Below are 102,500 nucleotides of genomic sequence, written 5' to 3'. Positions count from 1 at the left end.
GAATGCCTTTAAAAATATATCATCTGATCAATGTATTGAGGTGTGGTCACTGTAGTATAAGCAGAATAATTGACTCTGGTCTGTTGAATTCTTAGTAAATAATGCACACATAAGGTGTAACAGCCATGGTGCGAAGCACACCTCAGGTGTGCAATATTTTCTAAGAATTGAACGGCCTGTCCTCAACTATTCCTTACTTAACAGATGGCCCTCCAGGAGCAGCACTGGACAACATTAGATCAGTATTACTGCACCACTGCATCTATTTCTTACTTGCCAAACATTCTGCTATCATTGTTAGTGCTCCAAAGATATTGTTTCAAGACATGAGAATAGATAACCGTACAATAAACTCAAAATAAATGTGAACGAGAACCAAACAAGATTAACTGGAACTGGTTGAACTAAATCAAACAGACAATCAGTAACCAAAGAAACAAAGAAACAGTGGGAACAAAGGAAACAGGAACTATACACAGACAGAAACATAGTGTAACGCTGCGGAGAAGAGGCAAGATGAGGTGAGGATCTACGTGCAGGAGTTTATTGAAAAGCCAAGAAAACAACAAATAATCCAAAATGGGTGAAACATGGAAACCAGACACGAACAGAGAGCAACCATTACAGACATCTAACAACCAACGAAGCACAGAGAAAACACAAGGACTATTTATACACAGGGCAGAGGTAATGATCTAAATGGTAACCGTGGTAACTAACGAGGAGTGGGTGTGGTCAAATGAGTGTCCATGGGGATAAACAAGGGAGCAGAGTGGCAGGGAGACAGTCAACAATGGGGCACAGAAACTACAAAATAAAAGTCCTTAAACACAGACACAGAAAACACAGACCAGACTCATGACACATAGCAGCTAAAGAAAACACAAACATAACATAATTGTGACAGAAATAGAGCAGAACTGTTTTAAATTCACTGTAAGCCATGGTTTAACAGGGTTTATTGCTTTATCTGACATTCCCGAGATTTCAGTTAGATAGAAACTTGCATGACTAGAAAACAAATGCCTGGGGGAGGATGGCCACTGGGTGACAGTCATCCTGTTTTGACAACTATTTTGTGTCTAATAACATAGTTATTTAACTGCATTAGTCTGCTATCAACGGCTCAAGCTTTAGTTACTAGGTTTAAAATTACATTTTTGGAATGAGCAACAGAGGAGTTGGATGAGATTATTCCTACTTACAATGGTGTTTTAAGGACAAAAATGGATGAATGCCTTAAAAATGTATAATCTGATCAATGTCTTGAGGTGTGGTAACTGTAGTATAAGCAGAATAATTGACTCTGGTCTGTTGAATTCTTAGTAAATAATGCACACCTAAGGTGTAACAGCCATGGCGCGAAGCACACCTCAGGTGTGCGATATTTTCTAAGAATTGAACGGCCTGTCCTCAACTATTCCTTACTTAACAGGAGCAGCACTGGACAACATTAGATCAGTATTACTGCACCACTGCATCTATTTCTTACTTGCCAAACATTCTGCTATCACTGTTAGTGCTCCAAAGATATTGTTTCAAGACACGAGAATAGATAACCGTACAATAAACTCAAAATAAATGTGAACGAGAACCAAACAAGATTAACTGGAACTAAATAGTTGAACTAAATCAAACAGACAATCAGTAACCAAAGAAACAAAGAAACAGTGGGAACAAAGGAAACAGGAACAATACACAGACAGAAACATAGCAGCTAAAGAAAACACAAACATAACATAATTGTGACAGAAATAGAGCAGAACTGTTTTAAATTCACTGTAAGCCAGGGTTTATTGCTTTATCTGACATTCCTGAGATTTCAGTTAGATAGAAACTTGCATGACTAGAAAACAAATGCCTGGGGGAGGATGGCCACTGGGTGACAGTCATCCTGTTTTGACAACTATTTTGTCACTGCTTTTTTCCCCTACTATCACTACATTCTTAACACATTTTATTATTATTATTATTATGATTATTATTATTATTATTATTATTATTATTATTATTATTATTATTATTATTATTATTATTTTATTTTCATCTAAATACTGTAATTATTTATGAAAATTGATGAAGACCCTCGCATGCAGCATCAACCTACCCAAAATTCTATTGACAAGTGGCAGTGGAGAGTAGCTTAATTTACAGGCATGGGAATGTATGTGTTTTGATCAGCAAAGGTTAAATGGTAAAATGGCTTATGACAGATTTGTATCAAATCCATACAGCTTTCACTTCACAAGACTTTAATTGATGGGCTGTGTCTATGGCACCCATTCACTGCAGATAATCCATTGGTGAGCAAACAATATAATGCTAAATTCTTCAAACCTGTTCAGATGAAGGAACAAACTCATCTACATTTTTGATAGCCTATAGGTAAATCTTAAGCAAATTGTCATTTTTGGGTAAACAGTTCTTTAATTGATTTTAGTATTGAACCTCTTATTGTATTCTGTTATACCTGGAATGTGTACAGGGGTTAACTGACTGGAAAGAACATAAAATGCATTTATAGGTGGATGACATTTGTGGGTGGAGTTTGTTTGTCTAGTGAACACTGCTTGAGTTATGCTTCAACCCATCCTTTCCATTTAGTATGCAAGACAAGAATTTGTTTACAGTAATTGCATTACAAATCATCTATCACATTGTAATTACTATGCCAGATGATATTCCATCTATGCATTCTTTTTTTCAGCTAATGCTGCCTCTAATTCCTTCCGCAGTAAAAGAAGAGTGTCTTGTAATTCTCTTTGCCTCTTTAAAGAGTTTTAAAAAGGTGACTAATTGTTTGTTTGTGAACCTAAACCTAGGAACCTAACCTAAGTGCTTTGTAAAAAACTTGTAATGTAGTCAATGATTTATTTAGATGCCACAAATGTAGATTTGGATTTGAAAGAAGTAGTTGACTCTAAGAAGAGGGAGCGGGGAAGGGACTGTATTTCTCTGACCAATACAGATTAAATAGTAAATCCCAACACTGATGAGATATTAGCTGTATCTCACAGATGGATCAGATCTCTGCACGAATGTCAGTATTATGTCAATAGATATTTTAAAGTATATCTTAAAAAGCCCTGATGCAAATCTGGTGACAAACCAGTTTTCAAGAATGCAGAACAGACAGTGCCCGAGGGATCTTTGTCATTTGTGGTGTTGTTGATACAAATTTTCATTTGATTGGTAACAGCCTGATAAAATGTAAGAATTTGACATGAAAGATAATGCATACATCTAATAAGTTAGAAATAATTTTAAAGGTGCAAATATCACATATACGCTTATTTAAAAAATACTGTCCACCCATGATGTCCATGTGAACAGTTCTAAAATGTTCACTTTAGCTGTCTACTTTAGTAATGTTAAAGTTCCTTATATCTGCATTACACATAGTCACATAGCCTGTTTTATTTAGTTATGAGCTGTTTGAGAAGTCGTGGGCTGTGCTGCATTGATATCAACACCTGTAGATGAAAATCAATAAAACTATTTAACTATCTTCCATCTATACAGGTTTTAGCGGTGTGCAGTATAGCTGTATCTGAAGCAATGTCAGAATGATTTGTATGTGTATTCAGATAAAATCAAGAAATGGATGGGCTTTTAGCAAAACGCTCCACTATAGTTATAATTTCTAGCTAATTAATGAGTTTTTATAAAACGGATAGTTCCGGTCCTTGATTTTTAATTGGTTGAGCTGCGTTCTAAGCTGTTGTAAATTATTGAGGCATGCGAAGGCATGGTTTACAGTGAATGTATAATAGCTAAGGGGGTTTTAGACACTGTTTTGCGTCATACATTTCAGTGAACCATATATTTCAACATATGTTGAAAAAAATATGATACAATGTACTTTATTGTCCCCTTAAGGAATATTTTTTTGGGCTTAGTTTATGCTGCATATGCAAATCACACATAAATAACTAAAGCACATATATCACTCTTAAAACATACCATATAGGAGAGCAAGGCATGCGAACAAGTATATCAATAGTCAAGTTGCACAACTGAACAACCACTATTGCACAACTTCCTAACCCATGAAACCAATAATAAATAACATAAATAAATAATATAAAATTGCATGATGTTAAATAATCAATGCTGACCAAAACCCAATCATTGGCCTTTGTCCTTGTCATTTAAAATTCTCATAGAGGCAAGCACAGTGTTTTTCAACAGGTTGAGTCAACATTTGGACACTCTGTACCTTCTTCCTGAAGGCAGAAGCACATATTCAGGATGTAAGATGTGAGAAGGATTAGCCAGTATTTTAAGATCTAATGTTCAGTCATGTTTATTTTGTGCTACAACTAGTAGTGAAGAAGAAGAGATAATTGGTTCTCAATGATAATTGGTTCTCAATGATTATTGGCGCTATATATAGTGATCTGTGATCAGTGTTGGGTGTAACGCGTTACTAAGTAACGCGTTACTGTAATTAAAATACTTTTCCACTGAAAAAGTAGAGTAACTGATTACTGTTCATTTTTAAGTATTTTAATTACAGTTACGTTTAATGTACTTGCGTTACACTGTAAAATAATTAAACTCGCTGAATATCATTATTTAATTTGATTAATTAATCTTCTAAATGTGAAAGTAAACTCTGCCGCTTTAAAATCGTTGAAGTGCAGGTGCACGTGATTTCGCGCAAGTTTGCTGCATACTCCTATGGTATTCTTAAAGGGGATGTTGGACTCGGCTGAAGCGAGTGGCTGTTTTGCGAAATGGAAATATGCCCATTACTTCGGTTTTCTGAAACAAGCAGACAAGAACATTACAGTAATATGTAAGCTATGTCCTGGGGAGAAAAAACTATCGGCCGCTGCGCTGTCAATAGCACGAGTACTCAAGCACCTGACACGGCAGCATAGACGAACACTTCTGTGTGATCCTTCATATTCGACGGATAAAACTGCGGCAACTCCTGCTAAACAGGCAAAACTTGATTTTACTTCGGTAGCGCAGAAAAGTGTCTGAATGAGCAAGGTTACAGTTCACTTTGTGGAAACACATGACATGATTACAAAAATGGTCAAATGTTTTAAATATTAAAATAATGGATAGTATTATAAAAGCTCCTTGAAATTCTAAATAACATTTTAGATTTGTTTAAATAAAGTAAAACATTTATAGAACTCATTGTTTTAAATTAAGTTTCACGTTTACAGGTTGATACATGTCATTTTTAACTTTTCTTAAGTTTCTTAAGAATAATATATATATTTTGTTATTCTGGAATTGTGTTTCTTACCGAAAGAAGGTTACATTTCTTACAAAAAAGTTTATTATTATAGAATGTTTTCATAGAATGTAATATAGATTATTAAAAAAGCTAAAATGCTAAACTATTTAATGTTTGACTCATGTTTTATTTAATTATCTATTATTTAAAGAGTTTAATTTCTATTTTTTGTCCACTCAAGGTTTATAGGGATTTTAAGAAGTATTTAGTTAAATTACTTATTGAGTATTTAAGTTACTTTTTAGACACAGTAATTAGATAAGTATTTTAAATACAACATTGATGAAGTAATTAGTAATTAGTAATTAATTACTTTTTTAAAGTAACTTACCCAACACTGTCTGTGATATATATCAGAAAGGCATGTATTAAAGGAAATAATTGAAAAGTGTGAAATAAAGTGCCTCACAGGTGTTGATCGTATTAGGGATAGGTGTATTTTGTTACAGTAGTGGATCATATACTTATATACTCATATACAGTACACTAGTGCATCATATATTAAAGGTTTGTGTAAATTTAATTAAAAAAAAACTAAAAACTAAAAAATAATAAAACAAAAAACTAAAAGCTTATTTCATTTTCTTCACTTCATGCGGTTCAGGGTCAACTTCCTGTTTGATGTCTGCCACGCCCACTTATGTGATGTCACACCAGTCAGAGCATTCAAATTTCATTATGTGGTCTCACAGCTAGGGCTCAGCCAAAAAGTTTTTATTTTTACTCATTAGGTGAGAAAAGGATCTTTGTATAATTATACTGTCCCATTTGACCTTATGACCTTATTGACATTACACTTGGCAAGCTTGGATTTCAGAGACACGCACAGAGATGTTTGATATTTGATTTGTGCTTAAATTATTCATAGAAGTAACACGCATTCTAAGGCCTATTTACAAAAAGGCAAATAGGTAAATAATCATGCTTGCAAGTATCTATTTGACAGTGACAGTGAATTGTGGCAGTCTTTTTAAAAAAAGGATTTACACATGTCTATCAGGAATCATAGACTTGAACAAGGATGGAAGTATAGCGCAATGACTTTATTACAGGATGTGAAGAACATAGGTAAACAGGCAGTAGCGGTGGTGGAAAGGGAGGGATGAACAGTCAAATGACAATGAGGCAGAATATAATTGAAGAGTTATCAATAATAGTATATTTTTCTTAAAGGAACAAGGAGAAGGATCCACTGAAGCAAAGACAAGGAAGCATCACACAGAGGTGCATAAAACAGGTCAGCAGCATATCCTACACATTGGTTAGTCCTAGTCAAGACAACTCTGTCTGTCTGTATATCTGTCTATCTGTGTGTGTGTGTGTGTGTGTGTTCTGGTATGGTTTATGAGGACACAAATGTGTGTCATGACATGGGTACTAGGGGAGAGCGGGGCAAAACCACTTTTTGAATTTTGCGGTTTATGTAAATCCATGTGGGGTTCAGAGTACAATTTTTATCCACATTATTTTCACACATGTCTAGTACAAATATGTCACTTTGTTTATATATTTCCAGTGTATACGTTTTTCGTTATTTACCTCAAAAGAAAGGAAGTAAAATGTGACAACATGCCCCATAGGTGGGGCACATTGTAACATCTGAGGGGCACATTGTAATATAACCATATGACAGCTTAAAATGTTATCTGATCGAATAAAAAAAATATATACACAACAAACTAAAATATTTTGTCAATTAAATACATGTATTGACTTTTTCAAATAAAGTAAGGACATTTTTTTAAAATAAAATAATCTAATTTTGGAGTTGTGACAATGAACACATCGCAACAATGCTTAGAATGTCCCTGATCGCAACACACAGCTATACAGTTTAAAACAATGTGGACAAATAGATAAAACACATTCAGAAAAACACTCCACTCCCTCCATACACAGCTCTCATAGAACACGACACACGTAAATGGGCCAAAATGCTTTACATTTCTCGAAATAATAATTTCTGAACATTAAACATCAATTGTCGGTCTTTATTTACCTGTTTCTTGTGGTTTCTCATTAAAATCCATAAAAATAAATAGTGTAAATTGCATTGCTAATATAATAGAATAGCATAGTTTAGATTATTGTTCTGCATCCTACCACTGTGCTGATTTACATGCTGTTTAACTGTTTCATTATTTTATAACTGAATACCAAAGTCTGGACCAATATTATTATTGATTTCTCAATATAGACATTTTTTAAAAATCATAAAAATATGAAATCAAATTGAATACTCCAACAGATTATTGTTCTGCGTGTCCCCAAGTACCACAGAGAAGTTGTTTTACTGTATCTTTTTTAATAATTTCATACCAAAGTCAACAAATGCTATTTACACTGCTTTATAGACATAAAAAATGGTAAAAATATGAGATCAATTTTTTTTGAAAACTCCAACAGATTATTGTTCTGCATGTCCCCAAGTACCACAGAGATGATTTTCACGTTGTTTTACTGTATCATTTTTTAATATTTTCATACCAAAGTCAAGACAAATGCTATTTACATTGCTTTATAGATAGATAGATAGATATATAAACATGAAATCAAATTGTTTTTTGAAAACTCTTCATCTCCTCAAGTACCACTGTGGTGATTTTCATGCAGTTTAACATGTTTCATTTTTTTATAATTGCATACCAAATCTGGACCAATACTATTTAATATTTCTCTATAAAGACATGATTTATAAAATCATAAAAAATATGAAATCAAATTATTTTCTGAAAACTCTAAAAACAGATTGTTAGTCCTACCCCCGTCCACCCCCCCCCCCCCCCCCCCCCCCCCTTTACGTCTTACACTTACGTCTATATAGAGAGAGTTAATAGTATTTTTCCTTACTTTGGTATGCAATTAGTTAAAAAAAAATATGAAACAGTAAAACTGCATGAACATTTGATTTCGTTTTTATTTATATTTCACATTTTATTATATTTTTTATGATTTTAATAAACATGTCTATATAAAGAAATGTTCAATAGTACTTTTTCCTTACTTTGGTATACAGTTTTAAAAGAATGAAACATAAAACAACTTGAAAATCACCACAGTGGTACTTAAGGAGATGCAGAACAATAATCTTTTGGAGTGATTTCATATTTTATGATTTTATTCAAAGTGTCTATATAGAGAAATAGTCCATAGTATAAGAAATGAAAGTGAAACGAAATGAAAGTTAAATGATAGTTTCATGTTTTTATGATTTTATTAAAAAAAATATTCAATATTATTTTTCCTTAGTTGGTATGCAATTTATAAAAGAATAAAAAAGTAAAACAGCATGAAAATCACCACAGTGGTACTTGTGGAGATGCAGAACAAGATTCTGTTGAAATCTGAAATCTGTCCGAAATTTGCGGAAAACAATTTGATTTCATATTTTTATAATTTTTTTTTAAATGTCTGTACAGCAATGTAAATAGCATTTGTCTTGATTTTGGTAATAAATTATTAAAACATGATACAGTAAAACATTATGAAAATCACCACAGTGGTACTTGAGGAGATGTAGAACGTCTCGGTTACGTATTGTAACCCTCGTTCCCTGAAGGAGGGAACGGAGACGTCTCGTCGAGACCGACGAATTGGGATATCGCCTGGATAGACCAATCTACTTCGTGTGTATACAAACGAGCCAATGAATATTGGCATGCATGATTGCAGCCAGCTGCGGCTGATCACAGCGTGAGCATATAATACGCAGCAGGTGCATGCATCATCAAGGTTTCGCTGAGGAGCTGGGACAGGCCCGGCCGTACAGCGGTGGTACAGGAGCCTCGGCGACGGGACGAGACGTCTCCGTTCCCTCCTTCAGGGAACGAGGGTTACAATACGTAACCGAGACGTTCCCTATCAGTCGGTCCGTTCGACGTCTCGTCGAGACCGACGAATTGGGATCCCTAACAAAGCGCCGTGGCTGCTGTCCCTTCCAGTGTCCTGAGCGGGCCCCCTGGGACCCGTTACTGGCTTTGGCCAGGGGCTCGCATCAAGGAGAGTCAGTCACTGCTTTATAACTCAGCACCATCTATTTCAGTGAAACTGAAGCACTGGGAATATGCGGAGCTCACGTCCTTCCGATAGGAGGTTCGGAGCAATACACATATAACTCAATTCCGGTTTATATGGAAGATTGGAGGTGATTGAACCCTCGTATACTGGTAGAAGTACTACCGGGGAAACACACAGCCTCTAGGGCGCAATGTGGAATTGTAAGAGATGCAACTGAGTCTCTACGTAGAGCCTAGCCCTCTATCGGTTCTGAAGGATTCATCGAGTGAGGGCCTGACGCCTGACGTTCCGCTACGTCGGCTGTCAAGCTCAGCGGAGGAGCTCGACAGAGCTACTCTTAGGTTACTCTGGAGCAGTATAGCAAGCCGACCCAAGGCCTCTCTGTGCCTACCCGTTTGAGGTGAGAACACAGGAGGAAACTGTGTCTACACGAAGGCTATAGAACCTTGTGAACGTGTTAGGGGTCGCCCAGCCCGCCGCTCTACAAATGTCATTTAGCGAGGCGCCACGAGCCAATGCCCAGGAGGATGCGACACTCCTAGTCGAGTGCGCTCTCAGCCTGAGGGGGCAGGGCACACCCTGAACCTGATAGGCCAGGGTAATGGCATCCACTATCCAGTGGGCCATCCTCTGCTTGGAGACGGCATTCCCCTTCTGCCTGCCTCCATGACACACAAAGAGCTGGTCTGAGGTCCTGAAGCTTTGTGTCCGGTCAACGTAGCATCTAAGTGCTCGGACGGGGCAAAGCAAAGCTAGGGCTGGGTCTGCCTCCTCCGAGGGCAGCACTTGCAGGCTCACCACTTGGTCCCTGAAGGGAGTCGTGGGAACCTTGGGCACATAACCTGGCCGGGGCCTCAGTGTTACCTGGGAATCCGCCGGGCCAAACTCTAGGCACGAATCGTTGACCGAAAATGCATGCAGGTCTCCTACCCTCTTGATGGAAGCCAATGCAAGCAGGAGCAGAGTTTTCATTGAGAGAAACTTCAGCTCAACTGACTGCAAAGGCTCAAAGGGAGCCTGCTGCAGTGCTGAGAGCACTAGCGACAGGTCCCAAGAGGGCACGGAAGGGGGCCTAGTGGGATTCAATCTCCTGGCTCCCCTAAGAAACCTGGTGACCAGGTCGTGCTTCCCTACCGACCTTCCTTCTATGAGGTCGTGGTTGGCAGCTATAGCAGCCACATAGACTTTAAGGGTTGAGGGGGACAGCCTACGCTCCAACCCTTGCTGCAAAAAGGAGAGCACGGTTCTGATCGGGCATCTTCGGGGGTCCTCTCCCCGGGAGGAACACCAATCAACGAACAGGTTCCATTTAAGGGCGTAGGCATGTCTAGTAGACTGCGCTCGCGCCGAAGTAATAGTGTCAACTACCCCTTGGGGTAGGTCACTTAGAACCTCCGCGTCCCGTCCAGGGACCAGACATGTAATTTCCAGAGGTCTGGACGCGGGTGCCACAAGGTGCCCCGTCTCTGAGTCAGAAGATCCTTCCTCAGAGGAATTTGCCAGGGAGGGGCTGTCGCGAGGAGCATGAGTTCGGGGAACCAGGTCCGAGTGGGCCAATAAGGGGCTACCAGAAGGACCTGCTCCTCGTCCTCCCTGATCTTGCACAATGTCTGTGCGAGAAGGCTCACTGGGGGAAACGCATATTTGCGGAGGCCCCGCGGCCAGCTGCATGCCAGTGCATCCGTGCCGAGTGTGCCCTCGGTCAGGGAGAAAAAGAGCTGGCAGTGGGCTGTCTCCGGGGAGGCGAACAGATCTACTTGAGCCTCGCCGAAGCGTCTCCAAATCAGCTGAACCGACTGGGGGTGGAGTCTCCACTCTCCGGGAAGCGCAGCTCGTGAGAGCTCGTCGGCCACACGGTTGAGCAACCCGGGAATGTGAATGGCACGAAGCGACCTCAGATGCTTCTGACTCCACAAGAGGAGATGACGGGCGAGTTGCGACATGCGACGGGAGCGTAGACCGCCTTGCCGGTTGATGTACGCAACGGTCGCAATATTGTCTGTACGGACCAGCACGTGTTTGCCACGTAGGTGCCCCTTGAGGCGGAGCAGGGCGAGACGTACTGCAAGCAACTCGAGGCAGTTGATGTGCCAAGTCAGCTGGGGGCCCGTCCAAACCCCTGAAACTGCCTGTCCGTCGTACGTGGCTCCCCACCCGGTGGCGGAGGCATCCGTGTGAACCACAGCATGCCTGGAGACCTGTTCCATGGGTACTCCAGCCCGTAGGAATGAGAGGTCTGACCACGGGGTGAAAGTCTGGCGGCAAGCCGGAGTTATCTGAACCCGGTGAGAGCCGCGAAGCCACGCTCTCCTCGGGACTCGGCCATGGAGCCAGTGTTGAAGCGGTCTCATATGGAGCAGCCCGAGCGGTGTCACCGCCGAAGCTGCTGCCATATGCCCCAGGAGCCTCTGAAATTGTTTCAGTGGGACCGCTGTCCTGCTCTTGAACGTGTCTAGGCAGTTCAACACCGACTGAGCACGTTCCTGCGTGAGGCGTGCTGTCTGGCTGACCGAGTCCAGTTCCATACCGAGAAAAGAGATTCTCTGTGTTGGAGAGAGTTTGCTCTTTTCCCAGTTGACCCGAAGACCCAACTGGCTGAGGTGTGCGAGCACCAGGTCCCTGTGTTCGCATAACTGAGCCCGAGACTGTGCTAGGATGAGCCAGTCGTCGAGGTAGTTGAGAATGCGAATGCCCTGTTCTCTGAGGGGAACAAGGGCCGCCTCCGCGACCTTCGTGAAGACACGGGGGGAGAGGGACAGCCCGAAGGGCAGGACCTTGTACTGATATGCCCTGCCTTCGAACGCGAACCGCAGAAAGGGTCTGTGGCGCGGAAGGATTGAGACATGAAAGTACGCGTCCTTCAGGTCGATCGCTGCAAACCAATCTTGGGGACGGACACATTTGAAAATGTGTTTCTGAGTGAGCATTTTGAACGGTAGCCTGTGAAGGGCCCTGTTCAAGACGCGCAGATCCAAGATCGGTCGAAGCCCGCCGCTTTTCTTGGGTACTATGAAGTACGGGCTGTAAAAGCCTGTCCTCATATCGGCTGGAGGGACCGGCTGTATCGCTTCCTTCGCCAGCAAGGAAGCGATCTCTGCACGCAAGATGGGAGCATCTGCGGCCCTGACAGAGGTGAAGTGAATCCCTCTGAACTTGGGAGGGCGCCGGGCGAACTGAATCGCATAGCCGGAAGTGATGGTCCGAAGGAGCCAGCAAGATGGGCTGGGAAGCTCTTTCCAGGCCCCCAGAAAATGAACAAGCGGCACAAGGGGGACCATCGGCGTACCCGCGGGGGAGCAGCGATGAGGGGGGCAGGGCCCCTGCCTCACAGTCTCGTTGCCGGACCGGGGCGGGGTCAGAGCGTCTGTATGTTGAGTGTGTGAGACGCTTACCTGCGTATGAGCCGATGGTGCGTGAGTAGTCCGTCTCGCCGTACTCTCGAACCGCCCATCGTCGCTCGCTGGCGAGGGGGGAGGACGGGTGAGGCGCAGGGATGACCTGCGCACTCCCCGTAGTCCCACATGGGGACCCAGAGATAGAGAAATTTGCTCTTTTGTCGAGTATTTGGGTACCACCGACCTGACGGTCGGTGGCGGGGAAAAAACAAACAAAAGATTCTCCGCCCGGCCCTCCTCCGGGGGAGGGAGTGGTGCGGTCACCATCTCCCGAAGAGCAGCATCCTCCATCTCTGGGTCGCCCGTCTCAGGGTCTCTTGCTCTTACGCTTCCCACTGGTCTTTGTGGGGGCCTGGACGGGCTGGGCGGCTGCCCGGCGACCGGCTCCACGGCGCCGTTGTGAAGGCTGCTGCGGTGGCTGCTGTGGAGCGGAGGCGGAAGCCGGGGGCCGCCCTCGGCGACGAGCAGACTGGGGTGCCGCCGGCGGACGGGTGGAGGCAGCAGCTGTACGCCGGGGCAGGATGTGACTGATGGCCTCAGTCTGCTTCTTGGCCGCGGAAAACTGCTGGGCAAAGTTCTCCACAGCGTCGCCGAAGAGGCCGGTCTGGGACACCGGAGCGTCGAGGAACCTGGTCTTATCGCAGTCCCTCATATCAGCCAGACACAGCCAGAGATGGCGTTCCTGGACCACCATGGTGGACATGGCACGACCCAGAGACCGCGCGGTCACCTTCGTCGCACGTAGCGCGAGGTCCGTGGCGATACGAAGTTCACGGAGAACTTCTGGGTCGTGACCACCCTCGTACAGGTCTTTCAGTGCCTGGGCCTGATGCACCTGTAGCAACGCCATAGCGTGAAGGGCGGAACCAGCGGAGCCGCAGGCCGCATAGGCACTGCCGATCAGAGCCGACGAGTGCCTACAGGCCCGGGACGGGAGCGACGGATTGTTGCCCCGCCAGGTGGAAGCGGCGCCCGGACACAGTTGCATCGCAACCGCACGCTCCACCGGCGGGACGGCCGTGTATCCCCGCGCTGGTCCGCCATCAAGGGTGGTTAGGGAGGAAGTCCCACTCGAGCGGTTTCGGGCAGTGAAAGGTGCCGTCCACGTTCGGGTGAGTTCTTCATGCACCTCCGGGAAGAATGGCACCGGGGTGGGGCGCTGAGAACCAGCGCGGGCCACCCCGAGATACCAGTCATCCAGCCGGGAGGGGTCGGGACGTGATGGAGGGTTCCATTCAAGCCCTACCCTCTCGGCGGCCCGGGCAAGCATAGCCATCATCTCCGGGTCAGTATCGGGCACCGCTGACCGCCCAGTGGACGACAGTGTGCCCTCCTCCTCCTCAGAGAGGTCTGGCTCTCCCCCCGATGCTGCAACCGACATCTGTTCGTCGGGGGGGGCCCCAAAAGTAACGGGCGGTACCCCTAAGGGAGGTCCAACCCGCTCCCCTGAGAGCCCCGGTGGCGACGGAGTGTCGGTGGAAGGAGGAGCCCCCGCCGATGGAATGGGCGGGGGGTTCCTCACCGTCACCGTCAGACCGGGCAGCCCTCTGCTTCCAGCGACAACGCCCCCCCGGCGTTTGCCTGGAGGAACGTTCGTTCTGGGCAGAGGGACTGGAACCCCGCCCCTTTGCAGGAAACGGAGTCTGGTCCGCAGCTCCGTGATGGTCATCCCCCCACAATGAGGACATGACTCATCCACGAACGCTGCCTCAGCGTGTTGTAAGCCCAGACACGTGAGGCAGTGTGCGTGGCCATCACCCGGCGCCAGGAAACGGCCGCACCCAGAAACGCACGGGGAGAAAGGCATGACGCCTCGTCTTTAAAAAGACGCTCAACCCGTGGAGCTCTTTTTTAGAAATTCACTCTTTTCAAAAATTGCTCTTTTAGGAATTTGCTCTTTTAATGCTGAGGCGCACAGGGGAGATGGCCGCAGCAACACAGAAGGTGGATGGTGAAGACCAGCTGTGTGCTTCCACTCGACACGGAAGACCACGCCGCTGAAGCGCCGTGCCGCCAACACAAAAGAGACAAAGGAAGGTGAGTGTTGCTTCTTGGCTCGTTCCACAATAATGGTCCAGCTCCGAAGCGAAAGCTTGATGATGCATGCACCTGCTGCGTATTATATGCTCACGCTGTGATCAGCCGCAGCTGGCTGCAATCATGCATGCCAATATTCATTGGCTCGTTTGTATACACACGAAGTAGATTGGTCTATCCAGGCGATATCCCAATTCGTCGGTCTCGACGAGACGTCGAACGGACCGACTGATAGGGAACAGGATTATGGAGAAATTTGCGAAAATGTTATATTTTTATGAAATTTTAAAATGTCTATACAAGAATGTAAATAGCATTTGTCTTGACTTTGAAATTATTAAAAAATGATACAGTAAAACAGCATGAAAATTATGTCAGTGGTATTTGGGGAGATATAGAACAAGATTATTGAGGAATTTGAGAACAATTTGAGTTTATATTTCTATTCATTTTTAAAATATATGACACAGTGAGGTAATAAATAGCATTTGTCTTAAATTTGGTATGAAATTATTAAATTTTTTTTACAGTAAAACAACTTGAAAATCACCACAGTGGTACATGGGGAGATGAAGAACAAGATTATGGAGGAATTTGCAGAAAACATTTTTTGTTATATTTTTTTAAAAGTTAAAATGTCCATACGGCAAAATAATACGGTCTTGATTTTGGTATGAAATTATTAAAAATTGTACAACAAAACAACTTGAAAATCACCACACTTGGGGACATGCAGAACAATAATATGTTGGAGTTTTCAAAAAAAAAAAAAAAATTGATTTCATATTTTTATTTTTACTTTATTTTTTTTGTTTATGAAGCAATGTAAATAGCATTTGTTGACTTTGGTATGAAATTATTAAGAAATGATACAGTAAAACAACTTGAAAATCATCTCTGTGGTACTTGAGGAGATGAAGAACAATAATCTGTTGGAGTTTTCAAAAACAATTTGATTTCATATTTTTATCATTTTTTGTCTATAAAGCAAAAATAGCATTTGTCTTGACTTTGGTATTACATTATTATAAAAATGATACAGTAAAACAACTTGAAAATCACCACAGTGGTACTTGAGGAGATTAAGAACAATAATCTGTTGGAGTATTCAAAAAACATTTTGAAAGCAATGTAAATAGCATTTGTCGACTTTGGTATGAAATTATATAAAAAAAAAATCATCTCTGTGGTACTTGGAGACATGCAGAACAATAATCTGTTGGAGTATTCAATTTGATTTCATATTTTTATGATTTTTAAAAAATGTCTATATTGAGAAATCAATAATAGTATTGGTCCAGACTTTGGTATTCAGTTATAAAATAATGAAACAGTTAAACAGCATGTAAATCAGCACAGTGGTAGGATGCAGAACAATAATCTGATGGAGTTGCAGAAAAGAATTTGATTTCATATTTTTTATGATTTTTTGCGCATGTCAGATTAATAGTATTTTTATTTGGGAGATGGAGATAGAGAGATTGTTAATAGCATTGGTCCTGACTTTGATATGCAGTTTTTTAAAAGCAGTTGAATAACATGAAATGCGCCGTATTAGGTCGGAAGTGTTTGTTACCGTAAATATCTATATAGGCGTAAATATCTATAGGCTCCTTCATCCTCCATCCCTAATCTGGAAACCTATCAAACCCAGCAATCTTGAAGGGCACCTCAGTTCTCTAATTAATTATGCACCTGAGTGAGAATACACAGGTGCATAATTCCCTCGCATCCTAAGGAGGTGGAGCTAAAACGAGAGGAATTTACAATGTCATTTCAAATGTTCTGAATGCATTTATCAGTGTTAGAATTCAAACATATCTCAGAATTTTATACTGTGATAAGAAAGAAAAGAAAAGAAAAGAAAAGAAAAGAAAAGAAAAGAAAAGAAAAGAAAAGAAAAGAAAAGATAAGATATAAGATAAGATAAGATAAGATAAGAAAAGAAAAGGAAAAAAAAATCTTATACCATTTTTGTCGTTTCCCCAGTGAATGCGTATATTGAAACAATACTAGAACAATACTAGTGAGCATCCGACCGGACACTCTCAGCGAAAAACATCGCGCTCTGTGGAGAGTCTACATTAGGTTAAAAAAACAGCGTGGGAAAACACAGTGAGGGCGGGATTCAAGCCTCGTCTCTCTCTCTCTCTCTCTCTCTCTCTCTCTCTCTCTCTCTCTCTCGTTGTCTGCGCTCATTAGATCTCTAGAAGTTTTGAGAGCTCGATCAAGTAGAGCGTGACTTGAAGAATAACATCTTACGTAGCTAATGCGAAACGGAAAAAGATGGAAGTAAATATATAGAGAAAAACTCGGGGAAACGGCGAGGAAACGGCACAATGGATTAATGTGTTAATGTGGTGAGTGTTCACGTGTGGACATGTATTACAGTTTATTTTGCGTATTACAAGCGCGTGCTGAACGGAGCAAACGCGAGGGGTTGAATGCAGCCGCACGACGCGAACTGTCTACCGCTGCAGTTACAGACTGGCTGTAAATGATTTGTGTCACAATAGTGTATTCAGACATGTTTTTGCTCTTTGTAAGACGATTCTGTCTATGTTCTTATATATAAGTTGGCTTTTTAATGAATGACTAGTTTGCAGTTTTCATTCGAATGTGTAATTGTACATTTGTAGAGTTCCATGTAGCATACTTTCACATTGTGCATTCATTGTATTTGACTCTTATCGTTTCAGTTTTGTTAAGGACCTGCAGTCTGTTTGCTGAACTTTCTTCCTTATAGATTAAATCATTTAAGAAAGAAAATAACTGCATTTATAAATATCTTACCATCATGTTCAAAGGAACTGCTCGTCACTTCCCGAAAATGTAGATTTATACACAAATCAAAGAGAAAACATATTTCCTTGAATTGCTTTATTATGGTGTACATACAGTATGCCATCTGTCTCTACATATGCCATAGACAGCACACTACCACCATTAGCTATTAGATATACTGACATTAATCAACCAGCTTTTGTTTGTATCCTGTTTGTGCTCTGCTTTTTATGGAAAAATTGCGTTCTGCAAGAATGCTGAAAAGTACACTGACAGTAGTGCATTTGTCAATATTTATTCAATATAAAATAAATTATTTGCAAAACATCTATCAGTAAATAAGACTGAAGAAATATTATAACAATTGGGAAATGTCTCACATTGTTCATTAATTTTATGCAAATTATATTTTTATGGAGTCCTTTTGAGTTGAGGATGATTGGCTGGCAGATTGTACTCGGCAAGAGTGCTGATATAGGTTTAGTATTCTACCCTGGTTTTAGACAGACTGTTGGATCAGCTGACTGGGTACACAAAAAAAAGGAAGTGAAATTTGAAAAAGAAAAACATCACTTCAGACCATATGTCCATTATGACAATATCATAACTTCAATCAGCAACATTTTCCCCTTTTTTACATCTCTTTTGTTGTTTATTTATGCCTCATATGATGAGCACTTGTTTTGTTCTTCTGCATACTCTCCGTGTGCCCTTATTCTGTCTCCATTCATTATTTTTTCTCTTGGTTAAGATCTGTCACACACAAACCTTTTGTTTGGATTGAAAAAGCTTTTCTTCTTCTTTTTTTTTCTTGGCAGGTTTACTTAAGTGTGTTTAAAAGCTTGGCTGATTTAAAATTCTCCTCCACAGTGGATTGCCTTTGCTGGCGTAGGCGTTTGTTTCTCTCAGTGGTATTGGGCACTGGCCAAGTATGAAGGACTAAGAGACAGCAGGTGAAATTATTTATATCCTCTAATTTGTGATGGTGGTAGCCTAATGTTTAAAGATCTTAGCTTTAAAACAGAAAGCTTGCAGGTTAAATCCCATGGTGTGACAGGAGAGGTACATGAGATTCATTTGTCTCTTTCACCTTGTGCCCTTGAGCAAGGCACTCAACACCAGGCTACACAGATATATATTTTTTTAAATAATAATTTGTATATCTGATGCAAAAGAGTTGAAACGAAACAATAAAGAATTTGCCTATTTGAGGTGATGCCGCTGTAGCGGCTCTCTTCCTTGTGATTTTTACCAGCACAAAGCTGGAATTGTGCACCTGGCTCCCACACTTTAAGCATTAAAATGTTTGTAGCATGTGTGTGTAGGCAGCTTGCGTGTCTAAATATATGATTAGAGAAGGCTGTTTGCATGAAAGGAAAAATATTTTAAGCAAAAGATGATATATATGAATGAAGACATTTTCCAGTGATATTCCCCTATGCTGTAGCATATTTAACTAGATCCTAACCACTTGGATTCTTTCATCTTGTTTGTGACCCTGGACCACAAAACCAGAAGGGTACATTTTTTGAAATTGAGATTTATACATCATCTAAAAGCTAAATAAATAAGCTTTCCAATCATGTATTTGTTAGGACAATATTTGGCCGACATACAACTATTTGAAAATCTGATATCTGAGGGTACAATAAATAAATAAATACTTATTAAAATAAACTAACCAAAATGAACTTTTGATGTTTATGGTAGGAAATTTATTAAATATCTTAATGGAACATGATGAAAAATTGATAATTTTGACCTATACAGTGTATTTTTGGCTATTTCTACAAATATATCCATGCTACTTAAGACTGGTTTTGTGGTCCAGGGTCTAATTTTTCAAAACACTAAAGCAAATACAGGTGACAACGCATGTTTTGCATAAATGATATCTGAGCTATGCACAATAGCCATAATAGTACATGTATATGTAGGGTTTAAACATGTAATGTGGTTTACAGTTCAGATCTCTTACCAGGCTACACCACACCCATGCTGCTAAGAAGTTTATCTTATCTTTAGATTTAATTGTCTGCATGCCTAATTGTATAGGATTTTAAACAATTTAGAAGAGTTAGAAACTTGGATGTTGGATAGATCTCACCCTGGTCTGGTTCAGAAGCTTAACTGTAGACTAAATCTGCAACCTACATCCTTGAAAAAAATGCTTATCCAGAAATGAGAATTAATCATTTACTCATCCTCAGGTTGTTTCAAACCTGTATGACTTTTTTTTATTGTGTGTCTGTTTTGTGTGCACATACAATACAATAAACAGAGATTGAAGCTGTAAAGCTTAAAAAATGAAATAAAAGATTGGTATTCAGAGCTTTTGTGAGGTTTTTGTTGTGTAAAAGAGGAGAAGTAATTAGAGGTATTTACTTATTTAAATGCTACTGATACTGTTTTGCAATTATTATTTTTTCCCACTTGAAGCCTAATACATAATGTCTTTTCTAAACATAAACGTCACTGAGGCATCAGCAGGTCATAAAAAAAGTACAAATGAGCGTGCAGGATTTCTTTTGTTGAGGCTGGTGTACTCAAAACCAATTAATTTTTACTGTTGCAAGGTCATTCAATTACTATATGTCGTTGATAACCTAACACACCTAACCAAAGACGTGTCTCAACATCATAAAAGCAAACCACCATCTCAAGCATTTTTGCCACAAGCCCAGATTAATTTCTGACCTTTGTGACGATAAAAATAACACACTATACGTACATGCTGGCACATGACAGTTAGAATAATAGCATCAGTAATACCCCTGATTGCCTCTGTATAATTTAAAACCACTGTTATTACTCTTGTCAATAGTAAATAGAGACTTTGACCCTAGGCAGGTATACCTAACGCATGGATAACCTTTCGCCTTTTTCTCATTTACCATTCAATTTCAGTTAGATGAAACTTGTCTTTCTGGTCTGGGGGATTGGAGCTGTGTCTTTGTGTATCTTAGAAAAGGTTTGTGTGTATGTATAAAGCTTTCAAATTTGTTTCAGTAAAATATTATCTCTTTTTTTCCCCCTATAGAAATTCAAATTTCAAATACCTTCCCCAAATTGAGTATCTAAATTAAGCCTCTGAATATAAAATTTTAAACATGCTTCAAAATATTATCATTAATAGTTGTCTGCAACCTTAACTCCTCTCTGTGGTTTGTTGTTCTGTGTATAATGATGTCAGGTCCCCTGCAGTGTAAAAGAAGATAGCAGTGTCTGGCAGTCAGTTCTAAAACAGCAGCAATTAGAAACTAGAACTGACCCAGAACTGCAGGCATCTAGTTCCTACCACGAACCACTGCATGTGTATACATATGTGTACATACATAAGGTAGTTGGAGATTGAAGCTGCACTGACTAGATTGTAATTGAACCTCTGTTATTTATGCTCTTGTGAGTTAGTGAGAGCTAGCAGAGGACAGGTTATTTCTGCGAAGTCTCTTGGTGCATCAAAGTCAGCGAAAATTATGTTTATACATGCTATAGAGTATTAAGCTCTCAAAACATCTACTGCTGAAGTGCTTGGAACATAAATGTTCTAGAAAAAAAGGTACTGACACTGATATTCTGAAGATGATAAGGATGCAAAGATGGGCAGATTGGTTTGTGTATTGCAGTGGTCTTCTTTAACTCTGCTTCGAGTAGATTGTGAACAAAAGCAATTTTCAGCACATCAAATTGATTCCTTCATTGTGTGAAGCAGATTTCTCTGAGAATAAAAGGGTGTGAATTGACAGAAAATCCATGCCAAGCATAGGGAGAAAAAAAAAAATCAATCAACACTGTACTTTGACAAAATCCCAAAAGACATTCAAATCTCCAGACATTAAGACTAACAGGGAGCAAAAGGAAGTGGGTTTATTTTTAAGGAAAGAAAGGAAAGGACCTGAAGTGTGTCCAAGTATGTGTCGCATACTTGGAATTTGTGCTCTGCATTTCGCCTATTCAGGTGCACACACACACACACACACACACACACACACACACACACACACACACACACACACACACACACACACACACACACACACACACACACACACACACAGCTCAGCCATGGTATTGAAGGTGGAAAAGAGCGCTGTACATTCCCTCCCCTTACCAAAGAGAAGTATGCTTCAAGTTTATTTTATTAAGTATACTTAAGTAAAGTTCAAGTATATTTTAAATATACTTTATGTAGTATGTGTACAAATATCAGTGTACTAACAGTATACTTTCAAGTGTACTATTTCAATAATCATTAGGACTAAATTGGCCCACTTTCTAGTATATAAAAGTATATTTTTAGTATAACTGTAGTAAACTGTGAGTACACAACTAGTTTACATGTTTTTAGTTTGTACTGCAAGTATGCTAAAAGTGAACTTATTGGTATACTGATAGTTTACTAATTAAATACTTTTTTATGCATTTTAGTTCACTTTGAATTATAGTCTCAAAAACATCAAAAGGAACAACAGGGTCTGCTTGTAAACAAAAACATTTTATTCTAGCTCCATGCACTCTTTTTTTTTAAAAAAAACTTAAATGTGGGTAAATTTCATAAAAATAAATAAATAAATAACATTTGAACAAAAAACCTAAAAAAAAAAGACTATTCATGATAATCAAACTGTAGATGGAGTCGAACAACACCCTAAAGCTTGACAGTCATTATTACCTCTTTATGGGTCTACATTTTATTCTATAACGTTACACAGTTTTACACATCTATGGTTTTAATGCTGTTTTATGTCTGATGTTTGTGTTGGATTACATGTGGAAGCATTTGTTGTGTCGGTTTCTTCTCCACTTGTGTTTTGGAAGTTCTGCACAGACGATGTGTAATAGAGCCCCTAGCGTATAATGAAAACACAGGTTCTCCGAGCGCAAGTATAGCTCAAATACGACTTTTTTAAAGTATAAGTCAAGTATACTTTAATGTCATTTTTAAGTATATTTCGGAAAAGTATATAAAGCACATTTTATGTACTGAGAAGTACATAAAAAGTAGAATGAAAAAATACTTTCCTAGTTTTAGTTTAAAGGGTCCCCTTACCCCCTGACTCAACACCTTTCGACCTTTGGGTTAGAAGTCTGACTCTCTAACCATTAGGCCACAACTCCTCTATTCTCTTTTCAATCCTTTATTTAAAATGGGCTCTGCTTGATACTCAAAATTTTGTCATCAGCATTAGAATAACAAGAACAAGAAGCAAAACAAAGCAGAAGGTTCAAATTGGATGAAACTGCTGAACTAAATGTTAACAGTGAAAGAAGAAAATGAGTAGATATGCAGTATGAGAATTGCTGATGAATTTATTTCAGAATTCAAAAAGAATGAAACATAACTGGTCAGTCTAAACTTTTTGTATGAATGTTTCTTTAATCTTATCATAGTTACCCTGTTCTTAGTAGATGTTAAGTATATCTGCAATCTGTCACTCTTCTTTCTCTTTGAGGTTGTTCCGATTATACTCCCTAGTCTAGTGGGTATTAAATAGTCTCTTATTAATTTTTCCCATAATTATTTTTAGCAGCGTGCACATATTTTTGAATTATATTACCAAAATATAATTGGTAAAAGTTCAATTAAAGGTTGTGTTCTAAGCCAAGCCTTATGAATTAAGAATTTTTTTAATGGGTTGAGAATAAAATGGGTCAAAAAGTATATTTCTGAATTATAATTTCAGAAAGAATATTAGGCTCAAGAAAAATCCTAAATATTTTTCATTTACCATCATTAGCAATGTTTTTTATTTTTTTTAATCTACTGCAACTGTCACATAAAAGAAAGTTCCAAAGATGAAGATGAGTCAAAGGTTTCAAAACGCAGGTAATATTAATGAGAATAATCCACAAGTGTAACAGTGTGCACTAAACACAAACAATGAACAGAAAAACAAGAGGAACCTTAATACACAGTGACAACGAACTGAATGGCAATAATTCATGAACTGTCATAACAACTAAAAGTCAAACAGGAACACAGAACACAGAAAACAATGATAAGAAAAATAACTGAACTAAACTGTAACCTTTATGAGCATCTCACATGCAATGTTCTATAGCTAAAGATACTCATCAAATCTGTTGTTTTAAACAGAAAATTGCATTGAAATACAGAGAGAGAGAGAGAGAGAGAGAGAGAGAGAGAGAGAGAGAGAGAGAGAGAAGATATTTATTTTTAAGTTGCATTTGCTTTATTAATCTTTTAAAGGGACAATTCACTTCTGGCAGGTCATTTCATTTTTGTTAATGGTGCTACACAACAAGAGAAAACTAAGAAAATATCAGTGGCAAAAAAAGGTACACTAAAAATGCAGTTCCCTCTCACACAACATTCGTTAAGGAAGTTGGTACTTAGTGCTCGCTCTAATAGCATGCACTCCCCTCAACATGACAGCATGGGTATATCGTTCCCCATAGCGACCCCTAGAGGACGTGGTTCGAGTTCCCTCAAGAGGGAACGTCTCAGGTTACGTATGTGACCATGGTTCCCTGAGATAGGGAACGAGACGCTGCGTCCTCTAGTCCAGGGGTTCCCAACCTTTTTTACTCCGCGGGCCCCCTCCTTCTCCGGTCAATTTTGCAAGGCCCCCCTATGCCTGACATGTCCTCTTATACTGTACTTCCACAGTAAAGAGGAAAGTATTAATTTTTAAAACTTTTTTATTAACCAAAACATTTGTTTTGCCTTATTATTCTTCTACTGCATGTTATAAAAAAACTCAAAGTTCAAACAAACTTTAAATTAAAACTTCAAAAGCTCCTGAATTCTTTACTTCAGACATTCTTTACAGCTTCAGAGTACTTTTGATTAAATAAGTGAACCTGCCGTACAACAGGGAGATACCAAAAGACCACTAAACCTATCCCTTTTAACTTGACTGACTGAATATCTACTGTTTGTATCCATTAAAAAATTAATACATGAATTCAAAATACAGCAAATACATTCTAAATCTGTTGAAACACATCGATGTGAAGGTTCGACGAAGACAGGATCAATGAACTTTGTCAGTGCGCGCCTGATGATCATAAACACCGAGCCTCACTCCTTTTCTATGAGCGAGCTTCCATTATAAAACACTCACAGGACAATAATTTGGACAACTAGGCAAATGTTTTGAAATTTCACACAAAAATACGATAGGGATCAGAGCCCCGAGAGCGCGCATAGTTTGTGAATCAATAGCAGACTTACGCGTGTCTAATGTACGACTCTGGTATACACAAGACTTTAGGCACGCGCAAGTTCGTTATTATTACACTAATCGTCTTTACCTTTACATTAACGGGACGGTGTGCTTCATGCATGCAGCCGAGAGACGTAACATTACTTTGCGTACAGCGTTTAGAAGTTTTGAGCCGCCATTCAGTCTGTATTTAACAGTGCGATGAGGCTTGCTGTGCCGAGTCTGAAGCAATCAATCACAGAACACGAGAGAGGCTGTGCTTTTATTATTTTCATTTAGCATATTAATAATGAAATTAAACAATTATAGGATAATATTTAAATTAATTTTAAGATATCTCACGACCCCCCGGTTGGGAACCGCTGCTCTAGTCTCTTCGCCATGCTTCGGACATAAGCTTTAGACAAAGAAGCGAATGTTGTGTTAGGCGCCCTTTTATACTGCGGTCGTGCCGGTAGTGATGCACTGGTGGCGACGAGTCGTGCCGGAAGTGACGTCCTAAGCTGTCGCCAGCCAATTTCGTTGTTGTTTTTGTATGTATTTGTATGTATTCTTGGCACAAGTCAAGCTGACGGCATTCCCTATAGTGACCCCTAGATGATGTGGTGTCTCGTTCCCTATCTCAGGGAACCATGGTTACATACGTAACCTGAGCTGTTTTTTTTTAAACACAAATGCTGGATAGTTTTTCTGTAACTAAGCTGCTGGGTAATTTTTAATGGGTTATAAAATATTGGGTTATTTTTTTCTACCCAACCCCTGGGTTGAGCCTGAATTCGATGAAACAACCTAGTTGCTGAGTTAGAGTCAGAGTGCAGGCTTTTTGGTTCCTCCACAGAAGAGAGCAGTTCACAGCGCCAGTGATTTGGTGCACTTCTTTAGCGAAATTGAGGTTTGTACCCATTTTCTTTATTTATAAGTCTTTACTGTGCTGTAAATTATATTATTTTACACAACACAACATACAAGGAACAGATGTCAGTCAGCTGCGTCAGCAGTGGTCATTTTGCATGATGGAAACGCCTTTTGCCTTGCATAAAATAAATTGATTTTATTCGTTATAATACAAAATTTAATTAAATTTGATGTTACAATATGTTCTCTAATCTCAGTACTGTTTGTTTATGGGCAGGTTATGGAGTCAGTCACAGCATCTCTCAACTACGAGTGAAAAACGAGGCAGTGGTCTGAGGTTCATATTGCCCCTGCAAACAGTAGCCCATCACCGACTCGGGTTTCGCAAACACACCGGCACACGAATTAACGCTATTCCAATGAAATGTAATTACAGAGAACAGTTGAAAACACAAAATGTTCCATTTTTTATTTCTAAGATGCTTGTTAAACAAGTTTAAATGTATGTAATATTGTAAACTATGCTGTATTTATCCAAATAAATAAATATGTCTTATATTTTTGTCCATGGGTTTTCTTGCTTAATATTAATTGTTCATCTTTTGATTATTGCTGTTGCCTTTGTATGTGTGTGATTTTTACCCATTTTGAACCAGCAATATAATAACTTTTAAACAATAGTTGCCTTAAATGAAACAACCCAGGATGTTGGGTAAAAACACTTAACCTAACCAGCTGGGTCAAAATAACCCAGCATGTGTTCTGTCAAACATTTACCCAGTCCAGTGCTGGGTTGCCAAATAACCCAAGTTAGGTTGTTTTTAACCCAGCATGTTTTAGAGTGTAGGGACACTTGTACACTTTTAATACACTGGGCTCACACTAGTGGGTATGACTGCAATTTTCACGTGAGCCTTGTAGCTGTTAAATGAATGAGAATGCCTTAGCAGTTAATGCATCATTGCTGGCAAAAAAACAAACAAACAACAACAACAACAACAACAACAACAACAACAACAACAACAACAACAACAAACAGGTATATCTTGGTACAGGTAATACAGATTGTTGACTTACTTATTTACTTATACTATCTGCATTGTAATACAAAGCTTACCCATGAACTTACCCTTTAAATGTACAATTATTAAATGTTTAACTCTGGCATTGCCATGAGATACTAGTGTCAGATTGTCTTTTCAAACTGTGGACATTGTGCCAAAAATGTGCTAGGTTTGGCACAACTTCCACAGTGACTGTCAGACACCTGATCACGAATAACTCTGGAACTGAGCATTCAAATTGCCCCAAATAAAAAGTAAAACTAAATTAACAAATTTGTACATCTGCTGTAGAAAAAAACATGCATCTCTGGTTTCTAGATTAACTTGCAAGTTGCCAATTTTTACAGTGTACAGTAGTCAACATTTGAAATGTTGACTACTGTACACACCCATATTAACCATCACCCATTTCTGTCTCCATCCAGGGTGAGTGTTGTGGAACAGGGTGATGGGAGTCCTGGACTCGCTATTGCCGGGCTTACGGCATTTCATGAAGCAGTCAGCTAAACTTCCGCTGCTGGTCCTACTGCTCTGGATGCTGCTGTTCTTTGTTGTCTTTTCCTACTACACTGACTCCCAGGTGAATCAGCCTCATAGGACGATTTCCAACTCTGAATCTCCACACTATGTTCAGCGTAGTGCCCGGGCCATCATGGCATCCCGTAATTACCAATGGGGTTTGTATGCAGAGAGGAGGGGTCCTTTCCAGAGCAGGCAAGAGCTTCGTAGGACAAAGTTTAGGAAGTACTTGATGAAGACTTCTAAAAGAGAGTACAGTGATGACTATTCCTATGACTGGTCAGTGGTCCGTGGTCTGTGGAAGGGACAGGTGTCCTCCAAAATGCTAAGCAAACAACTACAGCGAGCCATGAGGGACCATGTTCACTCTAATAAGCACAATGTTCTCTACAAAGGCCAACGGAAAGCAAGCAGAAATGGACAGGAGATCCTGTGTCAGATGAAACAGCAAGCAAAACTCAGGACTCTGGATGGCTCTGAACAGCCCTTTGCTCAGCTAGGTTTTCAACAGCTGGCTTCTCCTAAATTGCAGCAGATGTACACAACATGTGCTGTGGTGGCTTCAGCAGGGGCAATACTTAATTCATCACTGGGGCCTGAAATTGGTAAGTTGGGCTGGGATAATATGCATATATACACTAGTGGTTAAAAGTTTGGAATATTTATTTTATTTTATTTTATTTTATTTTATTTTTCTGAAAGAAGTCTCTTATGCTCACCAAGACTTCATGTATTTGATTTAAAACATTCTAAAAGGTATATTCTATTATAATATATTTTAAAATGTAATTTATTCCTGTGATGACAAAGGTTTTTTAGCAGCTGTTACTCCAGTCTTCAGTCTCACATGATCCTTTAGAAATCATTCTAATATGATTATTTGGTGCTAAAGAAACATTGCTTATTGTTATCATAGTTGAAAAAAAATGAAAACGTTTTTTCTGTATAATTTGTTTGTGGAAACTGCCTATATACTACTATTCAAACATTTTGGTTATTTAAGAAAAGGAAATTAATACTGTTATTCAACAAGGATGCATTTTTGTTCTTTTGAACTTTATCATCAAAGAATACTGAATTCATCAAAGAATACTGAAAAAAATGTGTTTATAATAGTGTTATTATTATTAATATTGAAAACCGTTTTTTTTTTCAGATTTGTTTTAAAAATTCTTATTAATAATTGGACACCAATAATAATTGATGATGATCAGCAAATTAGACTGTTTCTGAGGGATCATGTCATTCTACCCAACACCACATTGATACATTAATGGACTGATGCATTTCTGCAGCAATTAGCATAATAAATATAGCAATGGTGTCATAGTTATGTCAGTTTATGTCTTTGGTTTCTCCCATTGTCTCCCCCTGTGGATCTGTGTCATTTTGGTTTAGCCCCATCATCTGTGTCATCACCGTCACCTGTGTTTAGTAATTAGTCTGTCTTTATAAGTCTGTTTGGTTCTTGAGTTCAATGTCGGTCTTTTATCGTTCTATGTGTTCGTGTGTGGATGTTCCTGCTTGTTCCTGCCTGTGATTCTAAGTATATATTAAAAGATAGTGTTAATTGTAATCTTGTTTCTCGTCTCGTCCGTCCAGCACGTCACCTTATTACAAATGGTGACATTGTTGCCATTTGGTTTGTAATACAGCTGCTGAGGGAGTGGTGTGAAAAATTGTTGCCCCCCTTCCTAACTTTTTATTTTTTTTGCATGTTTGTCATACTTTAATGTTTCAGATCATCAAACAAATTTAAATATGAATCAAAGATAACACAACAGTAAACACAACATGCAGTTTTTAAATGAAGGGTTTTTTTTTTTCAGGAAGTTAAAACATAACTGTGGTTTATCACACCTGAGTTCAGTTTCTTTAGCCACAGCCAGGCCTGATTACTGCCATACCTGTTCGCAATCAAGAAATCACTTAAATAGGACCTGCCTGACAAAGTGAAGTAGACCAAAAGATCCTCAAAAGCTACACATCATGTTGAGATCCAAAGAAATTCAGGAACAAATGAGAAAGGAAGTAATTGAGATCTATCAGTCTGGAAAAGGAACAAATGAGAAAGGAAGTAATTGAGATCTATCAGTCTGGAAAAGGTTATAAAGCCATTTCTAAAGCTTTGGGACTCCAGCGAACCACAGTGAGAGCCATTATTCACAAATGGCGAAAACATGGAACAGTGGTGAACCCTCCCAGGAGTGGCTGGCTGACCAAATTACCCCAAGAGCGCAGCGATGACTCATCCAAGAGGTCACAAAAGACCCCCCAACAACATCTAAAGAACTGCAGGCCTCTCTTGCCTCAGTTAAGGTCAGTGTTCATGCCTTCACCATAAGAAAGAGACTGGGCAAAAATGGCCTGCATGGTAGAGTTCCAAGACGGCTCGTCTCAGTTTTGCCAGAAAACATCTTGATGATCCCCAAGACTTTTGGGAAAATGCTCTGTGGACTGACGAGACAAAAGTTGAACTTTTTGGAAGGTGTGTGTCCCATTACATCTGGCGTTAAAGTAACACAGCATTTTAGAAAAAAAAAGTCATACCAACAGTAAAATATGGTGGTGGTAGTGTGATGGTCTGGGGCTGTTTTGCTGCTTCTAGACCTGGAAGACTGCTGTGATAAATGGAACCATGAATTCTGCTGTCTACTAAAAAATCCTGAAGGACAATGTCCGGCCATCTGATCGTGACCTCAAGCTGAAGCAAACTTTGGTTCTGCAGCAGGACAATGATCCAAAACACACCAGCAAAACAAACATGCAGTGTGACAAACATGCAAATAAATAAAAAAATCAGGAAGGGGGACAACACTTTTTCACACCACTGTATCTTCTGACTGCTGTCATTTATTTCATTTAATTTTTTCCTCTTTTATAACAACATGGAAACACAATAGTGGATTTTTTTATCCTTTGCTGGTGGAGCATGGGAACACAATAATATTTACTATGGTGTCCTTTGTACCTCTATCATTTTATTTGTGATACAGTATACAGTAGTATTGTCTATATCATTGATAATAAAGCATAAAAATATTTTCCACTATTACAGAGTGCTGCAGAAATTATGTTATTTTGTAAGTTAGCATCACCCAGGTTCTCTATGGACTAAACCCCATTGGCTTTAGGACAATGTAATCGCAAGTGCAAAACTGCTTACTCATTTTCTGGTTTTAGAACTTCTTCCTACAGCACTCAATAGTTTACTTTGTGTTCAAAACCTAGAAATGAGAAAAAGGAACACAACATTTTCAAGTCCCTCTTCATGTACACAGAAGTCCTTCAGAGAAACATGCCATGTCTGTGGGCCACCGATTTCTCGTGTACATAACACATTTCTTTTTAATGGATATCTCTAAACATGCATCTGCAAATTTTGGATTCAAGATTCTGCCAGAGGTACTAGATTACCTATCCTCACACTTTTTAGTATCCAAGCAGGCACTTTCTTGTATTGTTTTGAAGGTTACTCTCTCTCTCACTCTCTTACTTTCATTCTCTCATTCCAGTTCTTCCACTCAATTCATTGCCGTTTTTTTTCCCTCTTCGTTAGACCTTGATTTGGTCTGCTTTTGAATAGAGACATTGATGCACAAGGCATAATTGTTGAATGTGTTGGAACATGAATACCAGAGCTGACAGCCAATGGCAGATAAGCATCAGAGCAGTGCTCCCTGTTCTCTAGAAGCCCTTGAATACTGTTGCCCCGCTTCATTGTCAGAAAGAAAGAAAACACTGCTGCTGGAAACCACACAGTGTCTTTGCATGTTTTTGTTTATTTGTGGGAGTCTTATAGAACTTTCCATTAGACATGTTTTGGAAACTAGACATTGAATCTTATGTCTTAGACACTTTTTTCAATTCAAACAATCACAGTTTTGGTTACACTTTATTTTACGTTTACTTTATTACTTTATATTTTACTTTATTGTCCTTATTACAGCGTAATTATACATGTGAGTACTGAGTAATCTTAATTAACTACATGTACTTACTATATAGTTAGGGTTAGGATGAGGATTTAGTGTAGAGTTAGTTGCATAAAATTATGCATAATTTATTGCTATTACTATAGTAAGTACATGTAACATGCATACCAAGGACACAGTAAAATAAAGTGTAACTATTTCTTTGTTGAAAAGGTTATTTGGTTAAACTCACATTTCTGAGATTACATTACTCACATATCAAGGGAAAGTTTGGGAAGTGAGTCTAAATAAATGGTTACAGTTGCTAGATGTTAGTGAATTGTCTTTTGCTACCTTCTAGTGGTGATTGAATGTTCTGCATGTAGAAAGACATTGATGGAAGAAGATCATCATAATGCACAGTAGAGAGATGCTTTGATTATTCAGTTCAGTGAATAAGGAATTATATAATTTACTAGAGATATAGCAGAGGTAAAATCCAATATACCTGTATATCAGGCTCCTGTCCGTTAGGAGTTTATTATTGTCACATTTGCCTTACAACACTAGAGGGAGCAATATCTTATAATATTAGCTTGGCCATAACACTTTTTGTGTTCAGACACAAATTGGTTTTAAACACCTGAATGAGAAAAAAAAAAAATAAATGTGTAGGATACACTTTTACAATGCTCACTCAGAAAGTAACACATAGGAACTCGTAGGAGCATATTGTAGCATATTGTGGCAAAAAGTCAACAGGTGCTCTCCATTTAAACCTTGACTGGTCTTTTTGATTGGATGCTGTTTTTGCTATTCTAGATTGCCATGATGCCGTGCTGCGTTTCAATGCTGCACCCTACAAGGGCTATGAACAAGATGTGGGCAGCAAGACAACCATTCGAATCATGAACTCTCAGGTTAGGGTAATTTGCATTAATGCACACAGACACAAACCTTCATCCTCTGACTCATTCCCTGTCTCCCTGTGTGCAAGGAGCAGGGACTAAACAGAGATGTTTTCTTCTCTTTTAACAGATTCTGGCAAACCCCAAACACAATTTCAGCAGCAGTTTGCTCTATAAGAACATTACCTTGGTAGCCTGGGATCCTGCGCCTTATAACATTGACCTGCATAAGGTATGAAAATCACTTCATACAAAATCAGTTCTAAGCGTCATACTTTGCTTCTGTTTTTTGGTTAGTTTTCTTTCCTGAGATAAATATTTGGTGCTTCACCTATAGCCTAATGGTTAGGCTCCCCTCTCCCCACCCAATACTTTCCTGTCAATCTCCACTGTCCTGTCATCTAGACAGTGGCACCTCCAGAAATTTTTCATAGGGGTAGCCAGATGGGAATGTAGCCCCACCTTTTAGGGGAATTAACTAATACTGCCCTGGAAGACTGAGCAATGGAAATATCTTTGTTCCCGCCCCAGTGCTTTTAGTTCTACCAGAAAGACTCGGGAGAATTTATACTATACCGATTTCATTTATGTAGAAGCTCAGCAAGCAATCCGGTTCTTTGGCGTAGGCCCCGTTCGTAACTCGCATTCCGAGGGTACGGAAACAGCGAGTCCCGCCTGAAGACGAAGGCGGGGGCGCCGCTAACCCCCAAAGATAGGTGGACTTAAGGATCCACCAGAACGGGGCCCACCCCCAAAGGACGGTTTTAAAATTACCTTACGGTCGTGAATCCTGGGGTTCCTGGCTTAGATGGAGAAAGAAAGAGAAACAAATTAGATTTAGATGAGTGCCATTCTAGCTGTTGTTTTTTTTTTTTTTTTTTTTTTTTTAAGTGAATGAACGTATGCTCCTGGTATCCTTGATTGCGATGTGAAACAGGGCCATCCTTTGATAGAACACGTGGCCCACAGGCCGTCTTTGATAGAACGCTTGGGCCACAGGCCATCTTTTGATAGAACACATGGGCCACAGGCCATCTTTTGATTGAACACATGGGCCACAGGCCATCTTTTGATAGAACGCTTGGGCCACAGGCCATCTTTTGATAGAACACATGGGCCACAGGCCATCTTTTGATAGAACGCTTGGGCCACAGGCCATCTTTTGATAGAACGCTTGGGCCACAGGCCATCTTAACGCTTGGGCCACAGGCCATCTTTTGATAGGACGCGTGGCCGCTGGCCGTCCTTTAATAGAACGCATGGGCCACTGCCTGTCTTTTGATAGAACGCATGATTGAATACACAGCCCTCTTTTGATAGAACGCATGATTGAATACACGGCCATCTTTTGATAGAACGCATGATTGAATACACGGCCATCTTTTGATAGAACGCATGATTGAATACACGGCCATCTTTTGATAGAACGCATGATTGAATACACAGCCCTCTTTTGATAGAACGCATGATCGAATACACAGGCCGTCTTTTGATAGAACGCATGATTGAATACGCAGGCCATCTTTTGATAGAACGCATGGGCCACGGGCCGTCTTGATAGCTTTGGTATTTATAATTACGATAGCGCATGAAGGCAGCATAAGCTGCAGCCACTTGAACCTATAGCGTGTACAGCTGTTTGACAGACGTATAACCCGCAGGCCATCTTGCTTTAGTAGCTAGCCATACAATTCGTGAAAGTGCCAACCGCTTTGGCAAAACACCACCACCAGTAGAAAAAATAGGATTTACCTAGATCGAGGCTGGAGAGCTTGCTGGGCTTCGAGGATGGAGGTACGGGAGCGATAGCATCGGTGAGCACCGCGGGTTCGTGTCGACGCTCGGCCGATCGGCTCTCTCCGGCTCGGGTTGGCGCGTGTAGCGCGAGCGCGCTGGCGATCAGAGCCTCATGCCGCCGCTTGAGCAGCTCGAGCTCACAGATTCGCCAGACTGGGCTCTAGCCGCTGCTTCTGTCTACCGCCGCCAGCGAGACGACGGTACATTGTTACGGCTCCTGCGCCGCAAACACATCCGCAGAGGGGGAGAACCGCACGGTTCACGTTAAACTATGCCGACAGCCATTTTTAATGAAGTAACCATGGTATCCGTGATAAATCCTGTCAGTTTGAGAGAGTTAACAGCTCCGCTCCTTGCAACTGCGGCTGGAATCCAGTTTCACGGCTGTGTGCTGGAGCAACAGCATCTGCGAACTCAGACATGGTAAGCGCTACCCTTTAAAGCTACAGTAATGATATGATTGGAAGATGAGGAGGTAATTAGTGACGCGAACGATTGAGTCTTCCTGCCAGAACTTGCGCTAGCTTCATTTTCTGTACACACACACTCTGTATAGTATGTTGTTTCCTGACTTATTGTGGTGCAGTACTACAGAATGGAAAGTGCAGGCTTCAGGTAAAGTAATATCAGGCTGTGGCTGTAAGTGTGAATGTATATGTGAGGCAAAAGATAAGCCTATTACAGTATTTGCCTCTCTCCCTGAGTCGAAAAGGGTAGGTTGGTAAGAAGCCCCAATTTACTGTCAGTACTCTACACAAGGTGCAATAAAGGTGAGCATAAACATTAAACAATGCATCCCCGACTCCTCTTTATCCACCCTTGTGTGTGTATGGTAAGTGGATTGTTTGAGTCTGGAAAGCAAGCAATGTTTAATACAGTGAGGGAAAAATTATTTGATCCCCTGCTGAGTTTGTACGTTTGTCCACTGACAAAGAAATGATCAGTCTATAATTTTAATGGTAGGTTTATATGAACAGCTAAAGACAGAATAACAACAAAAAATCCAGAAAAACGCAGTACTAAACAGCATTTACTAATTGTTACCAATTGTTTTCTTGGTGACTATGGTCCCAGCTGCCTTGAGATCATTGACAAGATCCTCCCGTGTAGTTCTGCACTGATTCTTGACCGTTCTCATGATGATTGAACTCCACAAGGTGAGATATTGCATGGAGATTGACAGTTATTTTGTGTTTCTTACATTTGCAAATAATCACACCAACTTTTGTCAGCTTCTTGCCGATGATCTTGTAGCCCATTCCAGTCTTGTGTAGGTCTACAGTCATGTCCCTGACATCCTTGGACAGCTCTTTGGTCTTGGCCATGGTTGAGTGTTTGGGATCTGATTGATTGATTGATTGCTTCTGTGGACAGGTGTTTTTTATACAGGTAACAAGCTGAGAATAGGAGCACTCCCTTTAAGAGAGTGCTCCTAATCTCAGTTCAGTATCTGTATAAAAGACACCTGGGAGACAGAAATCTTGCTTATTGATAGGGGATAAAATACTTATTTCACTCATTAAAATACAAATCAATTTATAACTTTTTTGAAAGTTTTTGAAGACTCTCACTGTTAAAATAAACCTACCATTAAACTTATAGACTGATCATTTCTTTGTCATTGGGCAAACATACAAAATCAACAGGGGATCAAATTCTTTTTTTTTCACAGTATGTCTTTGTCTGACATATACTAAAGTTGGGGCATGCAAGAATAGGAGGTAACATCAAGCACATCCTTAACTTATCCAATGCACTTTGACATTCTTGACTCCTAGTACAGGACAGGTCATCAAGTTCCTACCTTTCTTTCCTTTTCCTACCAATGCATGTAGCGGCTTGGCTATCTGAACGACCATGGGACACATTTTCTGTAATAGCTCATAAACCCAAGCACTTGTCTGACCTCTCTTACACTCTTGGGAACAGGCCAAGAGTCAAAGGCTTTGACTTTATCATTATCCACTTTTAAATTTCTTGCCCTAAAAACTTCACTTCGAGCCTTAGGAGAAAGTATTTACTTGGTTTTAACGTAAGACCATGTTGTTTCAGCCGGTTAAAGACAACTTCCAAGTCTGAGCATCAAGTCCATAGGGCACTGAAAGGTTGCTGGAGCATTACACAAACTGAATGGTATCCATGTCCACTCAAAAAGCCCAAATGGGGTGGTAAGCTATCTTACAGCTACCTGGAAGTACCCGGCAGTCAAATCTACTGTAGAGAACAGTTTATCATTACGCAAAGCATTCCACCAGTAGAAGCGGATATGCACCCTTACATGTCACTTGGTTCAACTTCCGAGAATTGCAGCAGAAAGGCACACTGACATCTTTCCTAATGACAATAACTGCGGGTGATGCCCAAGGGCTACTGATCTCCTTGAGGATTCCCTAGAACACCAGATCTTGCATGTCTCTTGACCTCTTGAAATGTCTGTCATGACACTCTACGACATTGCTGCTTTACCGGTGGCGTTTCACCTGTAGCAATATTGTGCACCACAGTCACGGTGTAGCCATAATCTTGGTCATCTCAATGAGCCTCTCACATTGTGCTGTTGTGAGTCCATCATAGTTCACTTAGGTACTGGTAATTGGGCAAATTAATTCTTGTCAGCTTGAACCTGGTTTTGCATCAACTCCTTGACATGAAGTACACCATCATCTTCCTCAAATTCGAGTACATTCTTTGTGATCAGTTTCTTTTGGCTTATACACAGTAGCGACTCTGGATCTGGGTGCAAGTCTAACAGCCTTCACACTTACGTAAGTTGAACACATGCACAAGGACCTTTCCACCTTCTGTTCAGAACCAAGAGTCCTTTTGGCAAACTTGTTCTAGCTCCAGGCTTTACGAGCACATGGCTCTTTACCTTAGGAAACACTCTGCTGCGGCCTTCCAGTACCTTCTCACAACATGGAAGAATAGTGACAGCCTGTCTTCCAACAAACTTGACATAACCAATCCTGCTGCAGGCACTAGATATCCAGCTTCCTTTTCAACTCTAGCAAGCACTTTCTGGACCTGGGCTTTTATCATACTTGTCTGCCCTTTCCATCCTCTCCAGTGAGATGAACAGGGACTTAACTTCCTTGAGTATAATCATTTTGATGATCCTAGACACACCTATTATTTCCTTCACATCAGGACTTGTGTCAGTCAGAATGAATATGCACATTTCAGGAAGTACTTTACACAGATAATCTACATTGGCCTGCAAGCATCCCAGGACAGGAATGTCTAGTCCATGATCCTGTATCCATAAGAAATTTAGCATTGACAGCAACTGTCAGGCAATACCCAAAAGCACCATCCTTCAGTTCCCCTTCGAAAGGTAACTCTCGTTGCGTCGTCATTTTTGACGACTGCTAATGGGGGTAACTCCTGTTTACTCCGATACTGAAGCCTGATTTGTTAACGTTTGTGAAGTTGCACAAACCAAAGCGCCATATCATCAGAATCTTCTCCTTCAGGGACGAGACCATCTCTTCGCTGACTCTGCTGCAAGAAGCCGAAGCCGAGGAAGAAGCTAAGAAGCTTACCTGCTGCCCGCTCACCGCTCTGCCGTCCCGCCGTGGAACTCGCCATCTGCAGTGGACTCCGCCTCCCCTGCGGCTATCCGGTCAGGACCAAAAGAGCAAATTTGAGCAAATTTCCAAGCGCGTTGTTGCAAATGAGCCTTTGCATGAAACGGACGGTCACAGCGAGTGCGTCGCCTGTCTGGGGATCTCCCATGCGGAGGCTGCGCTCGTTGAGGCTTCATGTTCTCATTGCGGGGACATGAACCTCTCCCGTCTTCGCTTGCGGGTTGCCTTTTTCCAAAAAGGCGATCCCCCTCGCCATGTTCTCTCGCCTCTCTCTCCATGGAGGAAGAAGCAGCGGAACAGCGGATCTTCTCTTCACGGCGCGAGTGATGTGACGTCGGCGTGGCGCCCGCGCCTTCACCCTCCCCTTCGCGCTCCCTCCCGCCTGTGTGTTCCACACAAGACGATCAACGCCCCTCCCCTGATGCGAGCGGCTTGATTTCCTTCGGCGTTTCCGAGGAGGAAATGGTCGTTGACGACTCTATGTCCTTGACGGCCTCTGATGCGGACGAGTGGGCATGTTCCGGCGAAGAGCCTGAAGCCCCGCCTCCTTCTCAGTCGACGCGGCCAAGCGTCGATATAGAGCTGATCCGAGTGCTGAAACGAGCTGTGGAGGAGCTCGGTCTGGATTGGTCGGCACCTGAAGAGCCCGCCCCCGGCCTCCTTGACGAATGGTTCCTTCAGGGAAAGCGTCAGCCACCCGCTCGTCAGCGGCCAGCTCCATTCATGCCTGCTGTCCATGAAGAGCTCACTAAAACCTGGCAGGCGCCATATTCAACGCGAGTTAACCCTTCCACTGCCGCAGCTCTCACCATTGTTGATGGCGCGGAGGAAAAAGGGTATTGCAAGCTCCCCCTTCTGGAAGAAGCGGTTGCGGCGCATCTCCTCCCGCCAGCGAGCAGAGGACTGAAGACTGCAGTGTTGCCGTCCAAGCCCTGCAGGATGACATCAGCGCTGGCAAACAGAGCGTATGCAGCGGCCGGCCAGGCTGGCTCCGCCCTGCATACTATGTCAGTACTCCAAGTGTTTCAAGCCAAACTTCTCCGTGATATGGACGAGTCGGGCCGTGAACTGAGTGCTTTTAGCGAGCTGCGCACCGCAACGGACCTTGCCTTGCGTGCAACCAAGGCAACAGCCCAAGCGGTCGGGAAGGCTATGGCCAACCTAGTGGTGCTGGAGCGCCACCTGTGGCTGAACTTGACGGAGATCAGGGACGCTGAAAAGATGGCTTTCCTGGATTCGCCGATCTCTCAGAAAGGTCTGTTCGGCCCAGCTGTGGACGGTTTCACAGAGCGTTTCACGGAGGCACAGAAGACGTCGCAAGCGCTGCGTCACTTCCTGCCTAAACGCCCCAGTGCATCGGCGACTGTTTCAAGCTGCACGAAGACAGCGTCCACACCGCAGCCTGCAAAGCCCGCGCAGCCTCAGCTCTCGCAGAAGCCAGAGCCTGGACTGCAGCAGCGCCCCCAAACGGCAAGGAAATTTCCATTTCCAAAGCGCCAAGGTCCCCGTCCTCGTGTAGTGCTGGATCCTGAGCCGCAGAAGCCGTCCTGATGTGCGTGCGGAGAGGAAGATTCTCGCAGGTGCCGGAATTCCCTTAAAGAAAGCTTGCATGTATTCCCCGTCACTTCGAAAAATTCTGAGTGGCGGAGGTTTTCTGACCAGGCGCGTCCCGCTAAGGCAGTGTGCGCCTCAAACTACCGCTGTGATAGCGGACTCACTTACTATAAAGAGCATTTTTCCTCTTCCCACACTTACACTCACACACATCAGCGCATACCCGTCCAGCGATGCGTTGATGTTACCAAAAATACTCAAGAATGCCAACGCTCCCTCTATAGGCGGCGAGTTAGCATCAGTAAAATTAGAACCCCTTTCCGCTCGGCTGTCGGCTTGGAAAGCCATCCCCGGCGTGTCAGATTGGGTTTTAAAGACAGTAGAACGAGGCTACTCACTTCAGTTCGCTCGCAGGCCACCTGTATTCAAAGGTGTCGTTCAGACTTTGGTTACGAACAACGAGTCACATGTTCTTTGTGCCGAAATACAAACGATGCTTGCGAAGGGCGCCATAGAAACGGTCCCCATAGCGAACAGAGAGGCAGGTTTTTACAGCCGGTATTTCCTCGTACCAAAGAAAGACGGCGGGCTCAGACCAATTCTTGATCTCAGACATCTGAATCAAGCCCTCATGCGACGGCCGTTCAGAATGTTAACTTTGAAACAGATCCTCGCGCAAATTCGCCCCGAGGACTGGTTTCTGTCTGTGGATCTGAAAGACGCATACTTTCACATCCAAATAGCGCCCTGTCACAGACCGTTCTTGAGGTTTGCTTTCGAGGGAGTGGCTTACCAGTACACAGTTCTTCCTTCCGGACTGTCTCTGGCCCCTCGCACATTTACAAAATGTATGGACGTGGCTCTCTCCCCTCTGAGACAGATGGGAATTCGCGTTTTAAACTACCTTGACGACTGACTGCTGCTAGCCGACTCAGAACGTCAACTGATCGCTCACAGGTCGTTACTGCTAGACCACCTGAAGCGCTTAGGGTTGAAAATCAACATGCCCAAGAGCTGTTTGACTCCCAGACAACGAATTTCCTTTCTGGGTACAGTCATAGACTCTATTCAAATGTGAGCTTGCATTACATCAGAGCGCTCCCTAACTATTCAGCGAGCGCTGATGTCTTTCAAGTTGGGAACATTACGTCCCTTAAAAGCATTTCAGATGGCGCTCGGCCTCATGGCCGCTGCGTCTCCTGTGATTCCTTTGGGCCTTTTGCTGATGCGACCCCTGCAGTATTGGTTAAAAGCGCACGTACCGTCCCACGCCTGGCGCCTGGGTCGTGCTTACATCAAGGTAAGCTGCCGCTGTCTCAAAGCTGTGGCTCCTTGGACATCCCCTTGCCTGTATATACCAGGCGTGCAGTTAGGGATGGTATCCAGGAGGAAGGTGGTCACAACAGACGCGTCCAGCTGGGGCTGGGGCGCTCTGTGCGAGGGCAGTCCAGCGTTCAGCTCCTGTTCAGTCCACGAGCGACGCTTACGCATCAACTGTCTCGAAATGATGGCAGTGTGTCTAGCCTTGGAAACCTTCCTCCCAGCCATAAAGGGACATCATGTCCTGGCGCGGTCGGACAATATGTCGTGGTAGCCTACATCAACCGCCAGGGCGGCCTCAGGTCCCGTCCCCTTCACAGGCTGATGCAACGTCTCCTGTTATGGGCACAGAAAAAACTCCTCTCATTACGAGCGGTTCACGTGCCGGGCAGATTGAACCAAGGGGCGGATATGTTGTCGAGGAACAACATGGCGCCGGTGTTACACCAGGCCAGCAGAGGGAGCCCTTACCCCCACTGACTGTTGCTGCTCCCTCTGCTGCCTCTATGGTAGCTTCCTGTCTGTCCTCCATAAAAGCCAGCTTCACACACACTCACACCGCGAAGTATTGATTTGCTATAGCGGACTCTACTAAGCGTTTTCCTGGTTTCATAGTTCATTCTGGTCTTGTTCTCAAAGTCATAGTTCATAGTTCTTTCTGGTCTAGTTCTCTAAGTCATAGTTTAGTTCTAGTTTAGCTTGTTTGTTTTATTCTTGTTCTTTTGTTACTTTGGACTGCCCATCTGGATTTTGACCCACGCCTGTTTTACGGATTACTCTCTTTCTCTGGATTATCTTCGTTGGTGTTGTTTGCTGGTGTTCGACCCTGTCTGTTTCTGACCTCGATTTTAATAAAGCTTTGCATTTGGATCCAACCCTCAGCGCCTCTGTTACAGAATACTTCGCCACACCCGGATCCAGCAGCTTTATTCTACCACCAGCGCAAACATGGACCCAGTCATCAGTTTCGCTCGCACCCCTCAAGGTAATCGGTCCCTCGAGGACCACATTAAAGATTTTCTGGACATCATTCAATATTCTGATTTCCCAGACTGTGCACTCATGGACTTATTTTCACATGGACTAAATGAACCACTACGAACCATGCTCATAGTCAGTGGTCCTCGAGGGTCACTCACTGAATTTTTGGACTTTGCTTTATTGCTCACTGGCTCCTCACTGACTGTGGGCACTGCTGAGGAGTCGGTTGAGAATGTTCCAGTCACAGCTCATGATCACCAGCCACATGTCAAGTCTGCTAGCCCTGAGCCACAGCACAAGATGTCTGCTAGCCCTGAGCCACAGCACAAGATGTCTGCTAGCTCTAAGCCACAGCACAAGATGTCTGCTAGCTCTAAGCCACAGCACAAGATGTCTGCTAGCTCTAAGCCACAGCACAAGATGTCTGCTAGCTCTAAGCCACAGCACAAGATGTCTGCTAACCCAGAGCCACAGCACAAGATGGCTGCCTTTCCTGAGCCTGTTCACAAGCTGGCCGCCTTTCCAGACCCTGCTCACAAGATGGCCGCTCTTCCAGACCCTGCTCACAAGATGGCCGCCTTTCCTGATCCTGTTCCCAAGATGGCCGCCTTTCCAGACCCTGCTCACAAGATGGCCGCCTTTCCAGACCCTGCTCACAAGATGGCCGCTCTTCCAGACCCTGCTCACAAGATGGCCGCCTTTCCTGATCCTGTTCCCAAGATGGCCGCCTTTCCAGACCCTGCTCACAAGATGGCCGCCTTTCCAGACCCTGCTCACAAGATGGCCGCCTTTCCTGATCCTGTTCCCAAGATGGCCAATCAGAGACTAATATCCAGCTTGGAGGACCCACCACTGCTATCAGCAAGAACAGTCAGTCTCTTACGGTCATTGCCTGTCAAGCCAGCGACTACTGACGTCACGTCTGCCAAACCAGCGCTCGCTAGCATCACATCAGCCAAGCCACAGCCTGTTCATGTCATGTCTGCTGTTCCTCTCAAGTCAAGTCACGTCACAGCTGTTGTTCCTGTCAAGTCAAGTCACATCACAGCTACTGTTCCTCCTAAGTCAAGTCACGTTTCAGCTGAGGTTCCTGAGTCAAGTCAAGCAGCACTCCCTGATTCAAGTCAAACAGCTCTTCCTGAGTCAAGTCAAATTACAACCGTTCCCCCAGAGCCAAGTCAAGTCACAGCTGATCCTCCAAGACCAAGTCACGTCTCCCACGAGAGTTCAGAGCCAACGCTCCCAAGCCATGCAGAGCAAACGCTCCCTAGCCATGCAGAGCCAACGCCCCCAAGTCACGCAAAGTCAACGCTCCCGAGCCTCACGCCCACTGACCTGGAGGGCATTCCTCCGCCAATTGCATTACCTGTTATGGCAATCGCCATTTTGAGTGTGTGGGCTGTACACTGCGCCCCAGTGTCCTCCTCTGCCCATGAGTCTGTCCACAAGTTTGCTCTGGAGGCTTCACCTGCATGCATGTCCGCTGCGCCTATACCTCTTTCGGAGGTGGCGTGCATAGCGGAACTTCACGCTCTGCCCGCTCCGCCAAGGCTTCACGCTCTGCCCGCTCCGCCAAGGCTTCACGCTCTGCCCGCTCCGCCAAGGCTTCACGCTCTGCCCGCTCCGCCAAGGCTTCACGCTTTACTCGCTCCGCCAAGGCTTCACGCCCTGCCCGCTCCGCCAAGGCTTCACGCTCTCCCTGCACCGCCAAAGCCTCACGCTCTGCCTGCACCGCCAAGGCCTCACGCTCTGCCTGCACCGCCAAGGCTTCACGCTCTGCCTGCACCGCCAAGGCCTCACGCTCTGCCTGCACCGCCAAGGCCTCACGCTCTGCCTGCACCGCCAAGGCTTCACCCTCTGCCTGCACCGCCAAGGCCTCACGCTCTGCCTGAACCGCCAAGGCTTCACGCTCTGCCTGCACCGCCAAGGTTTCACGCTCTGCCTGCACCGCCAAGGTTCCTGGCTCTGCCTGTTCCGCCAAGACTCCTTGCTCTGTCTGCTCCGCCAGGACTCACCGCTCTGCCTGTACCGCCTAGGCTCCCTGTCATCTCTGTCTCGGCTTATGGGGCCATTCCAGAAGTCTTTGTCTGCCCAATAACAACCATGACAGCCGTTCCTGAAGTTCCTGTCTGCCCAGTCACTGCCACGGAGGCAGCGTACTCCTACAAACTCTTTACCTCTCTCCTTGCTCTGTCTGCCTCCTCTATCTCTGCTCTCCCCAGGTCCCTGTCCATGATGCGGTCCCCTGTTCCGCCCTGGAGGGCCCCTGCGCCTCCTGTTCCACCCTGGAGGGCTCCTGCGCCTCCTGCTCTGCCCCGGAGGGTTGCTAAGCCTCCTGATCTGCCCTGGAGGGCTCCTGCGCCTCCTGTTCCGCCCTGGAGGGCTCCTGCGCCTCCTGTTCCGCCCTGGAGGGCTCCTGCACCTCCTGCTCCGCCCCGGAGGGCCGCTCCTCCTCCTGCTCCGCCCCGGAGGGCCGCTCCGCCTCCTGCTCCGCCCTGGAGGGCCGCTCCGCCTCCTGCTTCGTCTGCTCCGCCCTGGCGGGCTCCTGCTCCACTCTGGAGGATTTCGGTCGGGCTCTGGTGGTCGTCTGCTCCGCCGTGGATACCCTCGCTCCCACATGTCCTGCTGCGGGGGGCCTCAACTCCCCCAGATCTGCCGGTCCTGCCTCAAGGTTCTCCACTGCCACATGGACCTGGTCCTCCTTCGTTTGTCTGCTCCACCTCTGCTCCCCCACCGCCCCCCAGGACTGTTATTTCTAAGACTGCTGGGAGCGTCTGGAAGCCGCTCTTTGGGGGGGGCTATGTTACACCAGGCCAGCAGAGGGAGCCCTTACCCCCACTGACTGTTGCTGCTCCCTCTGCTGCCTCTATGGTAGCTTCCTGTCTGTCCTCCATAAAAGCCAGCTTCACACACACTCACACCGCGAAGTATTGATTTGCTATAGCGGACTCTACTAAGCGTTTTCCTGGTTTCATAGTTCATTCTGGTCTTGTTCTCAAAGTCATAGTTCATAGTTCTTTCTGGTCTAGTTCTCTAAGTCATAGTTTAGTTCTAGTTTAGCTTGTTTGTTTTATTCTTGTTCTTTTGTTACTTTGGACTGCCCATCTGGATTTTGACCCACGCCTGTCTTACGGATTACTCTCTTTCTCTGGATTATCTTCGTTGGTGTTGTTTGCTGGTGTTCGACCCTGTCTGTTTCTGACCTCGATTTTAATAAAGCTTTGCATTTGGATCCAACCCTCAGCGCCTCTGTTACAGCCGGGGGAATGGAGATTACACCCCCTATCGGTTCAGGGAATATGGTCAGTTTTCGGCTGGGCAGAGGTCGACCTCTTCGCCTCCGAAGACAACTATCACTGCCCAATCTATTTTTCGAAAGCACGGGATGCTCTGGCCCACGATTGGCCCAACACCCGTCTGTATGCTTTTCCCCCGATCGCCCTGCTACCCCAGGTTATCAGGCGAGTCAGGGATGCTCTCTCCTCCTCGTGGCCCCCCTCTGGAGGAACCAGATTTGGTTCCCGGAGATGGTCCAGATGCTGTCTGCAGCACCATGGCAGATTCCACTGAGGAGAGACCTTCTCTCGCAAGCACAGGGCAAGATTTGGCATCCCCAGCCATAACTGTGGAGCCTTCATGTCTGGGCGCTCGACGGGAGTCTAACCAACTCCCCGCGAGAGTCAAAGATACCATTTTAGAAGCTAGAGCTCCGTCGACTAGACGTCTCTATGCTCTGAAGTGGTCAGTCTTCAGTGACTGGTGTTCAGTACGTGATCAGGATCCAGTATCATGTGATGTGTCCCATGTACTGACCTTCTTACAAGAGCTTTTGGACAAAGGACGGTCCCCGTCCACGCTCAAAGTCTATATGGCAGCTATTGCGGAGAATCACTCTCCTGTAGCTGACCGTTCAATTGGCAGAAACGACCTGGTCGTTAAGTTTTTTAGAGGCGCGCGACGGTTAAACCCACCTCGCCCTAAAACTGTACCTACATGGGACTTGTCTGTAGTCCTAAGAGCCCTTAAAGGGGCCCCCTTTGAGTCGCTCGCTTCGATCGGCTTAAGGGCCCTGACTTTGAAAACTGCTCTGCTTTTGGCCCTAGCGTCGGTCAAAAGAGTGAGTGACTTGCAAGCCCTGTCTGTCAGCGCTGCATGTCTCGAATTTGGGCCTAATGACTGCAAAGTCATTCTTCAGCCACGCAGTGGCTATGTACTGAAAGTGCTCTCAACACCGTTTAGAGCTCAGGTCATTTCCCATCTGGCCCTCCCTACTGCGGACGGCGAACAGGGCCCCAACCTGCTGTGTCCTGTCAGGACACTCAGAGTCTACTTTGAGCATCCTGCGTCTTTCAGACAGTCAGAGCAGCTCTTTGTATGCTTTGGAGGTCGCTCTAAAGGGCTGCCAGTTACAAAGCAAAGATTGTCACAATGGATTGTTGACGCTATAGCCTTAGCTTATGCTTCGGCTGACCTACAGTGCCCTATCAGGGTGAAGGCCCACTCCACTAGAGGGATGGTCTCGTCCTGGGTGTGGTCTAGCGGAATTTCTATTGGGGAGATCTGTGCGGCCGCTGGCTGGTCGTCGCCATCTACCTTTATTAGATTTTACAATCTGGACGTGCCCGCCTTGCAGATGCGGGTGTTATCTGCTTAAGTTCTCTCTCACCCGCTTGCTAGTGGGTGAAGTTATGTTAAAACAGACCTCAGGTCGACCTTGGGTCTCTTATTAGCTCAGGTCTTTTTGGGCCCTCAAGAAGTGCCTTTAGACTGGGCTCCTGAGCAGGCTAGTTCTGTTCTTGCTTTTAGCAAGGCATGACTGGATATGTTCCCCATTAGCAGTCGTCAAAAATGACGATGCAACAAGAGTTACCTTTCGAAGGGGAACGCTCCGGTTACTCACGTAACCTCGGTTCCCCGAGATAAGGGAACGAGCGTTGTGTAAACTGCCGTGCTAAAGTTGCACATGAGTCGATGGCTGTCGCTTCAGTTGTTTGATTCTGATGATATGGCGCTTTCGCCGACTTATATAGCAGTCGGCTCCGCCCTTTCTAGCGGGTGAAAGCGCCATTGGTTTGTGCAACTTCACAAACGTTAACAAATCAGGCTTCAGTATCGGAGTAAACAGGAGTTACCCCCATTAGCAGTCGTCAAAAAAGACGACACAACGCTCGTTCCCTTATTTCGGGGGAAACCGAGGTTACGTGAGTAACCGGAGTGTTTTTCAGCAGTCTTATCAGCCAGCCATCAGCTGTGTGACATCTAATCAGTGAGGGTCCAGGGCTTTTCTGCACTGCACCTCCTGAGTTATTCTCTTTAACTCAGCTGATTCCACTGTATGCTGTGGTGGGGCTGATACACTACCTGACTTGCCACCTTGGGGACAATAGCAACTGGTGTGTCTGGGTTCCCCACATGAATAACAGATATTGCATCATTCAATGTCTTTTAAAGGTTGTTTCCTTGGATGATTCCACCGGGCCCTATTTCTTTCTTTCTTATGAACAGCTTGATATAATTCTTCTTGACAAGCAGCTTTTTTTATTTCCTCATACATTTTTTTTCAAATGACAGGATGGAGGGAGCATCGTGTGCAGGAGCATTCACAACCCCTTTTGGCATGGGCATTTAACCTAACAATACTGTGTTTCCTCCTCTTCTGATCGGGTAAATGCAGCTTGCATAAATTGCACAAAACTCTAATCTAGCTCAGCCTTACTCAGCACTTCATCTTCTGTTGCCTCTTAAGCCTAATGCCAACTGCTTCTTCAGAACATTCTTAGCATCTGCCACTCTATTCGGCTATCAGCATCAAACACGATTAAGTCTCTCCCAAAGATCATATGCATAGGAGTGTATTGTTTCTCTTGCATTCTGTGTGTGGACATAGAAATCTTTAAGCCTTGTACCTATGGGCACTTTATCTCTACAGGTGTCAAAGAAAACAGTGAAGATGTGTCAACAGACTCCTCCTTTCCATCCATTATGAACTTCACTGTGGCTTTGGCCTTATCTTTTAGGTGCTGTTTCAATAGCTCAACCCAGTCCTCGTCGGTACTCCCATCACCTAAAATGCAGACTTCATTGGTGCCAAATATTCTTGGTGCCAACTAAGACTTGTTGACCTTGACACAAGGTCTTTCGGGATTATATATATTTTTTTTCTCTCTGCACATTTCTGCATGTTGTATTCTGCATAAGTGTATTCCCATTTATATTTACATTTTTTAGCACATCAGGATGACTAGGAACACAACATTATTCAGCCATGACTTCCTGGTTCACAGGAGTATAAATATGAGGGAACACCAAGACCAAATTTCTTTAAAATTAGTAAAACCAAAAAAAATGTAGTTCTGATGTGCAAGATTTTTGAGCTTCACAAATTGTGTCTGTAAGAAAAGAGTTAAAGCATTGAAAATTCCTGTTTCCACCATCAGGGCAATAATTAAGAAGTTCCAATCAACAGGAAATGTTACAAATCTCGAACCTGCCTGGAAGGACAAACTCCATCGTATTCAACTGTCAGAAACGACTGGAACTTAAAATGGCACTGCGTTTTAAGGGTCTTTGCTTTTAGCAGCAAACACTCAAGATGATCTTGGTGCACACAGGGATCAGGCATGTGATTGGCTAAGGACAAAAAAGCAGGAAAATATATCCCCCCCCCCCCCAGGGATAATGATTTGCGGTTGTCGGTTGGGAAAATTAACCGAAATGAGCATCCCTAATAGCTAGCAAATACAAGTAAGTTAATGTTAATGCAGCTTAAACATCCTGCCATAGTAGAAAATCACTCAAAATCGATCATCTAATCCAGGGGTCTTCAACTAAAACGGCTCGAGGTCCAGACAATTATATATAAAAAACTATTTATGTTTTTTTTTCGCGAGACCAGGGTATCTGCAGCATATTTAATCTTAAATTCTACACATTTAAATACTTTTTTAAAGACCTGAACAAAATTTAATTAATAAATAAATAAATTATTAAAATGACTGTAAAAAGCATGATTTACAATTGAGATGCAGATTTCCCAAAACAAAAAAGATTTCTTAAATTATAAAATTCACATTCCAGCCTTCAAGAGTCAAAAGTATCAATTCTTATATTAATTTAAACAATTATTGTCAATCAAGTATTATATTAATTAACATATATTTTATTGCCTTAATTGTTTAAATTTGTATAACACATGATCTTGTCGATCCATCAGATAACATTTACAACTCTACGTGTTTGGTGCTTAAAACCATTGACTGATTTGTTTACATTGGTCTTTTTGACAACAGTAGACGTTCGAGCTGATAAAAAATGTCAGATCATTCTCTTCCAGCAGGAGGCGCTATCAGAATGATACACAAAGCAGCGCCGCAGCTGACTTTGAAACGCGCAGCGCTCATATTTATTCAATGGATAACCTTATAAAGTTCCATCGCAATTCTTGCCTTTTAGTCCCCACATTTAAGACCACCTGAAATAATTAGTCTTTCTTAACCCCTAATAACACTACAGTCATCAATAAATATGAAGAGCTTTATTTCAAGAACTGACTTTCAAAAACCCTTAGCCTACACAAAATACGTTTCTTTTTATTTTGCAGAAGAGAAATATTAGGGAAGTAAATTAATATCAGCATATGAAGTATATTCGTCTATCATTGTCTCTTAGAGAATGTGCACATTAGATGCTGAAAGCGCTGTTTTTACTTTCACTTTAATATATGCAGTTTTCACGTTGCTTGTGTGATATCCATTGGCTCACCGTCGTGGTTTAAAATATAAATATGTATAAAAATACAGTATAAAAAGATATATTTACAATATTTTGCGACGTAACCCCAAAATAATGCATTTTCCATCAACGTTTTTCACTCACTGAAAGCTACATCTGTCTGCCGATCTTTTCTCTCCTCACTGCACGGAAGATTGCACCGAAACGCTGACCCTAGTGTGCTTGATATAAATGTATTTATTAGAAATAGCGTTTGGCATTTTTTTTATTATTATTATGTCAAAAGCTTTCACGGTCCGCATGGACGCATCTTGCGGTCCGGAATCATACTTCGCCATCCGCCATTTGCGAACGGTCGCAAATACGTGACATAGGTCACATTTTCAGGTCGAAAAATCCGGAATTCCGGATTAATCCGGAAAAATCACATCCCTGAGGGATGAAAAAGTACCTCATGTCCATGGGTTAAAGTGCCCCTATTATGTAATATGAAAGGTTCATATTTTGGTCTTGGGAGTCCTCAACAACAGGTTGACATGCATGCAGGGTCAGAAAATAGTTTCATTGTCTTATAATATGCATTTATTTTTACTTTATTTGCTCAACAGCTCCCAAACGGTTCGTTCAACGATTCAAATTTTTTTTACTTTTCAAACGTTCAATCTTTGCATGACGCTAATCTGCAGGGATTTGTCCGAAAACGCCTCAGGTTTCGTATGAAACCCTAGTTCCTCGAGGGAACGAGACGCTGCGTCGAAACGCTTTGGAAACGCCCCAGCGTGACCACGCTCTGATCACGTGTATAATCCGTCCAATAGGAAAGCGCGTGTGATGTCACGGACGGGGTGACGTCAGGAACCAGGAAGCTATAAAGCATGTGCGGTGAATGCAGCCGGCAGCTTCTGCCACCAGGAGCACTGCAGGGATGCCGGAATTGTGGTAGGCGACGCAGCGTCTCGTTCCCTCGAGGAACTAGGGTTTTATACGAAACCCGAGGCGTTCCCCTCCGGGAACGTCGAGCTGCGTCGAAACGCTTTGGGAACGATATACCCACGCCGCCAGAATTCCAAAGCCCTGCTCTGTGTGAAGCAGGAGGAAGGGCGAAAGTAGCCCAGAGTGATTGCTGCTATTAAAGCAGGAAAGTGCGGCCTCAGCCGTCTTATAAAAGAGCGAAAGTAGCCCAAATAAAATGAGCGGCCTCAGCCCACTCGTGGAAGGGCGAAAGTAGCCCAGAGTGATTGCTGATATTAAAGCAGGAAAGTGCGGCCTCAGCCGTCTTATAAAAGGGCGAAAGTAGCCAAGTAAAACGAGCAGCCTCAGCACACTTGTTAGGTTAGATAGTCCCACTAGAGATGGGAGCATCAGAACTGAGGGCGTGAGAGCCCGGAGTATGTGGGAGGTCTAACTCATAGAACCTCACGAATGTAAGTGGCGTGGACCATCCCTCAGCGTTACAAATATCCTGCAGAGACACCCCTGCCAGGAAAGCCTTGGACGCCACAACTTTGCGGGTCGAGTGAGCCTTGGCTTCCATTGGGGAGGGAAGACCAGAGGACTCATAGGAAATGGTAATGGCATTCGAAATCCACCGACGTGTCTGCTTAGAAGCTGGAAGACCTCTGTTATGGGCACCAAAACACACAAATAATTGGTCCGTCTTCCTCCACAGGGCAACTCTGTGGATGTATGTGTCCAGTGCTCGTGCTTCTGTTGTCCCGGTTCCTTGAAAGGAGGAGGACAAAAGGCCTGGAGCACTACGGGCCGTGGTACTACTGAGGGCACCTTGGGTACGTAACCTGATTTAGGGTGCAAGAAAGCTTTGACCAACCCAGGGGCAAAGTCTAAGTAAGAAGGGGTCACAGAAAGGGCCTGTAAGTCACCGACTCTCTTCAGAGAGGATGTTTTGAAGGACAAAAGCCTGTCCGAAATTTCCTCAATAGGCTCGAAAGGTGGGTTACACAGAGCCTGAAGTACCACAGCCAGGTTCCACGTGGGGACGCGGGAGCGCACCGGGGGCCTCAGCCTCAGCGCACCGCGGAGGAAACGTGACACCAGGGGAAGTCTCCCGAGGGAGGTAGCACCGAAGGGAGCATGGAAGGCATCTATGGCCGACACGTAGCCCTTCAGCGTAGAGTGTGCGTTACCGGCCGTAAGGCGGGCTTGCAAAAAGTCCAGCACTGAACCTACTGGGCAGTGAACTGGGTCAATCTGGTGCTGATTGCACCAAAGGACAAACATATTCCACTTCCTCGTAGAGGGAGCTCTGGATTGGAGGATGGTCTCTATTAGCACTTTGAATATTGAAAGCGTACTTTGATCGTGCCAGATTTATGGACCAGCAGAGCAGTGGGACCATATATGAGCATAACGATCCATTAACCCCTTAACCGTTACTCCCATTTTTTAACAGAGACGTAAGAAAATGAAGAATTGAATCTTAAATCTTTATAATTCATGGACAAGAACATTTAGTAATATGATTTTGATGTACATTTTCCATGTTAATTCAATGTCTGATTTTAAAATGGCATTCCAAAGGATCCAAAGGAAGTTTTCATCTGATATATAATTTCTTATTATTTCTAATGTGTAATAGGGAAAAAAGGCAACAAGAAAGTCTGTTTGTGAAAAAGGTCAGAACTCCAGTTATGAAATAGATTTTTGAGGTGCACTCTTGTCATAAATTAATCTATGAAACTCTTGTCATAAATTATTTTCCTACATAATTTATAACACAAAAAATGTCAAATATCTATTTAGGAGCCTTAGACCTTTCCAACGATATATAGTTTGTCATGGTTAGTTTAGGATTTATTTGTAAAATGGTGAAGTAAACTTGGGCATCCCACAGAGTGGACGGTGACAGCCATAAATGTTGATAGGCTAGTGTTTCTAGCTAAGAATCTTTAAATCGCTTTACTCTGACATAATACCTTTGTATGTTTATTTTTTAATGTTTAATTTTTTTTTGTTTACATTATTACATTATTATTTTTTTATTACATTTCTTTAAATTTAAAGCAAAGTTTATTTTGTCTTATTTCACTGCTATTTTACTGTTGTTTGATAACCTTATGTTCAGGGGTAAATCTTTAAAATAAAAAGTTCCAGGAGCCAGCGCAGCATCCACACACTTGGTGGAAGTTCGGGGTAAGAGTGCCAGACCGAAAGGAAGGACCCTGTATTGGTAAGCTTTGCCCCCAAAAGCGAACCTGAGGAACTTCCTGTATTGTAGAAGGATGGAGACATGAAAAGAAGCATCCTTGAGATCTATCGTGACAAACCAGTCCTCGGACTTGATTTGAGACACGACCTGCTTGACAGTAAGCATTCTGAACTGGAGTCTCAGCACTGCGCGATTGAGCAGTCTGAGATCTAGAATAGGATGCAGCCCTCCATCCTTGGACCACCTCGATGGCCTCCTTCCTCAAGAGAGTTTCTACCTCTTGTTCCATAATCAGAGCCTGCTGAGGGGCCACGACAGTGGATACAACCCCTTGAAAAGATGGCGGAGGGTCGCCAAAATGAATCTTGTAACCTCTTTCTACAGTCTGCAGGACCCATTGAGATACATTTGGCAGAAGTTTCCACGCTGCCAAATGATCTACTAAGGGAATCAGCCTCTCGAGGCTGATCTCTGATGGATTTTGAGGTGGCGAACCCCTCTGCACCGCAACGCGCACGGGCGGATGCAGAAAGGGGGATTCGCGAGAGACCACTGCGCCCTGAAGCACCTGAAGGTGGCAGGGTTAGCAGCCCGGTCTCTCGAGGGCACTGGGGTGCTGTTATTATTTCCCCAGGGGGGCCTGCCCTCAGAAGCCCTGACCCATGATTGTCAGGGCTTCTTTGTCGAGGACTTCTTCGCCTGAAGGATGGCCCTCAGGTCGCCCTTCAGCTTAGAAGCCCCCGATTTGGAGCACCTACGGGACCCCCGCTCTCTCTGGGGAGGAGCCCGAGTGGCGACGCTCCGCTTTTGCTCTTCGCGGTACGAGGAGTGAGTACTCGGGTGGGGCTGCTCCCGTCCAGCAGCCCCAGAGCTAGAGCGGCGAGGAAGATATCTCTGGAACGCCGCCGCCTGCTGTCGTTACTGCCTGAACCTGTCGATGACGGATGGAACAGCGTCGCCGAACAGACCAGACAGCGCAAGCGGGGCGTCTAGCAGATAGACCCTGTCGCGGTCTTTAATGTCTGACAGGGTGAGCCAGAGATGTCTCTCTGCGACCACCATGGCTGCCATAGACCGCCCAATGGCACGGGCGGTCTCCTTGGTGGCACACAGAGCAAGGTCGGCAGTACGACACAGCTCACTGACGTCGACTGCCGCCCCGTCCTCGCCTTCATCAAGCTCTTTCAGCAGATCGGCCTGATATGCCTGCAACACCGCCATGGTGTGCAAGCAAGCTCCGGCCTGACCTGCTCCCGAGTACCCTTTCCCCAGCAACGCAGATGTAGTTCTGAGCGGTTTGCTGGGGAGTGCCGAGGTCTTTAGGGATGATGCCGAGCTAGGTGACAGATAGCTCGAAAGTGTCTGTTCCACCTGCGGCATTGCCCCATAACCATGTTCACGAGCCCCGACCACATTGCAATAGATGGAGGCGGAAGGGGAGTGAACACGCGCCGAGAATGGTTTCACCTCTGTGTGGAGATCGGGGAAAAATGGCAGGCCTCGGCGTGGAGGTGTGGTTTTGGGGCGCAAAAAACGTTCATCGAGCTTAGTTGCAGTTTTCTGTTCCCCAGTCACAACGTCCGGCCAACTGTAATTGAGTTTGGCAACGGCACGAGTGACCACCTCCACTAACTCCTCATACTCAACAGGCTGGGAGGGCGGGGGACCAGCCTCCTCGACCATCTCCGTTTCCTCCTCCTCAGAGGAAGAAAGACGGAGGGACGAGTGCTCCTCCTGGCGGGAAGAAACCGCAGAACGGGCTTCCACACCAGAGAGGGGCAGGGATCTGCCAGAGGAGGATGGAGAAAGGGGCTCGCCCGTCTCCAAACTCAATAGCAGATCCATCTGCGATCCCCACGAATGCAAACGCTGCTCTGCCTCAACAGAAGCGGGGCCTGATCCGTGGGGAACGCTAGTGAGGTCTCCTTCCTCAAAAAGAGCCCTCCGGGAGCGAAGCGTGCGGAGAGGAAGCCGCAAACAATGCACACAGTCAGCCTCCTCAAACTGGGCATGCCTCGCTCCCAAACAAGCAACACATAGCGAGTGTGTGTCCTCTGCCGTGATGTATCTTTGGCAGGGAGGAACACACTGCTTGTATTGCTTGCGATCGCCCATTTCTTATTTCTTTCCTATATACTCAGTGTATAGAAGTTTACAGAGGGGTTTTGAATCTAGTTGGCAACCGCTACAGATTGTCTGTGCAGATCAATAAATCACTCGGTCCATGTCCGTAACAAACTTCTTTACTGTTTCCATTTGAATTATACATCAGTATGAGTGTGTGTGTGGTTCTATAAATAAACAATAATGACAATAATAAATACAGGTACAGAAAACAGCTACGCTTATGAGGCAGTAACAGTAATGGTTTAACACTATAAAGTTACAATGCAGCAACATAAAGATTAGGACGAGAATAAGCTCTGCTTGGATTACTGGTGTACTGTGACTCATCCTCTTGTATTCTGAGCTCATATTCAAGCCAGTCACTGAGGTCTAGCAGAGTTGGGACTGGTATCTGAATGGGGTTAACAAACCTTCTGAAGTTTGCTTTAAGGTCATGAGGCAGTTTGGCAAGAAGACGTGAAACGTGTGACCCACATTGGAGTTCTGTCCATCCTTTAGCTCCAAGTTGGTCCAGCATTCCAACTAATGCGCGCACTTTTAGAGCAAACAGTCTAAAGGATTTGATATCGCCACTCTTGATTTTTGGCCCATCCATCAATTCTACGATTCTTTGTAACGCGAGTTGATGTGGTTGACCATAAAGTGCAGTTAGAGACCTCATAGTGTTGGTATATGGGTACCTGCTGTTGACATACGAGTCTGCAATAAGCAAAGCATTCTCTTGTTTCAGGTGATCAACCAGTATTTGGAATTTGAAACGTTCTGTAGCTTCAGCAGGTATCAAATTCTCAAGCGCAATCTTGAGTCGCGCAAACTCTCTAGGATCCTCACTGCAGAAATTAGGAATCGTGGGGATTGGACCTCGATAGGAGGGCTCAACGTAAGGATTTGAAGAAGGAGGACACACAGGATGGTATAGCTGAGCATAATCTGCAGACTGCCGTGGGGTGTCTGGATAGATCTGAGCCGGTCGCTCATAGTAGTCTGAGTGTCTCTCATAGCGTACATGATGAGCTAGCATGTCCCTTGAAGTAGGTCTCTCATCATGGTAATGTGAACTTGTAGCCCAGTGACGATGATAAGGTTGATGGTAACCTTGTGGTTCAGTGGAAGGGAAATAGCTGACGGGTCTGCGGTTAACATTGGTATAAGTCGCATCTTGGCTATAGTCCTGAGGCATAAACCGAACAGCTGCAGGAGATCGTCCATGATCTCTCTGATCAATGAATGGGTAGTTAAAACCTCTGTGATCCGCATTGTAGTAATCATGGGGTCTGTCTGCCTGTCGAATGCCAAGCCATGATTGAGGATTGGTAACATCATCTTGATGTGCTAGCTTGGGCTGGATTTGTGGTGGTTCATAAGGAGAGAAGGGCTGACCTGAAGTTGGTCGGATTGCAGAGCTTGGTGGTCTCAGTTCTCTTAGGTTGTCAGTGAGGAAATCAATCTCCTTTTGACTGACTGAATGAGAATAGAGAGGGTCTCCTCCTGAATCCACAGGCAGTGCCCTTATGGGCTGAGGAAGATCGTCTTGATCTATAGGCAGTACTGACCTGCCCTCCGTGGCTGCTGTATATGGGCTTGAGGTAAGAACTCTCTGATCAGCATTAACAGTTCGAAGGGGAGAAGACCGAGTCCAGGGCTGTGGCTGCGGTAATCCTTGATATCTCTCCCCGAGTGAACTCCGTTCACTTGATCCATTGCTTGCATCTTTTGTTGATTCTGGTCTGCTTTCAGTACTTGGGAACTCAGATGTAGGCTTTTTACCTAATGCAGATCCAGTGGCACCTTTTGTTGACTGCACATCATCTGAATGAAGTGGCTGACGTTGCATTGCGTAGTCAACATAAAAGTCGTCTAGGTATCTTGGTGAGATGACCTGTCGCCGTGGTCGGACCACTGGTAACTGTGGTATAGCCTGTCTTTCTGTTCTGGACATGGTGATGCTGTAGTAGCTGCCTGATCTGGCTCGAAGGACCGAATTATGTATAGAAGTTTACAGAGGGGTTTTGAATCTAGGTGGCAACCGCTACAGATTGTCTGTGCAGATCAATAAATCACTCGGTCCATGTCCGTAACAAACTTCTTTACTGTTTCCATTTGAATTATACATCAGTATAAGTGTGTGTGTGATTCTACAAATAAACAATAATGACAATAATAAATACAGGTACAGGAAACAGCTACGCTTATGAGGCAGTAACAGTAATAGTTTAACACTATAAAGTTACAATGCAGCAACATAAAGATTAGGACGATGAATTATAAATCCAAAATATGTAAATTTCCTCTGATTTACGTCTCACTTCACTTTAAATCAGATAAACCAAAGTTAGACATTGCCTCAGAGCGCTCAAAATGTTGCATTTAGAGTCTCATTTGTCGTGTTTTATACTGAAATGAGTGTCCGATCTAGATTATGTACACATTAAGTACTTCAAAGAACTAAGCGAACATTAGTATTGCAATATAACTTTGCAATGAGTAAATCTAACAACAAACATATGAGAAGTGTATTAAGTTACTTACTTTCAAAATGTACGCACACAGTATAATCAAATATGCGTTGGACCAGATCAGTATGGAGATCGCTATAAAACTGACGCCAAAGTTAGCAGCATCTCTTCGTGAGAAGTCATTGATTGACATTTAGATCTGTTGCTTTAGACCAATGAACTTGCAGAAATGATGATTGCGTGATTAAAAGCTTGAAAACGTAACAAATTAAAGTGTCCACTAGGTGGCACTGGTGTCATAAGAGTTAGGCCTTTTGTACACTCAGTACTCAAATAAAATTAGAGCAAACTGGCTCTGAAAAACAGCACTGAGGGACAGACAATACACAGAGCGCGACTGAAAGACAGAAGCTGCTGGCTGCAATCACCGCACGTGCTTTATAGCTTCCTGGTTCCTGACGTCACCCCGTCCGTGACGTCACACGCGCTTTCCTATTGGACGGATTATACACGTGATCAGAGCGTGGTCACGCTGGGGGCGTTCCCAAAGCGTTTCAACGCAGCTCGACGTTCCTGAAGGGGAACCATGTCTGACCAAGTCTGCTGAAACAGAACGCCCATCATTATTACATTAAACACCCAAACAGCCATGGTATATGTGTTAGCCCAATGCAGAAATGTATTGAAAAAGCACTGCAGTTTGTACACCAACGTATTGCTCTATTCTTTATCATAACTCCAAGTAACAATGACAAACATCCACTATTCATTGACACATTTCTAGACAATTGCGAGCGAACAGATATTACTGTTAACCAGACAGAGACCTACAAGCTGCACAGAGCAAACACAACACACACAACTAAAGACACATTTTGCATGCTATAGAGTACATGAGAGCAGCAATTATTAAAGGATTACTCCACTTTAGGAATAAAAATGTACTGATAATTTACTCACCCTTATGTCAAGATATTCATGTCTTCATTCTTCAGTCAAAAAGAAATTAAGTTTTTTAAGAAAAACATTCCAGCATTTTTCTCCATATAAATGAGTATTCTTTAATGGTGCTTAACGGATTGAAGGTTTAAAAATGCTGCTTCAATGCAGCTTCAAAGGGCTCTAAACAACCCCAGCCGAGGAATAAGAGTCTTGTCTAGCATAACGATTGGTCATTTTCTTAAAAAAATATTTCTACACTTTTTAACCACAAATGCTCATCTTGTCTAGCTCTGCGATGTTAATGTTTCATGTTGACGAAAACTTGAAATGGCTAAAGATTTGTTTTAAAAACGACTCGTTTCAATGACTAGGAGTTGACTCTTTTGAAAGACAATAACTTTATAAACTGAGCACTTTCAGATTTAAAACTTAGCAGGATGTGTTACACACTGCATGAAAGGTAACTTTCAAAAATCCAAACATCCATAATAGGGGCACTGCTGTATCTTTAATGTTGTGGGCCTATTTTTCTGCCAGAGGTTCTGGACATCTTGTTCAGATACACCTCATCATGGATTTTATCAAATACCAACAGATAAAAAAAACAAAACAAAACCTGACATGCTTGTTAAGGGACCATGGTTGGATCTTCAATGATCCAAAAACAAACATCAAAATCAAAAAATGGTTCACAAATTCTCAAAATGAAGCTTCTGCTATTGCAGTCCCAATTCCCTAAACCTAAACCCTGTAGAAAATGAGTGGGGTGAACTGAAAAGAAGAAGCACCAACTTTGTCCTGGGAAAGTATTTAAATAGAAAAAATTACAATAATAAATAGCTTTTAAAAAATGTAAATAAATCCATACAAATTTAGCAGTATGTCACTGACCCATTAAAAAAAAAACATGAAACTAATGCCTAGTTTTACAGACATGGCTTAAGCCTAGTCCCATATATCAGTGCTATTGAGTCAGGAGGACGTTATAGTTAACATTATATTTTCGTGTTTTTTTTTTTTTTATGTCCACAGTGGTACCGCCATCCCGATTATGACCTGTTTACTCCATATATAAATCACAGGAAGAATTTCCCTGAGCAGCCCTTTTATATCCTGCATCCTTCATTTATCTGGAAACTCTGGGATATTGTGCAAAGCAACACACAGGAGAACATTCAACCTAACCCTCCTTCCTCAGGATTTATAGGTGAGTCTCTTCATCGCTAATACAAGCACATACAGCGTATATACACAATCTGTCCACTTTTTGATCCTTGCACTCAGGAAAATTGTTGTGCCACATGTTGTGACAGCAATTTCTGAGAGATTAGCCATGCTGTGCAGTTGACGCACAAATTTGACCCTAATTTAAGCAAGATCAAATGTTTCTCTGCCTACTTTTCCAGCTTATCTGCTGACTTACAAATGATAATCTTTTCTGTTTGCATTCACTGTTCCGCAAGAATACATTTTTGACTGAAGAGTTCAGGATATGTGTGCGAGTGTGCGCAAATGCTGAAATATGTTACTAGGTAATATCAGTTTGATAGATGCTAGTTCGGGGGCATGATGGGATTATTTCAATCAGGGAGGCCTTTCATGTGGAAAAAGCAAACTCTCCATAACATTTCTAGAAGATGCTTACCTTGCCGCAGGCCAACAGCTGACTGGCTGACTGAGTGCCCATGGCAGCACAGAGCCAGTGAATGTGCATACAAACACACACATACACCCTCTTTCTTGTTGTCTCCCTTGCTTTGTGAGTTCATTGTTGAATTTTAATGACTGAATGAAGGTTTGGCTTAAAACTCAAGATCTAAAAGAGACAAACAAGCATGAACAATGAACAAAAGTTAAGGACTTATGAGACTATAATTGTGGGTAGTTAGTTTATTTTTTTGTACGACGGACACATGTGACCATGGACCACAAAACCAGTCATAAGGGTATTTTTTTTTTTTAATTAAGTTTTAATCATCATCTGAAAGCTGAGTAGATAGTCTTTCTATTGATGTACGGTTTGTTAGGATAGGAAAATAATTGGCCGAGATAAAAACTATTTAAAAATCTGCAATCTAAGGGTGCAAAAAAAATAAATAAAAAAAATCTGGTTTTGATATATTTATGGTAGGAAATTTACAAAATATCTTCATGGAACATGATCTTTACTTAATATGCTAATGATTTTTGGCATAAAAGATCATTTTGACCCATACAATGTATTTTTGGCTATTGCTACAAATATACTTGTGCTACTTAAGACTGTTTTTGTGGTCCAGGGAAGGGTTGCCAGGTTTCCATTACAAACCCCACCCAATTGCTACTTAAAACTATCCCAAAAGTAGCCCAATCACATTTTGCGTGGGGCCCAGTGTTGGGCACGTACCTTTAAAAAAGTAATTAGTTATAGTTACTAGTTACTTCTCACAAATAGTAACTGAGTTAGTAACTGAGTTACATCATTATAAAAGTAAATAATTACCAGGCAAAGTAACTATTGCGTTACTTAAAAAAAAAATCGAATTTAATATAACTATAAAATAAATATAAAACATTGTACACTAATCTACACTTTAATGTTGTTGTGGGACAACGTGGGAGACAACTATCAAATTCAACATATTATTATAAATATTATCATTACTAAAGTGGAACAATAAAGCACAAATAAAGGATAGATGGTTTAGACCTTCAAATATTTATTGCACAGACCACAACTCGTCAACAAATAAGTCTAAATATAAATTATGCTTCTGAAGAAATGTACCAAAAATAAACAAAAAATAATAATAACTATTATTTAATTAATTATGTGGCGGCATGTGACGATGAGCACCTTCAGTAGATTAGAATTACTTGTCACCGACGCAGAAAGACTTTTTCTTCGGCATAAATTGCACGTTACATAAACATTTTTGCCTTTCACCTCAGCGAGGGAAAAGTATTGCTTATACTTCCAGTTTGCAAAAGCTACCTTTGAACTTTTTGGACTTGCCATCGTTGTGATGTTGCCGTGGATGTTGATGTGCGCGACTGACCGTGCACGTGCTTGTGTGTGAACACCCGCACTACTCTGCCTCTGATTGGCAAACAATGGAAATTTACTCAATCTAAGCCAATCATCGCGTCCTCAGTTACACCACGTTTACAGACACACCAATCATCATCACTGGTTATCTGTCCCGCCCCAAACCCCGAACACACACAAACACACAACCCAAAGAAAGAGCTCCTATGGCTGAGAGAGATGCTCAACACAGGGTGGTGACATCAATAACTTCCGACAAGGCATGATGGTGAGCACACACAATAGGTGTGTTCGAGCTCATGCTGCGCTGCGCAGACCGATCGGCGAGATTAGCTGAAAGCAGTCGGGGAGGAGCTGAAAACGGAGCCGTGAAGTCGGACAAATTGGAGATCTCGTTGCTTCCTCAAACATGGCAGATCACGTTGCGTTTGCCTACTTTATTGCAGATTAACTGGAAGCTATAGAAATACCTTTTTTTGTTGGAAGAAATGCAGGCAGCACATGCAAGTAAAGCAGCAACTACAGATTTCAGCATCAATCAATGTTGACCACATTAGATTAAATGTCTGTGACATTTTAGTTATTCCATAAAAAATATTACTTAAATATGCAGCTGAATACTATAAGTGGTCTGTATGAAAAAAGTACAATAATAAACTTATGCACAAATCCAATATAAAGAATTTAAGGGAAAAAATGTACTGCAGTCAAAAGATCGTAAACTATTTACGAAATGGCATGCAAATTGATTTGTTATGCACGAAACACGCGTGATCATCGTCATGTGGTGAATGTGGCCAATCATGAGAAGCTGTGACGTCATCACAGCCTGGCGCAGTCCCTTCTGAAATGTTGCGCTGGCTGAGCAAGCCGGCTGTTCTCTAAACGCTCTCGCGTTACTTTGATGCCACACGTGAACGTCACGTGGCGTCGGCGCCGGTTCAAGTCGGACAAAATTTCTAACCGGCATGCACTACTTCAAGTCAGCCGCCGATCGGTCTGCGCAGCGCTGCACCCGGTCGAACGCACCTATTAAATAGACATGGTAATTGACACAGACAGGTGCAGGCAATGAGGGATAAACCAAGTTACAGAAAACAGCGGGGGGGATGGATGGGAGAAACTAACTCAAAGTCCATGGGTGTGACAATGTATTATCCCTGACAACTTTTGTAGTCCCATTTAGTCGCTTGTTAGCAACCGTCTTTTTCAAAAACAAGTTGAAAACTTTAAAAAGATCACAAGAGGGTATTACTGATGTATCATACATCCTTCCTAGTTCAATCTATCCTAGTTCAATCTATCTGAAGGATACTAGACTCCCCCTCAGCATTAAATGCTAGAATGACACGGTCTAGTAAGTCTCATTAAAGTTTCTGCCCCCAAGGTCACAAAAGTAATATTAAAAATAATTTGGAAAAATGCTTTGTAATAAACATCTTTATATTGTTTATTTTATGAAATAATTATATTATGTTATGGTTGAGGGGAGGACACAAATAATATACTTCATGCATCCTTTGAAACATGCTACATGATGGATATGAAACGAAAGCTGCCTTCTAATTATTTTTTAAAAGGGTCGTGAACTGCCTTTTTTATTATTTTGTACTGTTCTCTGAGATCCACTTAAGTCATCAAGATTTTTAAATTAAAAAAAATCACAATTTAGAAGTAATAGGCTATTTTCTGTCCTGTTTTGACTCCCTCATCGGAACACTCTGTTTGAATAGGCATGGTGGATTGTAGACTAAGAAGCTGTAGACTGAGGACGCTGCTGTGATTTAGGTTAAAAACACATATACTCAGATATCAAACGATCTGTAATGACAGACAAAGCAGTACTGACCATGTTATAAAAACTGTTACTCACACTTGTGTGGTGCGACATTACTGTTAGATTCAATATAGTCGGCACAGCATCGTCTTTTAGTTTCAATCTTTCTGAAAATCCCTCATCGAATTTTGCCTTGTTGGTAAAATGAAGTGAAGAAATTCGGTGGGTGGGGCTAAACAGGCAGTGATGTAGAAGCAGGCCTTGATCTTTTTCTGCGGAGGTGGTGTTTAGCCACACTATTACGTTATAGAGTGGCACATTCCGCAACCTTTCATTTTGGTAGACTGGCTTCAATATAAGCTGTTTTTAGACTAATGGGAAAGTTCTGAGTTGTTAAAATTACAGGATGTTTTTATAGTACAATGACCTCTTATATGTCAAAAGATCAGGGAAATTTTGGTTTCTCATTTCATGACCCCTTTAAATTGAGATGGCCTTTAAAGGCACTTGAAGATGTGTCAGCCAAGATATGCAGCCTGCCTGTGTGTGAAACAAAACTGTGAAGAAATCAACACAAATGAACACAACTGCACACAAATGAAACATACTGCGGTAAAAATTTAGTTTTTATATTTGTAACACATAGACCAAGAGAGTGCAGTTTTCCCTTAAGACCACGATTGTAAATTTGACATTGATTTTTATATCTGTGCAACATACAGTGGTGTTTCATTACTGAATGATTCAGTGTTTCTAAATTATTTATTTGAGTCAATGATTCAGTGGTCCATTCATAAAGACTTCATTCTTGAATGAATCAGCCATCTAAACGAATTATTTGAAGGCATAACTCAATGAGTCATTCATTAAGACAGTCACTTGCTGCCACCTATTGGCGGTTTACTTTCATATGTAAAAGTAGCTTATCTTTGCATTTTTTCCAACATTTCATATTTTTATATATTAAAAACAGATTTTAAACACCAAGCTAATAAAATTATTTATACTGTTGCAATTTTGCAATGTAAATGCTTTCATGCTACATTTTAGCATCATTAAACGTGTAAATGCATCTAAATACCACTTCAGCTGCTTCTGCAGTGGAAAGATTGGTTTTGTTAATACCGATTTCTTTGGAAAATGCCCTTTAAATAAGCAAAAATAAATAAATAAATATATCTGGCAATCCATTTGAATACATTTTAGTTTGCTGTAACTTTAGTCATATAAAACTTAATTTCCCAACAACAAAATTTTGGCCTGTGAAAATGCTGAGTGGCTAGTCATTTTAGAAAACCACTAGCCACAGTGGCTGGTAAGCAAAAAAGTTTATGTCAAGCCCTGCCGCCATTGTACTGAATTCACCTAACTGGATAGGGCACTTAAATTAGTTAAACTAGTAAATGACAGAATTTTAATTTCTGTCAGGATCATTATCGTCAAAGATGACTGACAATTAGCATACAGTTTGGATTGGCAGTATTGTTCTGTTCTGGGCAAGAACTCCTTGCGCATTCATCCAGCAGTGAGAGCAGCAATGACCCCCCTAGGGTGAACAGAACAGAGCCAACATAAATGTATTGCAGATATCATTAATTTTATAAGATTGAATGTAAAAAAAAATGTAATTGGATTCAACAGAGATTCAGAAGGCAGAATCCTGACTGAACAAAGGAGGAGTTGGGGATGGAGGAGGGTAATTAGCTATTGAGCAATGCGAAAGCTGGTGACAATACTGAAGGACCTTATATATGGGTGATGTGATGAGCTGAGAGTCAGCTAATGTGATCTTGACTAACGTGACTAATGTTATGCTTGATTTTTGGGTAAACACTTCCTTTAACGTTACCACTAGTGACCAAGTTTGGAAATAATGCCTTAGCTCACTAGACTCCTTTGAAGCAATTATGCGACTAATGATCCAAATGTCACCATGCTTCATCTCCAGAAGATAATGGTGAGATTAGGAGAAGGGTGGAAAAAGAATATAAAGCAGTCATGTGCTAGGAATTTTACCAGTTTTCCAGCTTCCTTTAAATTCACAGATTTATTCAACATCTTATTCAGACCTTTCCTTAAATGGGTTGGGAACAAACAGACAACATGAGTGTAAGAACATACAGAAGTAATGTACAAACACATAATTTTAACATTTTAACAAGTCACCAGTGGCTGTTTGCACTTTTCTGGCTCTTTGTAATATTTATCTTGACAAGTCATATACAAATACTTACTTAAAAAGGTATGTGTTAGGTCAAACAACAGTTTGTCATCACAAAGACGACTATAGAGAACACTTTGCTACAGTTCTGATTTTCAGCTTTTGATTTGTAGGCACTCAACAACACTACACAGATGATTTCTGTCTTGGCATTATTTGTAGGTTTAGAATTGGGCAGGGTGGAGCTGGAACATCAAGTTGTGATTTTGTGTGGTTTGGTTCAGCTCGAAACAGGGGTGCTGCACTCATTTTGGAGACCAATGGATGGAGGTGCATTGCCAGCCACTGTGTTGCTATAAGCCCTTCGGTTGAGCTGGATACCAGTAGTTCTTGAAGGCATAGAGGACTGTCCATTCTCTAAAGAGCTGTGCTTGCAATGAAACAGGATGAGGAAACACCTGTAAAACTGCACAAAATACAATAAATTAGCACTGATATTTACTGATATGTACATTTGTGTGAAAGATTGCCTAGGTTTAAATTGCAGCGATTAATTTTAATTAAAAAATATACAGTGGTGGATAAAATCATTAGAACAGTAGTATTTTCATTAGCTAAAAATGGTTTTTAAGTCAGTTATTTCTGATGTAGTGTGTCAGTAGGAAATATCAATTTACATTTCCAAACATTTATTTTGCCATTAACTGTAATATTTTTGTTTGCACAAGGAGTCCGACAACAGCCAGTGCTCCACACAGAGATCTGATCTCATCATCATCCAGTCTGTCTGGAATGACATAAAGAAACGGAACAAACTGAGACAGACTAAATCCAGAAGAACTGTGGAAACGTCTCCAAGATGCAAATCTACCTGGAAAACTATGTGCAAGTAGCCTAGAATCTAGACGTGCCCCTAGCGGCAGCAAATTACATTTGCTTCCAAGGGCAGTCTAGTAACTCTCCGTTCACTTGAGATTTCCAAAAATCCAAAATCGACCGGGCCAATCACGAGTCGGTGGGCGGGTTTAACATGATGACGACTGACCTGCGACCATAAGTTCCGTCAGTCTATAGGTGCGTTCGAGATGCACTACACTAGCCTGCCGCCGGCTGGCGAGAGCAGCCGCTTGCAGTCGGGGGAGGAGTAAAGAGACGGCCGTCAAGTCGGACACTTATAGAGGATGAAACTGTATTCCAAACATACACAAAAAAAAGGAATAAAGAAAAAGAAGAAATGAAACTACATAAGATAAATAAATAAAAGAAAAAAGTTACCCTATCATTTATTCTATAGGCTACAATCGTTTTGCTTTTTTGTTGATCATATCAAGTATGTGAGTTACTTTAATGTAATGCAATATGACGTTTATTATTTGTATCTTGGTTTTGTAGTTAGCTATAGTACATTTTTCAATTTTTATAAGCAGTTTATTCAGTGTAGTGAAGCCTCTCACAACATCCATTAAAAAACGGCCTGGTTGACCAGTTAAAATATATAAAGTTATATAAAAATATATATTTACCATATCGCCTAATCTTCATTTTCATCATTAATGTTTTGTTTGAATATCAGATATTCGATATAAAGATTGATTACACACATTAACTTTTTTAAGAAAAACACGCAGCACACTTCGTGCTTGTCATCACATAATCTGACCAATGAGAATAAAGTGTGTCGTCATCAAGGCTTTCGCAGCCGGTTTTAAGCAGCTGCAGCGCCTGACCTCTGCGGCTGCTCTCGTTTTGCTCTCACGTTACTTTGATGGCACACGTGATGGAAAGGCGGCTGCAGCACCGATCAAAGTCGGACAAATGATCTTACCAGAATGCATTGTTTTGTAAGGCGGCAGCCGATTTCTTTCGGCGCCGCATGAAGTCGAACGCACCTAATGGTTCCGTCAGACTTTCTCTGGTTCCGTGAATTACGCGTGAGAGAGAGAGAGCGATGGCTGCTGCTAGCGAACAACTTTCTTTCGAATCGGCTTTGGCCGGCACTCTGAAAGACTTTAAGCTTTTCACAAGAAACTGCACTGAGATCGTTCTTACAAAAGAAGGATGTATATTTGGAGTTGACTACGTCCAGAGCCATACATACTTTCTGTATGGCTCTGACTACGTCTCCTCCTTCGTTGATCTGATTGGTTGTAGCCACTATCGTATTGCGTGGAGAAGGAGTTTGAAAGACAACCGTTTATCCCGCCCCTCCGGTTGAGCGCTGTCTATGGAGAGTGCCCAGACCCTACATTTATGTGGGTCTGGCTTGTCAGGCTAATGTGCAAGTGCACCTAGGGCAAATTTAGTTAATAGAAGTTAATTGATGAAGAAAGTCTATGACACTATTTTTGACACCATCCTCATTTTACAGCATTTGCCTAAAACTTTTAACAGTACTGTAGCTTTGCAGGTACTGTAGGTATCTTAAAGCATCTTGGAGATGTTGCCACAGTTCTTCTGGATTTAGTCTGTCTCAGTTTGTTCTGTTTCTTCATGTCATTCCAGACAGACTGGATGATGGTGAGATCAGATCTCTGTGTGGAGCACTGGCTGTTGTCAGACTCCTTGTGCAAACAAAATTCTTACTGAATTATTAAAATTAATGGCAAAAGGAATGTTTAGAAAAGTAAACTGATATTTTCTACTGACACACTACGACAAAAGATCGAAATGTCTAACTTAAAACCATTTTTAGCTGGAGAAAATACTGGTGTTCTAATCATTTTTGCCACCACTGTATTTTTTATGGCCAAATAAAGTGGGAGTATCACAATGACATGTTAAATATATACAGTCAAGCTCAAAATTATTCAAACCTCTGGCAATTTCTGACTTGGTTACTTTTATTCAAATAGCAAGTTTTAGTTTTGACCGGAAATGACACAGGCTGCTCCCAAAAGATAATAAGACGATGTACAAGAGGCATCATTGTGGAAAAAATATTTCTCAGCTTTTATTTACATTTGAACAAAAAGTGGCATGTGCAAAATTATTCATACCCTTTGCAAACTGTCACAGTCTATTGGAAAATCCAAAGTTCTATACCATTCCAAATAGTCCAAGCTGCTCTTAAGCATCCTAATTACCCTGATTTATTGGGAACAGCTGTTTTAATCAACTCAACAGGTGAAGAACAGAAGCTTTCTGCTGTTGGTTTGTGGACAGTCATGGCTAAGACAAAGGAGCTCACTGAGGACCTGCGGCTGCGCATTGTGGCTGCTCACAAGTCAGGAAAGGGCTATAAGACCATATCTATATGTTTTGAAGTTCCAGTGGCTACAGTGCAAAGTATTATTAAAAAATACAAGACGTTCTGCACTGTGAGAAATGTTATGGTCAGATGAAACAAAAATTGAATTGTTTGGCCACAATGATATAGCCTTCATTTGGCGTAAAAAAGGAAAAGCCTTCAACCCTAAGAACACCATCCCCACTGTCAAGAATGATGGTGGGAACCAAATGTTTTGGGGGTTATTTTTCAGCCGGTGGACCAGGGAACCTAATCACAGTAAATGGCACCATGAAAAAGGAGCAATACATCAAAATTCTCAACAACATTAGGCAGTCTGCAGAGAAACTTGGCCTTGGGCACCAGTGGACATTTCAGCACGACAACGACCCAAAACACACAGCAAAAGTGGTGAAGAAATGATTAGCAGACAAAACATTAATGTTTTGCAGTGGCCCAGCCAGAGTCCTGACTTAAATCCAATTGAGAATGAGCTAAAGATCAGGGTGATGGCTAGGAGACCCTCCAACCTGAAAGAGTTGGAGCTCATCGCTAAAGATGAATGGGCAAAAATACCAGTGGAGACATGCAAAAAGCTGGTCAGCAATTATAGGAAGCGTTTGATTGTTGTAATAGCCAAAAAAGGCTTTTCTATTGATTATTGAGAAGGGTATAAATAATTTTGGACATACCACTTTTGGTTCAAATGTAAATAAAAGATGAGTAATATTTTTTTCCACAATGATGCCTCTTGTTATTATCTTTTGGGAGAAGCCTGTGTTATTTTCAGTCAAAAAAAAAACCTTGCTGGTTGAATAAAATTAACTTTAAATCAGAATTTGCCAGGGGTATGAATAATTTCGGGCTTGACTGTATATATATATATTAGGAGTGTGCAAAGCAGCCGGTATTTGTATCTGTATTTGTATTTGTTGAGGGGGGAAAAGTATTTGTATTTGTATTCGAGTAAAATTCAAAATAGGCATAAAAATAATGAGTGACGCAAAAAACGCTAGGCGCGCCGTTTTCTCCTTCTTTCCAAAGCGCTCTGCAGCTTGCGCTCTCTTGGCGTCTGCCGTTGCTAAGCAACCATGACCTGCACTCTCCATGAAGACAAGGAAGTTTCAGCAAAGGACAAATGGATTTCCAAAACTAAAAATCGCTTGCAGTAGCTCTGCTACTAAAAACTGTTATCCCTGTAACAGTTATGATCGGCTGTTTCTCCATCTTGGCTAAGCTTTTAATGTTTTTCGTGAAAGGAAGAAGCTGATTCGTTGGTTCCTATCACATGACCCGCGGTGCGCTCGCGGCATAATAACAAGTTGAGATGTTTTTATCTGGATGCGGCGCGTACGCGCCTGGAAAAAACAAACGTGTCGCGACCGCGTCGCTTCCATTATGAGCGCGCATACCGCGCATCATGTGAACGGCCCCTAATGGAATAATCTCCCGATCAAACTCAGCTTCCCGAAAGTTATAAACTGCCTCCGGAACCCAGTTAAGGTACAAAAATCAATTCAACAAAAATAGTGATACAGTGAAGTCTTTTTTCGCACAGCCGAGTCTTCTCTGTTGCTGTGTGGAGCAGCCTGTGTCAGTCACCTGTTTTACCCCTCACCCCCGACTCCTGAATGTCACTCACTCACTCACTCATGCGGGCATGCACTGCGGTCTCGGAAACGCAGCTTTTTGATATAAAGTTTTTCTTTACAAATATTTTTTTAAAGTATTTGTTCGAAATAAGTATTTGTAAAAAACACGCTATTTGTGCCTTTCCGAATACCATATTCGGGTTCGGCTCCACCCCTATATATATATATATATATATACATACATACATACATACAGTATATATACTGTGTTACTTGTGGCAAATATACATTTTTTATAAAATAACAATATATATTTTAAATTACTTTCAATAATTTCAAAATGAATTTTCAATCAGAAATGAGAAACATACCCATATTTGAAGAGATACATTGAAGTCATATCATTATGTTCATGAATTACATTTTGTAATGTAATTTTGATTAATCAGTATATTAAACAAAAATAAGAATTGTATCATTGTGTCAACCCTATAATTATCAACTGGAATATTTTGAAGGACTTGTTTCTTTATTCTGACAAAATGTCAGATGTTAGGTCACTTGTCATGAAGCCACGTGCAGAAATAGATACAATCAAATACAATCAAACCTATTTGTATGTCATGAGATAATCCCTTCACAGTTTTTGTGGTATGCCTAAGGATGCTGATTAAATTCAATCCAGTCCACACAAAAGTCCCTGTGGCATGTCCCGAACTACATGAGACGCACACCCTGCTGGTGCTTAAATGATATCTGCTGAGTTGGTGTTAGTCAATACACTTGGATCACTTTATTGCCTTGACAACCTATGGATGTGGACACCAAACAAGCAAACTGTCTTAGGCGATTGGCTATCGCAATGGGTGGATGCCTTATTGTTCATCTCATGTGACTCCATGTCTGATTGGCTGAGTTGTCTTGGCCCTTCACATTGGCGTGTGACTGTACTGCCAAGTATTTGATGCGTGTGTCCCCTGCATGTTTGCGTGTATGCAGTGAGACAACTCAGTGTCTGATCTTGGCAGGGTGCTGTCAAGCTGTGTGTTGCAAGCCTGCGGGCAAAGTCTTGATGTAAAACAAAAATACAACAATTCAGAGAGGTGGCTAACAATAGACCACAATATTCACAGCTGACAGAATGTGTGCTGTGTACTAATGTCTTATCAGATTAAATAAGATCTTTGAGGAGATTGTTTCATTTACTCACCATCATGCCATTCTAAATCTGTATGACTCATTTTCTTCTGTGAATGTACTTTTTTTTCTGAATGTGTTTTTCAATGCATCTATTTGATTAATTTTAAAAATACAGTAAAAATATTGTGAAATATTATTTTCATTATTATCTTTATTCCTCTATTTAAATATATTTTAAAATGTAATTTATTCCTGTGTAATTTATTCTTGTGTAATTTATTCTTAACAGCCATTACCTAAGTCTTAAAACATAAGCAGTCTAATTTACTGCTTTGGTGCATAATTATTATCAGTTATCATTCTATTATTAATAATGTTTGTTTTTATTATCAATGTTGAAAACATTTTTGCTGCTTAATATGTTTGTGGAAAATGTGATATATTTTATAAATGTATCCTTTACTAAATAAAATGTACAGTATTTAAAATAGAAATCTTTGGTAACACTTTCTATGAAGCCCCTATTTATAATACATTATGAGGGTATTTCTAAGGCATTATAATGAATGCATAATGCATTATAATACAACTTATAATATGTTATATCATCTCATTAATACTCGTAACAACAATTATAATACATTATAATACTTGAGTATTTGAGGTTATAACTATTAAGATTATGATTATTTATAACACACAATGGATGCCATTTAATCTATCTAATTTATAATGGACTATATCATATTACATTTATTTTTTCATTTATATTATGTTTTATTAATATATGGTCCCCTTATTCTACTGACTATAAGCAACTTTTCAACTACATGTCAACTAACACTCCTTAGAGTAGTAGTAGACTTAGGTTAAGGTTATGCTAGGTAGAAGGTTCATGTACTTGCAAAGTTACTTATAATCAGTTTGCCATTTAGGGAACCATCAAAATACAGTGTACTACTAATACAATACTAATACAAAATACTACTAATAATAATTACTGTTAGCTGACATGCAGTTGCAGAGTTACTTATCAAAAGCTGTCTAAAGGATACCATCCAAATAATCAAACTGATAATACAAATACAAACATGTTTATCTCATCTAATACCTGATCTTATGGCTCTTTGAGAAATATTATTATTATTACTTATAAGTGGTCTTTGTATGCTTTAAGTAAAGTGACATGAGAAACATGGCAAGATATGAGACTTATAATACGTTATAACTATGGAGGAGGTAATCATACTCTTAAAAGCTATAACCACAAATAAGTAAAACATTATAATACATTAAAACTGTTCTTATGAATACTCATAAGATGACTTGGTGTTTCCCAATGTCTCCCCCTGTTGATCTGTGTGATTTGGTTCAGTCCTTGTTAGGGTCATCCCCTTCACCTGTGTTTAATGATTAGTCACCATTTATAAGTCTGTCTTTGAGTTCAGTTCCCTGTCGGTCCTTAATGTTGTCTCAACGTGTTTGGAAGTTTTCTGTGTTCCTGCCTGTTCATCTTGAAGATTTATATTAAATATATTGTTTGTTAGTATCTCGTCTATCGTCTCATTTCTTTCTGCATGCGTTCATAACAGTATGACGGTTTCCAATAAAATATTAAACAGCAAAAATGGTTTCTTAAGCAACACAAATGTGACCCTAGATCACAATAGCCAAAAATACATTTATGGGTCAAAATTATTGATTTTTCTTTTATTCCAAAAATCATTGGGATATTAAGTAAAGATTATGTTCCATAAGATATTTTGTAAATGTCCTACTGTAAATATATCAAAACTTAATTTTCGATTAGTAATATGCATTGCTAAGAAGTTCACTTGGACAACTTTAAAGGCGATTTTCTCAATATTTATTTATTTATTTATTTTTTGAACCCTCAGTTTCTAGATTTTCAAATAGTTGTATCTCAGCCAAATAGAGTCCTATCCTAACAAACCATACATCAATGGAAAGCTTTTATGGAAAATACAAACTGACCATTATTGTGGTTTTGTGGTCCAGGGTCACATATTAGAATGATCTCTGAAGGATCATGTAAGACTAAAGACTGGAGTAATGGCTGCAAAATTTTTTTGTTTTGCCAGCACATGAATAAATTAGATTTTAAAATATAAATAGAAACAGATCAAATGTAAATCTAAATCAAATAGAAAACAGTTTTTTTTAATCATATTAATATTTGACATTATTATTGTTTTTACTGTATTTTTGATCAAATAAATGCAGCCTTGGTGAGTATAACAATTTTTTAAAAAAATAACATCATAATTTTATTTCAATATTCTGACTGGTACAACAGAGATTGTGAGGAGCAAAATTAAATGTTGTTATTCATTTATTATCTTTCCATCTGGTGAGATGCTAACAGCTGCTAATAGACAATTAAGTTTTCCCTTCCGAGGGAACTCTCACCGCGTCCCCTAGGGGTCGCTATTGGGGAACGCCGTGTCTGAAGAATGCATATGAAAAAACTACATGAAATGGCCGGCGACAGCATATGACGTCACCGTGGCACGACCGCCGCTGCTGGTGTGTCACTACCGGGCGTCATTGTATAAAGAGGCGCCGATGTAAACACACATCCTCTTCGTCGTCTTCAGCTTCTCTTTGTCTAAGAGTGCATGTATTCTCTCACCGGAGGTCTGCGTGTGACGTGTGTGGTAATCTGATACCTGCACTTTCACACTGCCTGAGCTGTGCGGTGAGAACGCAAGCAACATTATCTCTTGAGAGAGTAGAATGCAATCGGTGCATTCATTGCTTGTTTGTAACGAGAGGCACGCTCTCATACCCACTTGCACGACTCTCAGCTATGTGGGTGTGGTGAATTACAGCATGTCCAGCTCCCGAGGGAACTAATGGGCTCATCGCGAAAACGCATTCGCAAAGGAGGGAGGTGAGCAGGTCGGGCAGGCTTTGCAGAACCCCTTCACGTTGGCCTCCAGGCCCGGCCAGTGGAAACGATCCCGGATTCGCTGAATGGTGTTTGCTGCTCCCAGGTGACCTGCCATCGGATGGGAGTGGGCTAGCTCCAGGATGGTTTCCGTCTTCGTCCTTGGAACGACTAAAAGTTCCTTCTCCTCCCCCCTTCGCTGGGCGACGCAGTATAGCAGACCCCTTCGGACAATGAAGTGCGGGAGAGGATAGGGCCGTGGGAGGACGTCGTTACCGTCAATGGCTCTAACTTGGCCCCAACAATGTTTGAGATGATCGTTCTCCCGCTGGTCTTTGGCAAAAGAGCCCCCCTCACTGGCCTGCTGGAACACATCATAGAAGAGGTTAGTATTTTGAGAGGGGCACTCACCATCTCTCCCGCTGTCCGAAGCTAGCAGCGCTGGCCGGCGGCGGGGTCTTCTTGGCCGCCTGTGACGGCGACGGTTCCCTTCCGGGCGGCCAGGCTGAGCGGCAGCGGCGAGCAGGCGGTCGAACCCCGGCCAATCTCTTCCAAGCAATAGGGGGACTGGTAAGTTTTCCATCAATCCAGCCTCCACGGGCCAGGTGCCATGGGCGGCAGCGATGTTCACGCGGCGAGCTGGAACTTGTTGGGTGTCCCCGTGCACATACGTGATCGGTAGGTAACTCTTTTGGTCATGGTGAGGAGGACACAGCTGGGCGTGGATGAGGGTGACTGCACTGCCCGAATCCAGAAGCGCCCGTACGGGCTTGCCGTTCAGCATGATGTCCATCTCTGGAGCCGCAGGTGGGACACGCTGATGGACGATGCAGCCCGCCAGCCAAGGTGGTGTCGAGGTGTCGTGGGTTCAGCGGTGGGCATTGGCTCGTCCATTGGGGAGGGAACCGTCGGTCTGCCAACTGCGCGCGAGGTGTCCTCCAGCGTGTGTCGCTCCTGGACCACCCTCCGGGGAAACGGTGGCGCTCTCTCCCCAGCCTCCCGATGGTGAACAGCATCCACCAGCTCGATCGCTTCCACAAAGGTGAGGACGGTGGCGGGGTTCCTCATACCCACCGCCTGACGATGGGACCGAGGCAGGGCGCAGAGGAAGGGATCGACGACCACTCGTTCCACTACCTGAGCTGCGGTGGGTTCTCTGTCCAGCAGCCAATAGCTGTTTCCATCCACCTATTTTTATGCGCATTTTGGAATATCGCATAAAAAATCTCTGAATGGAAACGCGAAAATGCGCATAAATTCTGAAAATGCGCATAAAAAACTTATGCGCACAACTAAGTAGGATAAATTTTTTATCCGATAAGAAAAAATGCGCATAAACTACGATGGAAACACTTTACCGAATAAATTCCTCCATGCGCATTAAAAAAGTCATGTGACTTTGCACGCTGGAACGGGATAACTTGACTAACCAGCGGACCCATCTTGTTACACAGCATCAGAAATGTTGTTTTGGTCATTCTGAAATGTTTCCTTAAGTGGTTTTGTCACATGCCCACCACGGCACCGGCCCTGCGGTCGTTTTGATTATTTTATAGAAATAAAAATCATTTAGTTCAGTTAGAGAACAAACAGTACAATTAAAAACTGAACGCGGCTGCTCAATGCAGTGTGCCTAACAACAGTCACATCCGCGTAATGAGTCCGATTTCATTTATCACATTAGGAGTAAGGTGAGAAAGGCAAGACGTTGCCGAAAGATTTAGTTTTAAAAGTATTTTGTATTGTAAAAAGGCCTGTTGACTGTTTTCGTTTATCTAAGGTGATTTTGAAAGCTCATTGGAAGAACATTCGTTTCTTATTTATTTGTTTCCACCGTGATGCCAATTTTCAGTAGGTCTATTTCTCATAATTAAACTTTGTTGAAGTTATTTAACAGTTATTTATTTGTTTTTGTTAATAAATTAATAATTCTATGTTTAAAATAGACTAAGTGAGTTTGTTGTTGTCCATTCAATCAATTGACGCCGAACTGCCGCTAAATCGAAAGTGAAAGTAAAATGCTTACGGACATTTACAAGCTTTTAAAAGCAAATAAAAGCGTGGAAACGAGAGAAAACTATCCCTCAACCTTTCCCTCGGTGATACCGGTACTGCCCGTGTTGTCACATGTCAATTAACCGCTGGGGAAATCTGAAAATGATTATTATTTTTTTTTTTTTTTGATATTTAGTGAAAGTTTATCAGGAAGTGACGATTTTGTTCTCTTTGTCTCGTTGGATGGAAACGGTGCTTTATGCGCAAATGTTTTATGCGATGTTCCAGTTTTGCGCATAAGTTAAATTCGCATTTTTGGATGGAAACATAGCTAATGTTGAGCCAAACGGACGAGCTCAGCGGCCTGGGCTCGGGCTGGCACCCGGACTTTAAACTCCCACTCGTGAAATTGCTGCGCTGCACAGATGGGGGACAGACCCAGCCTGGTGAGGATTTCACGTTTCACTTCCGTGTAGTCTCCAGCAATCGCAGGGGGAAGAGAGAAATAAGCCCGCTGAGCTTCGCCGGTGAGGAGGGGTGCCAGCGCCGATGCCCAATCTTCTATTGGCCATTCCTCACAGTTAGCAGTGGTTTCAAAGACTTGTAAGTATGCTTCAACATCGTCGTGAGCCGTCATTTTGGGTAAGAGCCGGGTAGCCTGCATTCGGGGGTCAGGTAGTGGAACTGGCTGGGCAGCTTGGGCACGGAGGGCAGTGAGTTCTTCTTCAGCTCTGCCCTGCCAAGTGGCCAGATGTTCCACAATTTGCTGCTGGCGGATGCTTACTTCTGTAAGGCGCTGCAGCAGTTCGTCCGGGGAGAGAGGGTGCCGATAGGTGCTGAGGGGGTGAACAGAAAAAATATGTATATTTTAATGTGGTGCAATGCAAACACTTGTGTGTGATTTCTCATGCAACTGCCCACATTCTCCACCAGGCGTCACGGGTGAGAAATCACACAACAAGGTCGCTCGGTGAAATAGGCCCGGAGGGTGGATTTATTCAATACTTTTTTAAAAGTGAAGGGAAAAATAAGGTGAGTGCTGTCGTCGTGGCTGGTGCTCCTGTGAAGTCCTCGTGCTCGTGAAGGTGGGTGTCCAGGCGTGCTCAGTCGGGCTGTCGGTCAAGCCGCTTGATGATGGGCTGCAGCTGTGACCGATCAGCCCGTGATGAGGACGTGCAGGTGCCGTGCGTTTGTTGCCAGGGCGACGCTGATGAGCCCAGAGAGACTCGCCACAATATAAAAAAAAAAATAATAATAATAAGAGGGGGGATTTCCTGAGACTAGTTCAACCATGATTATGACTGCAGCTGTCTGAGGCTAACTGTGTGTTAATTCTTCCCCCTTTAGGGTCTGGAGGCTTTCGGTCAGTTTTCACCTCTGGTGGTCCTTCCTACACACACAGATATCTGAGGCTTACTGAATGCTCCCCTTTGGGGTTTTTTGAGCAGTTCTCTTTAAGCTCTTGCCTAGATGGTGCTGTCTCCCCTGCTAGGGTTTAAGTAGACAGCCCACTCTGTTGGTTTGGGCTGCTTTTGGGAGGACTAACCAGAGGTCTTTCACTGATCTGTTAGTTTTCCCAGGCTCATTGGCCTTGCTGGATTTATATGACTATGGACTAGGTAGACCACTGCCTTTAAGTCCTTCATTCCATGAAGGCCCAGGTCTTAGCCCCAACAACATGAGCTCCCTGCACGCTACCTTGAACCTATAACTTCTTAGCGGTTCTTATGTCCCATAAGAACCTCCATTTCTGATGGTCCGGATTTTAACTCGTTAAACAGGTTTTGTTTAAGTTTGAGTTAAATGCAGGTCACTTATGGGTGAGTACGATCCATTTTTTCTTTTTAATAAAAGAAAAGGAACTTCATACTGTCTCAGGCCAGAGTGTTGTGTTTTTGCTTCTCAGAGAAAAATATGACGAGTCTACGGCGGATGCGCCCTCTCTGATCCTACGGATTATGGTTATGGCAGTGTTCGTCCTCTCCACGCCACAGGTCGTGCGGTAAACCACCCTTACAGCATATGTTAGACATAGGACTTATGTTCTCTTCAAGGTAAGCTCCCTATGTTTCTTTCTTAGGATTGCCCTTGGCATGTTTAACGCTGTCCTTTGCAGGCCTTTTCTGAGAATCCCTCTTCCAGACCCTCTCTGTGGACTTCAGATCCTGGAGTGATCTCATCAGCTGAAGGTTCTTTCCAGCACCTTTTTGTCTCCAGGGAGCAATTTCTCAGTCCTCCAGTTCCTGCTCTGGGGAATTTATGTCCTGTTGAGACAGGAACATAAGTCCACCTAGACTGGGGTCTGTCGATCCCCCTGTTAGCCCGAGGGCAGGGTCGGTTCGACCTAAGTAGTACTCCCCTTTCCGCGGAAAGGGTTTTATTCAGAGTACTGCTTTCGCTGACAAAGCCAGGTTTTTCTCCCGGTCATCTGGATTAGTAGCCTGTCCTTCTTGTCCAGGCTGATTCTCACTCTTCAGGCCTCGCGCATGAGCTGGGCTCTCCCCTTTCCGAGGAAAGGGTCCCTAATGAGTGCCCCCTCGGCTGGATGGGCACTCACGAGCTGGGCTCTCCCCTTTCTGAGGAAAGGGTCCCCAATGAGCGTCAGGACGGGCGTTTCTCCCTGGTCTTCAGGGTTAGGAGTCTGTCCTCATGACTAACCAGGAGCTCTCCCTTCTTAGGGCCTTGAGGTGACTTTGGTAGCTCCCCTTTCTGCGGAAAGGGTCCTCTCAGAGCACCACCCTCTGGCGGGTTTTGGTATTCCTCCCTGTCCTCAGGGTTTGGAACCTACCCTCGATATGCTAGAGACAGGACTTCTGACATAGTCTCTTTGACAGCAGCAGCTCACCTTAATTCAAGGTTCTTCAGTAGCACCACTGTCGTATGGCAAGATTCCCCTTTTGTTGGGTAGATTCTGTCACCAGGCTTCCTGAGTCAAGCATGATTGCTCCCCTTTGAGAAGGGTCCCACTTAAGAGCACTGCTCCTGGCAGGAGAAGTAGGCTCCCCTTCTGAGGAAGAGTGAAATCTGAGCGCTGCCTCCTTACAAGTTTTCCTCTCTGTTAATCAGGGTTAGGAGCCTGTCTGTGCCTGACTTCCGGGTCGAGTATAAGCTCCCATTCAGGCCTCATGACTAGGTAGGAGCTCTCCCTTTTAAGGGCCTTGAGATGACTTTGGCTGCTCCCCTTTCTGCAGAAAGGGTCCACTCAGAACACCACCCTCTGGCGGGTGTTGGTATTCCTCCCTGTCCTTCAGGGTTTTGAAGCCTAACCTTGACGTTGCTAGAGTCAAGAACTTCTTACGTAGATGTCTCTTCAGGCAGCTGGCAGCTCACCTTTTTTCAAGGTTCCTTCAAAGCAGCGCCACTGCCGCATGGCGAATTTCTCCATTTTCCAAAGGAAAGAAATAGTCACTACCTCCTCTCAGGCTTCCTGAATCGAGCACGATTGCTCCCCTTTGCGAAGGGTCCCATTTAAGAGCACGGCTCCTGGGGGGATGAGTATGCTGCCCTTCTAAGGAAGGGTAATTTCTGAGCACCACCTTCTCCTAGTAGGCGTAATAGGCATCCATGTGGACTGGGTTTAATATGCTCCCCTTTACACTAAAGGGTCCCTTCAGAGCATTGCCCTTTTAAGGACGGATGTTTCTCCCTGCAGCTCAGGGTTAGGAGTCTGTCCACTATCTGCGTCCACTATCATGATGGTCAGTAGCTCCATGATTTCATCAGTCGGCTAACAGTTTGCGGACTGTCTGTCCTGATTGGGGTGTAGTATTGCTCCCCTCTCTCAGGGAGGGTTCTTCCTCTATCTAAATGCTTGTCATCTCTGACAAGCCTGGAGCTTTAACTGCGAAACCCCCTAAAAGGGAAAAACACTGTCTCTAAAATCCCCTTTACAAGGGTAAGTGTCCCACGCTGAACCCTGGGCACTTTCTGAAATCCACAATAGTGGTAAGTGTGCACGCAATCCCTGTGCACTTTCTAAAATCCACGTAAGTGGTAAGTCCCCACCAAGTTTCTGGGTTCTTCTCTAAAATCATATACGGTATGGGTTACGTGGTCCTTCGTTCCCATTTTTGAGTTGGTCTTAAAACCCCGGTCTCCCTAGGCCCAACTCCACTTGATATCACCTTCGATATCTCCTGACCATCTGTTATCCAGGGTGTGTTACCTGACGGTAACCCCTGCTAGAATGGTTTCTGTCCTAGGACAGATCTGCTAGTCTCTATCTGTGAGTCAGTTCACAGAGGGAACTAGACTCGGTAGTATTGGCAGTTCCTGTTCTAAATAAGTCTAAGTTAATACTTAGCCATTTCTCCCGAAGGAATCACTTGACTCCAAGCCTGAGCCGTGCCCTGGGTCCTTGACCCATCCAGGTAAGTGGGTAACAGTTCAGGCCATTGGCCGTGGGGGATAAACGTTTCGACAGCCGTCACCATGTCCTAATTGGGGCAATTTTTCTCAGAATTGATGCTTAGTGCTGGCTGTCATAGCATGCACTCCCCTCAGCATGGAAGCGTGGGTATAACCGTTCTTCAATAGCGACCCCTAGGGGACGCGGTGAGAGTTCCCTCGAAAGGGAACGTCTCCTAGATTACGTATGTAACCATGGTTCCCTGAGAAGGGAAGGAGACACCGCGTCCCCTACACTTTCTTGCCGTGCTCCGGACGAGAAGCTTCAAGTCAAGTCAAGTCAAGTCAAGTCAAATTTTATTTCTATAGCACATTTAAAAACAACAGAGTTGCGCCAAAGTGCTGTACAGAGCTACAGAGTGCAAATAAAAGCTTTTAGAATAGACAAGACAAAATACAATTATAGACACGATTTCACCCGATATAATCCCTTTAATAGATCATATAAGATCAATCCAAAGTGACTTAATTAAAAGCCAAAGAGAATAAATAAGTTTTAAGAGCTGATTTAAAACTGGATAATGACGGGGCAGATCTCACAGCGAAGGGCAAACTGTTCCAGAGTTTAGGTGCCGCAGCAGAGAAGGCCCGACCACCCTTGGTTTTACAGCGAAAGCGTGGGACAGTTAAAAGAAGCTGATTACAAGACCTGAGAGTTCTTTGGGGAGTGTACAGAGTCAGAAGGTCAGATAAGTATTTTGGTGCATTCCCGGATAGCGCTTTGTACACAAAAACTGCAATTTTAAAATCGATTCTGAACTTAACCGGGAGCCAGTGTAAAATTTCCAGAATAGGTGAAATGTGTTCTCTCTTTTTTGTACCGGTCAGAAGTCTCGCTGCAGCATTTTGAACAACTTGCAGGCGAGAGATTGTAGTTTGAGGCAGACCACAGTACAGGGAATTACAGTAGTCCAGCCGTGATGTAATGAAGGCATGAATTACAATCTCTAAATCTTTCCGAGACAAGAAATGTTTTACTTTTGCAATCGATCTTAAGTGAAAGAAACTGCCTTTTACTACTGAGCTAACTTGTTTTTCAAAATTAAGTGCCGAATCCAAAGTAAATCCGAGATTCCTTACATGAGGTCGAGCACTGACAGGGAAGGAACCGAAATTAAAAGTAGATGAGAAAGTAGATGGGCCTAAAATCAAAATTTCGCTCTTACTTTCATTTAGTTGTAAGAAATTATTTGCCATCCAACATTTGATCTCCTCAAAACAGTCATACAGTGCTTCCAGGGGATAAGACATATCAGATTTTGCCGGTAGATAAAACTGTGTATCGTCAGCGTAACAGTGATAGGATATTCTATGTTTCTCAAAGATGGCACCCAGTGGCAACATATAGAGCGAAAAGAGGAGCGGGCTTAAAATGGACCCTTGTGGCACACCACAAAGTAGGGGAACAGATGTAGAAGTAAATTTCCCCATATTTACTGAGAAGGTTCTGTCTTTGAGGTACGAGGCTAACCACTGCAAGGCAACACCCTCAATGCCCACCACTTTTTCCAACCGATGCAGCAAGGTACTATGGTCGATCGTATCAAAAGCAGCGCTTAAATCTAGTAAGACAAGCACTGCGTGCGATCCGTTGTCAAGGATTTGCAACAGGTCATTGTTGACCTTCAATAAAGCAGTTTCTGTACTGTGCATAGATCTAAAGCCAGACTGAAAAGTATCAGAAATATTTGATGTGCTGAGATAGGTATTCAACTGGCTATGCACAACTCTTTCTAAAAGTTTAGAGATAAAAGGCAACTTAGATATAGGTCTAAAATTGTTGAGGAGAGATGGATCTAAATGTGGTTTCTTAAGCAGAGGGTGAACTACAGCATGTTTAAAACTAGCAGGGACAATTCCGGTCGCTAGAGAACTGTTAATAATATCTGTTACAGCTGGGCACAAAGTTTCAAATACTTCCTTAAAGAGACGAGTAGGAACAACATCAGACTCACAACTGGAACATTTTGCCCTACATTTTGAAGATACATCTTTAGTTTCAACATTATTTGTTCTTTAGACATTGCTCTTTAAAAGAAAAGAAGCATCATAATTTTGCAAACTGACCCACATTTGGTTTTTGACCACTGAATGTATGTACATTTTTATGATTTACTCCTGGAGCCATTTTAAAAGTCCAATATCTATAAAACTGAACCATAAAGGGCCTTAAAACTAAAGATGCCAAAAGGAAGGTTTGTTGAGAACCAATATCCAAAAGGGCATTAAGAACAAAAACTTGGAAAATGCTGTTTCCCCATTTTTGAATGGTCACCATAGGCAAACAAAGATTGCTAAAGTCAACAGATTTTACTAACAGATCTACCAATCTCTGTGTAAAAAAAACAACCATGGATTCAGTCATCAGTTTCACCCTCAGATCTCAAGGTAATCGGTCCCTCCAGGACCACATCCAAGTTTGCATACGTCACACCTGCCAAGCCACAGCCTGGTCACATCACGTCTGCTGCTCCAGGGCCTGCTCACGCCACGCCTGCCGCTTCAGAGTCTGCACCCGTCATGGCCGCCCTTCCAGAGTCTGCACCTGTCATGGCCGTCCTTCCAGTGTCTACACCTGTCCTACACCTGTCATAGCCATCTGCTCTGCCCTGGTGGGCTCCAGCTCCGGCTCCGCCTTGGTGGGTTCCTGTTCTGTCTGCACTGCCCTGGTGGCCTCTCACATTGTGGAGGTCTTCTGTCATGCTCTGGTGGCCTTCAGCTCCACCTGTCCTGCCGGCTCAACCCTGGCTCTCTGCCCTGGCTCTCCTCAGCACTGTCTGTTCCGCCTGGGCTCTCCTTGGCACCCTGCTCCATTGGCTCTGACTCAGTCTCCAGGTCCTCCACCCAAGCATGGGCCTGGCCTGGCCTGGCCACTCTATCACCCTCCTGTACTGTGCTGCTTGTTTTGGAGTGTCTGATAGCCATTTCTTAAGGGGGGCGGGGGGTATTACGATCACCAGCTGGAGTACCCGTGAACTCCAGTAGAGGACACTCCAGCCGGAGTCTGGCTATCCTTTGTGAATTCTATTTCCCATGTGTCCCTTTCCCCTCATGTCATCTTGCCATGTGTTACTCTTGTCTGTGTATCATGTTCTAATTGGTTCCTTTGTTCCATGTGTCCTGTTTTTATTGGTTTGTTTTGTCATGTGTTCCCATGTGTTTGGTATTTAAGTCGCTCCCTCACACCCCTGTTTGCTGGTTGTTGTTTAGCCTGTAACGTTTTTCTAGTTTCCGTGTTTTTAGTTTCCTTGCCTTCGTGTTTTTGATCTTGGACTGTTTCTGTTTTTGTTGATTCTTTGCTGCCCGCCCTGACCTAATGCCTGTTTCTTGGATTACTCTATTGGACTATTCTTGGTTTAGTGTTTGCTGTTGTTGAACCCTGCCTGTCTGACCACACTCTTAATAAAGCCCTGCGTTTGGATTCACCCCTCGTTGTCTTCACTACTAGTTACAATTATACATGTCTATATTTCTTTAGAAAAAAATATTAGCAAAATCAAAATTTTGAGCTCTGTAAGTTTTTGAAATTTGGTCGATTTGACATGGAATGACCCAATTGTGGTTGGACTCATGTGGGCTGCTCAGTACAGTCATTATTAATAAATATATTGACTATATCTGTGTGTGTATTTGACAGGTATAGTCATGATGATGAACTTCTGTGAGGAGGTCCATGTGTACGAGTACATTCCTTCTATGAGACAAACTAATCTGTGCCATTACCACGAGAAGTATTACGACGCGGCCTGCACATTTGGGGCATACCACCCTCTGCTTTACGAGAAACTGCTTGTCAAGTGGATGAGCACAGCTTCTGAAGAGGACCTCAAAAAAAAGGGAAAGGTCACACTGCCAGGATTCAGTAAGATCAAGTGCCCACTGTGATTTACAGACTCAAACGTACACAAATAAACAGGTGTACAGGTCTTCAAAACTGTACAAACCCTTCAAACTTAAATACAGGCTGTTATCATCCAATAGGGATATATCCATAGTTATTGTAACAAACTGAGACAAGACAGTACAATAAGGAGGTTAATTAACCACATTTCAAAAGTCTGATCATCTCAGATGGTTCTTTTGTTAAAAAATTACAGCTAACACTGGCAACAGAGTCAGACATGACCTAAATTTGGAGATTACAGATGCTGTATATCCAAAACATGATTGTGATATAGAACAAGAAGAGAGTTTCAAAGTTAATTCTTGATTTGAATGTTTAAATGTGGTAAGATACAGTAAGAAATCAGTCAAGATAGAAAGAGATTTCTTTTTTTTTTTCGATCTGTGCTGTTCTCTTAATGTTTTGTGTTATTTTTTGATTACATCTTTTGCAGTTTTCATTGGTTGACATGGCACTTCAAAGCTGTTAATATACTATAGAATCAAGATCATCAAGATCAACAGATTTTAACTGGAGATAAATAATCAGTGTAATTTTTAAGGTGTTTTATAAATTATTCATTTCATATGCTTTGTTTTGAATGTGAGGTACTACTGACAAACCTCTCTGAGAAGACAGTGTCTGACTCAGAAAAGTTTACCACTGACTGTTGTGCATATTAGTTCTATTAAACTTTTTTATGTACTTCTAAAATCAGTTAGATGCATTTTAAAAACCTAATATATTTTGACAGAAAATTATATCTCAAGCTGTACCAATACTCAATTGCTGTTATGGTCTAAAGAACTCACATTTTTAATGGAGTTTAGTATTATTTATCATTTCCTACAATCAATTTTGTATTTGACATTGTTCCTTCTAAAGATTGGTAATTTGTGTCATCATTGTGGATGTTGGAATTAGACAATGAAATCAAAAGAAATGCATTTGTGTAAGGAATGTTAATTTGTATGCACTCATGGTGGCTCAGCGTATATGATATGAAATCAAATTGTGTAAAAGTTGGAAAAGTCTAACCTGTTTGTTCATAAGGATGTAAATAACAGGGTTGATGACTGTGCTGCTTTTGGCAAGGAGGGATGGCACCACGCTCGCAATGGGTGTGATAATTCCGGGACGTCCAAACGTGGCCATCATTGCAACAACCCCGTAAGGCATCCAGCACAAAAGGTAGCACACCACTGTAGTGATGACCATAAATAAAATGTGGTACTCTCTCCGCCGTGCTGCTGTCTTCCTGATACGCCCTACCTGAGGAAAAACATGAACATTAATTGTATTTTTGGTTTGTACCAGCAGATGATTCAGAACTGGTGTTCAGTATACACAAATCACTCATGAAAGGATTTCTGATTCACTATAAAAGTAACCTACCATCTGGTTTAGAGGAATTACTGACTCATCAGGTTCAGGAATATAAATTATTGATATTTTTAAAGATGTCCTAAAATCAGCAATTTTGCATATGTGTAAAGTGTAACAGATACAGTTGTAGTCAAAAGTTTACATAAACCTTGCAGAATCTGCAAAATGTTAATTATTGTACCAAAATAAGAGGAATCATACAAAATGCATGTTATTTTCACGAGTTCCCTGTCACAGATAATAAACTGAGCAAAAAGTTAACCATATTTGGCGTGCTGTCCGCTGATGCTGCTGCAGTGTGGGGGGCAAGTTAAGAGGCTCCTGCGGCAGCTGACGCTGCTGCTGCAGGGTGGGGAAGAATTCTAGAGGCTCTTGTGGGAGCTGGAGCTGGCGCTGCAGCTGCAGGGTGGGGAAGAATGCTAGAGGCTCTTGTTGGAGCTGACTCTGCTGCTGCAGGGTGGGGAAGAATCCTAGAGGCTCTTGTGGGAGCTGGCGCTGCTGCTGCAGTGTGGGGAAGAAGGCTAGAGGCAGTGGGGAACTATGAATAAGGCTTCTGCAGGAGCAGGCACTGCTGCGGCAGGGTGCTCTCATGGTGGTGGTCAAATGCGGATGAGTCTCCTGCGGGAGCTGCTGCAGTGTGGGGAACAGGGTTAGAGGCTTCTGCAGGAGCTGACGCTGCTTCTGCAGTGCGGGGAAGGAGGCTAGAGGCTTCTGCGGAAGCAGGCGCTCCTGCGGCAGTGGGGAACTTTGAATATGCCATTGAGATAGGAGATGAAAGAGGCAATAGCTAGCAGGGAGAAATCGGGGAATGGTAGATTGTAAGCTATGTGAAATGTTTTAAAACATTTCCATGCTGTTAAGTAAGACGGGAGCGTCCTGGGGGAAATGGCTTGAAGAATGGAATTGAGGGCAGCTGGTCAAATGCAGATCTCCTGCAGGCTCCTGCGGAAGCTGATACTGCTGCTGCAGTGTGAGGGACAGGGTTAGAGGCTCCTGCAGGAGCTGACGCTGCTGCTGCAGTGCGGGGAAGAAGGCTAGAGGGGAACGGCTAGAGGCTCGTACTGAACAGGTTGGAGAGGGGCTGTGTGGAGGGTCTAAAGTACGGGTGGCTGGGTATGGACTGCGTTAAATGGGTTAGCCAATTAGGGTCTGGTGGTCTTCCTTGATGTGGAAGCGGTCTGATCGGATATAGCTCTTGAAGGCTTCTGACAACCAGCGACTGAGTGTTTGGATTTGTTGCTGGGAGAGGCCTTCTTGGACTGCTGTTGTTGCAGCGCCAATTCGAAACGAATGGCTGGAGTAGTTATTAGCTGGGGTGCCGGATAGGAGCAGGATGGACTTAAGGTGCTTCTGAAACCAGAAACAGGTGACGGGACGGTTAGAGTCATCTGTATAAAGTTGGTTGAATGGGTTTTTAGATTGCGATTTCCTGAGCTGGAGAAAGGCTAGGAGGGTTTGAAATGGCTGAATGGGCGATTGGAAGTTAAAGATGTAAATAAAATGACCTCTCGTTGAGTGGTCTGCCTTGCTTTGTTTAATGAAATAGGAGATGGCTTCATTGCCTAGTGCTGCTAGATCGGAGATGGTTGGGTGGATGGCTGGGTTAAAGCTAGATGTGATAGCACGCTCAGAGCATCTGAGGAAACCAAAGAAAGCCAGGATAAACATTGTGTCTAGCGTACTGGCTGTGGATGGATTGGTAGCCTTTACGGAGGGTGGATATGCATTTGGTTAATATTTTTAAAAGTTATCGATTGTCGGGTGTCTTGGCGGGTGGGATGGGTTTTTTGTATGCCTTTGATGAGTAAGGCAGTTTGAGAATTGGTTATTTGGGGTGAAGGTGAGGTATATAAAAGTTTATGGAAAATTTGGATCTCGCTTAAGTATCCTTTAATGGAGCTGACTTGGAGGCATGGAGATGAAAGAGGCAATAGCTATCAGGGAGAAGACGGGAAACGGTAGATTGTAAGCTATGTGAAATGTTTTAAAACATTTCCATGCTGTTAGGCACTTGGTGGAGTCCTGCCACGGTCCATTTCCCTGTGGCTGGAGTGGATGAGAGGGCTGAGGCATAGGAAGACGCCGGGGAAGGTGGCTGACGCCTGGAAGGTGCTGGTGAGCCAGTGCTTGACAAGACAAGAGATGATGAAGGTAGGATTGTTTGGTTATTTTTAGGGATTCTCTCTTGTGCTGATCGTATTGGGAGGGTGATAGCTTATGATGAATTGGCCGTGCTAATTATCTGTGCGAGCTCCTCCCGAAATTTGTTAATAAAACATCACTTAGGACTGCCCTGAATAGGATATTTTACATAATATACATTTACATATAGTCCACAAGAGAAAATAATAGTTTATACATACTTGATTCTTAATACTTTGTTGTTACCCGAATGATCCACAGCTGTGTTTTTTGTTTTTGTTTAGCGATGGTTGTTCATGAGTCCCTTCTTTGTCCTGAAAAGTTAAACTGCCTGCTGTTCTTTAGAAAAATACTTCAGGTCCCACAAGTTTTTGTATATTTGAACCCTTTCCAACAATGACTGTATGATTTCGAGATCCATCTCTTCATACTGAGAACAACTGAGGCACTCAAATGCAACTATTACAGAAGTTTCAAATGCTCACTGATGCTTCAGAAGGAACTTATTTTGTGTTCTGGGAAACATGTAAGTATCTTCTGTAGATTCTGAAGGGCAGTACTAAATGAAAAAAAAAAATATATATATTTAGGCTTTAAATGCAATGTTTTTCTATCTGAAGAATCAGTAAGGGTTTGAACTTTGTGTAATAGTTGCATATGAGTCACTCAGTTGTCCTCAGTGTGAAAAGATGGATCTCAAAATCAAAGAGTCATTGTTGGAAAGAGTTCAAAAATGCTAAAAAAACAAATAATTTGTGGAACCTGAAGTATTTTTCTTAACTTTAAATATTGAGACAAACAAGGGACTCATAAACAACTATCATTAAAAACTATTTAAAAAAACAGCTGTGGATCATTCAGGTAACAATACTGTTGTCACGTGTGAGATGAACGAGGTCTGGGTCCAGATGCAGGTAAGGGATGTTTATTAACAAAATAGAAAAATAACCAAAACAAAAGGCCAACACGGCACCAGTGGTGGACGAAGTACACAAATCAAGTACTTGAGTAAAAGTACAGATACGTATAATAGAATATTACTCCAGTAAAAGTAAAAGTACTCCTTTTTCCATTTTACTTGAGTGAAAGTACAAAAGTACTACATTTTTTGTGTACTTAAGTAAAAAAGTACTGACATATTTTGCAATTTTATAAAGGCTATAAATTTATATTAGCATATATATTTTTTTATTATCCTACTATAAGCCTTGGTTTTTCCCAAAATAACCACTAGCCTATATGGAGTCAAGATAGATTTTTGTTGTTGATATGGTCTACGTTGACAATGTTCACTGTGAAGCTTACATTGCATTGTAACGTTACCTGAGAGAAAACTGATTTAACCATCTCATTTTCACCAGTAAGAAAAGTGTTTTAAAGCTTGTTATTTTGCGGAACGGCACAGTTATAAATGATATGAGAATAAGGCCTGAAGTTAGGAAGAAAAATGTAATTATATTTTCATAATATTTTTCTTTTTTCTCAAACATTGTCTGTGGTGTAAAAACACCCCTGGCCAAATGTCCCCAGAGGGCATCACTTCCCACTTTGATAATTTCTGTAGTTACCATCTGAACATCACATATTTTCTTTTCCCTCAGATGTAATCTGTCTAGATGGTTGATTATAAATATTTGGACTTCATATCTGAAAATTACCTCAACTTAGCACCAGCAAGCTTGTTAGCTAGACAGTTAGCATCAGCTAACAATATTTACTTATTTTCAGTATGGTTATGAATAAACATTTATTTCTGTATACTAGGCTAGTTGATTCAAACAATATAAAAAAGTATACCGTTAATAAACAATATAAAAACAGACGTCACATAGGGCTAAATGCGTAGCATTTTAATAAAACTGATGAGGTTACAGCAGCGAGGAATATGAACGTGTAACGTTATGAGTTATTTGATTTAATCTGTGTTATTTTAATGTTTCGTTTTTTTACCTAAAAAGAGACGATGTTGATGATGTGTCTGCATTTAATCATTTCAGCGGGCTTAAATGCATCACCCTTTACAGCAGATTTAGTTCGCAAACAACTGACAGTTGCAATAATTAATCCTAAAACTCGACATTATATCTTACTTTTCGCAGCATCAGTCGCGCGCGCTCACAATCTCCCGGTTCTTATTTGTGAATTCAGATGACTGGAGACTCGCTCTAAACGGCTCATTTGAATCAGTGAGTTTGAACAGCTGCAATTGGATCAGTCCAATTCGTGAATGAATCGCTTGTGGCGATTTGCGAACCGATTGAAAAGAATCAGTTTGTTCATTAATCAGACACTGCTTCTGCGTCTCGGAGCACGTAATATATTATGAGGAGTAACGACATGTTTTATTAAATGTAGTGGAGTAAAAAGTACGATATTATGCTTTGGAATGTAGTGAAGTAAAAGTAAAAGTTACTCAAAATAAAACTACTCCAGTAAAGTACAGATACTTGAAAAATGTACTTAAGTACAGTAACGAATTACAACTACTTCGTTACTGTCCACCACTGCACGGCACAAAACGTAATAAACTGAAACACTAAATATGAGCCAGGATTTCAAGAACACAGAGTAGACCGACAGAACAGAAGACAAGAAACAATGCAGACTCAAGAGAGTGGTGGGAGAATGGAGATTATAAAGACTGTGGTAATAGTGAACAGCTGTGGGAGAAACAGGTGACAAAATCAAGACAGGTGTATACAATCAGGGAAGTGCAGTACAAGGGAAGGGGAAACAGCGACCTCAGGTGGCTGAGGGAAAAGCTGCAGCCCAGAGTCATGACAACTGTATTAAGATTTAAGTGTATGCAAACTTTTGAATGGGGTCGTTTATATAAATTCAACTATTATTTTATTTTGTGGACTATTTCTCCATGTAAACATCTTTTATGTGATTTTCTTTTTATTCAGGTCAGTACTAAATAAAACATAGCATGCATTTTGTATGATCCCTTTTATTTTGGTAAAATAATTAACATTTAGCAGATTCTGCAAGGTGTATGTAAACTTTTAACTTTATGCAACTGTAAATTGAATTTCAAATATAATGCACCACTTTTAAGAAATTTCATATTGGGTCTTCTTTGTTATGTCAATTTTTAGAATCTAAAAACAGAAATTGAGTATTTGAATTTTTTTAGGAACTATTTTTCATGAAGTCACATCAAGAACATCATCCTTTTTTGTGACCTATTTTGAAGAAGCGCATAAGAGCGCTGACTTGTCTAATTTTTCAGCATAGTAGAGAGTGTGGATTCCAGATATCACTGGTTTAAACATCATCTGAGGCGATTTAAACTTTATGGAGTCTGAGATATTGACCTAGTTTGAGCTTGAGTCAGAGTCATTGTTTAGTTCCAGAGAGGACTGGAAACTGCACTGGAGGCTGTGGTTTTGAGTTGAGTTGTGAAATCTGACTTGATAATCTCCTTTCCCTGTTGTGTTGAAACTGTACACACATAACTGAAGTGTTACGTTTACATTGAATTGAGATGTTGTGACTGAATTTACCTGTTTGACAGCACAGAGGAGCCGGCTGTAACAGTACACCATGACCAGCACGGGGATTCCCAAACAGAAAATAAACAGGCAGATGATATAGGAATGTGACTGTGGGGTGTTGGCCGTCCATGTAACCGAACAGCTGGTTCCTGCTCCTTCCAGTCCATAGCTACTCCAGCCTAGCAGGGGGGGAACCGTCCAGAACAATGAGTAGAGCCAGGATCCCCCGACAGCCAATAAGGGTTTGCTGTAGTCTGGGGCCCTCTTGTTGTAAACAGTTAAAGTGCTGTAACGATCATACGAAAGGATTGCCAGAGAGATCAATGATACAATCCCTGTTAAAACAATGAAAAGAGAAATTAGTCTGTATGTTTACAGTTAAATTACAGAACCACTTGTATAATCAAAAACATTGTCATAATTGTTATTTAATATAAACAAATGCAAATGAACCAGTGAGATTTTCTTAAGCTCCATGAGTAAGTTCTGTGTTTATAAACTCCAGGGTAAAGCTGCCCAAAGAAATACATGAGAAAATGTATAATACCATGTTAGATTTTTTTTAAATGTTTGCTTTTGTACTATTATTATTGGTCTTAATTTAGCTCTTTAGCATTTCAACATAAATTTCAACAGATATGCTATATACTGTACAAAGACAGCTACACTAAATGGGATTTAAATAGGAGATTATTTGAGCAAAATTATTATTATTCAGCACTGACTTTTCATTGTGATATAAAAATATTGTGATGTATGATCATATGCAAACAATAATAATAATAATAATAATAATTATGATTAATATTATAACATTTGTTAATTCCATATTTTCAAACATTTTGATGCGTTTAACTGTTCAGAACAAACAATGGACTCATGAACAACCATCACAAAACAGTATTAAGAACGAAGTGTTCCTAAACCCTAAAGGGGTTATTTTAATAATTTCAGCTATTTTTTTTTTTTTTTTTTTTTCATATAGTCTTGTGGACTATATGTAAACATCTTAATGTAAAATATCTTACTCAGGACAGTACTAAATAAAAAATAACATGCATTTTGTATGATCTCTTTTATTTTGTTAAAATTATTCACATTTTCACATTCTGCAAGGGTTTCCCAAACCATCGCATGCTACTCTACATAGATTAATTTCCTGACAAAAACATAAATTGTCAATTTGAGAATAATTTACCAGGAAGTAATTGCAAGGTAATAAAAATACAGTCTGTCCTACTCTTCACATATAGCTTCCCAGGAGAAGCACTAAATGTCAAAGTGATGTTATATTTTTCAAAACAAAAATTATAAATGACTCCCAGGTACATGTCTATTTCAAAGAACATAGCATGAAGTTGGAGAACCAACACAGCCACATTTTGTTTCCATTAAATATTAATGAAAATGCCTTTAAGCAACACTCATTTTCTGATGTTGTTCAAAGGGCAAACACTGGATTTTTAGACTGGTTAATGAAACATCAATTTCAAACATTTGCATGCAAATACGTTCATTCATATCATGCCAAAACAGATACGTCGTCAACATTTAGATAATTCACCAGGTATTCACCAGAATATGAATGGCACATAAGTAGACTCATTCTTTTTGTTTTCTCTTCTTACGTATGCAAAGGCCTGTATTAATGAAGATCTTCGTAAATCTGCTAATCTTTGAGTCTGTTGACGGAATCTTGATGGCTGTCGTGTTTGTCACTGTGTATGCAAGGAACAGCACACAAGACTAGAGCCGAACATATTTGCACTGCAGTAACACACAGCAGGGGATTACAGGGTAATTTTCATAGCTTGAGTGTGTTGTTTAGTAGAGTAAGACACTGCAACTTACCTTCTGCTCGACTCTGACGTCATACTTATGGCAAACCAATGATACATTTTAATAAAAGTTGGCTGTCTATGCAGTAGAAACATTTTTAAAAAGGTGAGAAAACTTCAACATTTATAATGCTCTTGGGCTCAATCAGAATATGTCGAAGTATGAAAAGTTTTCACAAAAGCCCAAAAGTTTGTCAAAAGGCTGACAAATGAACAGGGATATCTTGGTGCAGGTAACAAAGTGTAATATGCATTGTTAATTTTTTTACGCTGGGTTATTTTTCTTAATGCAAATGCTGGGTTCAGCTTGCTGGGTCATTTAATTGGGTTGTTTTTAATATTTTTACCCAGATGCTGGGTAGTTTTTCTGCACTCTAAAAAATTGCTGGGTTATTTTTTGTTTTACCCAATTGTTGGGTTCTGCCTGTCTCTGACAAAACAATTCAGCTGCTGAGTTACAGTCAGAGCGCAGGCTTTTTGCATCCTCTACAGAAAGAAAGCAGTTCTCAGCGCCATTGTGCACTTCTTCATTGAAATAAAGGTTTGCATACATTTTATTTAATTTATGAAGTCTTTAGTATTATTTCTCTTCAATCACAATGCAACATACAATGACGAGATGTCAGTCAGCTGCATCAGCAGCGGTCATTTTGCATGATGGAACTGCCTTTTGCCTCGCAAAACATAACATAAATTGATTTTATTCATTGTAATACTACATTTAATTTGATGTTTAAAATAATGTCAGTACTGTTTGTTTATGGGCAGGTTATGGAGTCAGTCATGGCATCTTTCAGCTAAGGGTGAAACGCGAGGCAGCAGCCTGAGGTTTGCAGTTTCCCCAGTGACCAGCAGCCCATCACTGGCTCAGATTTGTGTCCAATATTTACCCAGCGCTGGGTTGAATGAACACTAGAGGCAGTAAAACGTCTTGGTTATGTAGGTAACCCATGTTCCTTGATGGAGGGAACGGAGACGTTTAATATGGGAACTCGCTAGAGAGACCTATCACCACTGAGCCAAAGAGAAAAGGCCAATAAACACTGGCGAGTAGAATTTGCATGCACAGACACTCCCCCGTACATACGGGTATATAAGAGGACGGCGTGCATCCACTCATCCAGCCTACAGGCAGCTCAGGATTGTGGCAAGGGGATGTAATGCCTCTGTTCCCTCCTTCAGGGAATGTGGGTTACCTACGTAACCTAGATGTTCCCCTTCAGTCGTTTACTACGATGTTACATATGGGAACTTACCCATGGAAAATGCCACAATCCTGTAGCCGTGTTACATATGAGGACCAAATGTTGACAGGCAAGTGTGTCAGGACAAATGGGCTCAACACGTAACCTGCCCAACGCCCTGTAGGCCAGAATTGGGGTCAGATATGTGGAATAGAGGGAAAAGTAGCAATTGATATACGAGGGGAACATGGCAATGACCGTGGATATACTGAGACATGGTGCCACAATTGGCAGGGCGAAGGAGACCATGCCGGTGCACAGTCACGGACTACTCCGTCCTACCTTGGCTGCGGGGCATGGAGGAGCCAGAGTTTACACAGGGTGGAACAACTGGGGGAACGGTACACGGATTCGTGAGGAGTGGCGCAGCAAGCTGACACCGAGCCGGCCTCCCGCAATTTACCTGATGTTTCCTTAGCACACTGGAGGACACAGGCACAACGTGGAGATTATAGAATCTCGTGAACGTATTGGGTGTCGCCCAGCCCGCAGCTCTACAGATCTCTGCCAGAGAGGAACCGTGCACCAGCACATAGGAGGAGGCAACACTCCGAGTGGAGTGAGCTCAAACTCCTAAGGGGCACAGCTCACCTTGGGATTCGTACAAAAAGGTGATGGCATCTACGCCCTAATGGGGCCAACCTCTGCTTGTAGACAGCATTCTCCTTCTGCTGTCCCCCGTAGCAAACAAAGAGCAGCTCAGAGCGACTGAAGCTCCGGGTGCGGTCCACATAAACACACAGGGCGCAAACGGGACAGTTGTAGAGACCGGGGCAAGATGTGTCTGATGGCCTCCGTCTATCTCTGTACTAGCGAGAACTGCTGGGCAAAGTCCTTGACAGTGTCGCCAAAGAGGCCGGCTGGGTGCATCGAGAAAGCATGGCGGGACCTTAGTGCAGCCATGATCATACACTCGCAATGAATGCATTAGCCATCCACAAAAGCTGCCTCAGCGTGTGCTCGGCCCAGACACATGAGGCAGCGATCGTGTCCATCCAGAGAAGTGAGGAAACTACCACACCCAGAGGCACATGGTCGGAAAGACATTCTGAGGGAATACTCTTGACAACTGTGTATGAGAAATTTGCTCTTTTAGATCCTGGTTTACCCAGGGAGGACTGCGGCACAACTGTGCACTCAGGCAGCTCGCTGGAGCTCAAAACGCCGGTTTTGCTGGCTACGCAGGACCCACTGCAGGCTGCAGCACAAAAGTCGGCAGCTGCAGTGACAGCAGTCTTCTCCTTCTTTTCTTCTTACGATAATCAGCTTTACGAGGCCATGCTTTGAAGCAGAAATCTGAATGAGTGGATGAACGCCACCATCTTATATACCTGTATGTACGGGGGAGTGGCTGTGCATGCAAATTCCAATGTTCATTGTAGAGCCCTGCATTTGAGCCCGAGCCCGTCGGGGCCCGACATTTTTATGCCCCTAGGGCCGGGCTTCAGGCCAATTTTCACGTCATAGCTTGCATGCATATCGGGCTTCGGGCCTGCTTTAGTAAAAAAATTGTAAAAAAAAGTTTAATGAGATCTAATGCGTGCGGTCCGGAAGCGCCAGTGATGCCTAACTCGCGCATAGCTGAGAATGTGAGCGGAGCGCGGAGTGGAGCGGTGTGATTTTGAATGGAGGAAGGAGCGGATTTTTTAAAAGTCGGAGCGTCATTGTTTACACTCGCTCCAAGAGCGCTCCACCACCACTCCATCATGAGTACAATTCATGCCAACGGATCGTAATATAACTGCATATTAAGCAGGAATTCATATGTTAAACATGTTTAGCAAGCTTGATAGAGATGGATCACTCAAATCAGAAAGAATGTGAAGGCTATGATGATGGCAATGGATGAGCGGTAAATTATAGTTCACAAGGAATTAGTCCTTCAAGATACTGAATATTTTCAGGTGAAAGCATGATTTATACAGGCACAGCACTTATTCACATACAGTCGCTCAGTCAATAATGCATTAAAACTAATGAAATCGTATCCAATTTTGAATGAGCAGAAATCTGTAAGAAATGCAGCGATCCGTAGGTAAAATAACTGACGAAAACGTATTGTTATTTCCATTACAAACTTTGCACTGCAAAAAGCAGCCATTATACTCTTTTAATGCTGATAATTATTAGCTTGGCATGTGGTAGGAACAAAGATTGCACACTAGTGTTTGAAACTCTCCTGTTATTTTATTTTATTATATTTTATGAACAGGACTGTTACATTTCAAACATACAGATTTTTTTTTTGACGCGGAGCAGTGTTTCTGATATCAGTGAGAGAGGAGTGGAGCGGGAGCGGGAAATGGTGAACCCGGAGCAGAGCTGAAGCAGAGTGATTATTAAATGCACGGAGCGCGGAGGGAAATTGTTGCCGCTCCACTCCGCTCACATACTCTACGCCGCATAGAGATTTCCAGCCATGTGGTAAAGTTGTATTTTTTAAGTTTTCTATATTATTATTTATTCTTTATATATTTGTTCATTATTCGTTTACTTTACCACTGCGACTTTGCATGTTCTGGTTTTGCGCAGCAGAGCTGCCTGTCCTGCACTCTATTTTTGTTCGAAATGCCTTTGTTCTGAGATGGTGATAATAAACTACAAATCTAACATTGTGATATATTGATGTTTGTTTTATATCTGTGGATTGTATTGTAGACTAGTCAAGTGTTGATTTGATATATGTGTTAAATTGAGTAAACTCACTTTGGACCACATATACCGCTTGGATATCGATGTCACTTAAAAAACTAAAACTTACGTTAAAAAAAAAAAAAAAAAAACTCCAAACATGTCTCTAAATTATTCTGATAAAAAAACTAAACGAAAAAACAAACTTTCCATTAAATACAAATCTGGTCTATTTTAATGGCTGTAACAGTATTAACAGCTGTTTGGCGGGAAAAAAAGACGGGCTTTGGGTTGGACTCGGACCAAAAATTTTGATAAACTGTCGGACAAGGGCCGGGCTACAGCCTGTGAGTCTCGGGCCAGGGCCAGGCTAGGGCCTAGATTTAAGGCCCGTGCAGGGCTCTAGATCATTGGCCTTTTCTCTTTAGCTCAGAGGTTATAGGTCTGTTTAGCAAGTTCCCATATGTAACGTTGTAGTAAACGACTGAAGGGGAACTGCAACTACTTTTATTACTTTTCACACAAAGTATGATTTACACACAGAGTTTTGATTAATAAAGTATAATTTTCACACAATTATGCTTGCAGAATATTATATTATGGCATCAAAACAATTTTAACATTCTGCTCCATTTGAAAGATGATACTTTTGGACACTTTCGTCACATACAGCTTCATATGCATGAGTTTTCTAACTCAGTAGGTTTGCTCAGCAGCTCACATGATGTGGCTTTGCACTTAAGTGATAAACAGCTCCAGTGCAAACCCCGTGAAACTACGGATAGACAAAACAACTCAAATCCGCATAAGGAAGTTAAAATAGCTTGGCTGCTTCAAAAATGCATTTTTATATGACTTTTGCATTTGTTAATACTATCGGTAGGTTTAGGGTTGGGTTTGGTATAGGGAATATTTCCAACATGATAGAGCATTAACCTTTAGCAACAGTCCCCAGATATTTGAATTCTGAACAGCCGCAATATGTAACCTCAAGCAATGTAAATTGCAGCAATATAGAGGCACGTTTTTCCAATAAGCCTGGGTTATGAAAAGCGGAGTGATACAAACAGTGAAAATTCTTGTCCTACTAGACTAAATATCAACACTCTTGGAATGCTGCTCGGCCAATCAGATTAAAAAGAGGGAACTTAATGTTGTATAATAAACAGCATTATGTCACAAATATTGCAAACAGAGATGAACTTGTATTAAACTCAGAACATTTATTCAAGCTCCAAGCATAAGTTCTATGTTTGTAAACACCAGGGTAAAGCTTTCAACAGAATTACATGAGAAAATTTATAAAAATGTGTTTAGTTTACGTTCTCGCTACTATTATTGGATTTTCTTTAGACTTTTGGGATTTACAGCATACTTGCATGCATACACAAAGTCAGCTAGAAGGGGATAATAGCATAAGATTCAACAGATGCTCTATGACAGATGTGCGTATGTTATGGGTACTTCAGCATTTGTATATCAGTTGAAGTGGTAAGTAGGGGTTATAAACTTTGTAGAAAGTTGTAGAAGCTCTACATAATAAGAAGGAGGACTGGACAAACATTACACAGAGGACCTCATCTGACCACCATTACTGCATGTATCCTTAATGGTAAATAAAGGCTTTTCTTATGTAGCTGTTCATGCAATTTAAAATATATATATTTGCCTAGGGTGCTTTTTATTTTCAGACTAAAAAATGTTGTTGAAATAAACCACATGCATATTTGTGAAACAATGTCAAATATAAAAGATCTCTAGCTACTTATGTGCAAGCGTCTTACTATCCAATTAGTTCTGGGTTTGCCTTAGAGAGTAAAGTCTAGCTGAAATCTTAAAAAGTAATTCCACACCAATTCATGGCTCAGATTTTACAGAACTGAGATGATGAAAGATTTTTCTCATCTCTTCAAGCCATGAATGTGTTTGATGTAGACCACCCTCAACAAGACTTATTTTTTATTAACAGTCTCTCAGATTAATTGATCTTGCAGAAACATTTAACTTGAGACATACAAAGCACTAAGGGTGCTCAGCTGCTCCACTTCAAGATTTGACATGTTGCATTTAAAAATTATCTTGTGCACAGCAGTGCATGGCTATTTCAGTTACTGTTGCTTTCCTGTTAGCGTAAACCTGTCAGAATTCTCCTCTAATCTTTCTTATTAACAAGGATTTTTTGCCACAGAGCTGCCGCTACCACTGGATGTTTTTGTTTCTTTTGTGTTTGTCACACCATGAATATTAAACTTCATTCAGTGTGCAACCATGTGTCCCTTCTCAGCTTAACAATTGCCCACAATTGCTTACACTAGAGAGAACTTTATTTGCATTGTAAAATTAGATTATAAAGACACAGATCTGCTTAATAGCAAACAACTGGCTGCTTCCTTCACAGCTGACAGATATGCTGCTATTTATGGGTTATAATCACTGTCATCATAAGCTGATGTTTTAATGTTCATCTAATCTACTTTGTATATTGCTAGTGTACTGCTTGTTCTTCTGTGTCTTTAAGACCCTTCACAAAGAAAAGTGTCAGTATTATAGATTTAAAAAAGCGGTGAAATCTCAAACAAGAAATATAAAGTTACAATACGAATATCAACCACTGTGCTCATTTATTGTGCAATGTATTATATTATTGAAATATGACACAGGACTTTTTAATCAACAGCTTCAGAGTATTGATCTGAGTTCCTCAATCTCTGTTATATTTACATTTACTGTATATTCCTTAAATCTATACTTTTAAGTTGTGAATCATCATATTAATCATCAGAATTGATCCCAAAACATATGGTCACTATCTTTTATACCTTATTTAATCTGACACGCTTTGTGAACTACAGACATTCTAAAGATCCAAAAAGAAAAATTGCAGGTTCGACAAGCATTAATACACAGATTTTGTAATACATCATTATGCAGAAACACCAGAAGAGCTCTGCGCATGAAAGCTCCCTGACTGTTTGATTTTCAGGGACGTGCTGCTGCTTCGTGCCTCGCCAATATGGCACAAAGCACTGTAGCATAGCATGAATGAAATAGGGAATAATCAATGAGGAATGTGGAGTTGATAATGTTAACTGTGATGGGATGAGTGACAGTTTACAGAGAGAGGATGCCTATAACTATGCAACTCTTTTAATGCATGCTCGAATCTATGTAGTTCTCAAATTTATGTGGTTCTCCATCACACACAAAAAACGACATAGTTTATTGCATAATACAAGTATGCCAATTGAAATGCAGCCCAAACCTGAATGCTTTAATGAAATGAGTTGTCGCCACATGGTTGGCTAATTAGTTGCTGGCATTAACACACAGGTACTGTAGAGTACATAATAAACTGGTCACTGTTTGCTGTGCTATACGTTATGATGGGTATATTCCAAAAAGCCATAGTGCTCTAAGAAATGGTATACACAGGGTTTACGTCTTTGGACATCTTAAAGGGTTAGTTTACCCAGCAATGACAATTAGCCCATGATTTACTCACCCTCAAGGCATCCCAGATGTATATGACTTTTTTCTTTCAGTCGAATCCAATCGGAGTTATATAAAAAATTGTACTAGGGCTTCCAAGCATAATGGCAGTGGACGAGTGTTTTTGTTCAAAAGTCCACAAGAAGTCCAATAAAGTCCATTCATCGCTAACTGTCGTACTCAGAAGCCATTCTAGGTGGATGACATAGGACTTATGCGTTGCGCATGCGCCGATGAGAAGTATCGAACAATGAAGTGGAGAGGAGAGAGCAAAACAAAACACTGGTCACGAATTAGAAGTACAAAAGGAGGATTAGTAAAGAAAAATGTCAAAGGATTTCGATATAAGCCAAGATGTTTTCCTTGCTCCTGTAAACAAAAGTTGCTTTCTGCGAGAGCACTTTTTATTGTGAATGGATGCACTTTATTGGATTTATTTTGGACTGTTGAACAGAAACACTCACCCACTGCCATTATAAAGCTTGGAAGAGCTAGGACATTTTTTAATATAACTCCTATTGGATTTGACTGAAAGAAGAAAGTCATATACACCTTGAATACCTTGAGGGTGAGTAAATTGTGGGCTAATTTTCATTTTGGGTGAACTAAGCCTTTAAGTGTAATTGAGGAGCTCTTTTCCAAAACGCTATAAATCCATTTTAATAGTTTTCAGGAAAATGACATTTTTTTTCCTAGACACATATATTTTGTTAATATTCAATTTATCCTGTTAAAATGGTCTGTTGGCTCATTCTGAACATCTTAAACAATGATTGTTAAATGAAACAACAATATTGTTGATCATACATTCAAAGTTTATTTTTTTTTTTTTTCAAATCGCTACAAATCCATTATTTTTTTCCAAAACATTGCTCGTTTATGTCTTTAAAAAAACAAGAGAACATGCAACATATGACATAAGGGACTCATACTATGAATTAATATAAATCTTTAAAAATTTTATAAAAATTTAATGTTAGTCTTTTCGTTTGTTTAGACTTTCAGAGGCTGCCTTTCCACTTGCGTTATGTCCAGAAAAAATTATATCCCTATCCTTGTAAACCTTGTTTGGTCTTTCTTAAAACTGTCTAAATTTATTATCAGGTCGTCTGTTGACAGCTTTTAGTTTGCGTGTTTTAGTCTGAAAACTCCAGGGTTGCGTTTCATTGTAAATGGACCAAAACTTTTGGAGACTTTTGAAAACGATGGCGTGGCTGTCCACATTCTCTCTGCCTATCCTTGACGACCATGTAAACAATCACATCATGGTCGTTGCTTTAGCCATAGATATGTATAAGTAGATTCCCCTTTCGACCACTTCAAGCACGTCCTTTATCAAAACAATAGGGAATCTACCTATACACGCTACTCGCTAATGTAGACGAGGATTCTTTTCATTTTAAAACGTCGTTTTAAAACCAAAACGCACTAGTAAACAGTGACGAACCTTCTTTTTTGTTGTTTTTCTTCTGATTTTCTTTGACTAGTCTGCGTTTTCTAACCACAGGTGCAGGTATCACTGCCTCATCCAGGCCATCAAAATTGTTAATCGAGTTTAAAGCTCTCATTTTGAAGACTGAACACAAACATCTCTCGCTTCAGGGCGCCGCCATGTTAGATTGCGTGGAACGCTCACCGAATTCAGATTGGTCGAGAGGATAAAGATTAAGATTTAAACAGGTTTGGCGTTTATAGCGTTTTGGAAAGAAACTGCATCTTGCAGTACATTTTAAACCCGGAAATACAGCGATTTGGCATGAAACATTTATGGAGTCGTGAATAGGTTCAGTACACTGCAAAATGGCATACTTAACTCATTTTTTTTTTTTTTATTTGGCGTTTATCGCGTTTTGGAAAAGAGCTCTTCAATTCCAAATTATAGACACTTCATATGTTTAGTCTGAAGGGTGCGACAATTTCAAGTTAAAGTTTAAAATTAAAATGCCTTGATGGATTTGTTTCTTATAAAAACATTGTTTTGCTTCATAAGACGTTAATTGATTGGTTAATATATTGGAGTTGTGTGGATAACTTGTGGATTATTATGATGTTTTTATCAGCTCTTTGAACTCTCATTCTGACGGCACCCATTCACTGCAGAGGATACATTGGTGAGCAAGTGATGTAATGCGTAATTTAAAAAAAACAACTTGGGTAACCATAATCAGATTGAGCAAATAGTATGCATATTTGCTGTGCTGTTGGCTGTAAAAGTTGACTGTATATATATTTACTATCATGCACTGAGTCTGAGTGTGCTTTACCTGAACTTTGTTAGTAAAATATAATTTTTGAGCAAGAAAGCATTTCTTTGTTCCCCACTACAGCTTATTGCATACTCAGAGTAAGTTGGCAGAATTGTGTGCACTTAACTTCGATAATGGTAACATTACATGATTATAAAAGGTTACATTAATTAATGAGTATGCATAAAACTGTATACAAACAATGCACAAAAAGAGTATATAATACAAAACATATAATGAAAATTATCTAAATTGTGGCCTGCTATGCATTACAATGTGCAGGGGTTGAGCAGAATAATGGGA

At 41.9% G+C, this 102,500-nt stretch overlaps 2 protein-coding genes across 3 annotated transcripts; one reads left to right on the top strand and one right to left on the bottom strand.

Annotated features, from left to right (window-relative positions):
• The first annotated feature begins 6,368 nt into the window (after positions 1-6,368).
• st6gal2b (ST6 beta-galactosamide alpha-2,6-sialyltranferase 2b) lies at positions 6,369-84,699 on the top strand. Of its 2 annotated transcripts, none has more exons than XM_073851638.1 (6): positions 6,369-6,494; positions 27,025-27,723; positions 31,855-31,952; positions 32,071-32,172; positions 58,634-58,808; positions 83,476-84,699. In XM_073851638.1, the coding sequence occupies exons 2-6, from the start codon at positions 27,048-27,050 to the stop codon at positions 83,721-83,723; spliced, it is 1,299 nt and encodes a 432-aa protein (XP_073707739.1). In that variant the 5' UTR covers positions 6,369-6,494; positions 27,025-27,047; the 3' UTR covers positions 83,724-84,699. The 2 variants fall into 2 exon arrangements, with proteins under 2 accessions (XP_073707739.1, XP_073707738.1); XM_073851637.1 differs by lacking the exon at positions 6,369-6,494 and adding an exon at positions 16,928-17,066.
• tmtops2a (teleost multiple tissue opsin 2a) lies at positions 62,830-91,410 on the bottom strand. Its single transcript, XM_073851639.1, has 3 exons — positions 90,759-91,410; positions 84,760-84,993; positions 62,830-65,033 (listed from the first exon to the last, which is right to left on the bottom strand). The coding sequence occupies exons 1-3, from the start codon at positions 90,798-90,800 to the stop codon at positions 64,848-64,850; spliced, it is 462 nt and encodes a 153-aa protein (XP_073707740.1). The 5' UTR covers positions 90,801-91,410; the 3' UTR covers positions 62,830-64,847.
• Between the last annotated feature and the right edge of the window lie 11,090 nt (positions 91,411-102,500).

This window comes from Garra rufa, chromosome 12 (assembly GCF_049309525.1).
Source record: "Garra rufa chromosome 12, GarRuf1.0, whole genome shotgun sequence".
Taxonomy (NCBI): domain Eukaryota; kingdom Metazoa; phylum Chordata; class Actinopteri; order Cypriniformes; family Cyprinidae; genus Garra; species Garra rufa.
The sequence above is the reverse complement of the archived record's forward strand: the minus strand, read 5'-3'. Positions and strand labels throughout refer to the sequence as shown.

What these genes read in the sequence shown, in the direction of transcription:
- tmtops2a (XM_073851639.1), bottom strand. Translation starts at nt 90,800, where the DNA reads ATGGTGTACTGTTACAGCCGGCTCCTCTGTGCTGTCAAACAG. An exon ending in TCCTCTGTGCTGTCAAACAG is followed by an intron (nt 84,994 to 90,758) that starts GTAAATTCAGTC and finishes GTTTTTCCTCAG; the next exon opens with GTAGGGCGTATCAGGAAGAC. An exon ending in ACATCCTTATGAACAAACAG is followed by an intron (nt 65,034 to 84,759) that starts GTTAGACTTTTC and finishes TATTTTGTGCAG; the next exon opens with TTTTACAGGTGTTTCCTCAT.
- st6gal2b (XM_073851638.1), top strand. Translation starts at nt 27,048, where the DNA reads ATGGGAGTCCTGGACTCGCTATTGCCGGGCTTACGGCATTTCATGAAG. An exon ending in ATCACTGGGGCCTGAAATTG is followed by an intron (nt 27,724 to 31,854) that starts GTAAGTTGGGCT and finishes TTGCTATTCTAG; the next exon opens with ATTGCCATGATGCCGTGCTG. An exon ending in ATAACATTGACCTGCATAAG is followed by an intron (nt 32,173 to 58,633) that starts GTATGAAAATCA and finishes TTATGTCCACAG; the next exon opens with TGGTACCGCCATCCCGATTA.